This window comes from Mchenga conophoros, linkage group LG18 (genome assembly GCF_057382185.1).
Source record: "Mchenga conophoros isolate Kocher_MC1m ecotype Shallow Benthic linkage group LG18, M_conophoros_male_GT1.1, whole genome shotgun sequence".
Lineage (NCBI taxonomy): Eukaryota > Metazoa > Chordata > Actinopteri > Cichliformes > Cichlidae > Mchenga > Mchenga conophoros.
In genome coordinates, this window is record NC_140543.1 from 32165308 (window position 1) to 32270456 (window position 105149).

A 105149-nucleotide genomic window follows, 5' to 3' on the forward strand; every position below is an offset into this window, starting at 1 on the left:
TCTTCCTTCCTTTATGTTCAGGTTCGTGTTCGGGCTCAGTAGTTTAGTTGTCCCAGTATAGTTTAGTTCTCCGTTTTGCCGTTTGCCTCTCTTTTTGTGTTCAATAAATCACCTTTACACCTTCACGACTGCCTGCGTTTGGATCCTCCTTTTCCTTTTCTACACGGCTCTTTTCACTCGCCGTGACAATAACTATAGGTATGTACAGGCTGTAGTGAGTACAAGCTATGTACAGGATATGAACAGGATATAAATATGAAAAACTATACAGAATATGAAATAAATAACTTTACAGAAATCTGAGATATACAGCTATACAGAAATGGGAACTATGCAAGTTGTAAACAGTTGTGGGGTTAAAAATTATCGTATGTACAGAATGATTATTTACAGAGCTATACAGTAGTGCAGTTAAGATAAGTGAGATATGTGGATAATTTCTACAGAGGCTATATAAAGTGCTAGTGGTTGTGAGTGGTGGTTCAGTCCATGTTATTATTGTGTGTTTGAGGGTACAGTTGTCCATTGTGAGTGTGTGTGTTCAGTCTATGTGTTAACGTGGGTCAGATATCAGGAGGCAGAGTTCAGGAGTCTGACAGCTGTGGGGAAGAAGCTGTTCCGGTACCTGGTGGTCTTAGTCCGGAGGCTCCTGTAGCGCCTCCCAGAGGGCAGGAGGGTGAAGAGTCCATGTGATGGGTGACTGGGGTTTCTGATGATTTTCCCAGCCCTTTTCAGACACCGCTTCCTGTAGATGTCTTTTATGGCAGGAAGTGGTGCTCCGGCGATGCGCTGGGCAGTTTTCACGACCCTCTGCAACGCCTTCCGGTCCGAGGCAGAGCAGTTCATGTACCAGACTGTTATACAGTTGGTCAGGATGCTCTCGATGGTGCAGCGATAGAAGTTCACCAGGATGTCTGAGGACAGGTGGTTCTTCCTCAGAGTCCTCAAGAAGAAGAGGCGCTGGTGAGCCTTCTTGACCAGCTTGGAGCAGTTGGTCGTCCAGGTGAGATCCTCGGAGATGTGGACTCCCAGGAACTTGAAGCTGCTCACACGCTCCACAGCCGTCCCCTTAATGTGGATGGGTGGATGTGGGTCAGCATTCCTCCTGTAGTCCACGATGAGCTCCTTGGTCTTCTCGGTGTTAAGCAGCAGGTTGTTTGTGTCGCACCACTCAGCCAGACGATCCACCTCCTCCCTGTAGGCGGCCTCATCGTTGTCACTGATGAGGCCAATCACCGTGGTGTCATCTGCAAACTTAATGATGGTGTTGGAACCATCAGCAGGTCTGCAGTCGTGGGTGAAGAGGGAGTAGAGGAAAGGGCTCATCACACAGCCTTGTGGTACACTGGTGTTCATCGTGATTGTAGATGAGCAGTGGTTATCCAGCCGGACATGTTGGGGGCGGTTGGTCAGGAAGTCCAGTAACCATTTGCAGATGAGGGAACTGATGCCCAGATCTGTCAGTTTCCTGATGAGCTGTGAGGGGTGGATTGTATTGAATGCTGAACTGAAGTCTATAAACAGCATTCTGGCGTATGTGTTGTTGTTGTCCAGGTGTGAGAGGACAGAGTGCAGTGCGATGGAGACCGCATCCTCTGTGCTCCTGTTCTGGCGGTATGCGAATTGGTGGGGGTCCAGGGTGGGGGGGAGACAGGATTTGAAGTGTACTAGGACCAGCTGCTCTAAGCACTTAGTGATAATGGGGGTGAGTGCTACTGGGCGGTAGTCATTGAGGCAAGATGGGTTGGAGTTTTTGAGTATCGGGACGATGGAGGTGGATTTGAAGCAGGCCGGTACCACAGCGTGGGCCAAGGACAGGTTGAATATGTCTGTCAGCACTCCTGCAAGCTCCCCAGAACACGCTCTGAGAACACGCCCGGGGATGCCATCAGGACCTGCAGCCTTGTGGACATTGATCCTGCTCAGCACCGCTCCTACATCGGTGGGGGAGAGAGTCAGAGGTTGGTGGTCTGGCGTCACGTCTGCTTTGGTTGTGGTTGTGGGGTTCCCTCGCTCAAAACGAGCATAAAAGTTGTTGAGCTCGTTGAGGAAGGAGACATCAGAGGATGCGGGGGAGGGTTTGGTGGTCCTGTAGTCTGTGATGGTCTGGAGTCCTTGCCATCATCATCAGCGGGGTAAAACTAACCTTTCTCACAATGGTTTAAACCCAGGTCACATTCCCTATTTAAGTGCACAGAAGTAGAATGACAAATTAATTGCTTTTAGGACTCTTGTCCTCTATACTAATACATGACAGATTCAGCCAGTGTAGCACAGGCTTAGATCTGGCCCGTTTATTATTGTTTATATTGTTTCATAATCAGTGAAATTGTTTAAGGGGAAGCAAGGTAGTGATTGCATAAATAAAAACAGACATCAATTAAAATATACAAAGTAAAGTCATCTCTCACCTTTCATCTCAAACACCAGTCTGTCATCCATCCTTTACTTCACTGCCATCTAGTGGTTGCAGTTAGCTATTGTCTCTGGAAGCAGAATTAACGCAGCTTGACAGTGGAGCCACTGGATCTGTATGAGCAAGCATTTTCATGGCCGTGTCACTATCCTGTTAACAATGGCTTGTCATGCCCAGAGGGCAGCAGCTGTTGTGGTCCTCACAGGACATCCACTATTCACTCTATGCAAGGCCACCTGGGTTGGCTGGTAGACTGTTTACTTAGCCTGATAGGGCGGAGGACACCGTCTCAGCTGAACTATGGACACGCACACACATACACTTACACTGATAAGCACTCACACATCCCCCCTCCCCTTCCAATGCCTTCGATGCTTGTTGCCTCCTGGGAACACGAGGCGGGTCTCGGCCCGCGCTGGAGAGTCGGCGCAGTGGCAGGATGGCTGCTGTGTTGCCTGGGATTACTCCTCATCCCCTACCCAACCCTGGTCACGTGCTGTATAATGTTGTACTGTGGACATTTATGTGCTTTCTGTGCAGAGGAGTTTTTTTTGTTTCCTGTTCTCATGCTGTCCTCCTATAGCCCAGCATGAGTAGAGGTCTCTTTTTTTCCTCTTGTACTTTCCCATTGTAGTGTACATTTCAGTGTTTTTTCTGTAATGCAACTGTTCTCTGACTTGTATCCCCATGCGATGTCTGTGTTGTGTGTGTATGGGGGGCGGGTTCATTCCACTGCAGGGCAACCTGCCACTGCATGTGGCAAATAAAATTTGAACTTGAACTTGAACTACAAAGATATGATTTTATAGACTATGATAAATCACTGTAAATTACACAAGATATAAAGTGTTTAAAATAAGCTCAACATTATCCATCAATGTTAGTACTACTTTGAACCACATAACACTATTGAGGAATATTTCTCTAAAGAATAAATACTTTATTTTAGAAGTTTAAGCTCGTCTTTTTTGGAGGTTGCTGGGTGGGGGAGCTATAGTCTCAGCTATCCTTTCTGTACAAGTACCTGCATGCCACGCTTTTAATGTATATGGGGAAAACAGGGAAATGAAAGTTCAACTGGAATTGCACATTTGAACTTGAAATTCCAAATGCTTTCATCCAACATTTTATTACTGAAAAAGTTTCATAGGCTACACATTTTGGGTTGCGGGTCTAGGTTATCATTAGCAATGCTACTAGCTGGTGTTTTTTACTTGAACTGTTATCTGAATCAGCCAGCTTACATATAGATACATATATATGTGCAAGAACAAGTTCTTTATAAAAATGGGTATTTGAACAGCATTTTCACTGGTTTCATTTGGCTCTTTCATCATGAGAGCTTTTCAGATCTGCTGCAGTTAGAGGACTGGTTAGGTAAAGGCAACTAATGGTATTATAAGAAGTTGCTAGCACTGAAATTTGGAAAAAGAAAACAAGCACCCATTTATATTTATATGGGTGCTATTTGGTTATTGGGTCTAAATACCATACTCATGAACCCGATGTGTCTTGTCTTGAAGACAGCAGCCTGGGGTATAAATTTAAATGCTGAAGGTAGTTATTCAGAAAGGATTCATTGCTTCGTACGTATTTGACAAATACTATAAAAATAGATTTTTTAAATGATTTAAGCTTTCCTACGTTTATTTTATGTCATTTTCAGGCTTAAGAATATAATGTTTAAAAAATCAACTGTAAATTGCACCCTAGTATGTCTAGCAAAAAGAGTGTGTGTGCGTGTCCATCCATTCCTGCAGTGCAGTGGTGCATCCAGGGAGTTGATAGGAGCTGAACTGTAATTGTGTCAGAGCAAAGACCCAGAAAATGCAGAGAGACAGCCAGATAGATAGAGACAGTAAGAGAAAGACAGAGTCCCCCCATCATCCTAAACTTAGCTAAATGTCATCCATCAAGGCATTTTAGTATTTTGTAGTTCAGTCTGCTGCACATGGAATGCTGCGGAATTTGTTTGATTCACCAGCTTTCCACTTGCTTTACATGTTCTGTTATCAAGGCTCCAGCTGGTGCTGATCACAGTCTAATATCATGTAACCTTGAATATATTATTTTGATTAAATTAGTAATAATAATCTGTGTAGGATACAATGCAGCTCCACTGAACAGGAGGTTTAGAACAAAGCAATCCTGTTTCTATGCCATTAATACCAGGCAAATTAAAATGATGCATTTAAATGGCCTGTATTTGTATAGCACTTTACACTACATTCAGTCATCCACCCATCCACAGACTGGTGATGGCATGCTACATTGCAGCCACAGCTGCACTGACAGAGGCGAGGCTGCCGGACACTGACGCTACCGGGCCCTCTGACCACCACCAGTAGGCAATGGGTGAAGTGTCTTGCCCAAGGACACAACAACCGAGACTGTCGGAGCTGGGGCTCGAACTGGCAACCTTCTAAATACAAGACAAACTGCCAACTCTTGAGCCACGATCGCTTTGTATAGTCAAAACTGCAAAAAAATAAAAATACTGACTGTTTTTTAAACAGAAGTTCATTTTGGTGACATTTGAATATTTTTTTGTTTTAAAATGCACATACTTCATGTTTATAAGGGCAAAGAAATGTGTTGTGGAGAGTATCACGATGCATGCTCTGTCATGGTCCTGACAGACTCAGTTTGTGAGTTTTGTTTTGGACTTGTTATTAACTTCTTAGAAAGTATAAGTTAATTATATTCTAGTTCCTGAGCATGTTACTTTCCACACCCTCTGTGTTTGTAATTATAGTTTTTGGTATGTTCATGCCTGTCCTAGTCTCCTCTCCGTATTTTTTTTCTTCAGTCTCCCTGGTCATGTCTCCATGTCTGTTTATCCCCAGTCCAGGTATCAAGCCCAGGTGTCTTAATCTGAATCTCATTATGTGCATGTTACTTCCTGTTTTATTTTGACAGTCTGATTCTGTTCAGCTGTGTGCCCAGGTATGTCCACTCTGCCCTAATCTCTAATCTCTCTTGTGTGTGTATATATTGTCTGCATCTCCTCTGTTCTCTGTCATGTTGACAATTCAAGCTTTGTGTTTCTGTGTTTCTTGTGAGTTCTGTGTCATCCTTTTTTGTGTGTGTGTGTGTGTGTGTGTGGCTAAACTTAAACCTGATGTTTAGCCGTGTCTGCAAGTCCTGAATTTGTGTCCTTACCTTGCCTGCCATACCAAACCGTGACAGAATGACATGACCAGAAATGGACTGAGCGGACTTTGGAAGACCTCAAAACCCCACTGCGGGTTCTAGGAGGGGGGAATTCTGGCGGGCCCTGGAGCATGGGTTATCTTTCAATTGTCCCTAGGGGTTCCCCAAAGTTGCTTTGCCGCTCACTCTCCAGCCTTACCGCTTACCAGCTCCTGTTCCCTGCTGCTGGACAGCTACAGGTGCCTTGGTGTTCACCTGAACAACAAACTGGACTGGACTCATAACTCAGACGCCCTCTACAGGAAAGGGCAGAGCAGACTGTACCTGCTGCGGAGACTCAGGTCGTTTGGAGTGGAGGGCCCACTCCTGAAGATCTTCTATGACTCTGTGGTGGCCTCAGCCATCTTCTATGGTGTGGTCTGCTGGGGCGGCAGCATCTCTGCTGGGGACAGGGAGAGACTGAACAGGCTGATCCGAAGGGCCAGCTCTGTTCTAGGATGCCGTCTGGACCCAGTGGAGGTGGTGAGTGACAGGAGAACGGCGGCTAAGCTGTCATCCCTGATGGACAACATCTCCCACCCCATGCAGGAGACTCTGACAGCACTGAGCAGCTCCTTCAGTGGGAGACTGCGGCATCAACAGTGTGGGACGGAGAGATTTCGCAGGTCTTTCCTCCCCACTGCTGTCAGACTCCACAACAAAGACTTTTGCAGCTGATCAAACCCTCACACGTGCAATAAGACTGCTATATGTGCAATTCTTGTACAATTCTTCTTCTGACAAAGTTGTACTTTTGTATTTTCTTACTCAGTTGTATATAGCATTTGTATTTCTATTTTATTCTATTGTATATATTATTCTATTGTATTCTATTTTATTCTATTGTATATAGTATTTTATTTTATTTTATTTTATTGCATTCCAGTGTTTTCTAATTTCTGCTACATAACTTTGCACTTTTGCTGTAACAAAACAAATTTCCCACCTGTGGGACTAATAAAGGTCATCTTATCTTATCTTATCTTATCTTATCTTATCTTATCTGCTTCACACTTGGGAAGGCGTGGCTTATGTTGGCGGGGGAGTTTGTTTGGGTGACCTGCAGCCTCACTCCGCTGCAATCCTTCATCCTGTTTATTGGGGCTTCCTCATTCCGAGTTGCACAAGCTCTATGACTCACTGCTGCAGCCGAAGATCAGCACTTTTTCACCACTTACCTATTTGTCTGTCAGCTTTCCATTGCCTCGCCTTCCACCCGACTCCTCTGGACAGCAAGCTCCTCAGAGGAGGAACTGCTGTTTCCAGTGGCAGAATGGGCAGCCCCTGTCTGTTTGGAGGGAAGCGGTGAATGAAGTTGTGTGGAGTTTGTGTGCAAGTTCAGCAGTGCCCTAGCTTCTAACTTTTTCCCTTGCCTGAGTTTTTGAATTTTTGTATTTTGTTGAGTTTTCTGAATATTACATCAATAAAGCTGCCTGTTTCAGTTTACCCATTTGTTACAGAGCCTTACGTCAGCTTACACCTTTTTTAAAAAAATAAATATTAGCTGCTCCTTCTTGTTTAAGTTCCTTGATGTTATTGTTATTTTGAAGTTTTTAGTTTCATTCAGGGTCATAACCATGTGTCCAGTGATGTAGTGTTTAACAGAATACATTGGGAAGTGAAAGGCCACTTTAGCTTTTATTCAGAGCCATGATCAGGATTTATAAATCAGTAAGGTTCCTAAAGGTATTGTATTTAATGTGTAGTAGCTGTGTTTACAGAATACACTTCTGTAGAGACTACGTCTTAGAGTAGCAATACAGGGAGTGCAGAATTATTAGGCAAGTTGTATTTTTGAGGAATAATTTTATTATTGAACAACAACCATGTTCTCAATGAACCCAAAAAACTCATTAATATCAAAGCTGAATGTTTTTGGAAGTAGTTTTTAGTTTGTTTTTAGTTTTAGCTATTTTAGGGGGATATCTGTGTGTGCAGGTGACTATTACTGTGCATAATTATTAGGCAACTTAACAAAAAACAAATATATACCCATTTCAATTATTTATTTTTACCAGTGACACCAATATAACATCTCCACATTCACAAATATACATTTCTGACATTCAAAAACAAAACAAAAACAAATCAGCGACCAATATAGCCACCTTTCTTTGCAAGGACACTCAAAAGCCTGCCATCCATGGATTCTGTCAGTGTTTTGATCTGTTCACCATCAACATTGCGTGCAGCAGCAACCACAGCCTCCCAGACACTGTTCAGAGAGGTGTACTGTTTTCCCTCCTTGTAAATCTCACATTTGATGATGGACCACAGGTTCTCAACGGGGTTCAGATCAGGTGAACAAGGAGGCCATGTCATTAGTTTTTCTTCTTTTATACCCTTTCTTGCCAGCCACGCTGTGGAGTACTTGGACGCGTGTGATGGAGCATTGTCCTGCATGAAAATCATGTTTTTCTTGAAGGATGCAGACTTCTTCCTGTACCACTGCTTGAAGAAGGTGTCTTCCAGAAACTGGCAGTAGGACTGGGAGTTGAGCTTGACTCCATCCTCAACCCGAAAAGGCCCCACAAGCTCATCTTTGATGATACCAGCCCAAACCAGTACTCCACCTCCACCCTGCTGGCGTCTGAGTCGGACTGGAGCTCTCTGCCCTTTACCAATCCAGCCACGGGCCCATCCATCTGGCCACATCAGTGGTGGTCGTCTTTCAGCCTTTCTTACCTTGGCCATGTCTCTGAGTATTGCACACCTTGTGCTTTTGGGCACTCCAGTGATGTTGCAGCTCTGAAATATGGCCAAACTGGTGGCAAGTGGCATCTTGGCAGCTGCACGCTTGACTTTTCTCAGTTCATGGGCAGTTATTTTGCGCCTTGGTTTTTCCACACGCTTCTTGCGACCCTGTTGACTATTTTGAATGAAACGCTTGATTGTTCGATGATCACGCTTCAGAAGCTTTGCAATTTTGAGACTGCTGCATCCCTCTGCAAGATATCTCACTATTTTTGACTTTTCTGAGCCTGTCAAGTCCTTCTTTTGACCCATTTTGCCAAAGGAAAGGAAGTTGCCTAATAATTCTGCACTCCCTGTACAATCAAAATCAGAAAGGACTTTATTTTATACAGCTTACAACTTTAGCAGTCGCAGCTGGGTATTTACAAAAATGGAAGAGTTTTGTGTGCATAAAATAATGCAATAAAAGAAAATAACAATAGAGAACTTGAAATTAAAATAGAGTAAGGGAAAAACAACCTCATGTGTCAACCTAACCTTGTAAACACAACCAAATCACACGCAGGGCAGATTGTAGGGTGGGTTATTTTCAATGTTAAAGCCATCTAGTGCATCACTCATTAACTCATTCCAATTGTTGTTTTGTAAAAAAACAAAACAAAAAACAGCTTAATAGCTGGTTATGCCATGGTTCATGTGTAAATAGGTTGGCACAAAGTAATTTAATATGTTATGGATAGAGAGGGGACAGCAGATCTTACCATGTCCAGTCTAATATAACAGATAAGCTGACCAGGTGTAGGCTCAGCTATAGCACAAATCCATTAATACAGTTTTGCTGTCGTTGTCAACTAATAGTAAATACATTTTGTTAATTTTACCTCCTAGGACCTGGCATCCACATATGTGGACATCACATTTTGGGATGTCTAGACCAAAATACAAAATTTTGCTCTACAAGGAGCTGAATTTCCACTTATGAGGACATTATACTGCCCCTGTTCTATCGAAATGTAAAGCAAATATCCTCATATGTGGATCTCATTTCTCTCAGAAACAAAAATCAGGTAAAAATAATAATTCTGGTAATTCTTTGTTTTTACATTAATCAGTTCCCAAACAGCCCAAATAGCAAAGAGAAATTAAAAATGCATGCCATGAAAGAGTTCGGGTCTTAGGAGGATAATAGATATTTATTTAAGTATCGAGATAAAAATATTTTACAATTCAAAACAATGTTTGCTTGTAATTGGTGGGGGCATCTGCCAAGGGGCAAAAACACAAACTATCAGAGAGTTAAGAAAATCAAATAGACAGTGAATAGATGTCAGTGGCGAAGAAATGCTTAGTGAATTATGTAGCCTGATCCTAGAGCAGCATAACAAAGGGATGTTTGAGGATCAACAGATGCCTATATGCTTTATTAAAAAGGAAATTTGAAGCCTAATCCTGTAAGTTCTTCTCAATATTGTAATATCAGCTTTTTTTAAATGACTCTGGCAGTGTATTTTTGCTGTTTTTAGAGGTTTTGTGTTTTAAGTATAGATGCTTGGCCTTGACAACATTGTATATTCTTTCAGACTTAATACAAATTCCCCAGTTTTATATAACTCTCTCTCTCTCTCTCTCTCTCTCTCTCTCTCTCTCACACACACACACACACACACACACACACACACACACACACACACACACACACACACACACACACACATTCTTTTACACATTGTGCCAATAGAGGGCATTAATTGTGCCTGACTGTACACATTTAACACATAGTTTACAAGCTAAATTTGAGCTGAATTCAGAAGAATTTGAAATGAAGCCAACACAAATAAACAATTAAGTATAAAATTTGCTATTTCATGATTGTGTCTTTTCAGGCTCTAATTAATCTGCGTCTATCATTTTGTATATGAGGAAATCTGCAAAAATTCATTAAAAATGGCTGCAGGTCAATAAAGCAAAGCCAGCAGATTTATTAAGTCGGAGCCCATTTCACAGAGACAGAAAGGGATCTGAGATCAAACCAGTAAGAATTCAGGTAGACGTCTAAACTGCACAAAACTGTCTACCTCTTTATCTGTCTGAAGGAGGGTTGACTGACTCACCCAGCATTGGTGACTCCCCTCACTTCATGAAAAAATACTTGTCTTTAGGTGGAATTCAACAGTTAAAAGAATATTTTCCTGGGAATATCCAGGAGAGGACAGCAGACCCTATCATAACATCTCAGTGCAGTTGGGTCTGCTAACTTGTCAGTCAGTCAAGCCCAAGATAGTTTATTTTTTGCTTCCATCACTTATTACCACCAGTCAATGTCAGTGACTTTGTATTTTGGTCATATTGGGGAGCTTCTCGGATGAGAGGTGAAACCATTTGACCTTAGAACTGAAGAAGCTTCTCGGATGAGAGGTGAAACGTCTTCAAGCAACTTAAAGAAGTCCAGACGCTTTTCTTTGCAAGCTCCTTTGACTACAATGACCTGGATGACTGAGAACCTTCACAGACATTGGGGATATGATATTGATGCTGATCTGTTGATCTTCAACATGAAGCAATCATTTTGAGGAAAATGCAACTGAAATATATAAAATCAAAGGTTTACTTATTCAAATAATTAATCATCAGAGAAAATCTGCTCGTATAAACTGAATGTAGACCAGTCAAGGAAATCCCATTTGAATGTTCCTACTAATGTAGCAAACTAACATAGAAAAATGCCATGTAATGAAATTACTTAAAGTCAGCATTTTGGGAAGATTTTTATTATTATTATTATTATTATTATTATTATTATTATTAATTTATTTTTTTGAATGCAGGACAGCCACTACAAACATATGACTTTATAGAATATGATTAAACTGCCAGTAAGATTAAATTGTCATGCCAAATCTAATAGAACAGGTAAGTGGAACAAGTGCTAGCTCCACCAGAGCTTTCATATTAGCACCTCTGAGAAATCACTTGATTAACCAAAAAACACTGATGGGAAATTTCTCAGCAGAAAAACCCTTTAATTTCATTTTACTTTCATTGCGAGGTTTTCAAAAGCAGTGGTTCTAAAAAATTCCACGACCATTTGGCAGCTACAGTAGATAGTGAGATAACTAAGGTAGTAATAAAATATATACAGGGAGTGCAGAATTATTAGGAAAACGAGTATTTTGTCCACATCATCCTCTTCATGCATGTTGTCTTACTCCAAGCTGTATAGGCTGGAAAGCCTACTACCAATTAAGCATATTAGGTGATGTGCATCTCTGTAATGAGAAGGGGTGTGGTCTAATGACATCAACACCCTATATCAGGTGTGCATGATTATTAGGCAACTTCCTTTCCTTTGGCAAAATGGGTCAAAAGAAGGACTTGACAGGCTCAGAAAAGTCAAAGATAGTGAGATATCTTGCAGAGGGATGCAGCAGTCTCAAAATTGCAAAGCTTCTGAAGCGTGATCATCGAACAATCAAGCGTTTCATTCAAAATAGTCAACAGGGTCGCAAGAAGCGTGTGGAAAAACCAAGGCGCAAAATAACTGCCCATGAACTGAGAAAAGTCAAGCGTGCAGCTCCCAAGATGCCACTTGCCACCAGTTTGGCCATATTTCAGAGCTGCAACATCACTGGAGTGCCCAAAAGCACAAGGTGTGCAATACTCAGAGACATGGCCAAGGTAAGAAAGGCTGAAAGACGACCACCACTGAACAAGACACACAAGCTGAAACGTCAAGACTGGGCCAAGAAATATCTCAAGACTGGTTTTTCTAAGGTTTTATGGACTGATGAAATGAGAGTGAGTCTTGATGGGCCAGATGGATGGGCCCGTGGCTGGATTGGTAAAGGGCAGAGAGCTCCAGTCCGACTCAGACGCCAGCAAGGTGGAGGTGGAGTACTGGTTTGGGCTGGTATCATCAAAGATGAGCTTGTGGGGCCTTTTCGGGTTGCGGATGGAGTCAAGCTCAACTCCCAGTCCTACTGCCAGTTTCTGGAAGACACCTTCTTCAAGCAGTGGTACAGGAAGAAGTCTGCATCCTTCAAGAAAAACATGATTTTCATGCAGGACAATGCTCCATCACACGCGTCCAAGTACTCCACAGTGTGGCTGGCAAGAAAGGGTATAAAAGAAGAAAAACTAATGACATGGCCTCCTTGTTCACCTGATCTGAACCCCGTTGAGAACCTGTGGTCCATCATCAAATGTGAGATTTACAAGGAGGGAAAACAGTACACCTCTCTGAACAGTGTCTGGGAGGCTGTGGTTGCTGCTGCACGCAATGTTGATGTTGAACAGATCAAAACACTGACAGGATCCATGGATGGCAGGCTTTTGAGTGTCCTTGCAAAGAAAGGTGGCTATATTGGTCGCTGATTTGGTTTTGGTTTGTTTTTGAATGTCAGAAACGTATATTTGTGAATGTGGAGATGTTATATTGGTGTCACTGGTAAAAATAAATAATTGAAATGGGTATATATTTGTTTTTTGTTGAGTTGCCTAATAATTATGCACAGTAATAGTCACCTGCACACACAGATATCCCCCTAAAATAGCTAAAACTAAAAACTACTTCCAAAAACATTCAGCTTTGATATTAATGAGTTTTTTGGGTTCATTGAGAACATGGTTGTTGTTCAATAATAAAATTATTCCTCAAAAATACAACTTGCCTAATAATTCTGCACTCCCTGTACAGTTCTACTGCCAGGAAAGCATGCAGAGAGGGGAAGACCTCTGGAAAAAAGGACAGTGTTATTTATTACATTTGTATTCTATTTTATTTTATATCTATTTTATTTATGTATTCTTATGTATTCATGGATTGCACTGCTCGTTACTGTGTGTTTTCATTTAAGTTTGATGTTTCAACAAGTTGTTGTACCTATTTCACATTTTTATAGAAATATAATGACATCTACAGAGATGGGCAGTAACGCATTACAAATAACGTGTTACTGTAATCTGATTACTTTTTTTAGCGTAATGAGTAAAGTAAGAGATTACTGTTGCAAAAAAGTAATTCGATTATTGTTACTTTCCTCTAAGCACACTGCGTTATTGCGTTACTAAAACCGTGATTTTTTTGCGAGAGTGTCTCATGACAATGACGTAAGCGCATGCGACGTCCATGGTAACAGACTTGAGTAGATCAACAATAGATAATATAGAGTTTGTGAAAGTACTGACCTTACTTTGAGTTTGATTCTGTGAAAAGTGACAAAAACATTAGCGTCCGCTGTACACTCTGTGTGGGAAGAAAACATCTATCTAAAGTGAAAAATTAAACCTCAAATCTGAGCAAGCAATAAGCACGTTGCCACGGGAATGTGAAATTCACAGAGAAACACCGGGATCCCCCCACTGACATGACCGCTGCAGCACCGGGCAAATCTCCGACTGCTCCGCTCCTGCTAAACAGGTGACTAGAGTTTTAAAAGCGACAGGACTCAGTACCACTGAGTCTTTGATTTTATTTATTCTTATTCTTTGCTGTGTTTTACTTGCACCTATTTGAAAGAATGAGTGTAAACACAAATTATTTTATTTTATATGCTGGAATATGCAGAAAATATAAATCTTAAACAAATTTCTTCCAGTCAGTGACTGTTGCATATAATTTAATTTTTGCTTGATGCAATGTGCATAAAGTTAAAAGCTAAAAAGCCTGTTGCGGAGGTGTGGTCCCTGGCTCAGCTGCAGGGGAGGAGTGGTGCAGTGAGGTCAAGGGGGCGGTACCGGGAGGCAGGTGAGTAACCGGTGTTGGCGATTGACTGATGATGGTGTTCCTTTCAGTTTCCCTAGTACGGCAGAGTCGAGTGGGGAGAGAGAGAGCTGGACTGGAATGGACTGTTTGCCTTGAGCACAGAGCTGTCAGTAAAATACAAATACTCGTGTCACATACTTTATAAGTGGTGCCGAAACCCAGGAAGTGGGATGTCTGACCCACACAATGCATCACCCCCTCAGCCTGTGCAGTTGTTGGCACAGATGCTGGCAGGGTTGGCAACAGTGTGCCGAGACCAGGCGGTGGCCCAGCAGAAACGCCTGATTAAGCTGCAGGTGGAGGTGAATTGTGTTCATGGTGATGTGCACAAGTATCCCATAGTGCAGGGGTGGGCAACTCCAGGCCTCAAGGGTCGGTGTTCTGCAGGTTTTAGATATCACCCTGGGGCAGCACACCTGAATCACATGATTAGTTCACTACCAGACCTCTGGAGACATGTTGAGGAGGTCATTTAGCCATTTAAATCAGCTGTGTTGGTTCAAGGACACATCTAAAACCTGCTGGACACCAGCCCTCGAGACCTGGAGTTGCCCACCCCTGCGATAGTGCCACAGTTGTTAAAATATAAGGGCAAAACGCATATAGTTAAGGCTGCGGTTAGCCCGCGCCTGTTACATCCCCTTATCTTGGGCATGAATTGGCCGGGGTTTCATCAGCTGTTGGGGCAATACGCGGGGATGCAATCATGACCATTAGTAGCGTGTAGTGTCTGCGTGGCACTCAGCACTGATGCAGGGTCGTCCGACACTGACTCCGGGGAGGGGGAGACAGCGGGCCCTTCAAGGGAGGACCCGCCGGCTCTGGAAATTACCCCCACGGGAGATTTCCCACTGGAGCAGTCTCGTGATGGCACCCTACGCTCAGCCTTTGAACAAGTGATTGAGATTGATGGTCACGTGGTGCGCCCTGAAAGATAGGTTGTATTGACTATGTGCATGTTAGCATATTCTACTTCCGGTGCAGAAACTCCTGTGGGGAGCTTTGTTTCCGGTGTCCTATTCACGCCCTGTTTATGGTCCAAAACATCCATCCATCCATCTTCATCCGCTTTATCCGAGGCTGGGTCGCGGGGGCAGCAGCCTAAGCAAAGAGGCCCAGACCTCCCTCTCCCCAGCCACCTCCTCCAGCTTATCAGGGGGAATACCAAGGCGTTCCCAGGCCAGCCGAGAGATATAATCTCTCCAGCGTGTCCTGGGTCTGCCCCGGGGCCTCCTCCCGGTGGGGCATGCCTGGAACACCTCACCCAGGAGGTGCCCAGGGGGCATCCTTGTCAGATGCCTGAACCACCTCAGCTGGCTCCTTTCGATGTGGAGCAGCAGCTGCTCTACTCTGAGCCCCTCCCGGATGGCCGAACTTCTCACCCTATCTCTAAGGGAGAGGCCAGCCACCCTTCGGAGGAAGCTCATTTCTACCGCTTGTATCCGCGATCTCGTTCTTTTGGTCACTACCCACAGCTCGTGGCCATAGGTGAGGGTAGGGACGTAGATCGACCGGTAAATTGAGAGCTTCGCTTTTACACTCAGCTCCCCCTTCACCACGACGGACCGGTGCAGTGTCTGCATTACTGCAGCTGCAGCCCCAGTCTGTCGATCTCCGGCTACCTTCTCCCATCAGAGGGGCCGATGGCGCGATATGGCAGCCTCGCTTCTGTCAGTCTGCCCTAGGGCAGCTGTGGCTACAACTGTAGCTTGCCTCCACCAGTGTATGAATGTGAGAGTGAATGAATAGTGGCATTGTAAAGCGCTTTGGGTGCCTTGAAAAGCGCTATATAAATCCAATCCATTATTATTATTATTATTATCACTCGCGAACAAGACCCCGAGATACTTGAACTCCTCCACTTGGGGCAGGAACTCATCCCCGACCCGGAGTGGGCACTCCACCCTTTTCCGGCTGAGAACCATGGCCTCAGATTTGGAGGTGCTGATCCTCATTCCCGCTGCTTCACACTCGGCTGCGAACTGTTCCAGTGCGAGCTGGAGGCCCTCATCCGATGAAGCCAACAGAACCACATCATCCGCAAAAATCAGAGATGAGATTTTAAGGCCACCAAAGCGAAAGCCCTCCGCCACTTGGCTGCGCCTAGAAATCCTGTCCATAAAAATTATGAACAGAACCGGAGACAAAGGGCAGCCCTGGCGGAGCCCATCACCCACCGGGAATGAGTCCGACTTATTGCCGGCAATTCGAACCAAACTCTTGCAACGGTTGTATAGGGATCGAATGGCCCGTAGCAATGGGCCAGACACCCCATATTCCCGCAACACCTCCCACAGGACACCCCGAGGGACACGGTCGAATGCCTTCTCCAAGTCCACAAAACACATGTAGACTGGTTGGGCAAACTCCCATGCACCCTCAAGTATCCTCGAGAGGATAAAGAGCTGGTCCAGTGTTCCGCGACCAGGACGAAAACCGCATTGTTCCTCCTGTATCCGAGGTTCGACTAGCGGACGAACTCTCCTTTCCAGCACCCTGGCATAGACTTTCCCAGGGAGGCTGAGGAGTGTGATCCCCCTGTAGTTGGAACACACCCTCCGGTCCCTCTTCTTAAAGATGGGGACCACCACCCCGGTCTGCCAGTCCACAGGTACTGCCCCTGATCTCCACGCAACATTGTAGAGGCGTGTCAACCAGGACAGCCCTACAACGTCCAGAGCCTTCAGGAACTCGGGGCGGACCTCATCAACACCAGGGGCTCTGCCACCAAGGAGTTGTTTAACTGCCTCAGTGACCTCGCCCCCGGAAATTGGCGGGTCATTCCCCTCATCCCCAGACTCTGCTTCCTCCTCGGAAGACGTGTCAGTGGGATTAAGGAGGTCCTCGAAGTATTCCTTCCACCGCCTGACAATTTTCTCAGTCGACGTCAGCAGCGCTCCGCCAGCACTATACACAGTGCAGGTAGAGCACCGCTTTCCCCTCCTGAGACGCCTGACGGTTTGCCAGAATCTCTTTGAGGCAGTCCGAAAGTCTTTTTCCATGGCCTCTCCGAACTCCTCCCACACCCGAGTTTTTGCTTCAGCCACTGCCCGAGCCGCATTCCGCTTGGCCTGTCGATACCTGTCGGCTGCCTCCGGAGTCCCACAGGCTAACCAAGCCCGATAGGACTCCTTCTTCAGCCTGGTGGCTCCCTTCACCTCTGGTGTCCACCATTTGGTTCGGAGATTACCACCACGGCAGGCACCAACCACCTTGCGGCCGCAGCTCAATGCAGCAGCTTCGGCAATGGAGACGCTGAACATGGTCCATTCGGACTCAATGTCCCCAGTCTCCCTCGGAATGCTGTTGAAGCTCTGCCGGAGGTGTGCGTTGAAGATCTCGCGGACTGGGGCCTCTGCTAGACGTTCCCAGCACACCCTCACTACGCGTTTAGGTGCACCAGGTCTGTCCAGCGTCCTCCCCCGCCACCTGATCCAACTCACCACCAGGTGGTGATCAGTTGACAGCTCAGCCCCTCTCTTTACCCGAGTGTCCAGAACATATGGTCGCAGGTCTGGTGATATGATTACAAAATCGATCATCGACCTACGGCCTAGAGCGTCCTGGTGCCACGTGCACTTATGGACACTCTTATGTTCGAACAGGGTGTTCGTTATGGCCAAACTGTGATTAGCACAGAAGTCCAATAACAAAGCACCGCTCGGGTTCAGATCAGGGAGGCCGTTCCTCCCAATCACGCCCCTCCAGGTCTTGCTGTCGTTACCCACGTGAGCATTGAAGTCTCCCAGCAGGACAACAGAGTCTCCAGGTGGAGCACCTTCCAGCACCCCCCCCCCCCCCCCCCCCCCCCCAGGGACTCTAAGAAGGCTGGGTACTACGAAATGCCACTTGGCGCATAAGCGCAGATGACAGTCAGGACCCGTTCCCCGACCCTAAGGCGCGGGGAACAAACCCTCTCGTCCACCGGGAAAAACCCCAACGTACCGGCAGCAAGCCGAGGAGATATTAGAATACCCACCCCAGCCCGCCGCCTCTCACCAGGGGCAACTCCAGACTGAGACAGAGTCCAGCCCCTCTCCAGGAGACTGGTTCCAGAGCCCAAGCCATGCGTAGAGGTGAGCCCGACTATATCTAGCCGGTACCTCCCAACCTCACGCACTAACTCAGGCTCCTTCCCCACCAGAGAGGTGACATTCCATGTCCCTATTGCCAGTCTTGGCAGCCGGGGGTCAGTCCGCCAGGGCCTCCACTCCTGGCCGCCACCCGGCACACAATGCACCCGACCCCTATGGCACCTCCTGCGGGCCTGCGGGAGGATGGGCCCATGTCTCTTCTTCGGGCTGTGCCCGGCCGGGCCCCATGGACTAAGGCCCGGCCACCAGACGCTCGCCCTCGGGCACCCTCCCCGGGCCTGGCTCCAGGGCGGGGCCCCGGTAACCCCATCCCGGGCAGGGTAAACTGTTCCCTCGATATTCTTTTCATAAGGGTCTTCTGAATCGCTCTTTGTCTGGTCCCTCACCCAGGACCAATTTGCCATGGGAGACCCTATCAGGGGGCAAAAGTCCCCAGACAACATAACCCCTGGGATCCCTGGGACACACAAACCCCTCCACCACGATAAGGTAGCGATTCAAGGAGGAGTCCAAAACAAGTTAAGCAAATGAATGAATCAAGCGGCGACTTACATTTCTATAGATGTCTTGGGTATTTACCCAATATATCTGTAAATGATGTTCATCGACAATACGCGATTGTCGATATTTTTTCCCTGCGCCTCAGAGCAAAAGAGAAAAGGGATTCAAATGTTATGTTTCTCAGCTGTCCCTCGTTTATCGAGGGTGTTATGTTCTAAAAATAAGCAGCAATAGGTGAAATCAAGTAGCCAATTTTATTTTTTGACGGTGCAAAACGTTTCGTGGACATTGTGGACATACAGTACTGCACTTCAGAGTCACACTGCTAGCGATCGATCACCTGTAGTTTGAATGCTGAACATTTGCCTGTTTAAATCATAAGACCAGTCACTATACAGAGATGTGCTTCTGAATGTGAACGATGTGTCTTCTGCATGCAGTAATGCAGTTCTGCTTGTGTTGAGTGATGTAAACAACTGATTGATCTAAACTCTTTAAACGTCAAAATTGATCATTAGATTTTTTATGACACAACAGTGGTGAGAGTTCCCACCTTCTGCTCTTTGTAACTTAACGCGATCTTTCCGTTTTCGAGTTTTGGACATGATTTTGGAGTATATCTTCGCAGTAGCGATTGACCGCAAAGTAAAGCTACCGGAAATGTACAACCCCACATCCGGTCTCAAACCAGGAAGTTAGCATTTTCTCGTGCACAGGGTCAATTGAGTGAGTCATGACGCGGCTATCGCTTTGTATTAGTTCTGGTGGATTATGCAATGCGATACCTGGAAGCAGTGCCACTGCGCACCATCTCTGCAAAGAGCGTGGCACAGGGATTGTTTCAGGTCATCTCCCGAGTCGGTATCCACAAGGAGATACTGACTGACCAGGGCACTTCGTTCAGGTCTCGCACACTGCGGGATTAAAAAAAGGCGGGAGGATGGTCCGAGCCCTGCAAAGAATCAAATTCAGTACGTGTTGAACCTGAGAACAAAACTCTACCCTTTATGGAGGTTATCACGGGAGAATTTGCTCCAGGCTCAGCAGTGTCAGCAACACCTGTATAACAGAGGGGCTAAACTCAGGCAGTTTTCACCGGGAGACAAAGTGCTTGTATTACTATTTTCTTCTAGCTCAAAGTTACTAACCAAGTGGCAAGGACCCTTCGTGGTCACACGGCGAGTGTGGGACATTGACTATGAGGTCGCATGGTCAGACAGGGGAGGGGCCACACAGATTTATCACCTCAGACTCCTGAAAATGTGGAGGGAGGCTGAGACCGCTTCTCTGGTGAGCCTGGTTAAGGAGTGAGATGAGTTGGGGCCAGAGGTGCAAAATTCCATCATTCCCACCTCCCTCCTTTGTGATGACCGTCTCACTTTGGCCAAGAGAGCAGATGTTGCCGCGTGTTCTCCCCCCTGCCCAGCCGAATGTCTCTCATTGAGCATCATTTTGAAGCGCAGCCTGGTGTGGCGGTGCATCCACAGCCCTACAGGCTTCCTAAACACAAAAGGCAAATCGTTCAGAGGGAATTTGCCGAAATGCTGAAAATGGGAGTAATAGAAGAGTCACACAGAGCCCCCATTGTTTTCGTGGTGAAGAAGGATGGGTCTATATGGTTCTGTGTCGACTATCGCAAGGTGAATGAAGTGTCACGCTTTGATGCTTATCCCATGCCCCGGGTCGACAAGCTCCTGGACCGGTTAGGTACGGCCCATTTTTTCACGACACCGGATTTAACCAAGGGCTACTGGCAGATTTCCTTGTCTGCGGAGTCCAAGGAAAAAACGGCCTTCTCCACTTTTTTTCCCGTACAGTTTTTACCAGTTCGTTACGCTTCTATTTGGCTTGTTCGTAGCCCCCTTTCAGTGCCTAATGGACCGGGTGCTGTGTCCACACGCTGCACAAGCTGCCGCCTACCTGGATGACGTGATCATCCATAGTGACACCTGGGCGAAGCATTTGCAGCGGTTGGCCGCGGTCCTGGAGTCTCTGAGGCAGGCGGGGCTGTGCGGTTGGATGGAGGGAGCTACAGTATCTGGGGTACCACTTGGGGGGCAGGCAAGTGCATCCAAAGGTGGAGAAGACAGCGGCTATTGCATCCTGCCCATGCCCCAAGACGAAAAAGGAGGCGAAGTGGTTCCTGGGGCTGGTGGGTTACTACCGCTGTTTCGTGCCAGGGTTTGCAGAGCTGACCAGCCCCTTGACCGGGTGCTCCAGATCTGGTCCATTGGACACGGCCGTGCCAGGCAGTGTTTGTGCAGGTAAAGAAAGCTCTCTGTTGGGCCGGATGGCTCCCTGGCCTCAGTCGGGCACTGTGGGTGTGTGGCAGAGGTGTGGTCCCTGGCTCAGCTGCAGGGGAGGAGTGAGGTCAAGGGGGCGATACCGGGAGGCAGGTGAGCCACAGATGTTGGCGAATGACTGATGACGGTGTTTCTTTCCGTTTCCCTATATAGTGATGGCAGAGTCGAGCGGGGAGAGAGAGCTGGACTGGAATGGACTGTTTCCCTTGAGACCTGAGCTGTCAATAAAATACAAATACAAATACAATCACCGTGTGTGACGCATACTTTACAGTAACTAATTACTTTTGAAAATAAGTAATCAGTAAAGTAACGGGATTTCTTTTTTGAGAAGTAAATAATAATCAGTAATTAATTACTTTTTTCAAGTAACTTGACCAACACTACATGTGTTATATATGTTTCAGCACATTTAGCTTTTTATAGACAAAATGAGCTGCCTGTGATGCATCACATACCAGGAAAAAATGTGTTTATACATCTGTGGATGTTTAGACACAGTTAAGTCCAGGTTAGGTTTTTATATTATGTTTATGTTAGATATTTTTTGTGATGTTGCCTTTGTACACCACCACAGATTGAAGTGCAGACTTAATTCAATGAGTGTAATTTAGGCATTAAAAATAAGAAATATTTACATTTTAACCTCATAACTAAATAGTGAAAACCAGCAGGCAGTCGTGAAATTCTGAAAAAAATGATCAACCGATCTCCACACAGCGTCACCACTATCTTATGCTTATGGAAGAGCAGCTCCCTCTTCCTGCAGTTTGTAGTAACCATCCCACCCCCCGCCCCACCCACAGCAGGTTATTTTGTGTGTGTGTGTTGATTAGTGGTGTGGTGGGGGATGGGGAGATAAAAGGTAGATAAAGTCATATCTGCACAATATGGCTGCCAGTAGTGGCTTCCAGCTGTTTATGGTCCTCATGTAAAGCTTTAGGTAAATGAGAAATGTACGGTTCCTTAATTAAACAATATAAAGCGACTTTAAAATGTTGTCCTTTTTGTCATGCTACCTCATTCATGTTCTTCTCTTACTGTCTTGTTTTCTACAGGTACAGCGACATGGCTACACCCGCTGTGGCATTTAAGTGCATTTGAATTGATTTGAGAGCGAAAGAGAAAGAAATAGAGGGAGAGGAGGGAGAGAGGGAAGGGTGTGCGTTGCCATGACAACTGCCATAATAATCTTCCTAATGATTGATGTGCTGCGCTCCATTTCTCCCTGTTTGGACTCTCTCCCTCTCTCTCTGTTTTACTTTTTTTCATTTTGTCTGCCTGTCTGTGTCTGTCTGTGTGTCAAAGACTTTGTGTCTTGTTTTTCTGCATCCATGCATTATAACATGATAAATGCTCATGTGCTAATGAACAAATAAGCAAACACAAACAAACTGATGCTCATTAAAATCTTGGCGGAACAAGGAGAAATTGTCATTTTACAAAATGCACCTTTGTTAAAACACATTTTCTGCTTTTGTACTGCCATGAATAATGTAGAAGAGAAGAGAAGAGAAGAGTATTTAATATGATGTGGCCTGTTTAGGAGCTTGAATCAATCCCTCTGTGTCATTGCATTAGACCATTCAGGCGTTGTGTCTGTCTGTGGGTGGCTGGGTGGGTGTATACAGTGTCATAATAGATAGCCCTGCAATATACTATGCACAAATTGCTCCATAAATGTTGAAATGGATTACTTTACTAGCCTGTCTGTATCCAGCCGTTTGATTTGAACTAAACTGAAAAAAGTGTACGTCTCTTGGTGAATCTGTTACTCTTTTATTTTGGCCTTTTGAATATGAGGTCTTTTATATGTGATGACATCTTTTTATGGCTTGGGGTAGAAGGGGGTAGCACCTCTACCTGCACCCTGGTAGAGGTGCTGGCACGGACTTTCTGTCATAAAAATCTCACTTTACAACATAAATGAGAAATTCAAAAATGTTAAAAGGAATTTGCTTGTGCTTCTTCTTTTCCTGCAGATATGTACACTGGTGGCTACATTAGACAGAGGGAAAGTCAGAGGTTAGTGCACAAGTAATCCCTGTGAGTCACAGCTCAGATTTTAGACTGCTATGAATGCTACATTTCAGATTTTTTTTCCTAATTTTGCCTTTACATGATGTCAGCAAGAAGGGATATACCTAATATGGACATGTGCGGCACACGACTCTGGCTATAAGCAGAAGCAAATCCCACCTACCTCCTGTTCAAACTGTCTGTTAGGTCTTTGCTATTGGCTTTCAAAGGGGAAGCCAATAGGAAAGACAGTTTGAAAATATGAAAATATAATCCAGTAATTAATAATGGAAAAACATGGAGCTGGAAATCTTGTCTAGATGTAAAATATGTACAATTTTACAGATGGCTGACATTTTTTCCAACAGTATTACAACATTGTTTTGGTAAGACACCCTCCATGTCCGCTTCCATCTCATGAGTCAGTGGAGGATTATAATATGGAGATCTTAAACTGTTCTTCTTCACAAAAGCAGCCTGTTGTGTGTTTCACTGCAATGCTGTTTGAACTGTTTGCTATCTCCAGAACATTAACCTGAACATTCAGTTCTTGTGACTTATTCATTTTAGTCCATGATTTTACTGGTGGTTCTCTTCTGTTCACACATCACCCATTCAGCTTTGTCATGACAGGGTACGCCAGTGTGTTTTGTAAACAGACTCAAATGCACACACCGAGAGAAGAACTGTAGTCTTTAAACAAAGGCGAGCCTTTATTAGGGCTGATGACGACAAGTGCAAACAACATGAACAGTAACGAGAACTCAACTAACACCTAAACTGGAAAAAAAACCTAAAACTAACAGCTAACGGTGATAACTATGAATCAACTACGAAGACTATGAAGACTAAGACAAGATGTGGAAGGTAAACAGATGACCTGACAATGAACATAGGAAGACAAAGACACTTAAATACACACAGGAGGTGACAGGGGAAGGGAAACACATGGGGAAACAGCTGACTAGAATCAACATAATGACGCCACAGGGGAAGTGAAACTAAACACTATGACAAAGACACACAAGGCTCTTTCAAAATAAACCAGGAAACACTGAGAAAATAACAATAATCAAAGAATAAACCTAAAACACACAAAATACTGGGACCCAGTACTGTGACAAGCTTCCCATTGAATTTGTTTTTGTTGCTTTTAATAAACCTTGGATATACTTTGGATATGAAATATGAAGTTTAAAAGAAAAGTCTTTTTATTATTTGTTTCACCTTTTCTGTTCCTTTCTGTCTTTTTGATTTGACGTATGCAATTTATTTCTTTGACTGCCAGTTTTGATGGTGTATTTTTTAAAGAAAAGAATCATTAAGCATATTTATGTATTAGCTTATTTTTCAGACTATAAGGCGCACTAAAAATCCTTTAATTTGCTCGAAATGTTTCTCTAATTTTCTCGACAGTGTGCCTTATAATCCGGTGCACCTTTAGTTTCACTTAATACGCATTATGGTCCGAAAAATATGGTAATTGAGTTTTACTTATGTAGTTCAAATTCACAACAATAACTGCCTCAAGGCTCTTTATTTTTTTAACACCTTCAATTCTAGAGAGAAAACTCCACAAATTTGATGATCCCCTCAAGCAGAACCACGCTTGGTGAGGAGTTGGTAGTTCAGGAGAAAGAGAAGACAAAAATCTATCTTGTAGGTCAGAAAATGTGCATAGTTAGATTCAGCAGGTCATTAAAAATGCTATTGAAAAATGCTATTATGCTATAGTGCTAGCAGGGTATAGTGACATAGTGTTGTGCCCAAGCAACCGTTACCAGTATTACCAGTATTACCAGTTAACAACATGATCTTTATCAGTAGAGAGAGATTGACACAGACCAAGTGCTGCCCCACAGGCAACTGCATTTTCCCAGTGGCCACAGTCTTAGCAGGACAACAAAACATTGGAATGGTCTTCCAATTTCCACGATCAAGTTAATTTAATCATCCATGGGAAACACTGGACTGAGTCTGATCTTCATTGTCTTGAAGGAAGACGAGGCTAATGAATGTGGTTTTAATGTTTGGTAAGACAAATAAGGAAGCATAAAAAAACAACTACTTTAGGGTTTCACTTGTTAACATCTACCAGGTTGTTGGTAGGTTGGAGTTGGGTTGTTTTTAGGTATGCTGTATAAGCAATGTTGGGGAGTAAAGGAATACATGTACTGGCGTTACATATTTAAAATACAAAATATGAGTAACTGTACTGGGCAGTGTAGCCCAGTTGTAAGTAAGCTGCTAAGACTCAACTGTACACTGTGTTCGTGTTTTTCTCCAAAACAATAAGTACCGTTGGAGCAGCCTTTCAACGCTTCTCTCTGTCTCTCGCTAGCAAAGTTCACCCAGACAACAAAGTAAAGCTAGTTTTTGCGGCTACGAGCCCGACACGGAACCTGACGTATTGGCCAGAGGTCCCTTTACTACAGTTCGGAGCCGAGGACCTGTTTTATATACGCCCGGAATAGTTTTCTATATGAGATCGCTTCAAAAAGTGAAGCCTTACCTAATGTGCACCTACTGTTACTCATATATTAAAATTTAAAAATCTAGTTTGTATTGGTATGGCGAATAACCTTCAGTAATAGTAATAAATCACACAGCAATAGTACATTCATGTAGTTGTAAAAAGTTTGACAATATATAAAGTAATCCAAAGTATTCAGAATACGTTACTCTCATGGAATATGTTACAAAATACATTTTGGGGCATGAATTCTGTAATCTGTAGTGGAATACATTTTAAAAGTAACCTTCCCAACACTGTGTATAAGTGTAAATTCCATCCCTTTATCCTAGCCCAAATAAAATGTCACCGGTGAAGGGTTTACTGAGTCTAGCATAATATTATGAAATAATAACTGAATGCAAAGTGTATTGAAGGGCATTTAAAATATCTTCTAGGAGCTGTAGCTAAATTCGACAAAAAAATTTAGAAAAAAGTTTGAATTACAGTGAATTACAGAAATGCATTAGATATGAAAGGGAACACACAAAAAAGCCTGAAGTTGTAGGACCCTCTTATATCAGTGTGCATATTCTTGTTCTGATTAGTTTTTTGTTTACTACTAATCAGTTCAGTGCCATAGTATCTATAGTTCTTTGCCTCACCTCTCTGTCACCTTGACAACTAGCAATTACTTTAAAATCATGTGGTCCAATTTATTATTCCCTTTCTGCAACATACACACACTCTTGTTATATCGGCGTGTGTGCAAGTGTGCGCGAATAGGGCAACCTGTCAAAACGGAGTAGACCTCATCGTCACATTGTTGTCAATGCAAACTGACGGGCTGTCACCAACACTATCCCTTCTCCCTCTCTCTTACTTTCTCTCTCCAAGCCCCGTGGTGTGTGGTGATCACATATAGACAGCAGCCAAATAGAAGCTTGAGTCTCTCTGCAAATACATATTAATGCACAGTGAGCTGGTATTGGATTTTTTCAACACTTTTCAAGTCTTATTGACCTCACTTTAAGCAATTTAACATGAAAACCCACACTCATTCATGTATGCATTCATAAAGAACACATGAGGAGTGACTCAGGGTTCAGTGGCTTCAGATTTATCTTGGTTAAAGCTGAAACATTTATTAAACTCCGCCCCCCCCCCCCCATTCTATCCAAACTTTATCAGGTATATGGGCGAAGTCACATACTTGCTCTCCAGTCTGTCTCTTGGAAACAGGTCAAGGCTACTTTTTCTGACAGTTCACATTTTTCAGCATTTTCTGTCATTTTAAGCTTACCATCATCTGCACAGTAGTGAAGATGCTGGGACACACTTTCGACATGTTCACTAGTAATGATCTTATTTCTGCCATGGCAGCGGAACAATTAACATACCTTGGGAAAATCCTGTAGGTTAACTTGTGCTAAGGGAATTTTCAGATAAAACAGAGCAATACAAACTCATAAATTTTAGCCGTGACTTGGCCTGATCACAACCGATCTCAGCTTATGTCTTTTATGATCTGCTTGGGTTCGCTGGAAATTTGGATCCCGAAAAAAATTACAGGAAACAAGAGTGTAAGCAAAATGGAAAAAAAGCCATGAATGATACCTGCTGTCTTGTGTAAATACTAAAAATTAACGAAAATTTGTCAATGGGCCACATAAAGACGAGGTGGGTTGTTGATACTTGAGAATCATGCCATCATGTCATTTGAAAGAAAGTTTTTAGCTCCTTATGATCAATGTTGAAGAACTTATCTGAAGAGATGGATGAAGACAGTGAGCTATTTGTTAAAAAAAGGGTAAATATTCATTTATTCATTTGTTGTGCTTCTTGCTGCTTTCCCCCACGAAACACAAATGAATGAAACAGAGTAGTCCTATAGTTTTAAGTCTATTAGAGCAGCAGTCCCCAACCCCCAGGCCACAGACTGGTACCAGTCGTTTGGTACCGGGCTGCGAGAGTTGATACTCGGATATTAAATCTATGGTTTTCATGGTTTTTATCATTAACTCGGTTTCCCTGGGTCTTTTCCCGTGTTGTAGTTGTGTGTCTTATTTTGAAAGAAATATTTGTTTGTTACCACAGCGACCAGAGAGCATTAAGGGGCAGAGAGGAGGATGTTACTCTCAATGTTGTTGGTGCATTTCAGGAGGACGCTGCTAATAAAGTTACACAATTACAAAGTGAATTTTGCATTTACTATTATATATATATATTCACAAAATACCACAGTTTTTGTCTTGGTCGTATCATTTTATTTTGTTGTATTTATCCGCGACACCTTAAAGGCCGGTCCATGAAAATATTGTCTGACACTAAACCGGTCCGTGGCCCAAAAAAGGTTGGAGACCGCTGTATTAGAGGGTCAATTATTGTACTGCAATTAATGTAATATTTATACTAAACTAAACAAGTTCATGATTTTCTTCAGGACTGCCAGTGACAGTGATCTGATAGACCTTACCTCCACTAATTCAAATCTCACAACTGGACCTCAGCACTGTGTTTGTGCTGTTGCCCCCTTTTGGAGCATTTTAATGGACTTATCTGATAACAGTGTCACTTTCTCTGTAGCACAGTCCAGCATGTTCTTGCTTCCATTTTTGTGAGTAAAATTTGAGCGTTTCATTGGTATATTAGCACAAATTAGGCATAACAAATGCTAACTAAGTTTGCTAGCGTTAGCTGATAACTAGCACTTGTTAGCCGATAACTAGGCCTGCTGACTTCTGGCAAAAAAAAATTTAATCAAATTAAATTAAAATTTTTTTTAAAATAAATAAAAGACTGGCCAACTTGTCACTGTGGTGACCTCTTTTATTTACAGTTTTTGGAGTACATAAAATTTTTGTGTTAGCGCTAACAGATTCTGATGAACAGAGACCACAGAGATGCACAATAAATGTTGAGTTATCCTGGAATTACTTAAGTAGATGCAAACCTCAGTTTGATATTTGAAATCAGTGAATAAATAAAATGAATACATCAAATTGTATCTATTTGGCCGCCCCTCCCTGAGCCTGGTTTTCCTGTTAAAATTGAGTTTTTTCTTCCCACTGTTGTCAAAGTGCTTGCTCTAGGGGGTCATATGATTGTTGGGTTTTTCTCTGTATGTATTATTGTAGGATCTACCTTACAAAATATAGTGCCTTGACTGTTGTTGTGATTTGGTGCTGAATAAATAAAATTGAATTGAATTGAATTTGCTGCACTGTGCTTTGCTATGCTGAGTAAGATGAACACATGGAAATGCTACCAGTCGCTATCTCTACATACATTTTAAAATAGAAGCGTCAGTGCCGCCCTGTCATACTGACTGAGTTTTACCTTCAAAGAAGCACAGGTCAGAGCTGGAGTCGGGTCATTTTCCATTCAGATTATCTCAAAATGCTTCACTGCAAACCTCAACTAATTTCCTGTCACACATATTCCCTGTCAGCTATCTGAGTGAAGATGGAAATGGCGAATGACAGTCTGGGCATGATATGATGTACAGCAAAAACTGAGGGGAGTGTTTCTGCAAACCGAAACAATAATAGTTTGAGAAGGAAGTGTAAGTGCACATTTTATCTTAATGTAATGAAGTCAGAGATAAATTCTTACTGAAATGATCAGAAATGCTCTCACTGACAGACCATTGTTTTCTCCCACAGCATCCCATCTCACAGTACAATTTTCACTTATAGTAAATGCATACTTGTGAGTTGAGCCACTCCTCCTGCTCCTACCTGCGTATGCAAATGTTAAAATAGTTTTTCCCCAAAACAGGATTGTTTGTTCACAGTGTCCAATGTTGCTTCAGCCAGACACCTTTTCTTATCTCTAAGACACCAATAAATAGCTTTGACAAAACTACTTGCTTGACTCTCTGCAGATGAAATTACCCCAAACAATCTCCTGCCGAGTGGACTTAAGTGATATAAATGTGGTGTTGCACCAGTAATAATTGGGAAGATAATCCAGTCTTACAGAAATATCATTTCAAGGAAGACCTAGCTTTGTGATTCAAGGAAGGAAGGTTCAAGGAAGCTTCATGATTAAAACTGGAGAGAATTTGATAAGTAAAGTTTTATACAGTACAGTAAAAAGGTATTTGTCGCCATTCTTTCTTGTTTTTTATTTTTTGCATTTTTGCCACACTGAAATGTTTCAGATCATCAAATAAATTTTAACCTTTTAACGCCGAGTGTATCATATTTGATACGTGGGTTTTTGTGAGTTTTTAGAACTTCTACATCAGTGGGATTTTTCTTTCTCCTCTGAAAAACTGAAATAAGTTGAAGAATAAATATTTAATGAATACATTGCAAAAATCAATCAATAAAAAAACCAATCAATCCCTGATGCAGCAAATATGGTACAAATTAAAAGTTGTAAATGCAAATTAATATTTCATTTATTTTCTAATGTCATCACTAAATGTTCACTAAACTCCATTTTCAAAAAATTTGAATTTTTTGGCAATTATTTAATGGTTCAGGTTTAAATAGTTTAAGATTAGGGTAAGATAATTTGAGTAAAAGCAAAATGCAGTGTTTAAACGGTGATTTTAATTATTACAGGGAAAAAAACTATCCAAAAGTAACCGTCTGTGTCCAGTCCCCCTAAAGACTGGATCTATGGGGTAAACACCTTTGTACTGGTTTTTTTTTGCACCCTTGCCAGCAAGAACAGTGTTCAAGAATTAGCATCTACTTCTTGCTCAAGGATACTTTGCTCGCAGCCTGGAGCAAACTGGGATTGAACCACCAACCTTCAGGTTAGCAGGTGACCTGCTCTACCAGCTGAGTTACAGCCGCCCCGCTAAATTGAGTCATACGGAGGTGGGTGTGCTGGTGTGTTTCAGATCATTGTCCTGTTACATATACTAAGCAAGCTTGAGATTCAGGGCATAAATTGATGGCTAAATATTCAGGCTACCACGGTGTTTGCTGGTAAAATGTTCCTTTTATGAAATTCAGTCCTGTGACACCTGACTTTCACCCAAACCTTCAAAAAAAGTTCCACTTTTGTCTTGTCATCTTTTTTAAAATCTCTATGAATAAATCATGAACTGAGGCTGCAGTTATTTTATTTGCATTCTTTAGCAGATGAGCTGTTGGTGAGTTGTGGATTCAAATTTGATGCTAACTCTGGACTCAGGAGAAAATGCGTCCTAATGTAGCAAAGGACTTGTATGTAGATTTGCTAGATTTTAAAGAAAATCTAAATGATAGACACAGAGTATAAATGACGAATAAGCTAATCACTTAAATGCTAAGATAACAAAAGTGAATTTGAAGACAACCTGCTGCAGTATTTTCACCATACAAAAATTAACCTGAAATTGATCAGGGGGAACAGTTAGAAGTGACTGATAACAATCAGTCATTATATTATATAATAAAAATCATATGACAGCTACAAAAGTCTTCAGACAAAATGGCTTGTTTAGTAATGATGTAATTTCCCATTTAACATCAGTAAGTCTGTTATATACTATAAAAGAAATAATACCACCACCATCACAATTTTAAAACCTCAACAAACTAAAAAATTAACTACTTCTTTTATACCACTGCTTAGTAGAGTCAGCAGCCATCAGTTATGTAACCAAACAGGCCCAAACAGCGTGAGGCAGAAAGAGGAAGTTACCCCATAACACTGAAATGTATACCCTGGAAGACGTGTGATTGGTTGAATTATTAAGAGATCTTAATCTGAGTTACATTTATTTTGCCTGCACTCACAGCTGTTAAGTACAGTACAAACACAGGGCTTTTTCTCTGTACACATCGACACACTGAAGCTGACACAGCTAAAACATAGTCCAGTATTAGAGACACACACATACACATACACCCCCCCCCCCCCCCCCCCCGCCCCTTTGTGTTAGCTTTAATTTTATATGTGTGTGTGTGTGTGTGTGTGTGTTCCCTTACTTGGAAGTATTGTCACTGTGAGGTAGGGTCAATATATAAAGCTACATCATTTCTCTGGAAATCTATTTAGGTTTTCCCAAATACAAACCTCACGTCACGTCATGTGAAATCTACCAGCAGTTAAAGTAGTATATAAAACTGTATAAGCTTAAGAGCAACTGATTGATTTGCCTTTGATTTCAGTTCCAAACAGGCTGCTTCTGTATTTATGCACATCTAATCTGTATTCATGCGGTGTATATGAAGCCATACAGAGGGTTTATTCTAGTGTGTGTGCGTGTGTGTGTGTGTGTGTGTGTGTGTGTGTGTGTGTATGTGCTATACAGTAGCATAATAAATAGCCTTGTATGAAATAATGATGAGATGGGGTGTAAAACAGTGACTGCGGGGAAAAATAGGTCTGAATGATGCATCAACCTTCAGCTAAAAATGTGCAAATGAATTCAGTGGGCATTCATCGAATATGAGACTGTCAGATCAGAGGAGACTGCCTGTGTGTGTGTGTGTGTGTCCAGGTATTTCTCACATTATGGCAACAAAGCAAGTACCTAAATATTAAGATGAAGACATATTTGAGTGGTGCTGGATTTGGACTGCATAATGTCAGAACAAGTATGGTCTAATCCTGACATCAAAAGGCCTCGTTGAAGATGAGAATGAGAATAGGTGTCATGTATGATTTTGTCTTCTGTCATACTAGACAAAAAGTGGGAACGCATCTGGCAAACTTCACAAAGTTTAGGCAGAAGAACAAGTGAGATGTTTTTGGTCTTGCACAAAGGTTCTGTCACTTTTGTGAGACCACAGAGCTGTTGCAGGTGTTCCAAAGGTTAACTGTGAAACACAGGGCGTCACACAAGAAAGAAAACTATAATACAGTGCTGTGTGTTTATTTTCCCATCCTGCAAGTGGCTAGCTAGCACCTCCTTCCCTGACTGTCCAGCAATGGGTAGTCTATCATTTTGAGAAAAAAAATAACAGCTCTACATTTGACAGGAAAAAAAAAAGAAAAGAAAAAAAGACAGCAGCATAAATTAAAGTAAACTTAAGAAAGCGTGTATATACATAATACAGGGGAAAGACAATATCTGGTCTGATTGTGCTCCATTATAACACAACTAGCTTTCTTTTGTAGTCGGTTAGTGTGAATATGACTGAGAAAGGCTAGAGTTGCACCAATGACACGCTGTGCTGTCCTCACCACCTGTTGCAAGTCTGTTTCTGTTCTCTCCAGAAGGTCAGAAGGCTCTCTACTCTTGACCAACAGAGCTGATCAGCAGAGGGAAAACCTAGTAAACTACACAAAAGCGCTTGTGTGAATGGGTGAACGAGACAAGTTGTATAAAGTACTTTGAGTGCTCAGAGTACAAAAGTGCTATTTAAGAACCAATACATTCAATAAACTATTTATACAGTGTATCCTTTTGTATTTTTTTTGTGTGTAGGAAAATTGCACATTTAGTATATTTTCTGTCATGTCTAGCTGAGGAACTTGGATCTATATCTGTTTCTACAGTGGGGCAAAAAAGTATTTAGTCAGCCACCGATTGTGCAAGTTCCCCCACTTAAAATGATGACAGAGGTCAGTAATTTGCACCAGAGGTACACTTCAACTGTGAGAGACAGAATGTGAAAAAAAAATCCATGAATTCACATGGTAGGATTTGTAAAGAATTTATTCGTAAATCAGGGTGGAAAATAAGTATTTGGTCACCTCAAACAAGGAAAATCTCTGGCTCCCACAGACCTGTAACGTCTTCTGTAAGACGCTTTTCTGTCCCCCACTCGTTACCTGTATGCATGGCACCTGTTTGAACTCATCATCTGTATAAAAGACACCTGTCCACAGCCTCAAACAGTCAGACTCCAAACTCCGCCATGGCCAAGACCAAAGAGCTTTCGAAGGACACCAGGAAAAGTATTGTAGACCTGCACCAGACTGGGAAGAGTGAATCTACAATAGGCAAGCAGCTTGGTGTGAAAAAATCAACTGTGGGAGCAATCATCAGAAAATGGAAGACATACAAGACCACTGATAATCTCCCTCGATCTGGGGCTCCACGCAAGATCTCATCCCGTGGGGTCAAAATGATCATGAGAACGGTGAGCAAAGATCCCAGAACCACACGGGGGGACCTGGTGAATGACCTGCAGAGAGCTGGGACCAAAGTAACAAAGGTCACCATCAGTAACACACTACAACGGCAGGGAATCAAATCCCGCAGTGCCAGACGTGTTCCGCTGCTGAAGCCAGTGCATGTCCAGGCCCGTCTGAAGTTTGCCAGAGAGCACATGGATGATACAGCAGAGGATTGGGAGAATGTCATGTGGTCAGATGAAACCAAAGTAGAACTTTGTGGTATAAACTCAACTCGTCGTGTTTGGAGGACGAAGAATACTGAGTTGCATCCCAAGAACACCATACCTACTGTGAAGCATGGGGGTGGAAACATCATGCTATGGGGCTGTTTTTCTGCCAAGGGGACAGGACGACTGACCCGTGTTAAGGACAGAATGAATGGGGCCATGTATCGTGAGATTTTGAGCCAAAACCTCCTTCCATCAGTGAGAACTTTGAAGATGAAACGAGGCTGGGTCTTCCAACATGACAATGATCCAAAACACACCGCCCGGGCAACAAAGGAGTGGCTCCGTAAGAAGCATTTGAAAGTCCTGGAGTGGCCTAGCCAGTCTCCAGACCTCAACCCCATAGAAAATCTGTGGCGGGAGTTGAAAGTCCGTGTTGCTCGGCGACAGCCCCAAAACATCACTGCTCTCGAGAAGATCTGCATGGAGGAATGGGCCAAAATACCAGCTACTGTGTGTGCAAACCTGGTAAAGACCTATAGTAAACGTTTGACCTCTGTTATTGCCAACAAAGGTTATGTTACAAAGTATTGAGTTGTATTTTTGTTATTGACCAAATACTTATTTTCCACCCTGATTTACCAATAAATTCTTTACAAATCCTACCATGTGGATTCATGGATTTTTTTTTCACATTCTGTCTCTCACAGTTGAAGTGTACCTCTGGTGCAAATTACTGACCTCTGTCATCATTTTAAGTGGGGGAACTTGCACAATCGGTGGCTGACTAAATACTTTTTTGCCCCACTGTACCCTTCTTGTTACTCTACTAAATAAAATATAATTGGAGTGTTTCCTGGTTGAGTATAGTTATTTCTCTGAGTCTCTACTGGGTCTTTGCCAACCCCACAGTAACAACAGAGCAGGAAGTTGGTGTTACTGGCCAAGAAACAGTCAGGCATGAAAAAAACCCCAAGTTTTTTAATCATGAAAAAAATTAAGGAGACAGAATATAGAACTTTACCTTCAAGAATCTATTTTGTCCAAATCTATTTTGACCAAAGACAGATATAAAAAGACCTTTGTTCTTTTTATATCTGTCTTTTTATATCTATCAAAATAGATTCGATTGCAATTGTATTTCATAATAACAGCTGTAATCGGTTAATTGTTGAAATGTTGCAGACCAAAGCAGTGCCAAGTAATCATTTTGCAAAATTCTAGGTTAGCCGACTCTTTTTGAAAGGGAAATTAGTTATACTCAACCTTTCTTCATATTTATTTATTGGTTTTTAAGGAAAAACTAACCTCAGGCTGTCTTGCTAATAAGAATGAATTCAAGCCAAACTTACAATTTGCCATTACAATCAGTTTTGAGTACCACTAGTTATTCCTTTTCATTTCTTCTCAGTTTATTTGGACAAGATAATTGCTTACTTTTTCTTGTCTACTGTAATGGAATTATAGTGATACACCAATTTTGTGGAATATAAAAAGAAACAAACACAAATTGAGTTTAACTAAATAATGGTTAAGTTCTCAATAAGTTCTCAAATCATTTATTTGACTTGCATTAACAACCATTACATTTTCATTTCATTTTCTGTGATCAGAGGCTGTGTGTACCTCATTCAAAGATTCAAACATCTGACTCTGATGGGTTTACAGTACACAAATATGAATCATGCTTACTGCCGTAGTTGGTCATTCTGAAAAGTCTGCTATACATATTTTATTATTCATTGGTATTTCTGGTGATTAATGAAATGCTTTATTTAAACACATGTACAGTTCTGCATATGCTGCACTGCCTCTGTTTGTTGTGCCACAGCATTACGACTCACCCCATACAGTATGCTGATAATAATATTTTAAAGTTTTTTTGTTTTTTTTCAACATTGACTACACAGTCTAACACATATTTTACATATGAATCTAAAATTGCTCTATGTATGTGGATATGGTTCAACTATTTACGTCCATTATCCAATCAAACACCACCTGAGATTGGTCTCGCAATCTGGAATCAATACTGTCGGTCCAATCCGAAGTAAAGTCTGGGTTCAGGCTGAGGCCAATGTCTATCAGTTTCTGCAGGAAGTGATTAGTGCGTTGCAGAAAGATGCAACGAAAAGACATAAAAAACACAAAAACAGAAACAAGTGCCCAGTAGATGGGAGCACTGTGCAAACATCTGACTAATGCCATAAGCTCATCTGGAAGTTCCGAATCAAAGTATTTTCCAATAGATGTTACAGCTGGAAGTGTTTTTCCAACAGCAGGAGTTCCCTAGCTGCCATTAGAAAGAATGCATAGCAGTATCTGAATGTACTTACTCCAATAGAAAAAGTGAACCATAGCTCAGGTTATGACCAATTATTCAGACTTTCAAGTTCTGTTTATTATTAAATTTTTATTTATTTTAACTCTTAGTTTCCTTAATGTTTATCTTTTCATCTTTGTATATTTCCTGGGTCTTTTTAGTCCTAAGTTCCTAAATTCAGCTTTTAGAATTTAGAATTTCTTTCCTTCAGTGTTTCTTGGGCCAGCCTTTTGTGTCAGCTCCCTCATGTTAAATTCATTCATGTGATTGCTTTTGCCCTTTATTGCCCTTATTTTTGTAGTTACTTGTATTTAGGTCTTCTTCTTACCAAGTCAAGTCAAGTCAAGTTGGCTTTATTGTCACTTCAACCATATACAGTTAGTACACAGTGAAGCGAAACAACGTTCCTCCAGGACCAAGGTGCTACATAAATTTACAACATAAATTAACAGAAAACACTAAACTAGCTAACTAAGAGGCCTAGTTAGCTGGCTAGCAGAGACAAGACAGACTGACCTAACATAAATTACAACATAAATTAACAAAAACTAACTATCTAACTATCTAAGGAAGACTGTTTTTTTTTTGTTAACAGACAGCAGACAACAAAGTGTACATGCAAATGTGCAAACAAGAGCAACATAGTGACAATGTGACAAAAAAAACACAACGTAACATAATAATAAGGTTTTGCGATGATGAGTTGAAGTAGTGGAGGAACAGTAAACATTCCTTAGTGTAGCAGCAAAAATTAGGAAGTAAAGAAGTTAGTGCAAAAAGACCAGTAATAATATTGTGCATTTACAGGTTGGTGTGTGCGATAGTTTGGTGGTGTAGGTCAGTGTGTTTGCGCTTGTGTTGATTAGACAGTCCAGTCTCAATGTTTTGAGGTAGTTGAGTTAAGCTGAGTGATAATGTTTGTGTGTGTGTGTGTTTATCAGTCCAGTTCCTTTTTGCTGAGGAGACGGGTGGCTTGTGGAAAAAAGCTGGATGTGTGTGCCCGAATGCTTCGGTACCTTTTTCCAGATGGCAGGAGTGTGAAGAGTGTGTGAGAGGGGTGTGTCCGATCAGCCACAATACATAAAAAAACAACACATTAGCAATATCGCACTGTGTTCTTTTCTATGCAACAGTTGCCTTAATAAACTCTTTTTTTTTCTGATTTCCTTCCTCTTTTGCATTGTCTCTTTCCCACTAGAAAGCTGTAACACATATAGCACTGGCTGTTTTCATTCAGGAGTGCATGGCTGTGCCATGAATCTATAATGTAATCCCCCAACATGAAGGGACACACATCATTCATATGCTATAGTACACTGCAATTTTAACCCAAAATATGTTGGAAAGTTCATGCATGGCAATCTTAACACTGTATGAGGCAGAGTGAGTCATGGAGAGAGAGAGAGTGCGGTCTTTTGTTTGTGCACATATTTGTGTGTGTCTTGACATGCATTAGCATGTGTGTTGCAGCACAGGCATGTGTGTATGTTTGCAGTTCTGTCCTTGCATCTACTCTTATAGGTGTGTGAGTGTGTATGTATGTGTGTGTGTGTTGACTGGCTCAGTTCATGTGCACATCGTGTGTGTATACAGTCTATGTATGTGTGGAGTTTTATAGAGAGGAACTGTGTGTGGGGGAGGAGAATGTGGAAGTGAATTATGCCTTTTTCAGAGGGGAGGGGTGCATATATGTATGTGTGTATTTGGGGGGATGGGCAACTCAAACACTGTATGTTCGCTAAGTATGTGTGGGCTGGTCTGTGCTGTGTGTGTTTGTGTGATGTGAGAGTATCAGGGATGTATAAAAATAAGAAAATGTATTTTATGATACCTGCTTGTGTGTGCAGTATGTTCGTGAGTGTTCTGGTATGAGCATAGACATGTTTCCTAAGAGTGTGTGTATTTGGACTGCACACAAATGCTTATATGTGGCTGTGGCATAATTATTCCATATAGGGTATAATTATGTGGGGTTCTGCACATACTTTTTGTGTGAGCAGTTTTTTTTATATTTGATGTGCATGTGTGACCATCTGTTTAAGTTCACTGTGTGTGAATCTGCAAGATGAATATATTGTGTGTGTGTATTTTAGCGTAGGGGGAGAGCTTTTCTTTGTTTATGTGCAACTGTGTACACATGTGTAATTGCAGATACTGGCTATATGTTTTGTCATTAAATATCATGAAAACATGAAAGGAATCATTCCTCTTTCGTTTATATTGAATGGTCTCTTTCTTTCACTCTAAAACACACAGCCTGCTTCCTTGTTTCTTTTACAATATCCCTACCCTATGATTATCTTGTTTCATCTCCATGATTTACATGACTTTTGAATTTGACACTATTTATACTTTGCCCAAACCTAAATTAAGGGCTACACTATCAATTATCTGATTTAAAATGAGCACAGGAGACTATAAAAATAAGTCTTGTTTATATCCATACACAAACAAATTTAAATGCATTACTTTTCTACCACCACATCTGAAATTAGAGACAACATTGCAGTTTTTCCATTTGCTGTTTTTAAATGAAAGTAAATGATTTTCACAGAGAGACAGACCATCACACTTTCTCACATCAACATCTATAATATGGTAAATTTAGAATAACCACATAATAAACTTGCCCTTTGATGGACTGGAGACCTTTCTGGGAGGAGGGGGACCCCAACCCCAATGCAACCCCTGATGCCCCCCCCCCCCCCCCCTCCCTGCCTACCAAAGTTCACACTCATTTATTTGTTTTCCCGTCTACAACTAAACCTAACTCTGTCCCAGAGTATACCTCCCAGACTGAAAATTAGTGTCATTATTTCTGCTTTTGAAGTCCTCCCCACCCCATTATTTTCTCTGTGGCAGCGTTTTGGGACTTCAATCCACCTTTTAGGAATGCTGTTTGGGACATCTGTAGACAAAACAGCAAACAAAAACTGTCACACCATACTGACCTGATAACAGACTGAAAAATGACGGCTGGGCTGAACTGTATTCTGATCTGTAATAAAGTAGATGCTGCATCAACAAAAAGAGTTTTAACCCAGTATCTGAACCTTTCCATCGATTTTCTGACAGTTTCATAGAATGTGCTATGATGCTGATCAAAAACAAAAAAATGAGCTAAAGGACAAACAGACTCTGGCTCAGCTTCTCCAGACAGGTCCACCCACTGCTTTCCTTTCTTGTTTCTTTACATTCTTGTTTCTACAAGTGCATATTCTGGTGCATATTCATCGTGTGTAGTCAAAATTTGACATTGCACAGCTTGTACTTTTGAAGAGAAAACCTTTGTCTGTTGAAGTGACATCAGTTTCCATTTACGTAAAGGCATTCTGACAGAGGAATAAAGAGAGATGGTGTACTCTGCCAACACCAGTTAGACTGCATTGCTCAAACTGAAAAATTAAAAATTAAGTGCAGTTATCACAGGCCCTTTAAACTCTGGTGGAAACATTACTTGAATGTCAGGAGAATGTATTTTAAAGGTTCCACATACTACCTTAGTTCGATAGATTGATCTGCTGCCAGTTCAGGCTTTATTTCTGAACTAGCTCTCAGAAACTCTTTGGAGATCCAAGGAGAAATATGGACCACCAGATTGATGATCATGGCTCCACTGCTACCAGAGCCAGCTCAGACAAGAGAAATGAAAGTAAAATTTAGCTTACTTGTGTAGCATCAAAAGAAATGTGAAAGACGGTATCAGGCCTGGCTGGCCTAACCTGTTTTTTTGTACAGTGAACCTGTAGCCTGAAAATTTGCATTAGGCTACATTCTGCTATAGGTTCACTGTAGCTACCACCAGTGTAACCACCGAATTCAGAAGAGAATGCAGAAGTGTAATTAAATTTACCAGTCAGTCACTGATAGGGTGACCAGGTGTCCTACTTTATGAAACATTGCACAGCATTTCCATCTTTTCTGCCCCTGTCAGACATCTCTAAAGACTGCCTTTTATCCAGTGGCTGTGAAGAGAGCAGGAAGGGCTGCCATTATGGGCCAAGTCACACTATGCATATTTCAGCAGACACGATGGAAACTACCACAAAGAAAGGGAACTGCAGCTACAACAAAGACTGGAAATATTCTTATCACATGGGTGAAGCTGGTAGAAGGCAATTCTCAGTTTTTGCTTAGCTTTCAGGTGTATTGTATTTACTCAGAAAAGGAGTGTGGAAAGTTGAATAAAAATATTAGTATTATTAATTATAATAATATTAATATTAATAAATAAAAGTCCTGTACATGCTAAACATTGGTAACCTGTGTAGTTTTGTGTACTTGTTTTTCATACATAACAACATTTCAGTATACCTCAGCAGACTGAGTCATTAAGCATGTACAATTCTGGAGTGTTCTGGAACAGGTTCATTTCATAGAAAGTGGGAAACAACAATATTCCTGCCTTGTCTCTGGCAAACCTATGTCCTGGTAAGACTAAACTATAATGATTAGCCAAAGTTTAACAGATAAGCCAACAAGCTGTTCAAGGTGATGACAGTCAAAATTAATACATAGACAACAGCTAACTGTACAGCACTGGCTGGACCTTATAACACTCTCCCCCCCCTCTAGATGGAGCACGTGCTGCCATAAGCTCCATCTTTTTTTGCTAAGGTAGCTGCAAACGCCTCATACAGTCAGTTACCACCAAAATAAAGTCACTCTCTGGGGAATAGTATATTCTTTTAAATCATTCATCATTATTTTAGTCAGCGTGTTAATTCTACGAAAAGCCTGAAAAAGGTAATATTTGTATTGTCATCGCTAAGCTCTTATTTTTTTCTCCTGACAGAACCCGGGCTTTGTGAGGTGAAACGTACTTCCGGCTTCGTTGTGGCTAACTCTCGCTAACTTGACAGAAAAGCTCTTTGTATGACTGGTCCGCGAGGCACCGCAGCACTGAGCACACGCGCAGCGGCGGCATCAGCAGCAGCAGCAGCATCAGCAGTGGAGGAAAATTCAAACAGAGTCCCAAGCAGGGACAGACAGGGTCCACGACGTCCCCTGTCCGAACCATACACAGGGCTAACGGACGCACTAGAGGAAACGGTGCTTTTTAAAAGCACTACTTCATTTTAACGTTTGTTTTTAACGTGAGAAGTACGTGAACAGGGAACTTTGCTCCCCAGAGCAGCAGTTTCTTGGGCAGGAAAGCCGGTGTGTGGAGAACAGCGTCAGCCTAAAACTTCGCTGCCTCTCACAGCTTGGTTTAAGAATTATTTCACCAGTTAGTTTTGTCTTTGAAAAAGTTGTTTTTTTAGAGTAAGCTCAGGTTTTTGTTAAATCTCTTTAATTTTGAAATTACAAAAGCAAGGAAAGAAACTCGGAAGAGAAGTGGATGTATTTCCAGCCATGGATGTAACAGTTTACCCGCCTCCTCCTCAGTCTCTAGCCGCGCCAGACCACAATAGATTGGGACAGATTTCCTACCCTGACCCGGCCTTTGGGACCAACAAGGTAAGTGGGGGAAAGAAAGCAAACTACCGCACATAGGCTTCTTCTGTTAGCAGATAAAATACACTTTTGTGTTGTCTTATTCTGACTTATTAGTCCCACTCAGCTGTCTCCCCTCTCCGTGTTCATGTTCCGCGCCCTGCCAATTAAGGGGTAATTAATTGGCTTGTTAGGCTCCAGTTAATTATCGTAGTTACTGAAGGTAACTACATTTGAGTGCTTCTTTTTATATTTTTCACTCACTAGAGGGTGCAGAGCCTGTAATTTTATTCCGGCTTTGTCGTCTGTGATGTGATGACACCTATAATTAAAAAGACGCCCACTGGTAATAGAAAGGCCATCGGGTTTAAATATGCTGCATATTTGAAGTCCAAACAGAAGATGTTTGGAATGAAAGAGATGGCAAGCATGAGGGAGGAAAACAGGAAACCAGGATCTCTTTTTGTAGTATGCTTACAGAGGTGATCTTGTGTAGAATTTGCAGTACTCGTTTCTGATTCTATCTTGGTCAAGGTGAATGGAGTTTGGGAAGCAAAGGTCAGGGTTAGATTTACAGTAGAAACTTGGACCTGATAGGGATCCAGGATGGGTGGATGTGGATGCTTAGCTTATAGGTAGATTGCAGTTAAGGACAATCCATCCCCATCCAGTGTATGGGGATGTTTGTCAGAGTAAATTGTCTTGGTTCAATCAAATCATGCCCATTTGACAGTGAAAAATTGCCTAATTATTTAATTAGGTTTAGCTAATGACTGCATCCAGGTGAATTGACTGCTACTATTAACCTCGATTATCCTCTGTCTCAAATAGACTGGTTCATTTTGTAGTTTGGTACTTTTAAATAGAAGTAAAAAAAATAGTAATAATGAGTTCATTACAAGAAAATACTGACTTTAATGAACTATTAATCAATAAATCATTCTAAGTCAATTGTGCACCTGTAGTTAAGGTGTGTTGAACCCTTTCTCTCTATTTTCTTTTATACTTCAATTTGTTTTATTGACATACCATGCAAACAACAGCAACTGGAAGTTCAAATTAAATACTCATGTCATATGAAATTCTCCTAACAAACCCGTGCAGTAGTTTTCATGATCGGATGAAGGCCTTTTAACATCAAAATATCCATCAGGTCACTGACAAAGCATGTAGGATTAGTGTAAGGGTTGGATTTCATTCTAGCCACAAGCTAAACATGCAAATGTTCAGAAACTAGAAGAACTAAGTTTCCAAAGCAGGTTATATACATTCAAGTTTGCATTTCATTTTTTTTCCTGTAGAAACTTTTCAGCTAGTGCTGGAAAAAAGGTTGGAGGTTAACCTAACCCAGACTCTACTCGTAATCCTAGATTGGTCGCTAGTAACCTACTTCAGAGGGTAAAATGTAATGCGCACCGGGGGAACCAACAAAGGCAGGCCTGTAGCCTGATGTCATAACTTTTGACTCCACCTTTTCTTTGTTTCCACTGATGAGTTTAACTGAACTCTTTCTCATACGGTTGGGTCTGTCCCATTGCGTCTTTGCCCGACAGTTCAGACCTGATTATTTCCGAAGCTCTGGAACCCCAAAAATGCCACCGTCAGGATAGTTCCTTCATTGTTGGCCACATGAACAACTGGAGACCATCTAATGAAACAGTCACACCAGCTACGGTGCTGTTGAGCTCGCTGACAAGACAGATGTTAGAAAATATTATATATCAGAGAATGACACTTCAAATGGAGAGAACTTACTTACAAATCACAAATTATGGGATGGGGCTGTAAAGTGGAAGTTGATTAAAATCAGTGAGAACCCATATTTCCTTTGGTGAAGCCCATTTTGAGTTCAAGACTTCTTGAGTTGCTTGAAGTGGTTAACCAATGATAGACATATTTAAATTAGTATGCTCATTGTTAAGTTCTTGTTCAATAATAAAATATGCTGATATACGTGTATATGTGCTGGAATAAGAAATATGCTCGGCTGATGGAGTCTGTGTATGCCACCGCTCTGTTTGGATTATGAAGCAGTTTGGTAAAAGTGGGGAGACTATTTCTTGACTCTGACATGACTGTGCTGTGTGATCTCTGATGGTGCATAAATGTAATTTTTCTTTGAATAAAGTACAAAAATAGCAGATTTGGAGAACTTCTAAACTATATGCAGTTTGTAGGTCATGGAGCAGAAGTGATGACAAAGCTGTTGTGACCTCTGACCTTAATCTGTGGTTATTGGGCGTAAGCAGCACATATGTTAGTTATTCCCCCATTTTTTTTTTTTTTTGATTTATTTATTTGTTACCGTAATGACCAAACTCACTGTGGTGTATACTGGGCTGTGTTTTTAAGCTCATAATCACATCAAGTGTGGAAAGGCCCCATATAGCACTGCGCCATGTTGTTGCTAGTGTGTATTTGTTTCAGAAAGAGGGAAGGAGAGATAGAAGATAAGAGCTCGGAGGATGTGGAGAGAGAGCAAGCCTGTGTGGTTGGGGGTAGGGATTGGAAAGAGAAAGAGAGAGAGAGTTGTTGGGGGTAGGGATGTTGTTGATGAGAGAGAGAGAGAGAATGCGAGTGAGGGAGACGCGCGCACACACACACACACACACACACACACACACACACACACACACACACAGAGGAGGTAGAGTGTGTGTAGTGGGGGTGGGGCCACCAAGGTTTGTACTATATTTTTTTTTTCCTCTGTGTCTTGATTCACGGCCCTGTCGGCCTGATAGAAGAGATCATATTACTGCATAGAGAGGCAGAGAAAAACTGAAGAAAAGGGAGAGAGGCCAAAAGTAGGAGAGTTGATTAAACATTAATTCAGTTCTTTTAAAGACGTACTTGAGCTTCTTGGTTGGCTCTGAATCTGAAATGAGTGACTGTTTTCAGGAATTCAACCTCAAATACAGAGCAGTTTTACTTTTCTAAAGTGGCAAAATAAGTCTGATTGCACCCTTTGCTCTTACACCAAAGGGTGTAATGCAGGCCATTTACCATTTACACCCTTAAAATACACTGCATTGAATAGCTTCACGGTGAGGCCCATGCTACTTTTAGCTTGTGAGTCTCTCTGTGTTACTGTCTGTGTCTGTTTGTATATCTTTGGCAGAATGTGGTCTTAGAATCCTCACTTCATCAACAAATGGATTAAACAAGCTAAATTATCCATCAATCCAAAATAATCCATTCTGATTAGAGCTCTGCATTAAGGCTGCTTTATAGCCAATTCATAACAACCTATTTCTCAAGGTTGAGTATGACAGCTACTGATAATGTAGGGTGTTTAATAAAAAGAAAAATGTTGGTGCAAAAATAATGAGTAGCTTGGTTGTGTGGAGAAATGTAATAAAAAAACAAAAATAAATATAAAGAGATAGTTTACAGCCGAGCCTTCTGGCATGCAATTGGCTGCAAATAAAAACCTTGAAGAATTGCAAGTAAACTGTGCAGCATGTCTGAATACAGTCAGAATTTTACAGATGTGTTAATAATAATAATAATGGATTGGATTTATATAGCGCTTTTCAAGGCACCCAAAGCGCTTTACAATACCACTATTCATTCACTCTCACATTCACACACTGGTGGAGGCAGCTACAGTTGTAGCCACAGCTGCCCTGGGGCAGACTGACAGAAGCGAGGCTGCCATATCGCGCCATCGGCCCCTCTGGCCAACACCAGTAGGTAAGTAGGGTAAAGTGTCTTGCCCAAGGACACTTGCTACATGTTAATGGGTGTAAAGTTCAATAAGAGGTTGTTGTCACATAGGGTTGGGTGATTGGACGAATATATCGATAGTTTTTACAAGGGCGATTTATTTCTTTATTTACCAGTGAGTAAGTTTGCTAATAATGATGGAGCTAATAGATGCAGTCGAACAGAAAAAAATAGCACTGTTTTAACAGCACCCTCTTTCATCTGCGAGCAAATGCACCCTCCTCAGAGTGCGCCCAAATGCTTGTTGTTGGAGCTGCAGAAGCTGGTGATAGCCTAGCATACTCAGGTGGATGGTGGACACGTACATGCTCATGCAAGTTAGTCGTGTTTGAGTATTTTGCTGGCAAAGTACTCAAACAATTTGTACATCTGCACAAGTGGCATGCCGCTTTGGTCACATCCTTAGGTATACCTCTTTCATCTGGTTTAAAGCCAAAGAAATCCCAAATTGGTGACTATATATATATATATATATATATATATATGATAACATTGCCCTGCCCATCAAAAAGTCTGCGCATGCGCAAATGCCCATCGGTGATTGTTGGACTGACGATTGCCGGTTGGAAAATTTTTATACATCGCCCAACTCTGTTGTCACATGATTCTTCCACCTCTGTCCAACATTGCTTGTGCTTTTAATATAGAGCTGGGCGATATAAGATTTTTTCATATCACGGTATGTTTTTTCATTTCAGGCGATAACGATATATATCACGATATAAGCCAAATAACTATATTTGTAAGATTTAAATGTGCCTTTGCTCACAAGTAAAATGTGAAATAATCAGCAGCTTGTTTTTATTTAAATATTTATTTCCCATAATAAGTTCAACAGGGTAGATGTACTTAAGGAACATGAGACTTTTTCAGATAAATAAAGGCAAATATTGCAAACTACATAAAAGGCAGCCGCTAAAGTGTTTAAGTTTCAAAATAGAACAAACAAAACAGACTAAATTGTCAATTCCACTTAGAAACAAAATATTAATTCTAAAAATAAATCTTAGTTTGTTTTACAGAAGAACAGACAAAATTGACTAACTTTTGTCAATATCAAATAAACTGAGAACTAAAAGGAAATTCTCAATCTCTCCTTGTTGTATAGCTTAGCTTTTCAAACAGTTTTAACAGTTACTTTAGTCTGCCAAAACCCGAATGACGAATTAGCGTTTTCAGTCATTGAGCATGCACCGGTTTATTGTATTTTCAGACTTGCTTTCAGCACAATTTACAGTGCGCGCTACTCTGTTTTTTTGTCAGACTTGAAATAGCCGAAATACCTTCACACTACGGAACTTCTGTGGCTCTTCTGTTCGACAATCTCTCCGGCATTGGAACCATCATCTGTTTTCTCTTCGGTAACCTTCGGTCACACTCTCGTTTGATTTTTCTCTAGTCAGCACACTCATTTCCTCCATTACCCGGGCGGCACGGCGGCTGGCTGCTTCCCAAACAAATACACATGTGCGGCTTGGCACTTGTGCTGTACGTAACAAGTCACGTGACGCTGTGGCTGTGATTGGTTCGGCTCTGCGCTAGTTAATTTGGATTGGTTGTAGGGGTGGGCGACATAAACGATATACGATAGAAACGATATAAATTTAGCCAACGACAGAGATTTTGACTCTATCGTGATAGCGCATGTTGATGATGTCATCAAGCTGTGCCTGTTTTGGTCGAAAGCATCGCAGCGGCTAAAACCATTCTCATCTGCAAATTATGGCGGGCGACAGTCATAGCAAAGAGATCTCGTCTCTCACTCTTGAAATATGGGGAAAGCCAAAAACTGCGCTTCCTCCACTTCCGTAACATTGATTCATTAATGTTGAATTCTCTCGCAGCTGCTCTATTCCCATGTTGTTGCAGTATATTAATAACTAACCTCGTATTGTGGATGAATAATCTCAGTTGTTCTCCTAGCTGAAGTTTGGCCCGTGTATAGCATCCTGCTATACGATTGCATTTGTCCCTGACCACCAGAATCCCACACATTAACTTTTATCGAGTGGAAAAAAAGTTGGCGTTTATCCTCCAGCTTCACTGTGCTAATGTTATGCTAACATAGCTGTATTGCTAGCAATCACGTAGCACAACATTATATACCAGGTAGTCCAACTTCAGTAACCCTGCAAACGTCACTGCTGTTTAGTTTTCTGTCTTCATTTATGTTGGAAGTGGTAGCAGAGCTGTACGTTTTAATTAGTTTCAAAAATCTCTCAGTCAGAACATGGTATGAAATGTTTAGGTGTAAACTAGCGAGCTAACTTCCTGTTAACTTCTAACTCCGTTAAATTTAATAAATTCTGTTTTCATGGATGCATGGATATTAAACTTCATTGTTACACCCGATAAAGCAGCAACGCTGATGATTTTATTAAAGATGAAATAATTTAGACCGTTTTTAACGCTTAGTGTTCGTTTGACTTTGGGACCTGACAATCCATCAAGCAGTGCGGCTTACCAAAGTTGTACTAAAACATTTTTTAACAGATTTCTGCAGCCAAAATCAGTTCGAGGTCAGTAAGCACAACCAGAATTCATACATAAGGCACACTCTCAATTTTTGAGAAAATTAAAGGATTTTAAGTGTGCCTTACAGTGTGGAAAATGCGTTATACAGAAGAAAAGAATATATCGTGATATATATTGTTACTGCACATGCTTTAAATTATATCGCGATATGAATTTTAGTCCATATTGCCCAGCCCTAATTGGCTGTTCTTCTTCTTTTTTTTTTTTAAGAGGACAGGAGAGATGAGGCCTAGAGCAGGGCGATATGGCCAAAAATATTTATCACGATATATATTTGAAAATTTGCGATAACGATATAACTGACGATATATTTGATGCGAGACAAAATACAACTCCACAACATTAATAGCGCAAAAAGACAACCTTCCATTTATTTTCACTTAAACAAGAAGCTGGTTTTTATGTACATTAAAGCTTTATAAAAATGTAACAGTGCAAATGTAAATTCCTTGCTGAAAGTTTAACCAAAAGGCATTTCCAGTAGAAATGGGCTGACATATCCTGAGCATAACCATGTATAATATCCACTGAAGTTAAAAAGAGGTGCTTTGCAACATTAAACTGCAGTGTGCAGTACGTATTTTTTGGACCATAAGGTGCACGGGATTATAAGGCACATTAAGCGAAACAAAGCAGTCAGATAAATCAAACTTTATTAAACTCATTCTTCTTGCTTCCTCCACTTCTGTACCATTGATTCATTAATGTTGAATTCTCTGGCAGCTGCTCTATTCCCATGTTGTTGCAGTATACTAATGACTAACCTCGTATTGTGGATGGATTATCTCAGTTGTTCTCCTGACTGAAGTTTGGTCCGTTTACAGCATCCTGCCATGCGATTGCGTTTGTCTCTAACTATCAGGAACTTTAACGTTAACTTTTATAAGTGGAAAAGTGTTAGTGTTCGTCCTCCAGCTTCACTGTTTATGTTATGCTAACATAGCTGTGTCGCTAGCGATCACGTAGCACATCATTATATACCAGCTAGCCCAACTTCAGTAACCCTACAAACATCACTGCTGTTTAGTTTCCTGTCTTCATTCATGTTGGAAGTGATAGCAGAGCTGTACGTTTGAATTTTTTCAGAAATCTCTCAGTCAGAACATGCAATATCATGCTTAGGTAACTAGCGAAACTAGCGAGCTAACTTCCGCTAGCTTCCTGCTAACTTCTAACTCCGTTAAATGTAATACATTTTGTTTTCATGGATGCCTGGAAGTTAAACTTTATAGTTACACCTGGTAAAGCAGCAATGCTGATCGTTTTATTAAAGATGAAAGAATTTAGACAGTTTTGAACTCTCAGTGATGCTGCAGTGTTGTTTGACCTGAAGAATACGGAGTTTAGGACCCAGATTACTCCCAGATTTAAGAGCATCTTAGTCCGACAAATACGACAATAACAACGGCCGCTTGCATGTTCTGCAAAAAAATGTGCTTTGTCGTGTATCTGACGGACAAACACCAAACCAGTTCCACATCACTGAAGTTGCACCATTTTTACAAACCAATTCTGGTTCATCTGTTTCACTCAACAAGCGGCCATGTGCATATGAAAACAAAGGCACTGCGCATGCGCGTTTTACTCCCATTCTATCGCGATGTTTCATTTCCCTATCGTTGCCTAACATTATACCGGTATTACCGTGAACGGTATAATATGGCCCAGCCCTAATGAGGCCTATCGCAATAGTTTAACTTTTCTATTGAGAAAAAGTTATTTCGCAATACATATCGTTATCATTCTATCGCCCAGCTCTATTTTAATATACAACTTTCTATTTCATCTGCATATACACTGTTCTCCACTTTACTTGGGCATTTGTCCATTGGTAAATTGATTGCCATTTGCAATTAATTTAGTAATAAACAATTCCCCTCTGTCTCATTTTAAAAGTTCAGTTGCTGTTGTCGTTGTGTTCCTGAATGTTTCATCTGCCTCTCGGAGGGCTTTCAGCTAGCAGTTCTTGTTCTACTCAGAGATCCTCTCAGTGAACAGGAGGGCAAATTTAAAGTGTTCATGTCCACAGGTCGCCAGTATCCTGTTTAGAGTTTGTTTTACAACTAGCTCTTCTCACAGAAATTCTCCCTGTATGCTAATGGAAGTGTTATCACAGAAGGCCAGATGCCTGAAGACTTGATATGTAAGGTAACATCTTCTAGCTTCTGAAACTGTGCTTGTTTATGGCTAAAAGCAGGGCTCGCAAAATGTCAAAATCCCTGTTAGCCCTTCGGGCAGGCACTATTCAGTTTTTGGTAGCCCAAAATAAATTTAAGTAGCCCGAATAAAAAAAAAAAAAAGAAAAAAAAAAAAAGGACAATTTTTTCATTAATGTTTTGTTTCCTTGTTATACTTTAATGTATAATATTGTAAAGGAAACAAAACATCAATCTAAAAAATTTTCAAACACAAATTACAACAAATTACAATCATCAACTCAAATATTTGGTTCTAATTGAACAGAAATTTCTATGAACTTGCAAGAACTGTGTAGAACATGAATCAGTGTTCAGTAAGAGGCAAGTGGAACCAAGATCTAGGACATTTGCTTTTTGAAGTTTGCAAAGACTGCTAAATCTTGCCAGTGGTAGTTCACTCTACAACATAGTACGCTGTTCTAAACAGCTTTTTCAGGACTTCTTGTTGTACTTGGTTTATTTTTAGTATGTTTTTTGCAATTGGTGTTTGTTCTGGGAAAGATACTGCAGACTGAGCAATAATGCATTTCTTGCATTTCTCATGGGTTCTGATGGGGTCTTTCTTAAAATGACTGGTCCCAGTAACAAAGGCGCTTGTCGACTCAGAAATCGAGGGAAACTCACAACACACCCGGCAGAACATTATGTTATTTAGCTCGTCATATTCCAGCCACATAAATTCTTTTGTCCATGAAACCAAAAAAGCTGCGCTTTCCTTTTGCCTCATAGTCTGATTTGTCATGACTTTTCCGTTTTGTGGTAGGCTTTTCTTTGGCTGCCCCTTCTTCACCCTGACCTGTCTTGTTTGGCTCTGCAGAACTAAAATACCTGCGTAAATCCATCTGCTTTTACACACATACTTACATAACGATCAGCAATTCTCTGCGCAATCAACCTCTCTCACATGTTCAAGCTTGCTGCAGGAGATTTCACTTGTCATGTTTGATAGTTGATAAGACGATGCCAGAGGAATTGTTGCGCAATTAATCTGTGACTTACCAATCAGTGCTGCCGCTCTCTATACACAGTTCGCGCGATCGCAAAGTCAAAGCAAAAAACAAGTGCAAATTCAAACGCGATTTCAATAGTTCAATAGTTTCAACGAATCAACACCCCCGAGTCATTCTAACTACCAGAAATCTCGAAGCACAGGCTGAGGGGGCGGTGTGGCAGCAATTTTTCACACCAGCCTATTAATTAACAAAAGACCAAGACAGACTTTTAATTCATTTGAAAGCCTGATGCTTAGCCTCGTCCACCCCAGCTGTGAAACTCAGAAACCAGTCTTACTTGTTACCATCTATCGTCCACCTGGGCCTTACACAGAGTTTCTGTCTGATTTCTCAGACTTTTTATCTTATTTAGTGCTCAGCTCAGATAAAATAATTATTGTGGGTGATTTTAACATCCATGTAGATGCTAAAAATGACAGCCTCAACATGGCATTTAATCTGTTATTAGACTCAATTGGTTTCTCTCAAAATGTAAAAGAACCCACCCACCACTTTAATCACACTCTAGATCTTGTTTTAACATATGGCATAGAAACTGAACATTTAACAGTGTTTCCTGAAAACCCTCTCCTGTCTGATCATTTCCTGATAGCATTTACATTTACAATAATTGATTACACAGCGGTGGAGAGTAGACTTTATCAAAGTAGATGTCTTTCTGAAAGCGCTGTAACTAAGTTTAAGAATATAATCCACCTACTGTTATCATCTTCAATGCCCTGTACCAACACAGAGCAGAGCAGCTATCTGAACGCTACCCCAACAGAGGTCGATTATCTTGTTAATAATTTTACCTCCTCACTACGTACGACTCTGGATACTGTAGCTCCTGTGAAAACTAAGGTCTCAAATCAGAAGTACCTGACTCCGTGGTATAATTCTCAAACACGTACCCTAAAGCAGATGACTCGTAAGCTGGAGAGGAAATGGAATGTCACAAATTTAGAGGATCATCATTTAGCCTGGAGAAATAGTTTGCTGCCCTCCGCAAAGCCAGAACATCTTACTATTCATCACTGATTGAAGAAAATAAGAACAACCCCAGGTTTCTCTTCAGCACTGTAGCCAGGCTGACAAAAAGTCAGAGCTCTTTTGAGCCAACCATCCCTTTAACGTTAACTAGTAATGACTTCATGAACTTCTTCACAAATAAAATTTTTATCATTAGAGAAAAAATTACCAATAATCATCCCACAGATGTAATATTATCTACAGCTACTCTTAGTACCATTGATGTTAAGTTAGACTCTTTTTCTCCAATTGATCTTTCTGAGTTAACTTCAATAATTACTTCCTCCAAACCATCAACGTGTCTTTTAGACCCCATTCGTACAAAACTGCTCAAAGAAGTCCTGCCATTAATTAATTCTTCGATCTTAAATATGATCAACCTATCTCTAATGATCGGCTATGTACCACAGGCCTTCAAGCTGGCTGTAGTTAAACCTTTACTCAAAAAGCCATCTCTAGACCCAGCAGTCTTAGCTAATTATAGGCCAATCTCCAACCTTCCTTTCATATCAAAAATCCTTGAAAGAGTAGTTGTCAAACAGCTAACAGATCATCTGCAGAGGAATGGTTTATTTGAAGAGTTTCAGTCAGGTTTCAGAGCTCATCACAGCACAGAAACAGCTTTAGTGAAGGTTACAAATGATCTTCTTATGGCCTCTGACAGTGGACTCATCTCTGTGCTTGTCCTGCTAGACCTTAGTGCAGCGTTCGATACTGTTGACCATAATATCCTATTAGAGCGATTAGAGCACGCTGTAGGTATTACAGGTACTGCACTGCAGTGGTTTGTATCATATCTATCTAATAGACTCCAATTTGTACATATAAATGGAGAGTCCTCTTCACACACTGAGGTTAATTATGGAGTTCCACAGGGTTCAGTGCTAGGACCAATTCTGTTTACACTATACATGCTTCCCTTAGGCAGTATCATTTTAAGACATAGCATAAATTTTCACTGCTATGCAGATGACACCCAGCTCTATCTGTCCATGAAGCCAGATAACACACACCAATTAGTTAAACTGCAGGAATGTCTTAAAGACGTAAAGACCTGGATGGCCGCTAACTTTCTGCTTCTTAATTCAGATAAAACTGAGGTTATTGTACTTGGCCCTGAAAATCTTAGAAATATGGTATCTAACCAGATTCATATCACCCTATTAGAGCACTTCGCTCTCGCACTGCAGGCCTACTTGTTGTTCCTAGAGTATTTAAAAGTAGAATGGGAGGCAGAGCCTTCAGTTTTCAGGCCCCTCTTCTGTGGAACCAGCTTCCAGTTTGGATTCAGGAGACAGACACTATCTCTACTTTCAAGATCAGGCTTAAAACTTTCCTTTTTGCTAAAGTTAGGGCTGGACCAGGTGACCCTGAATCCTCCCTTAGTTATGCTGCAATAGACGTAGGCTGCCGGAGATTCCCATGATGCATTGAGTTTTTCCTTTCCAGTCACCTTTCTCACTCACTATGTGTTAATAGTCTCTGCATTGAATCATATCTGTTATTATTAATCTCTGTCTCGCATCCACAGCATGTCTTTTATCCTGTCTTCCTTCTCTCACCCCAACCGGTCGCAGCAGATGAGCCTGGTTCTGCCGGAGGTTTCTTCCTGTTAAAAGGGAGTTTTTCCTTCCCGCTGTCGCCAAACTGCTTGCTCATAGGGGGTCATATGATTGTTGGGTTTTTCCTCTGTATCTATGAAGTGCCTTGAGGCAACTTTTGTTGTGATTTGGCGCTATATAAATAAAATTGAATTGAATTGAATGTAGATGTTCAGATGTAGTTTGTTTTGATTTATTTTCCCCCAAAAAGTACCTAACAAAAAAATCTGTGGGCAGATCTGCTTTTTAGATTTTGGTCTCCCTCTCCTCCCTGTACCTCTGTGCCGCTAGTGAGGCACTTCTTCTTTCTCACCCTCTGTTGGAGAGTTAGTAGGCACCCAAAGTTTATGCGTTGTGGTAGAAAAACAACAGACATGTTCTGGCACGCTCTGTGATTGATCATTAAACTTGTAAGTTTAACCAACATTGCATCAGGGCCAATGACTTATGTGCAGTTGCAGGTTATTTAGTTACACAATGTAGTGCTCATCCCCACATCCAGCTGTGAAAATATAGAAGTTATTGTCAATGTGTTATTTTTGTAAATCTTAGAATTCACTAAATGTTTCACACCCCCTGTCTTATTTGTAGGGCGTCATTTGTGTTGCACGTAACATTGATTGACATCAGCTGGACTGTGCTCTCGCTGCCAGATGGCATGGTGTATTTTTAATTGGAGCAACAATGTGTGCTTCATTCTTCTAGTTCATTTCTGGGTTTTGTACTTTTTGTTAACAAAGAAACAGAAGGTAAAGAGCATCAGGCTCGTCATCCCTGTGGCCAGCTGCTAGTTTTAATGAAAGTATATACAGAAGTGAGTTGTGCTGAACTGTGATTGGCTGACAGCGCTCATAGTGACTCTGAACAGATGTGAAAAGGAGAAGGTAATTTGATCCAAAAGTGAATTCACTGTAAATCTGAAGTACCGTGAAGTAACATAAGTGCATATATGTCAACACAAGTATTTGTGGTGAAACTGTATGCAAGTGAGAAAGGAATGAATAAAGACTCACTGAGAGAAAGAGAGAGAGCCTAATGTAAACATGATGATTGGGTAAGCTGGGTGAGGTATTTCTAAAGCAAATACTGAGGAAAAAGTGAACATGGCGGAAAAAGCAGGGCATGAGACAAGAACAGAAAAACATGGGGGATAGACAGTAAGCTGTAGCTATCGAGTAATCTAGTTATTTCAGTATTCTATGGATTATTTTGTGTTGTTAATGAGCAGCAATAAATATTCTAAAGAAAAAATACAGGTTGTTCAAATCAAACTGTTCATGTGTTTAAAAATTGCAGTGTTTTAATAGTTTAACTGCATACAACATCTGTGAAAAACCTAAACCCTCGCATTGTGTTTACATGCAATATCATAATCTTAAAGAAAACATGTTCTTAAATGTAAAATAATCACAAGTACAGTCATGTCAAGGTGTACATGCAACCTAAAGTAAGGCGTAAAATCAAACTGCCTTTACTGTGGAAGGCTTTCTTACATTAATATGTAGCAAAGGAGTTCTGACAGTTTTGTGTCTCCTGGATATGAGGGAGATTTGGTGTGTGTTCCTGTGAGTGTGTTTACATGTTTAAGTGTGCAAGTGAAGGGGTGAGTGTGTGTGCCTTTAAGCCTGTAAAAAGAATACGTGGTGCCTGCAATGAAGAATGGCGAGCAGTCTTCTTTGCCCTGTATTTTGATGCAATGTTTCCTGGTCCAGAAAAAAAAGGACTTGATGATGGTGTAGATGTTAATATTTAATGTTAATAATCATTCAGTGTCCAACCTAACAGCGTTTTACCGGTCGAGGTATATTTTTACTGTCCTGTAGAAGAAGGGGGTGAAAAAAGCTCTTGTTTTCATATTTTTAATTAATCTTAACTCATTCACTGCCATTGACGTCTATAGCCGTCAATGGCAGTGAATGAGTCAATGGGTTTAACTCATTCACTGCCAATGGCTGGCAGTGAATGAGTTAATACTTATATTTTATATTAATCTACATAAATATGGCCTCATACACCCTGCTGTGTAAAACAAACAGCCATGGATGGGCGCAGCTACAAAGTTTGCTTTTCTTCACTTGGATCTTATTGAACAGGGGGTTTGATTTCTGCCAGCTGTTGTCAGTAAAGGTTTTAATGGCAGTTACAGTAACAAACACTGCTCTTTTTGCCGTCTCTTCATTCGCCTCTTTGCTCTTAACGCGTGTGTGTGTGTGTGTGTGTGTGTGTGTGTGTGTGTGTGTGTGAACGCGTGTGTGTATAGACCGACTCTGGCTTCATGTTAAACTCCTTCCATAGTGACAACTGAAGCATTGGAGCAAAAAAATTTGCGTTGAGGACTTTTTCTAATTGAGTTATTCAAGTTACTCGATGAATTGTTGCAGTCCTAGTAGACAGCAAGGGGAAAGACGAGGATTTGTGAAACACAGAGATTTTTTATTTTATTTTTTTAAAGAAAGAAAAAGATGGAATAAGCGAAAATAGAGAACTGAACTTGTCACATCTTGCACATATTTTAGTTTAGTGCATATAATGTACTGTATCATGATTATTTTCTCTTACTGAACATGGTAACTGAACTATAGGTTTGGCTCTCTTTACTTTCTGTAGGTTGTTAGTAAGTATTGTGTTATGGCAGGTGATGCTGGATTGTTTGGTGACAAAGAAACCACATAGCAATAATCAGCTGCCTCTCCATATCACTTTATCTGACACTTTGACATCAATGTCCATCAATGGTCTTACTGCCTCTGGTTCAGATCCCGGCTATTTTAAAGTAGAATAAGTTTAATTTGCTTCTTTACCTTCATATGCACCATTTTGGCATTAACCATCTTCATCCAACAGATGTCTTAAGAGTGCTTACTTAAAGGCTGCTGGCATCCCAGATCAGTAGCTTTTGAGATGGTTTATGTGCAGGTGGTTATGTGGACTCCCCATTTCACCACAAGTATGAGTTTTTCAAGAACTGGGTCACAGCCTCTGCTATTGCTTCCTAAAACTGGCTTTCAGCTTCCTTCTGAGGAAGTATCCGACCAATCTAGGGGTCCAGGACATACCATGAAAACAGTGAATTGACAAACTTGGGAGCGTCAAATCCTTGGGGTGAGCCAAGGCTTAATAATACAACATCACCAGTTAACAGACTCTTAGATGTCGACTGCAGGTTTTCATACAACCCCAAATTAACCCAACAAACATGCCGGCTTTTACCAAAGCCGACAGGTTATTTGTTAAAGCATTCTAAGTCACCTTGGGGGACTTTACATTATCATCATCATCACACCCTGTTCTCCTCAGGCTCAGGGTACGCCTGCAGGGAACATGCTCTGTGTTCATGTAATAATAAATCTGCTCCACATGAGCTGGCTGACTTAGCTTACTGTATATTGTAATTGCTGGCTCACAGCCATGTCATAAACAGACGATCCTCTCCACTGTGAAAAAGAATGCACTCCTCACCAAACCCTGATGGAAGTATTAGCATTTTTAAAGAACAATCGCTGTCACTCAGGATTACAAAAAATGAATTAATAGGGATTTGGCAGTGACTTTAAAATGACATATCAGCAGTATGAAAATGTGCTTCTGTGCACAGTGAGTGAGAACAGTGAGTGAGAACTAACCTGCTCTTTGAGTAACAAAGTGCTATGCTGGACTGCTAGAATGCTCTTGTCATATATCAGCAGTGCTGGGTATTTAAAAAGTTGTACAGTACCTCTACAATAGTCTTACTCCTATAGCACTCTCCAAAGTGTCGGCATTTCATCTAATTATCTATCAGAACACAACCAATCAATCTGTCCGTCCGTCTGTCCAAGTTGGCTGTCATACACGCTACTGAACATCATGCCAACCGTGCGGGGGGGGGGGCCCCGCACGATTGGGTGAGTTTCAGCACTGTTGCTTGTGTGCCGGTGTGTCTGAAAGTGTTTCAGTTGGTGGAATCATGGGGACAGGGTGGCGAGGGACTCCTGGTTGGTGGAGGGATGCCAAACGGAACAGACGGGCAGAGACAGTGCGCTGCCAGAAGGGACTAATTATCAGGATTTCATTTCCAAAACAAACATATTGCAATCAAATCACATACTGCATTCGTTGCTGCATTGTTCTGTGTGTGTGTGTACTGTATTAGTGACAATGACTTGGATCAATTGTCGTAGAAGAGATTGGATCAGTTCCCGAGGCATTATTCAAGAGCTGTTGCGGCCCGTATTTATTTTTTTTATTTTTTTTAGCACTCAGCTTTTGTTCCTGATCATACAATCATAACTGTTGCAGTGAACTGCTAATTACCATGGATAGATTGAAATAACTTTGTCACATTAGAAATGTGTAAACTTGTATCTGCTTTGACCCTGTTTCCTCTTCTCTTATAAACTATCTGAGACTTCAAACAAACTTTTCTGTGATTCTGCTGCTCGTCTCAGTGCATGGAGTGTGACGTGTCAGTGTCAATTTAATTCTCTCAGGAAAGGTCAGACTTTTTTCACAAAGGTGCTTGTTTATGATGGATTTTCATAAATGTTACTATCACAATGTAAACCTCAAGTCCTGCTGCAAGACAGTAAACGAAAACATAGCAAAAGTGAATGCACGCTCTGAAGTTCTTTCAGGTATTAAAATTTCTTGCAGTTATATAGGAAATGCTGGTCATGCCATGAGGAAATTGTGCATAACATCATTGTATAATTAGTTGTGTAACAAGTTAAAGCTGTGTAACTGTGGAAGCTTTCTGGTGATAAAACTGCAGACATTTAGGTGTGATCTGATTTACAGCCCCCCACAGCTCTAGAGTGACTTTCACTTCATAGTTTAGCAGTTTACTGTTTACTGCTGCCCAACACAATTACTGACATCTGTTACATTGACACACTTGGAGCAGGCCCTTAGTCCGACGGCATTTGTTGTTACTTCTGCCTCTTACAGTTATACCTGTGTCCCTGAGATGAACAGCTTAGAAACATCCACTTTCTATAACATCATACAAAACCAGTAGGGTAAAAAAGAAAACCTGTCTGGAATATCAGTGGGTCTGCTATTCGTGCTGTGGTTGTCCCGCGTCCTGCCTCCTGCATGTTCTATCATGGCATCTCCTTCACCTAAACCACAGTATTTCCAGCAGCGAGGACATCATCTAATGCTCCATCTTACAAAAGGCAAAACTTCACACGGTTTATTCTCCCAGCATTTGATGCATTAAAAAAAAGTTGTTTTTATGCATCACTGTTGGACATTAGTTTAACTCACTGGTTGAGCAGGTGGATGGCTTAAATACAGTGGCCAGAGTTCGAGTCCAACTTACAGCCTTTTGCTCTTGCTCTGTAAAAACAGCAGACTACTAAAGGCCACTATGCATTCTCTGCTCAGCACCAAACAGCAGTGTTTTTTTGTTTTTTTTTAACAGTGAATAAAAAAACATTTCTCAATATCTTCTTCTCTTTTGGTCATTAGTAATGACACATAGCTATTAGACACAATAGACCTCTGTAAGTGCGTTTTTTGATCACAGGGTCTGCTGAGCTGAACGTTTGTTATCAAACAGGTCCGCCAGATCTTCTAGGATAATAACACATACCATTATCACTAGGGCTGCCACAAACGATTATTTTGATAGTCGACTAGTCACCGATTATTTTTGCGATTAGTCGACTAATCAGATCATCATCCATTGGACGTACAGCTTATTGCACCAGCAGCATCTGGTCTTATATAACTATCATTAGCTTACAGCTTGAAGTGTTTGTGCTAACTAAAAATAAAGACAAGATGGTAGTTTATTAATTTTTAATGAAATTTGCAGATTGTTTCGGTGAAGTTTAATAAACTCCTTGCTTTCTAAAATATAACAGGACACCGGAGTATATTCTCCAGCGTCTCACACTTCTGATAATCAGCTGTCTGCTTGACAGTTTTAGCTGTGCAAAAACTATAACTTTAATCTCAGCCAAACCGATTTACTCAGGAACAAATAAAATACTAAAGAAAGCCAAACAATAACATTTTTAAGTTATCTAAGTGACTTATATATATGTTTAACCTGACTAGCGAAAGACGGCGGTGGGTTTGAAAACGATTTGCCGGGAGTCCGGTGTTCTCACGGCTCTAGTTAGCCTTGCCCCCGCCTAGCTAACGAGCTAGTGGGTAACAGACGTCTCCGAAAACGTCGGAGCGCTTTTGAAAATATGTGGTGTCTTGATAAACTGAGCAGATATTTGAGGTTTACACAGCTACATTCTCGCCTGAAAATATGTTAAACGTTTATTTTGTGACCAAGAAAGAATAATAAGAGTAAAGTTAAAACTAACTAGCTGCCGCCATTGTTGACAACTGCGCTGGGCTGCGCTATGAATTCTGGGACACAGCTTCTTCTTCTTCGGGGTTTAACGGCAGCTGGCATCCTTGTACATGCAGTGCTGGCATCTTCTGTTTCAGTCCGTTATTACACTCTTAAATCCTACTACTCATTCCTGCGTCCTTTGTGATCTTACAAAGCTTCAAACGATGCGTCGACTATTAAATTAGTCGTCGACGATTTTAATAGTCGACGTAATCGTGACTAGTCGACTAATCGTGGCAGCCCTAATTATCACTACAGTAGCGGATTAACATTAAGGAGGTAAAGAGTCAGAGGCCTTCTGGAGTTACGGTGGACCAGAAACAGAACAAAAAGAGAGTGCATATTGGGCTGACAAATTAACAGGTAACCACCAGCACACTTGCAGTTGAAAGTTTGTGTTGCTGGCTAACTGCTGGATGTGTACACAAGCACATTAATCTCATTATGTCAAAGTGATAGCCAGTTGTGTTGGTGTATTGAGTAATTTTGGCAAAGGCTTGAACTACACTTTAACGCTAAACTAACTTTTTTATGATCGTGCTAGATGGTGTAAAATCATAGACTGTATTTAAAGGATGGTTTTCAGATCTGAAATATGAAACTGATGCAGAAGTTTTGTTAAACAAGCATCCTTTGTAATTGCCAGTGGTGGGCAAATGTCCTGGTCTGATGTTATAGAAGTCTAAATAAGAGTGACTCTTTAGCTCACTTGATCTGTGGGCTCAGCAAATATTTTCCTAAAGACTGGATAGTCTGTTTTGAAGTCTTGTTGAACACAACATGGAGCAGATTTAAATGAAATGTGTATAACAGAATGCGTGACTTGTAAATCTTTTAAACTCATATATTGTATTCACAAAAATAAAGAAAACATTAATGAAAAATCCGACAAAGAAGACCTGGGACTGTTGAGGAGCTAGAATCCTGCATCAGACAAGAATAGGACAATACTCCTCTCAACTAGTCTCTTCTGTTCTGGAAGTTCAGACTGTTATTAGATGAAGAGGAAATGCTACAGTGGTAAACATGGCCCTCTCCCAACTTTTTTTGCTATCCAAGTGAAAATAACCTTGTTTTTTCTTTAAAAAGTACATTTTCTCACTTTAAACAGTTTGTTTTCTATGTTCATAAAATATGGGATTATGAGATTGGAAAATCATTGCATTTTGTCTGTATTTACATTTTAGACAGCACCCCAACATTTTGGGGATTTGGGGTTATATATAAAGTGTATAGCAAAAGATTTGTCCCCTTGTTTAACACCAAATTTGCCAAATGTGTTAATAGCCTTTTATTTGACTGCGTTGCCTTCGTAGACCTACTTGCCTGTGTTTTGCTAGTCGAAACAAGTAATTCTTGAATAAGAACCTGTGTTCAGGCTTTTGTTTGCTGGTGGTAAGACGCTGTAATTTACAGAAAATATATTAGAAACTCAAAAGACAGTTTGTCTCATGAGATTTATTCAGATTTTATACTTGGATTACTCTTAGCTCCAAATTTAAAAAAAGATTGCTGCTATTTACTGGCAGCATAATGGGGAAATGGCCACCATAGAGCCAGCATAAACACACAGAAGAATATGATTAAACAGCTGTTTCAAGAATGTAAAATTTCTCTTCACACTCAGGCACGCATATTTGAACGATATTTACATAAAAGTGCACACACACAGTCTAAATTTACAGTCAGGGTGAATACATTTAGCCAATAAAATTTGGTTTATATTGTTGTCGGGGTGACAAAGAAAAGACAGATAAACAATTGCAGAGCTGAACTATCATAGCTCCCCACACAAGCACGTACACACACACACACAAAATAAGTCTTCCTGTCCTTCTCCATCTATCTCTCTGTACACACTTGTATTTTGATTTATGTCTCCTGATGCAGTTCAGAGTGAGCTTAAATCTATTCACTCTGGTCCAGCCAAGTAGTTTCAACCTCCACCCAAAACCATGAGTGATAAATATGGTTACTTTGTCTTTGTGACACATTTAGTCAAAGATCTTCACAAGAAGAGGACATGTCATGTTTCCCACTCCAGCTTGAGCTCTGTGCAAAGAGTAAGTCGAATCCAACGCTGCAAACACGCTGAGCACAGATCGTTTGTTGTACACGCATCTGCAGTTTTTATTGCTGTTCTAACACCTAAAGCTATGCCGTGATCTCTTTAAGCTAAAATTTTACTTTATCCTAAAAATTAAGCTTTTTTTGGTTTTATGATTGGGGATTGATGATTCCTCACACTTAAGATGTTTTTCATTTGATTTTCAGACTCAAGTAGATTACAATATTGAGTGCGAATTAATGTAAAAAACCCCTGAATGAATTTCTGTAACCCTCACAAATGACTTCTTTTGATCTCGTTTACTACACATTTTATTTCTAACCTCTCCCCCTTTCTCTTCCACATTCTGCTACCCTTTTTCTTGATGCACTGTATTCCACTGTATTCTTTTCCTTTGTCCTTGTCTGTCATCCTAATAGTCTCTCTCTCCCATTTCTCCCCCTTCCTCCGACCCTGACCCACTTAGCTGGCTGCTTGTTATTCAAACCTTTGCTTTACCCACACAAATACAGACTCACATACACAGAAATGAAGAAAGGGAGCAGCAGAGATGAGAGAGTGTGTGAGAGAGAGAGAGAGAGAGAGGCATGAGAGGGGAGAGAGTAAGAGATAGGAATTTGGTTCGACTACAAACCTTGCCATCCTTTTTTGTTCTCTCAGTGGTAGGTTTGAGATGCACACTGATAACTTTTACAATCATTCCTGTTTTGTGGTACGACTACTGATAAGCCTATAAGTGTAAGAATGTCTGATTTTTAACAGCAGAGTGAAATCGAAGACAAAACACCCCAAACAACACATTTCCACATAAAAGCCACACCGTGCTAATGAGGGTGCTTCCCAATCAGACTGACGCAGAGCTGCTGCCTCAGCCGTGAACTACTAAACCCCAAATTAGTTTTAAATACTAAATTAAACCTAGCTAGCTAGTCTTAATCAGGTACTTACGGTCGACAGGGTTTATAAAACTGATGATTTTATATCTACAGGGTATAATACATTACACTAGGTTGGTTGGTTACAGAAATGCCGCCCAGAGAAGGTCACAGGACATATAGACCATTCATTGTACAGCACATTAGGTCTGCGCCAGCAGAACACCATCTCCAGAATTGCCAGTATCTTGCTAGTTGGGACTATTTTTGCTCTTTTTTTCACCCCTTTTCTTTCTTTTCTCGCAATATATTGAAATGAATGTGTGTGTGAGGATCACAAAAAGCGATCCTTTAGAAAGTAGCAGAAAACAGAGAAACAGAGCTTGCTGTGATTAAGTGGTTAGCACAGCAAGATGGTTCCTGATCTGAATCCACTGGCCTCTCTGTGCCTGCATGGGTTCTCTGTTGGTACACTAGCTTTCTTCTAAAGTTCATAGAAATGCATGTTAGGTTAATTGGCTGTAGATGTGGTTGTGAGTGTGACTGGTTGTCTATCTCTCTAGCATCCGTCTCAAAATGTACCCTGCCTCTTGCCCTGGGCTGTAGCCCCACCGTGACCTTGGATTGGGGAAGTAGTAAGTTTTCTTTAAACAAAAACACTATTGCAATGCTAATAATAAGAAACACAGACTTTTGTCTCAAGCTTGTCTCAAACTTATGACTTAAACTTTGCCAACCTGACACCTAATTTGCTACAAATTAGCTGCTATAATACCCGTACCCCCCACCCTAAACTGGCTAAGTAGTTAAGAAAATTGATGGATGGATTTTTAATATAGAGCTTAAAGTAATTTTGTTTGCAGAGACACTAGTTTCTCCCCTCTGCTCCATGTTTCACCCTGTGTGTATGTGGTGCATAAACACAGACTGTATATGGATGGAGAGAGGAACAGAGCGATCGTATCTCACATCATCAACTGAAAAGGATGATATAAGGTCGGTTGGTTTATAGAGAATATAACCCAACTGACTGTATGTTAATTTTGTTGGAGAAAATCCAGTAACCAGCTTGTTGCCCAAAAAAGTAATGGTTTCAAGTTGTGACTTTTTTCTTTTAATTTATATGAATGTTTACAATGGTCATACAACAGTACTGTAAACTGTAGCCATCTGCAGTGGGGATGATGTCAACTCTCTGACATAATGTCTTTAGGAAATTAACCATAAATGGCAGCCCAGCTATCAACCAGCTCATTAGTAACCTAAACAGATGAGCTGTGTTTTTGCTGAGATTGAGTATGTTGCACTGCTAATCAGCATTTGTGACTTTTTGCCCTCAAACATAATTGTGGTTTAGGGTTGTAACAATTCATCAAGTAATTTGAATAATTTGATTGTAAAAAATTCTCGACACACATTCTTTGCCTCAATGTTTCTTTTAAGGCACGATTCTGCAGCAGATGTTTTAAATGATGTAAACAAAGAGCGTTTCACCCTCATTTGACGACTAAGAGGCGGAGCCATTATTGAATGAAAGAAAATATGTTTCTAGCTTCCAAAACAGCAGCGCTGTTCCTGTGATCAGCATTAAAACCTTTACTGGGAAAAAGCTGGTGGGAGTCCTTCATCAAAGCACCTGATCAACAAACTCAGGCGTGAATAAAAGCAAACTTTGTAGCTGCTCCATCCACCACCGTTTGTTTTACACAGAAAAAATTGGCAGTAAGCCTCCAGAAGTTGTAATAAAATATGCAGATGAACTGTTATCTTAGTCTGATACATGTTTAAATTATACAGCCTAATGACGGCCGGCAGCAGCCGTCCTATCTTACATGGAAGCCGTACCTGCAGCAAACGGGTGCGTCTAAAGGGGGGGATGGGGTGTACTAGACCTTATTAATTTCAAGGCTTTCGTAACTTTTTTAGATTGAAAGTGAAATCATATAAAATACTGTAATAATTCAACTGCATTAATATTTAAAAATATAAAAAAATCACAAGCCAATAAAAATGAGCCAACAACCTGAAGGTTGTTAAGTAGGCCACTGAATGATTATTAATATTAAATATTGCCTACACCATCATACGATCTGTTTTCAGCAGCACAAAAACATGCCACCTATTAATTTCAGAAAGCCTTCCAAGAAGACAGAGTAAGGGTAACATTTTTATGTCTTGCTTTAGATGATTATCTTTTTTTAAATTTGACTTTGATCTTTTAATGTACTTGAAATTATTTATATATTTTTGCATGTAAGAAAATGTTTTCTTTAAAAATTTAATTTCAACATATAATCAAAAGGTTGGATTTTTTTTTTTGACAGATGTTATATGCAGTTAAACTTGTAAACATTGGTTTTCATTTTAGAAATTGCAATGAGCAGTTCATTCTGAAAAAACAGTGTTTTTTTCTCTTTTGAATATTTATTATTGCTCATTAATAAGACAAAAGTATTTTTTACACAATTACTCGATTAATCAATGGAATAATCAGTAGATTACTCAATTACTTAAATAGTCCACAGCCGCAGCCTTATTGTGGTTAATGAATTGAAATGTGCAATCAGTAATAGTCTCTACAAACGTAATGATACTAGTGAAATCAAGAAATATTTGTCCTTGGTAATGTCGACGGCAAACCACCACCTAATGGTACCTTGGTCAAATAAATGTTAGTGTTTAGGTTGAGGCTGCATCTTTTCAACACGGTTGCTGAGCGAATAAGCACAAATTCAAGTCATTGAAAGCAACTGAGATCTCTGTCGGTCCTTCTGACTTAATGAAAAGCCTAATAGATTCCACTCTGCCTCCCAGACTGAGCGCCCGTTGAAAAGAAATCATCACCATTTCGCTTTTTTTCACCTCTCTGCCCTCATTCTTTCTCATCTCCTCTCTTCTCATGGTACTTACTGTAGGTTGAGAGCTGTATTTGTCCTTTAGATAGCAAGAACACATTAGCCACTTGGCTTAGCATGTATAAATGAGTATTTGTACCCTGGTTTGTAAATGTGGGTCTTGAAATTTTTCATGTTTTTTATGTAAAGTTCAGGAATTGATGAATTGTTATTTATGATTTGCAGAGGGTAAGTGTGCATGGCATTAACACCACAATTTACAGTCTTAAGGCACCAGCATCAGGCTGAGGTTAGATCATACGTCAAAGCAGGTGGTTAAGATAAGAGCTGAGGCAGGTGCTCACATTGGTTGTGCTCGTGTGAGGGATATTACGCTGCCGCAAGACTAGAGGAACCTTCTTAAATGAATGCAAGCGGCACCTGAAGTGGAAATTATAAACGTGGATGAATTTGTCAGCTGATCAGTGGAAAGTAGCGCAGACTGTATTGTCAAGCTGTTGCTATACATCCTCCCAATAATAAATTATACTGATGCGAAAAAGTATTTTTGTTTTTTAAGTATTTGTATCCTTACACACTTGGCAACATACATCAGTTATGGTTAACTAACAATTGTTTTTGTTATCAGAGCAAATATATTTACTAATACTTGGCTAATAATAGCGGTTTGAAATAGCAGCCATACTCCTCCTTAAACTATTTTGTATGCAGATATATTTTAACCTATATTAGTTTGTTTTCCACTGTGTTTAATGAGATAAAGAAAGAATCAAATGTAGTAACAAATGGTAAACTTGTCAGTCATCAGTCTTGATCCATGATGGTTTTTTGCATGTTGCTATTTGTGTATATTTCTGAAGGGCTTCCCTGTAGTTTTTGTGTGTGTGCCTGTGAGATGTCATATATTCAGGTCAAAGGTAAATGGAAGAAGCTAGGTTAGCAGTGAAGTCAGCAGGTCTGCTTGTTTCTTTTTGTCCTCTGATTTTTCTGGGAAACCCACACAGAGAGAGAATGGCGAGGAGAGAGATGCAAATCTCACCTTTCCTGTAATTGTTATGTTTTTTTGAGGATGTGTTCCTTGTAAGGCATTAAAAATTAACTGTTAATTCTACCAGGCAACAAGCAACACTGTTCTTTGACTTTCTGTTGACTCTGTAAACCTACACCTCATTTGCATAATACCCAGCAGCTGGCAAATGGATAGAGCAGCTACACCTGTCTGTCCACCTGTCACCTGTGTGTGTATGTGTGTGCGTGTGTGTTAGTCTACAAGAAACAGTGCTTTGCTTTTACCCACCTGTTCAAATGTTGTTCTTCTGTTTGTGTTTGTCAACCAAGACAATGATTATCTACCAAGGATACCATGATTGATTTGAATATGGTTTCTGGATTCAAATACTGTTTTGTTTAGTCCCATGAGTTGTGTAGGCTTTTATTAGTAATAGTCACTGCTGTTTTACACTAAAGCAGTAGCAGTCAGTACCTTTATACCATAATAAAAGTACAGCACACCTAGCCTAGTCTGGCTTTACAAAAATGTGTGAACAAATGTGTTGTTCTAAAGAGCTCAAAGAATTGAAGTGTAGTATTTTAAATAGGAGGCCACTGTTGTCAGTTTGTGAAATTTCTTCCCTCTTAGTAGGGCTGGGCCATATCATACCGTCCACGGTAATACCAGTATAATGTTGGGCAACAATAAAAAAAATGAAATATCGTGATAGAATATGGGTAAAACGCACATGCGCAGTGCCTTTGTTTTCATAAAGTTGTGGAGTTGTAAAGTATTTTGTCTAGTGTCAACTAAATAATGTAGCTTCATGGGCAGTGTAGTCTGTGCTGCGGGGAGAATGGACTGCCATACCCGTTATGTGTCTGTGAGCGCGAGGTGGGAGAAAAAGGAGAGTGGAAAAGTACGAATTGTCACCGACCAGAAACGGGAAGTGGAAGCATGTAAATATAACAATAACCACTGCAGCCAAAAAGAGTGCCTGACGAGCCCAGTTGTAAGTCAGCTATTAAGACTCGACTGTTCGTGTTTTCCTCCGAAACAATAAGCTCCGTTGCAGCAGCCTTTCAACGCCTCTCTCTGTCTCGTGCTAGCAAAGTTGACCCAGACAACAAAGTAAAGCTAGTTTTCGGCTACGAGCCCGACACAGAACCCAACGTATTAGCCAGAGGTCCCTTTACTACAGTTTGGAGCCGCGGACCTGTTTTATATATGCCTGGAATAGTTTTCAGGGATTGCTGCAAAAAGTGCAGCCTTACCTAATGTCCACCCTACTGTTACTCATTTTATATTAAAATTAAAAAATCTAGTTTGTATTGGTATCGCAAGTAGCCTTCAGTAATAGTAATAAATCACACAGCAATAGTACATTCATGTAGTTGTAAAAAGCTTGACAATATATTAAGTAGAGCTGGGCGATATGAGATTTTTTCAAATCACGATATGTTTTTTTCATTTCAGGCGATAATGATATCTATCACGATATAAGCCAAATAACTATATTTGTAAGATTTAAATGTGCTGTTGCTCACAAGTAAAATGTGAAATAATCAGCAGCTTGTTTTTATTTAAATATTTATTTCCCATAATAAGTTCAACAGGGTAGATGTACTTAAGGAACATGAGACTTTTTCAGATAAATAAAGGCAAATATTGCAAACTACACAAAAGGCAGCCGCTAAAGCGTTTAAGTTTCAAAATAGAACAAACGAAACAGACTAAATTGTCAATTCCACTTAGAAACAAAATATTAATTCTAAAAATAAATCTTAGTTTGTTTTACAGAAGAACAGACAAAACTGACTAACTTTTGTCAATATCAAATAAACTGAGAACTAAAAGGAAATTCTCAATCTCTCCTTGTTGTATAGCTGAGCTTTTCAAACAGTTTTAACAGTTACTTTAGTCTGACAAAAGCCGAATGACGAATTAGCGCTTCCAGTCAGAGACTGAGGCTACGTCCACACGTACACGGGTATTTTTGAAAACGGAGATTTTCCGTTTTCGTTTTAAAAAATAATCCCGTCCACACATAAAGGGAGAAATGAAGGAAAACGCTGCTATGAACATGCCAAAGCAGCAGGTGGCGCTAGATTCCTAACCGTGCAGAAATGTTGGCCAATCAGAAGTCTAGAAGCCTCGGTGGGAAAAAGTAAACAAAGCTGGGGCATAGAAGCAGAACCGAGTCGTATGTGTGGACGGACAGTAACTGTGTGTATATGTAAGCATTTAAACACTGCAGAGAGTACAATTAACAGAAACAGTATTGTAGAAATTCATTTCACCGAAACAATAACGTGGCGCACAGTGTGACGCATGCACCAGTTTATTGTATTTCCAGACTTGCTTTCGGCACAATTTACAGTGCACGCTACTCTATTTTTTATCAGACTTGAAATAGCCGAAATACCTTCACACTACGGAACTTCTATGGCTCTTCCGTTCGACAATCTCTCCGGCGTTGGAACCATCATCTGTTTTCTCTTCGGTCACGCTCGGTTGATTTTTCTAGTCGGCACACTCATTTCCTCCATTACGCGCTGGCTCCATTACCCGCTGGCTGCTTCCCAAACAAACCCACGTGCGGCTTGGCACTTGTGCTGTATGTAACAAGTCACGCGACGTGACGCTGCAGCTGTGATTGGTTCGGCTCTGCGCTACTTAATTTAGAGGACAAGAGCGGCGAGGTCTATCGCGATAGCTTAATTTCTCTATCGAGTAAAAGTTATATCGCGATACATATCGTTATCGTTCTATCGCCCAGCTCTAATATTAAGTAATCTAAAGTATTCAGAATACGTTACTCTCATTGAGTAACGTATTCTGAATACGTTACAAAATACATTTTGGGGCACAATTAATGTAGCACCATCCACGTGCTATATTGCTAGTTGTTAAGTGTAGTTGCACGTTTAGAGCAGCTGAGCTATTTGTATGTAGCTCTGCACACAGGAAGAGAGAGGCACCATGGAGTTTATTACCCGCTTCCAACATGAAGACAAACTAATCTGTATATATAGCAGCAGGAGAACAGAAATCATATTTAACCTTATTTACATGGAACAGTGAATGACTGTTAACTTGCCGACTTAAGTGTTTAGATATCAAATGAACAGATGAAGCAGATAAACAAAATACAAGAGAAAATTTCATATAAATCATTATTTTGCATGTTGATAAAAAAAAGGTTAACTGGAACAGTAGGCTAATAGAGACCATAGCAGTTAATGAATTTAGTTTTTTATCACATGAATAGACCTGCTGGGGGAGTCAACCTAGTCTATAAATACACTGCCAGAAACATGTATTTAATGAGCAATTATAATTATCTTCTTCACTATGAATGTCTTTGAACATTAAATGCAGTTAAAATGAAAAACAAATAGAATACTGAAATGTAAAAACCATCTTGTAGACTGTTTTTCTTCTAGTGGCTTGCCTGTGACATGCAGTGATATTAAAACCCTTTGTTCTTTACTGCTGTCTGTGATGTAGGACAAATAAAAGCTATTGTGAAAGAAAGGGCTTCACAGGAGGAAGTGTTGTGCAGATAAGAGAGAGAAATAAGGAAGTAAAAGGCCCTGCATACAAATAGGATGCTCTGTGTAAATATAATGTTTTATTCTCATAGTATATGAGTTGCCCTGATATAAAGTATAGAGTAATATTTCCTGTTGTGAAAGTTATGTAACGTGCTTTAACAAATGTCAGTCACACAGTGACTTAAAATGGCAGGATCAAAATTCTAGATTCAGCATATCAAATTTGCAAACAACAAATACTAATATCTGTCATTCTGAAAATGTCAAATTCTGAAATAATAGGGTTGTTTTATGGTGACTGGCAAAGACAGTCACTGTTAAATCACCTCATCTCTGCTTGTGTATGATGGACATGGACAGTAATAAAACAGAAGTGTGTTTACGGCCCTCTTACTCAGGGAGGTTGCAGGATTTTCAATGTCTGAAGAAGATGGCAAACAGATAGTTGACTGGCAGCCAGCTAGCAATCTGCTACCTCCATCTTTACTTATTGTGTCCTTGCCGGCTTTCCGTTATGTGTTTGCTGTGTTTGATTATGGTTTGTTGACATTGTTGCTCTTGCTTTTTGTTCTCTCCAGCTGGATGGGGACACCATGTTCCTGGGTATGCCAGAACCAGGCCTTGACTTCGCCTCAACCAATCAGGTGTGTGTTTATGAGACTGTGTGTGTGCGTTCATTTGTGTGTAGAGACAGAGTGTGCCCTGTGAAGTTGTTTGTTTGACTTTCTGCTTTCAAATCACACTGAGCTGTTCTCTAAATTCCTTTTAAAAGTATGTCAGCAGTAATGTTGGATGTTCCATATTTTATTGAATATGGTTACTAATGAGAAACCGTAATCAGAACGCATAGAGTGCATTTTGAGAAAGTTGCAGCTTCTCTGACGTGCAGCCAAATTATCTTGGGGATATCTTGCACCATGGATCAGTGTAACATGGTGACTTCATGGGATGAGTGTTCCCTTTTTTCTAAAATCATGCAGTGTGGTTGTCATTTATCCGGAGTAAACAAAGGCAGCAGGTGTGTGTGTACCGGTTTAGACATCGTTGTGGGGATCAAAAATTGGAAGTTTACTATACTTGTGGGGACCAACAGCCTTTATGGAGACCAAAATCCCGGTACACACAAGTTGGAAGGCATTTTTGAGACTCCAAATATGGTTTTAGTGTCAGGGTTACCATAAGGTTAGGGATAAGTTTAGGGTAGGGGTTAGGGTTAGGCATTCATTTTTGATGGTTAGGGTAAGGGGCTAGGAAAAGCATTATGTCAATGAGATGTCCCCACAAGGATACGACTACACACACACGTGTGTGTGTGTGTGTGTGTGTGTGTGTGTGTGTGTGTGTATTGGGGGAGTTCGATACAGCATAGTATTACAATGTATGTAGCAATGCAGGGATATCAAATATTGATATTTTATTAAATAAATAAAAATGATCTGGGAATATAACAAATGCGCTAATCTTACATACTAAAATCCTGAGATAACGTTAGACAAGCAAACTTACATTAATTTGACTCCACTGAAAACTCAAATTCATATATGTGATTTTAGACAGTTTATCACAGTTAATTGCTGTATTATCAGAAATGGACTGCATGTACTTGCCAACTTGACCCCATTCAGTTTCTCACTGACATCAAACTAACTGTCTTATGACGACATTTATGGCAGATTTTATTGACGGTGTCTGAGAATACTATTTTGGAGTTTAAAAAAAATGAAGTGAGATAACTTTATGTTGTTATGTAAGTCAGATTTGTCTAAGTTTAACTTTCAGGACATAATTTGCAGTTGAAAAATGGTGATAGATTGCAATACATGTTATTGCAATACTTACCATATCACAAATTTTAAAAATCCCAATAATACTGCATTGTGAGTCAGGGTTGCAGCTATCGATTATTTAAGTAATCGAGTAATCTATCAATTGTCTTATTAATGAGCAATAATAAATATTCAAAAGAGAAGAAACACTGGTGTTTCAGAATGAACTGCTCATTGGTTTCCATTTTAGAGATTACAGTGTTTTATAATTGTATACAACGTGTAAAAACAAACAAACAAACAAAAACAACACTTTCATTGTATTTATCATTTTACATTTATTAATGTATCAAAATAATTTTTTTACTTCAAAAATATGTAAATAATCTCAAGTACATTAAAAGATCAGATTTAAATAAAATAAGATAAATGCAATCTAAACTGCAGCATGCAGAAATGTAGCTTTACTATGTGATCTTGGAAGGTTTTCTGACATTAATAGGAGGAGTGCGTGCATGTGTGCTCGTGTGTGTGTGTCACTGTTTGAATATACATAAGTTGGGTAGATTAGTTTACTAAGAGGGGGAAGTAGAGATTTAGGGATTAGTTTGAAAAACCAATGAGACAAAGCAAGTCGTATCACCTGTATTCAAAGTTGTTATAAGGGAACTCGTGATGCAGACTACTTTGTAAACAGCTGCACTTTACACAGCAGGGCATCACGGGAGAAGAGAAAAAGGCCTCATATATATATATATATATATATATATATATATATATATATATACATACAGTGGGGCAAAGAAGTATTTAGTCAGCCACCGATTGTGCAAGTTCCCCCACTTAAAATGATGACAGAGGTCAGTAATTTGCACCAGAGGTACACTTCAACTGTGAGAGACAGAATGTGAAAAAAAAATCCATGAATTCACATGGTAGGATTTGTAAAGAATTTATTCGTAAATCAGGGTGGAAAATAAGTATTTGGTCACCTCAAACAAGGAAAATCTCTGGCTCCCACAGACCTGTAACGTCTTCTGTAAGACGCTTTTCTGTCCCCCACTCGTTACCTGTATGAATGGCACCTGTTTGAACTCATCATCTGTATAAAAGACACCTGTCCACAGCCTCAAACAGTCAGACTCCAAACTCCGCCATGGCCAAGACCAAAGAGCTTTCGAAGGACACCAGGAAAAGTATTGTAGACCTGCACCAGACTGGGAAGAGTGAATCTACAATAGGCAAGCAGCTTGGTGTGAAAAAATCAACTGTGGGAGCAATCATCAGAAAATGGAAGACATACAAGACCACTGATAATCTCCCTCGATCTGGGGCTCCACGCAAGATCTCATCCCGTGGGGTCAAAATGATCATGAGAACGGTGAGCAAAGATCCCAGAACCACACGGGGGGACCTGGTGAATGACCTGCAGAGAGCTGGGACCAAAGTAACAAAGGTCACCATCAGTAACACACTACAACGGCAGGGAATCAAATCCCGCAGTGCCAGACGTGTTCCGCTGCTGAAGCCAGTGCATGTCCAGGCCCGTCTGAAGTTTGCCAGAGAGCACATGGATGATACAGCAGAGGATTGGGAGAATGTCATGTGGTCAGATGAAACCAAAGTAGAACTTTGTGGTATAAACTCAACTCGTCGTGTTTGGAGGAAGAAGAATACTGAGTTGCATCCCAAGAACACCATACCTACTGTGAAGCATGGGGTGGAAACATCATGCTATGGGACTGTTTTTCTGCCAGGGGGACAGGACGACTGACCCGTGTTAAGGACAGAATGAATGGGGCCATGTATCGTGAGATTTTGAGCCAAAACCTCCTTCCATCAGTGAGAACTTTGAAGATGAAACGAGGCTGGGTCTTCCAACATGACAATGATCCAAAACACACCGCCCGGGCAACAAAGGAGTGGCTCCGTAAGAAGCATTTGAAAGTCCTGGAGTGGCCTAGCCAGTCTCCAGACCTCAACCCCATAGAAAATCTGTGGCGGGAGTTGAAAGTCCGTGTTGCTCGGCGACAGCCCCAAAACATCACTGCTCTCGAGAAGATCTGCATGGAGGAATGGGCCAAAATACCAGCTACTGTGTGTGCAAACCTGGTAAGGACCTATAGTAAACGTTTGACCTCTGTTATTGCCAACAAAGGTTATGTTACAAAGTATTGAGTTGTATTTTTGTTATTGACCAAATACTTATTTTCCACCCTGATTTACCAATAAATTCTTTACAAATCCTACCATGTGGAGTCATGGATTTTTTTTTCACATTCTGTCTCTCACAGTTGAAGTGTACCTCTGGTGCAAATTACTGACCTCTGTCATCATTTTAGGTGGGGGAACTTGCACAATCGGTGGCTGACTAAATACTTTTTTGCCCCACTGTATATATATACATATGCAGTTTTCTCACTACGCTCTCTTTGTAAATACCAACGGTATGTTTCTTTACGCCAAAACCCAAATTGCACTGGCACAGCACCCCTATAGAAAAATTATTTTAATCAACTAATTGTCACTGTCAATCAGAAGTATTTGCTGGTAATCTTAAATGTGGGAATAATTGTTTTTCTTTGTCTTCTGTGATACAAACTTCAAATCCTTGAGTTTTAGATTTGTGGGGGGAAAAAGCGCTATGAAGGGTCTGCTTTCATTTAAATTTCAACTTACCTGAAAATATGGTCATGAAAAATGGGAAAATTTCCACTAGAGAACAATTGTTCATTATATAAAGTGAGATCAACATAGTAAACATCAGCTGTTACAAGATAACTTAGCAACAGCCCTAGAACAGTACACTGCACAGACTACACAGCAAGTGGGTGTTGCTGCTTTTGAAAGTACACTTCAAGCTCCTAAGGGAAGCCTAGGATGTGTGTTTGTTAGTGCAGAATTACCTCACCACCAAGCAAAGCCTATATTAATAAGATGCACTACTATAGATACATTATTCATAGAGTACAATATAGAGAATATTGTGCAGTAAAGAAATACATGATTTGATGTTTTATTCATAGTGTTTTGCCATAAGAAGATGGGGAGTTGTGTGTGTGGAATAAGAATTTATGGCTTTATTATTGAATCACCACTGCCTTTATAAAGGCAGGTTGTTGTGATGAATGGAACCAATTTCAGTCAAGTCTGACCCTCATCCTTGTCATTTTTGGAAATGTTAATGGAGTGGCAGTAATGTTAGTGTATTAATGCAGAAACAGGGAGAAAGACAGGTGAATCAGTGCTTTGGAAGGCATAAAAATAATACGTGTAGGTTTGCAGTCTAAAGGTATTGTGATTTTTTTTTTTCTACAGAAAATTCTACATGAAAGAATTGGTAATGTAAAGAATTGGTAACTGTAAAAAAAAGTAAAGGTGACTAATTGTTGAATTCATTTCACTGATTAGCCTATGAAATAAATTCATAGACTAATCAACTAGTATGGGTAAGACAAGACATCGATGCAGAAATATAATGCGTTGGCTTCCTGTTCCGCTTTACAAAATCACTGTAATGTGATGCCATCTAATTATGGACACTGCAGTGATGAGGAAAGCGAGGATGGTGTTTACCATCACATGCTTATATTTATTGTAGAAAACTTTAAATAATGTGAAAATTGACACTCTTCAAACATTAATTGGTCTGGAATCTCATGCCCATGGGAATTTTTTTTTGTACATCATTCATGCGTATACAAAACGTTTTTGTGTAAGAGAGTAGCTGTATAATGATTAGTAACTGCAACTTGATTTCTGAATTTAGAAATCTTCACATTACTGCTTTACAGACAAATGCACCCAGCACTGATTTAAGAGTTACATTCTGATTCCTACAGTAGTTAGTCTAACAGGAACAAAACACTCAGAAAACACGCACTGGTCAAACATTATCTGTTCTATCTTAATGTAGCTGCGAGCCATTTGAAGCTGTCTCAGTAACCAAATGGTATTTTAAATGCCTCTGACATGTGTGGAACTTTGTGCTCTCTATGACCTTTCACATGTACATTGTCTTCTTTTGATGCAGGTTAAAGTTCACATACATGCTGTTAATACTTCCACGCAGTGCAGCAGAATTTTATGAGAAGTCATCTGACCCTCTTTTCCATGTTGCTGGTTTACAACATCATGGAACAGATGATTATATATATATCATCTGATAATGGTGCTAGGTGTTAAAACCCCCCCCAAAACAAAACAAAAGAAAACTCACTTTAAACCTCATGGTAGTGCTAGAGGAAAAGTCAGGGCATCAGCAAAGTCATGAAGATTCGTGGGCTGATACAGAATATCAAGCATAACAGCACAGAGGCAAATAAAAGGGTGGGAAAAACTAAACTGCTGAGTGAAGTAAATGTACCAGTATGATACAAGAAGTACAATTTATAGAAAAACTGACCTGCAAATCCAAGAGTATGGAGGATGTATTCGAGAAAAGATGGATTTATATCATGAAAATAACTTTCTTTACAGTATGTGATAATGTGAACATGTTTTTATCCAATAACAAATTAGTTTTTGGTCGGTGGTTGTTGTGTTAGCAGGAGAGTTTGAAATGTGAGTGCATAGAAATGAATCACAGCAGCACAGTGGTGTTAAAAAGAACGTGGTGATCGCCACATTTACTCAAAGTGACTAGCCTGTTTGTAGCACTGTGTCACAATGATGTCTTTATGTGTTTGTCTCGGTCTCATTGCAGCTGTGCAGCACCGGGTAACCTTTTCTTATCGGGGATTAGCTGTGGAGGAAACAAACAAGCAATTTATTTACAGCTTCTCTTTCTCTCTTTCTGCTCCTTCTATCACCTCGGTATCATTGCAGCCCAACTTTCACATAAAGCAAAGCAATATTAGCCATTTATAAAGACAGAACTTTACTTGTGTTTTCCTCTGTATGAGTGAAAACTTGATCTCTCTCTCTCTCTCTCTCTCTGTCTCTGTGTGTGTCTCTTGCTTTCTCCTTGCTGCTTTTCATGACCTTTTGATTTGACCTCTGACCTCCCTCTGACCTCTGGGCCCATTTGAATTTGTATTTGTCTTTGTGATTCTTCCCACAGTTTCGTGTGCCACATCCCCCTCACCCTCTCAGCAAGGTGACACCACCCTCACAGCACTGGAGGAGAGACGCACACATGGCCGAAACACATCGCCTGCCCTGGGTGAATGTTCATACAGACACACACCTCTACATGCACAAAACCAAACACTTCCAGGTGTCCACAGAAAACTGTACCAAGTAAAAGCATTGACTGCAGATTATTTGGAATTTAGCATTTCACATCTGTAACGCTTGCGCAAAATCAGATGAGAATTTATGCAGCTGAAGTGTTGGTATCATTGCAGCACTATCTCTTTGTCAAAGCCTGCAATACCCAGAATTCAACTGGAGTTGCACATTATGCTTACAGCAACTAAGTTAGGTGGAAGGCATTTGCCCCAATTTCTAGTAAACTCACGCCCAGATTGAAGTCAGTTTGAATTTTTAGACTTCACTTGTACATGATATTTATTTTATTAAACGAACAGACTGACCAGAAATTGGTGAGTTCCCAAACTGTGACGCTTTGGCTTACACTAGCCAACCTTGTGGGAAAAGTCATTCTAATCATTTAAACCTTAATGCACACCTGATCTCTGGGATCAATATGTTTGCACCTACAGTTGTACATTGATGCTGCTTATTTTTATTTTCCATGTCTGATGGTGGTGCAGTTAAGTATGACTTAACAGCCTCTAATCATAGTATTAGTCAAAGGTCATTAATTGTGGTTAAACCATGCACTTTGTACGTTGTATTGTGCGTATTTTGACCTGGTCTAAGGAAAAATCAGCTTTTATTCATCATATGAGGTATATAGTCATAATATATATTTACTGATGCAGCAAGATATGGTTTAGTGAGTGCATCTGAGACAAAAACAACAAAAACAGTCTCTGTACATCTCGTATAATTTAGCTTTCACGTGCTTTCATGAAAATCTGAGCTGTGTATCATACAAAAGAGGTTTGATGTTTATTATTAGATAGCTTTAACCTTGACCTTTAGGTTTTGTCTGTTCAGTTTACACAACAAACACTATAATCAAAGAGTCTGACAGATTTGTTTTCTTGTCTTTTTTACCTTTGTTAGTTCATGGTTTTATTCATTTATTTATTTATTTATTACATTTTATTTTAAGATATCAGTTTGTTTCCAGTAAAACTCGTCAACATATCTTCATGCAACATTTCTCTTCAGTCTGTGTTTTGCAGTGTGGAAAATCATGATGTATCAGTGAATTACAAATTTAATATGTCAGTGGAAGATATGTCGGGGCACCAAGTCTTCCAAAATCTAAAAAACACTTTTGTTTCGATGTTCTTTGCTTTGTCTGTTTCTCTTTCTCTTAAACAAGCTCCCACGTTTTATCAGGAAGACAACTGACTGAGAAATTCAGCATTCATAAAACCATACTGTAGCTTCTGTGTGAGTGTGTTTACATCCAGCTCTCAGAGGATACAGTCAGTGTATGTGTATCTCTTCAGTTTACTCTGCACAATCAATTTAAACATCATCTTTCTACAAGCACTATTTTTTTTTATGAAGACACAGGAAAGAATCACAGCACAGTGGAATCATTTTCTGTAAATCCCCACCCACGTACACCAGGGCTTTATGCATCGCACACTGCTGTATAGCTGCTGTAACAGCTGGCCACTAGTGGACATTAAAAAACTCTAATTACCACCCCACCATGTGTCAGTAGAATTTTAATTCTATGATTTTTGGCCTTCAGTGATAATGAATAAGGGATAAAATTAGATTTTCATTTTAAACCTGGTGCACTTTCACCTCTATCTAAAAGCCCAAATTCACTCACTGTTTGTCTCCGGATCATCAAGGGTCTTGTCTGGTCCAGTTTTGGCTGTATGTGTTTGAGGTGTTGGTTGGCTGTTGACCGACTATCTGTGTGACTACTGTGCATGTATGCAAGGGCAACAGGTAATCCACCATGGCCCTAATCACCCCACTCTAGAGACTGTAGGCCACCAAAGACTTGCAGGAAGCAACTGCTCCAGCTGCATAATTGGCTTTACAGTGAAACAGCCATTAATCGGAGTCTGATTTCTTATGAGACCTTGATATATGACCTTGTGTCCCCCACCACCTTCACCTTCTATTTCTACCATTTATTTGTTTTTCATGTTAATTAGGCTACATTTAAAGTTCAAGGCAATCAACTGTTAAAAGGCACATTTTGTAAAGTTCATTAACGACATGATTGTTAAGTAAATGAATAACTGTAGTAAAATAATCATGATTATATTTTTATTTTGCTATAATCCATCAGTCCTAGAACAGGTCTTATGAAGGATAAATCCCGTTTTTAAAACTTTTGGTTCAAACTATCATCAAAGGACAGAGACAACACTGAGTGTCTACAGTCGTCTGTAAAACATAGTTGTGGTTTGGGGCTTCATTCCAGCGAGTGCTTTTGCAGATCTTGTCAATATTGATGAAATAATGATTGCATGTACCATCAGATTTGGATGCACCATGGAATACAATCTGGAAAGTGTCTGATTGACAACAACTTCATTTTTCAGCAGGACAATGATCTGAAAAAACACACAGCCAATGGAATAAAAGCGTACCTGGATAGATTACCATCAGTTAAGAACTGACATCCCCTGGAACCAGACCTTAACATTATTGATATAACATGTATAACATTATCTTGACGGAGAACAGAACAGCCAAAGAAGAACTTTTGGAAAGAAAGCTTGCCTAAGATCAGAATCTGTGCTGAAGAATAAAAGTGGTCATACTGAATATTGACTTTTAAGCAACTCACAGTATTGTAAATTTAAGAAATTTCTAACTGAATGCCCATTGGATACTTCACAAATCAGCAACCTGTCTGCAGCAGATGTATTTGATAACCTCCTTCTGTAAATGCTGGCAACATATTACTCACAATCATATGTGCTTTTTTTTAATTTTATGAAATCGACATGGAGTTGTGAGACATGCATTTGTAACACGAACACTACATGTGGGAAAGGACTTAATCCTGACTACATTAGTCTTTCTAGGAGCTCCCATTGCACAAGGAACAGTCTATTGTACTACCAACATGAATGGAAGAGAGAAGGAGAAGAATAATTTATGCAGAAGTTGAAGGAATGACAGAGTTGGAGAGGGAGGGAGAGAGGCAGACAGACAAGCAGTATAATTTATGCACAGCTCAGAGCTCAACAGTGTAACAGTGATCCAAGAAAACGGACCATTCGGCTTGATGGTTGCCCGATAAACCCAATACGCTTGTAGGGCTATGTAGTTGGTCACACAGGTTTTAGTAAAATTACTGCACTAGATCAAGTTTTACTTAATGGTTTGGTATGTAAAGTTTTGTTTTATTTTAATGTAGAAGTGTCACGTACTCTCGCAACTTTAACAACATTCTTGCAAGATTTAGCTATTTTTCCCTTGTGGGTTATTTTTAAAAAGAAATCACCTCACAAAAGTCCACAGACAGCATAGGCAAGAACTGCTTTCAGAAATCGAGACACACCTTAGTCAGGTGAGACTGATGATAAAATGATAACATAATGCCTCCCGAAACTGTTATAGTTGTGCCATTTATAATTAAGCTATAGTTGAACTGCACTTGACCACACATGCACTGTAAACAATAAAATGGGTGTGGGGCTGATCACAGACAAGATGTGGGAAATGTACTATTTGTGAAATGTTGTTAAAACATAGAATATAATGATATTCATCGTAAGCAGAGTGTAAGCTGTGGAGAACCATGAATAGTTTGAAAAGTTGCAGAGAAACAGATGGATGAGTACAACAGTGAAAATGAGTGGTACATTTCTTTAATTAGATGCTAAAGTTACATGTTGGTTGTTGATCCTCTTTAACAATAATTAAAGGCTAACATTTCAGATTAAATTACTAAGTCACAGAACATTAACAGTGCAGTTGATTTGCATTATGTGAGGTTCTGTATCCTGTTATATGTCATTACTGATCTTTCATTTATTCAGTTATTTATCATTTATTTTCATTTTCACATTTCCCTAAATTATCTTCCAATTGTCTCTCGTCTATAGAGCCCGATTATTTTCATTTTGGCTTCACAGATTTACTGTTTCTGACCAGATTTTGGTCAATTAAAACATTGTTGTCCATAATTTTATTTAATGAAATAGCTTGGTAACATTTCAGTATGGCTAGCGACTGTGTTTGTTGTTTTAGTACAGTTTACTGAAAACTGAATTGCATTTATTTTGGGACTATTCAGAGTTGTGCTCTAGATTGTATTTACAGCAACAGGACAGAGCCAAAATAAGTATCAGAGAATAAATGGCGTCTCTATTCAATCATGCAAATCTTCAATCCATATTCAACATTTTGATGCTCCTTTAAAGTGCAATTCCCCTTTGGGATTAATAAAACACTCTTTCTATATGCAGCATTTATCTATTTCGCTTCCACCGTATGACACATTGCTTGACTTAATTGCTTTTGCACTGTTTAGAATGTGCAAAAGCATCTTAAAATATGCCCCTGGCACCTCAAACTTTGCTACTCGTGTAAGAAGTTGATAAGTACTCAGGCTGTGAAGTTATGAAAAGACACAGTCAAGACAGCGTTGGTAATGCCAGTGCTGGTGCTACCTCGTAGCCCTTCTAAGCTGATACTGGGATTACATGACACACCCATAAAGACTTATTTAACAAACCTGTTTTGTAGATTGACTGTTGAATTGCAGCCAAATCAAAGTAGTTTTAAATTTGCCTAAAACTGAAAGATGTGAGAGGGAGCGATGCATATCTGCTGTGTTCTGTGACCCAGTGCAGCAGTTTGACTCACTGATGTGAGTTAGCTTTTGTTAGTCTGCACAACAAGCTTCATGGCATATAATATCAGTTGTTGGTTATTAATAAAATATAGAGAACATGAGCACAAAATGAAGGGAAATGAAAGTATTTTTTTCAATTTGTTGATCATTTTGTTTTATTTTTATATCTTGTTTCCTAAATATTAAATTGAAGCGGAAACTTATAAGTGGAACCGTGTTTTAGCACGGTGGCAGTGAGTTCCACAGTGAACCTATACTGTATAACTCATCGTTTAGTTCACAAGTCATGCAACTTGTAACTCAACACTGCATGGGGTTTGAGATAGAGCAGAAAAGAGTGAGAGATGAAATGGAAATTGAGGATGAGATTAGGAGAGAGAGCAAAAGAGGGGTGGAAGGAGAGGGATGGTGAGAGATGAAGAGCAAAAAAGTAAGAGATGGAGAGACTGGTGTGGCTAGCCAAGCAGAAAAGACTGTCAGTCTCTATAAAAGATCTCCTCTGTCAGATTAGTATGAGAGGGCTTCTCTAACACTGCCTCTCTCCCTCTCTTTATCTCTCACTCCTCTTGCATGATTCTCTCACTCATTTCCCTCTTCATGTCTCCCTCTCATGTGTCTTTGCTCTCAGCATAATTTGTTATGATATGGGGACTGCTCCTGTTTTTGTTTTGTTTTTTGGTATGTCAGATTAGCACCTTTGTATTTTTTACACACAAAAACCTGCCTGTGTCTATTCTCTCAGGCAAAATGGGCTTGTACATATAAATTACTGTATTGTTGTGTCACTGAATGAGCAAGTATTTGTTCACGAGGCTTTTCTTTCAAGACGGGGAATATCATTAGCGATAATTAGTCTATGATACAAGCTGTGGCTGACGAAGACAGACTGCATGACACAATACGGAGCTGTAGACTGGAGTCTGAGGAAACAATGGTGTGTAGTTTTTCCACTCGCAGTCATTTAATAACTCTGACAGTAATGTTTTATGACTCTTGTACTCCTATAGACCTCTATGCAATTATTATTGATTTTCTTTAAGTTGTGCACTCTGCTAAAAGCAACATAGCCCAGTCACTTCAAGTTTTAAGTGTTGCCCATCATGTTATGTCAGCTACTCCACACCTGACTTTAACATCCATAACATTTCAGAAAGCTCATAGCAATGTTTGTTTGTTTAATAAGATAATATTAAGAAGCACTAAAACCATGAATTTCAGCATTTCTGGTAAATCAGCTGATCTCAGCGCCAGCCCACAATAGCTGATGGTTTAGTTTATACCCTCCAGCGATCATATCCCGTATTTGCAAGCCACATGGATGCCCACATCTGTTCAAAGTACAGTGTAGATTCAACACTCTAAGGAAACAACGATGGATGGTTGGACTTTTTCCAACACCAATGAAGTGCCCATGAGGCAACAGCAATGTACATTGGCTTAATAAAATTAGAAGTCTAGTTGGCATTAAATAAATGCCTACTTCCCATCACCCCAGCCTCTGAGCCTGGTTCTGTCAGAGGCTGATTCCTATTAAAAGTAATAATAATAATAATAATGGGTTGCATTTATACAGCGCTTTTCGAGACCCCCAAAGCGCTTTACAATTCCACTATTCATTCACACACTGGTGAAGGCAAGCTACAGTTGTAGCCACAGCTGCCCTGGGGCAGACTGACAGAAGCGAGGCTGCCATATCGCGCCATCGGCCCCTCTGGCCAACATCAGTAGGCGGCAGGTGAAGTGTCTTGCCCATGGACACAACGACTGAGACTGTCCGAGCCGGGGGTTTGAACCAGCAACCTTCCGATTACAAGACGAACTACCAACTCTTGAGCCGCGATCGGAAAAAGTGAGGTTTTCCTTCCTGCTGATGCCAATAGCTTTTTCGTAGGGGGGCTTCTTGCCCCCTACGAGCAAAGGGGCAGGACGCTTGTTAGTTCAGGTCAGCCATGAAGTCAAAATCTGATATCATACCAGCAGTCATGAGCTGATGGTGATTTAGCTTTTACACATGTAAGGTGTGCTGTTTAAGCTACTTTACCCTGCCCAATGTTACTGCATACATGCAAGCTTCTTTGCAACCCACCTCCACTGCAGCTTCTATTTTGATGCAATCTTTGTCATGTCTGTTGTCACGGATACCTGCTCTGTTCTGTGCTGGGATCTTGCAGCTGCTCTTTCCGTCTCGTACTTTCCATGTGTGACAGAACAAGGAATCCCTGAGCAGAACCATGTTGCTAATGATGACTCAATATTTTATTGAATACAGTGACCCTGACTAAACTGTATTTGTTTATTTTCATTGTCCTGTCTGTCTTTAGTCATACCCAGTCAGTGGTTTGGGCGATGATGATTTCAACATTCCACCCATCACTCCTCCTACCCTGCCAGATCACATGGTACCCCCTCACCTCCCCCACAACTCCCCGTCTGGACCGTATCACTCTCTGGACCCTCCCTCCAATTCAGCTCCACACCACCCCTACCAGTTGCAGGGCATGGATTTGCCCAGCATGCCTGGTAACCAGGATGGGGCCACTATGTTGAGCCAAGATGGAAGCACATTCAGCCGGGATGGTGGCCCAATGACTAGCACTCTGTCTGTGGTAAGTGGTTCCAAATAAGTCACTGTGTATACACCTGGCATTTATGCTTTACTAGTAGGGAAATACAATTTCAAAGATGGATTTACGAATATAAATACCAGAGTAGCTTTACATGATTCATTTCAAAATCGCCCCTTTACATTTGATGCGAGACCTTGGTGCAGGCACTTTAAGCCAGTTTTGTTCTAATTGGTGTCTACTCACAAACACAAGGTTTGTATGGCTCTTCTTGTGGTTTGTACACACAAGTTCAGATGGAATCAAAAAATGCAGACCTACGCAAAATGAGTCTGAGTAGACTTTTTTTTTCTTTTTCTTTTTTTGGCTGAAGTCTGAGTTCTGTGACTTTACACTGAGGGTTCTGCACACACAAAGCAGGGAGTCAATGTTAAAGGAAAGTCACAATTTGCTGTAACATTGGCCTTAGTACGATGATAGGAACCTATTTGAATTAAAGAATTTAGTGTTTGTTTTTTACTCTTTCCAATTTTATGTCCTTGTGTAGTGTATTTAAGTTATTTTTCAATTCAATTACATTTTTGTAGATTTTTATTTTTTTCTCTCTGATACAAAATCTTTTTTTTCTTTTGACATGTTAGATGGTATTTTACTGTAAAACATATAATCCTCAGCATGGATACAACAGTTCCCTTGTTAGTTGTTATGTATTTACCTTGGAAAAACTGACTGAACTTTTGTTCCAACAACATCTCACATTAAAAGTGAGGTACACACTACATTTGCCCTAGATTTACCATTTACCACTTACCATCAAATCATGCTTGATTAAAAGCATAAACATAATTCACATGATTAAAATCAATTAAATGATAAGAAAATGGATTTTGGATATTTAAATTTTATGTTACTATATATGTGTGTGTGTGTGTGTGTAATGTGCTGAAAATGTTTAAAAAGCACACTATGAGGTCACATTACCATGTTTGATGTTGAAAAGTATATGCACACACTCAGATGTAGATTCTCTTTTCATTCACGTATAGTTCGATACCGGGTTTGACAGCACTTAATGAACAAAATATGTTGAGTGGGTGACTAAATTCGGTAATGTGCGGTTGATTGAGTTGGGTGATCAGAGTTTACAGGAACACGACGCATACGGCAGCCACAATCTGAACTGCTGTTTGTGTGACAATGTGAAACTTGAAATCCACTGCCAAGCTTTTCTTTATTTATTGTGTTAGTCAAGATAAACTTGTTGTGACAAATGTGTTTCCATGGATGATCTCAGAGACATTTGTTGATATTTTTAAGTCTTTAAATCAGTTTTGGTTTTTGTATTTAGCCATATTTTGGTCATTCACATGTACATTTAGATGGAGGAGATTTGACCATCGCAATAAAGGGTTTTGCATTTATTTCCCTCTAAAAACCTCTTTAATAATCTAACTACATACCCTTCATACACGGAGTTGTTGCCAAGTCCTAAATATCAGCATCTGTGGATGTTCTTTTCTGGGCTAAATATGTCTGGTCTTCAATGGCTTATAATTAGCCTAAAAAATAATCATCGTAAACTCAGCTGCGTTAGGCCTAAATGTAGCCCAAGATCAGTGTGTGTATTTTTATAGCCCTATTACAACGATGAAATCATATCCCACTCAAGAAAAACAATGACATACTGGAAAGAAAATTTACTCTTTAGGTTTTGAAAAGACTTGCACACAGAGACACGTATGACTACAAACTCAAAAAGCAATTTTCCATTTACTAGAAGTCAAAATGTGTAAATAGTTTAGTTAACTGGACTAAAATTGGATTAACAACAAGTTTAGTAAAGCATTAAGTATAGACATTTCAGTATAATATTAATGATTCCTTAAACAGATGCCACAGTGGTGCGGTGGTTTGCACTGTTGTCTTATACCAAAAGGGTCCAAGGGTTCAAATCCACTGGCAAGATGGGGCCTTTCTGTGTGGAATCTATGCGTGTGTGTGGGTTCTCTCTGGGTCCTGTATGTTAGGTTAACTGGTAGACTGGCTGTAGGGGCGAATAGCTCTCTCTCTTTTTGTGTTAGCACTGCCACAGACTGGTGCCCTGACTCTCAACCTGTAACAGTTGGGATTGGCTCCAGCCCCAACACAACCCTAAATCGGATAAGTGGAAGAAGATGGATGGAAATCTATAAACAAAAACACATGATTGCAAAATTATCTTTTCAATTAGGTACAAAAAGTACAAATGTACTTATTTCAAGGAAATGGAGACTCCAAGAGAGTGAAACTGACAGCTTTATATGTTTTTAACTGTACTCTTTAATGGTTTATTCAGCTTAACTGTGTGAAAGAGGATATTGCCCAGGGCAGTGTTATTTGAAGGCCAATCATGGCAGCTGGTTGATCTGACATTTTCTTCTTATGTTCAATCTTCGTTTCACAGTAAAGTGAAACTCTTGCTTTTAGCGGTGACATTCACATGTGGCTCACTGTGATACAGTAAAGAAATGAAAGCCAGACTCGAGACTCATAGTTATTTGAACTGTCAAAAAAAAAAGGTTGTTCAGAGGAAACAGTATCAGTACTTGTCAGTCTCAGTAATAAAGATTGCTCCAGTGTTTGTTAAGAATGAAACTTTCTCATCTCCCACTCTTGATCTTTCAGCCTTTTTGTCTCTTGTCTCCATATGAAGTGTACCTGCTGTAATATTAAGTATCATTTTGAAAAAACACAGAAAGCTGTCAGCTTTGACTTTAGGTGAATAGACTGTTGTAAATAACTTTTAAATATATTCAGTTTTTTTTTCAGATTCAGACTCTTTGATTGTGATTAACCTGCTTGTTAAATGCGGAACAATACAGATAATTATTTTAATGGGCTGAAGGGAATAAAGGTAAGCTCTTATTTCTCAGTCGCTGTCTGTCTCAGTTTCTCTCTTCTCTGTACCTCAGTTTTATATTTTCATGCTAACATACATTTATTGCCAGTCCATGAATTATGGTTGCCTAGCAACCGTGCCTGGCTCAGCCTAATGTTGGGAGGGTGGTAGCAAGAAGGTGTGTGCGTGTGTGAGTGTGTGTGCGTGTGTGTGTGTGTGTGTGTGTGTGTGTGTGTGTGTGTGTGTGTGCGTGCGTGTGAGTGTGTGTGTGTGTGTGTGAGAGATTCCTAGGACGGGCAGGACTACTCAGATGCAGTTAACATTCAGATGTGGATGGCTCTGTTTTTATGTTTGGCTGTAGTCTGATTGGAAGTTGTTGCTCTGAATGGTGATTTTGGTGGAACTTGGTTCCAACTCATTCTGTGATATTTACCTTTACGAAACAGCATTTTTCCTTTTGTCTATTGTATAGTGAAGGAACAAGCTGTGAACTCAAATGTATGAACGCAGGAATGAGCACCACTCTGCATAAATGTGTCGCCCCAAAATTGGGCATTATGAATAAATACAAACAAATCATAAATGATAATACAGATTGCATGATGACATTTACAAGTTTACAAACCCTCTAGTATTTCGAGTTCATTGTGGAGCGCTTCGTACATCTGCTTTATGCGGTGTTGGGAAGTACTATGATATATTTTCCTGAACACCTGTCGCCTGAACAGATATTTCCATCTCAGCTTTTTAATTGGAAATCCAGAAGATGTGCTGCCATCCATATTATTATACACATTTCATATAATGTGGTGCAATGTAATTATTGCTTATCCTAATATTTCAGTTGCAGACACGCAGCAAGATTTCTAAATTTAAAATCTGTTAGACACAACTTACAACTGCTCAGTTGTAAGTCACTGTTCTAATTGAAGCTGCAGCAATTAGTTGATTAATCGATTATAGCTGATGGATGTGTGAAAATTGTTTGTGCAAAAAGGAAAAATATTTGATGACTTAAGTCTTAAAGATGAGAGTTAGTTGTTCTTCTTCTGGTCTTTCATTTTGGTAACAAGTGAGCTCTAGGATATTATCTGGGGATTTTGCGGTTACTTATTAAAAACATGAATAACAATGAAGGCAACGTTTAGGTGAAGCCTTAATGAAAGCAGTTGTGGGTTGAATTCCAAGCCCCCCCCCCCAAAAAAAAAAATATCAGTAGTAAAAATATCAAGTTTTTTTATTGATAAAACATTTAAAATCTGAAAACTTTCCACATTAAATGTGAATGTTTCGCGCATCTACTTGTCCTTGAGTCCCAGTGTCAGTAACCACAAGCAATGGTGCTGGCTTCAACAGGGTTTTACTTCCATATAAAAACAGTCTTGATGCCAAACAAAGGGAATATCACTTGTGCCATTTTAAAAATATTTCTTAACTGGGGTTTAATTAACCAGAGTAAAAAATGACAAGAAAATGCATATTAAATTGGGTAACACAGACTCTTTGCTTTAATTAAATATGTCAGTCATTGTCACTATGCATTCACTCCCATTTAAGCCCATTTAGCTAGGAAACCCCTTAGATATAGATGTATAGTGATAAACAACACAATCAAAGATCAAATTGATCTTTGGAAAATAACTTTTTAAATACAATCAAGGTTAAAAGAAAGTACACCTTCTATCATTTCTATGATTTTACATTTCAGGACGAAATAAAAAATTATCTTGTCCATAGCAGGTCTTACACTTGGGTAAATACAACATCAGACCAATGACTCATGGTGTATTGCACCACATCATTATTTAGTCAAACAAAGCCAAAATGCAGATTGTGAAAAACTAAGTACAAGTATTCGTCGCTCGCATTTTTTTGGAAGAATTTTGGTCCATTCATCTTTACATTGATGCTTCACTTTGTTTATACGCAGCTTTCTTAACCAGCGGCATTCCAATCACGTTGAGATCTTTCTTCCTTGGCATTGCGTTAACACTCACCTGAATGCTCCAAACCTGTAAAATGCCAAAACATTAAGGTGCTCACACTTCCTGATGTTTGCTGCTTAGTGTCTTAACCTCTATGGAAGCAAAGGGTATGGTTAGTTTTTCACATGGTGCTTCTGCATTTTGACTAAATCGTTAAATAAATAATGGCAGGCTGTAATATATAATATGCTTTCTAGCTCATCTGAAGTTGTATTTAAATCATTTTAGGACCAAACCAAGGACCAGTTTATTTGTTATAGTATCCTGAATGTTATATGCAGTCTTGTTTACACATTAAACATATTGTATGTTCATCTATGTTTACTAAGCTGACATTTTGTTGTTTAATTGACCAGGAAAAAACAACTTTATAAATCCTTTATTTGGCATGCTTGTTGTAAAATGTCATGTAGGTAAATGGCTTTTCTGTTTGTTCAGGCATGATGGCAGCTCTTGCTGGCAGTTTTGAGATTGCATGCAAAGGAGTGATACAGATTGTATTTGACTAAAAACAGGAACATATTTAGAATTTTTCACCTCTACTTTTCATAATGAAATCCAGTAATAACCACACCTGTGTGAAGGTGTGAAAATACCGCATACAGCACTTGTTTCATGGCATGAGTCAGTCATTACTCAGCCTTCGGGGGTTTCCCCTCTGTGGCTGTCTTAGGCCATCATCAGAAATGACCCCCGCAAAGGAAAATCAGATTTTTTTTTTTCTCCATCGATAATGTTTTTATCTGCGAAACAGTTTTGTTATTTTGTGCCTACAGCCTCTGGTATAACCTTGCGACCTTTATTTCCAGTTAACTGTTGCTACTCGTGATGTTACGGGCATTTGTTACATATCTTGCTCTGAATTTTCCATTGGTACCTTTGCTCCTTTTCTTTGTTATTCAGAACCAGGCAGTTTAAAATTTGTAATAGAGTTGAGCATAGTAAGATTGTAATCAAATAAAATAACTAAATATTGATTTGTAATTTTATTTCAGTAGGTATAGTAAGAAAATATTAGATTTTTAATGAAGCTCTAATATCATTTCCTCTTTTTATAGTTTTGCTGTCAAATAAATCTGGCAAAGAGCAAAAGCATTTGTGGAAAGTTATGGCGATAGGGTGTTTTGACAGTTTATTACTATGACATTTATTAAAGTCCCAACCCAGGCAATGTCAAACCACAGCTCGTATTTTCAGCATTTCCATCAGCACATACACATCGTTCTGAAACCTGTTCCCATGTAAGAGAAATGTCACTCACAGTTCTATCGAAACGCCAAAGCAGAGACCGCTGCCGAGACACAGAAGCCGAGTTGAGGTAACATGTTCCCAACAGGGACACATCACACTAGACCACATCCGTTATTATTCACATGCTTACTAAGAGGAAACTCTAAATACAAGCCATCATCGGAGTCCCGTCTTCATATTTGTGATCATAGGTGTCAAAGTCCCCACATCTGTGGTGTTAGCAGTGATAACTTTTGTTTTCCTGAGAAGTGGACTGAATATCGCTGATGACTGGCTCACTGCAAGAAGAGCTCAACCTTAGGAATGGCAGTAAAAACTCAACTATTACAAGTGTTCACACAAAAACGGGACACAAGGAGATATCTTTGTATCAAGTCATTCATTTCTTTAAGTAAATGATTTTCTATATTTAATAAATATGTTTTGACATCTACTTAATAACATTAACAAAAAAGATGAAATATTATGTTTTGAGTTTTTTGTGGGATTTGTTCAGCATTGTTCAACCCTTCATTGTGTTCATACAGTTAATCAATTGACTTTTATTTATATAAACTCACAACAACAAATGGCTCACATCAGTTTATTTTGTAAGGTAAAGAAAGTTTTCAAGTTTAAAGTTTGCTCTTTTTTTTAGTTATATTAAATAATTCTTTGTTTGTAAGGGGGAATAAATAAGAGAAAACTCAGTGGAAAGTGTTGGTATCTGCCATACCATTGTTATAAACGTAAGCCCGGGATTTGACAGACATTGCAGTCTAATAATTAAGGCACTCACGCAGTAAGGTAGTACGTTATTATTTACTTTGCACTCATCCTCTCCCACATGTGAAGTTTTGCACTAGCTTCTCATGGGAGTAGCAGTGGAGTTTAAGATCTGTAGAGAATACTTTTGGGCTTCTGATACCATCTTTCCTCAGACCTGTCAGTTGTTACCACCATTACTGTGAGATTTCATTATCAGTTAATCCCGGACTGCTACATAGCAGAGACAAAACCTGATCAAATGAGGGGTAGAATGTCCACACACAGAGGCCCAGATCAAGGATGCTTCATTTTTTTTAATTTTTATTCTTATCCAAATCAACTAATACTGATTGGATTTTGCATCCCAGGCTGTAGTGCATTACATAATGTGTTTTGCCTTTTTGTAACAAAGATTCTACAATAATGTACAATAATGAAAAGCTAAGAGAGCTAACAGCAGATTGGAATATTTTAAACATAAATGCAATAAAGGGAAGTCATCCACTTTTTTCACTGCCATAATCACTTGTTTTGTTTACACAGATGCAGCAGATGGTGAATTCAGATTCTCGGTTTACCAGCAGCCAACAGCCAATCGAAGCAGCGCTTGGGCCCAAGAGCCAATCAGGCATGAGCCAGCAAAACCAGTTGTCCACCATCAACCAATCCCAGCTGGGACTGAGTGGGAACTCTGCTACCCATAATTCCCCTTCACCTCCTGGAAGTAAATCTGCCACACCATCTCCCTCCAGTTCAGCACACGAGGACGACAATGATGATGGACTCAGGGTAACAACACACAGACACATGGACGCAGCATCTTCTGTTCAAATGACTCACATCTTGTTGGGCTGTAACACCCAGTTGTGTTTTCTTTTGTGAGAGAGCTATTTTAATAATGTTATGTGTCATCATGGAGGCATTCTCCATGCATATCAACTAGACAGAAATCAGCTCTCTCGTCGTTGGCTGTCTCACACCGCTCCAAACTAACTGCTCGTTTTCTGGGGAAATGAAACTATTACTGTGTTGCTGAATAATATTTACCAACTTGGTCACACACTATAGATAGGAAACGGTATAAGCCACTGTGCAGGTAATTTTTTCTTCAGGAAGGGAAGGGCGGAAAATAAAAGAGCAAAAATGAGTCTGATACTCATACACATCATAACAGGGGCACCCCTTTATTGAGCCGTATGCAAGCTCAGGAAAACCCAGCGTGCTTATTAGACAATGCAGATTAATTTATCTGGCGGCTTTTACTCACAGATGGTTTAGAGTGCTTTAAGGAAGAAAAATTATTCATAAGAGCAATATTAAAGGCATTAATTTACCATGATAAAGAAAGTGCAGTTGTGGTGCAGCATTACAGGCTAAATATGACCTTCTTCATAATCCAAGTGAAGGATCCAAAGATTTTGGTTATGCCATTGGCCAGATGGTGATGTTACGTGAATCAGATAACAGCAGGAGGATTTTTTTTCCTATGATGTAAGGCTGCAGACAGATGAATTTGATTCAAGCACATACTGTGCTGATGAAGCAGCTTAGATGAGTTTGTTTTGGTTAAGTGAAAATGTATTTCTCTACAGAAAATCACTGCAACAGCTAGCAGCCATCAAATCATAGAGAAAGCAGCACAACTGATACCACTTTAATATAATTTGTAGACACAATAATGTTGCTCAAGGGTCATTATTGCAGCTTGACCAATCGTGACATTATGATGTCATAACTTTGCACCCTGGGTCCAGTACTTTCCTTCACTTTCCAGTTTGTGTGTAGTATTATTTTCAGACTTGCTGTTTTCAGTCAAACATTAATTACTTAATTATGTTTTAACGCCCTTTCTCAATATTTCTTTATATCATTTCTTGTCATTTTTAAAGTGTTATTGAGCACTAGTTTTCCAGCTTTCTGAATGTCTTTCAAAGTTATGGTTTGGACATTGGCTGCTTTTTCACTCATTTTCAGAGAATTGTTCACTAAGCCACTTAATAACACTGACCTCAAGTGATAAACCAGTGTTGTGTTTAAACATATTAGATAACATAGCAATGACACAACTCTATATTGTACCTCTAGGCACATCGTTACTAGCAGCCTGTTGCAAAAACATATGACTACATACTACTTCTTTAGGTAAATCCATGAAAATTGTCAAAGATGACACAATTTGACAGGCATTTTTGCACTAACAAGGTGGTTTCCAAAAAGCTATTAGCCAATAACTTGACGCATCTCAGCATGGTATGCAGTGTGCCCTTTAAACATGTGAGCAAACTGCACATCAGCCCCCGACGTCATGTGCACCTCAAGCACACATTTATACAAGGATTTCTTTAACAGTATAGAAAATTCTTCTTCCTCAGCTGGGCTTATGTTGTTATGACATAAAGTATATGATCTGAACACTGTTAAATGATAATCAGTAATTAGTGAAAGTTTCTCAGAAGAATAACTTAGAACCATATAGACAATAACGTTTGAGCAGATGTGCTGCTTTTGCTGAGGTATTATGGCGACTTCACCCGTTTAGCGCAGCAATGACTGTAACCACTCTACCGAGAGGCTCTTCTGCTGGTGGGGACTTTCCCTAAGACCATCTCTGCGGTTTACTTATTGCTTAACATCAAAGATTAGCTGAGGACATGTTTTAAAAACAGTTTTGGTGTGAATTGTTCAAATGCAAACTTGCTGACAACAGAAAGAAAATCACTCACTCTACAGTTTTTAAGGATATATTTAATTTACATTCTAACATTTTATGCTTTACGTGTTATATACAAATTTCTCTTTGTCAGTCTATATCGGGGGTATCCAAGTAAAATTTAAGGAGGTCCAGTTAGAGAAAATTTCCTCAAACATTGGTCCAGAAAATCATAAAGTTCCACATAATTATATATATGTAAAATATGTTTTCAAGTAGACTGACAGTTGTAAAAGAAAGTACAATTTAACAGTATTTTAACGTTTGCAATTAACTTTTACAATGGACTGGCAGGTACTCTAACAATAAAATAATAATAAAATGTTCTTTTCTCATTTCAAGTAAAACAGGATTTGGAGTTTTTTGTTTTTTTTTTTTAAAAAAAAGGTATCTTCAAATAAAATGTTTAATTTTGAGAAATGAAAAGGTTTCATTTAAGTTTCCTTTTTTCTTCTTTTTCCTTAACTACACTTCACATGCAAACAATCTCGGTGTTAACACTCCTTTTCCCTCTGTCTGTTTCTCTGAATTACTGTTTTCACATGCGCTTTTTTGATTGGCTGAGATTGTTCTATGTTTTTCCTTAATAATTAATTACACTGACAACTGTAAAGGCAAAGGAGGTTAAAATAACCTTACCGTAAACAAGAGAAAAGCTGAAAAATAAAAACAGTCTGTCAAAATCTAGTAATAGTCGCAGTCCACCTATTGGTGACCTAGGATCTATATATTCATCCATTCACATTTTCTCTATATACAGTGTTAACCTTTATTCTGTTTCGGCAGGGAGAGAAGAGGCCAGCAGCAGCGGACATCTCCAAGAAACCGAAAACGCCAAAGAAAAAGAAACGAAAGGACCCCAATGAACCAGTGAAGCCAGTGTCTGCCTACGCGTTGTTCTTCAGGGACACCCAGGCTAATATCAAGGCACAGAACCCCAATGCCACCTTTGGGGAGGTGTCAAAAATTGTGGCCTCCATGTGGGATGGTCTGGCAGAAGAAGAGAAACAGGTAAGGGGAGGGAAGGCTGTACTAAAGTAGGAATAAGGGATAATAAATAGGAAAAGACAAATTTCACTGTATCTCAGTAGTTCAGTTTTTTGTGACATCTCCCTTCATATGTGAAACATTTCCAAAAATGTCATTAGCACCACCCCACCCCCATGACTCATATTGATTCCGATGAGTGTCACTGCTTATATTTGGTGGTTTGCTGCACAAAATTGCAACCAAACTGATAGTAATTCTGCAAAGTTCTAGTTAAAACTGATACTGTGAAGGCAGGCTCTTCACTTTTATAGAGCTCATTTTGAAACAAAATGATTAACACGGCCCAAAGCAAGAACATCAGAAAATCAAATACTGCTAAGAACATGAGCATAACACACACTAAAAATGATTAAGCAGAGAGAGAAAACATATTAAAACAGATCAAAATCAAATCAGAAAAGGCTTACCGATAAGTTAGTCTTCATTGGTCTGTGAGTGACCGACTTAACCTGAATACTCAGGCAGTTCATCCCACAGCTTAGGGCTCTGACAGCAAATGTCTGCCAGCTGCAGTTTTAACAGATGTCCTCTGTTCAAAGATCTCAGGCTCTGTCGAAGCTCATGTCTGACTAGCAGGTCATATAGAGGACGGATGCCACGAAGATCCTTAAAAATCAGCAGTAGCATTTTAAAAGCTGAGTACCAACAGTGAAATGAAGCTAAAACAGGTGTCCTCAAATTTAACAGTAAGTCGTTTTTTCTGGTACTTGCATAATATACAGAACTGATTCTCATTCCTCTCATCTGTGTTTTGTATTTGGTATCAGTTTACAGTAAAATCCAAAATTAGGATGCAAAATTGAGGTTGGGATGATGGCAAACACTATTTTTATATTTGTGAGAGAATGTTGACATTAGTGATTTGTTTATATCACCACTGTCTAAATAAATCAAATCAAATCACTTTTATTGTCACATCACGTGTGCAGGTACACTGGTACAGTATATGCGAGTGAAATTCTTGCGTGCGAGCTTCACAAGCAACAGAGGTGTGCAAAAAAAAAAATACAATAACACAAAACAAGCAAAATATAAGAAAGGCTAAATCTGAGAGTAATAAATATATGTACAATATAAGAGTGTGTGCATTACTGGATGTGTATACTAAATATGTTTTTCTACGTGTGTGTGTGTGTATATACATATTTTACAAATTAAATAGAGTAAACAATAAAATAAAATATATAAAATATACAGAGGTTGGTAGTTGAACATGTGCAAAACAAGTGGCATTTATATACAGTGTGGAGTGCAGATATAGCTTCAGAGAAGCACTAGCATTACTGCACTCTTGGCCTTGAGGCATAACATGCTCATTTTATTCTGTGACATCATGAAGGAAGCAAATGCAGAGTGCGTGAAAAAGGCGATAAGTGTCAGCATCATGTTTGTGACAGGAATCAACCGTTTATTAGGGGAATGTGAGCTCTAACAATACCAATGAGATTCACAGTCATTAATGTGAACCTAACAGTTATACAAGTGGCATGTCAGCTGGACTGATCGCTGCTGGGCTTCAGAGAGTATTGGCACATGCTTTGGGAATTGATAAATTTGTGTTATTAGAAAAAGGCATTAGCTCAGCACTAGAGTGATATTATTATTATTCTGATTAAATCCAACCTAATTTTTGTAGTTGTGCCTTTTGTTTATCAAATGCTGTGATGAAGGTTCACACTTTCAGAGTTAAATGTTTGCGTTTCAGGTGTACAAGAAAAAGACTGAGACAGCTAAGAAGGAGTATCTCAAACAGCTGGCTGCCTACAGAGCCAGTCTGGTTTCACAGGTGCGCTACACACACTGATACACGCCAAGTTAAGTTACGGATTATAAGAGTGAAGGGTCAGAAAATTCCTGATTTTCAGTTTTCCTTTTTCTTCTTCTACAGAGTTACAATGACCCATCTGAAATGAAGCAAACCCACTCTTCCTCCTCATCTTCCCCCTCTTCTACCTCCATGATTACACCCAAACATTCAGTGTACCCTGGTCACCCAGGGCAGCACTCTTCCTCCAGCCCACTCAGCCACCCTCTCCCTCCTCATCACCATCAAGGCATGTACATGCCCTACCCTCACCCCTCACACCCTTCCCACACTTCGAGCCCTGGCCTCAGCCCCCATCTTCCCCCTCCCCACCCTCAGATACATCCCCAGCTCCAGGCTTTGTCCTCCAGAGGGACGGTGCCACGAGCCAGCGTCCCCCATCAGGGAGCCATGTCTCTTGGCACTGTAGCGGCCGCATCCACCCCTCCTCTCCAGATCAGCCCTCCGCTCCACAGCCAGGCACACCTGGGAGGGCTGCACAATCCACACCATCAGCACCAGCAGCTCAGTGGCCACTCAATGGGAATGGCACACTCCCCTGCTATGACACAGGTCAGTTGCACTTGATAAATCTTACTATGATGATAATGACACATGCGTGTGTATGTATGTGTGTTTCCTAATTTCTCCTACAATCAATCTGCAGGGACAAATCGCTGCCCTGTTTCCATCAGATGTGGGTCATAAGGTCATTTATGTGTGTGTTGGACCGTAATGGTGACGCAGCATTTGATTCAGTTTACTACAAGATTTTGTTCACTTAGAATGATTCCATGTCTTAATTATATGTATCTGTTTTAGCATAAATCTTAAATAAGTGTGGACAACTCCAAGAACCCGCTGAGCAACCGTTGTGTTTGTGCGTTTGATATCGGTTTGATGTGGAAGTAGGAAAAAAGTGCAATGCACCAACCACATTTGCTGCATAATTGGCAAAAGTCATTTTTGCTAGTAATACTTTGAGATGGTGTGAGGGGTGAGGACAGCTACAACACACAGATACTGCTGTTTAACTACATGTAAGAACATGTGGTTACCCATCACTAATGGTGTTGCTGGCAGGTGTTTGAAGTCTTTTGGCACAGGTACCATGGCTTTCTCCATCACTGATGTGGATTTGCCTGAATGTTAGTGATTAAATGTCTAAATGGCAGAATGTTGTCACTTTAAGATTAGTTAAACCGACAATGTTACACAGCTGAAAAAGGACTTACCTCGACTGTAACAGAGTCAATCAGTCTGTCAGTCAGCCTCTCTGCCTTTACTGTCAGTGTTAGCTGCTCATTTAGTATTTCTGCGAACAGAGGGGAAAAAGAAAAGATGAACAGCTATGATATGAATTCATGGAAGACGGTTTCCTCCAGAATAGTTAAAATCCAAAGATTACCACTGAGCCTCACTTCCCATTTGATCCCCCTTCCTTTTTATGGTACACTTTTTAATCCCCAACTCCCATAATCCCTTTCTCTCCTCCATTTTGCATATTTTTAGAAAAAGAGAGACCCGAAAACACAGAAAAGTAAAAGAGAAGGCAAAAATGAGAGGACACAGCTACAGAGCGCTAAAAGTTTTATTTTTTTTTACTGAGTCAAGAGTGAGAACTGATGGGGGAAGGGAGAGAGGAGAGAGAGAGAGACAAAAGAGGCAGATGGGGTCTTTGTGAAGGAGTGAAGGAGAAGAATTTGCTCAACAATAGATGAATAGGTGAGGTAGAGGAGGAGGGGGAGAGGAGAGCAGGGGGAACCAAACCACCTGCTGTCCTCCTCTTTCTCCTCTTTCATTCACAACACTCAGATTAACTTCCCTTTCAGTCCCCCCTCCCCCACATACACACTTTTGTCATTTTACACACTCATTTTTCCATCTCTCTCCTCCCTCGAGTATCCTATGGTTAGAGACATGCTTGCTGATGTTTTTTTTCCTCTTCCTCCTAACTTTACATTTTCACTTTTTTCCCTCCCTCCTCCTGGGAGATAGAATCAGAAAAGCTCTCAAAATTCTGTAATTACTGCTCATGAACCTGCGACCCATCCCTCTCCTTTTCATGCGAGTTTCATTCAGAACTTCATTCCTATCTCTGTTCATCTGAAACCATTCTGCCAAAGATGTGCTAATAGATGGCTTTCAGAACCCATCAGCTGTCCATGGACTAATTCAAGTTGAAGGGGGAAATAAACAGTATATCATTAAAACTTTCCTTAATGACACTTTAATGCAAGAAAAAAAGATTTTACTTTTTACCTGCTTTTTTCAAGTACTGTGACTAAATTTTCACTAAAGTTATGTTTGGCACAGTGAACCCTCTCAGACTATTCAGGACAACTTCTCCTTTAAACCTTTCATTTTTTTCTTGTTAAACACTTTTATTGCTATTGTCTGAATGCATCTAGTGTAACAAAAGAGAGACCCCAGTATTTTTCTTCAATGCTACTTTTCCTGTCTCACCATCAACAATGAGCAGCTGTGACATAGACTCGTTCTATGACACAAACTCCACATAAGGACAAAAACACTTCATTATTATTTTACTAGCAGCAATATTAGCAGGCAAGCAAGTCACAGTGCATTTGTGACCTAAGTGGGGAAATAGGTGAAATAAGTTAATCTTTTTCCACCTTTAGCAGGAACTGTTTTGTGTTACAGGTTGTTAAAATAATATTTATTTATTTAATTGTCATCGGATTGTTGTTGCTGTGCATGCTAGGAATCATAAATGCATGGCATCGCTACATAAGTGTAAAAATGTACTGTATGGTTGTCGCACTGGGTCTCAAGCGGTTTGTTAGCACTAGCAGGTAAGCTAACTTTTTGCCAGATAAAAACTAATTTTATCTATGAAATCAAACCATCTCATCAACCAGTATAGATAGCACCAGTATTGTATTTAACTATCGGTCATCAGCAGGGAATTTGAAACGTGGGGCTTGGGTTTAAGAAGTTTAAGTTTGGGTTTAACATAAACTTTTGGCTTGTGTTAACGCTACCATGTTTGCTAACATGCTAACGGCGGTCTGGCGAGGAAGGTCCAGCGGGCATGTGGTGTGGAGGTTAGCCGGACAACTCGGAGGCGAGTCACTTAAATAGAACAAAAGACCTTTAGTTGGTTATATTAGCAGAACAAGACCATACAAGCTAGGTGTCCACGGCTCTACTCTATTCGTACATGCATGTGCCGGGGGTAGGTAGTCGCCGGCGCCAGCCCATTACAGTGGTACGGTCTCTCTAAACAGATGCTTGGCTGTAATGACGGCCTCTGCACTCACACTAGGAGACTCTCAAACTACTACAATAATAGGACGACACTCCCTAGCGGTGCTATGTCATAATAAGGGTTGTTACAATGGACAAACTACAAACTATCTCTTAAAATAAAATTTCATTTAACATTGCACACTTACGGAGCCCCTCTGATGACATGGTCCAAAAAATAAATAACGTGCCCACGAAATACTTATTTGTGGCCACAAAATGTTATTTTGTGGGCACGAAATATGTATAACATGCACACGAAATGCTAATTTGTAGCCACGAAACACTTGACCGATAACTGTGATCTTTCCCAGCCCCTTGCAGTTGGTTGACAATAAAATCGATCCCGGCGTCCAGGTCGTACTTACGTCTGTATAGCAACTGGGCTCTCAATATCCTGTTTAAATGTCTCTCCGTAATAATGGTTCCTTGCATTGCCAGGCTTTTCAAAATGCATTTGTAGCTCATTCCCAGCCTAAAATAAAAATCAATCATACCGTCTCTGTCCATGGTTTATAGGTTTAGCCTACTCTCATGCTTATGTCTCTACGCAGCTGTCCAGGAATTGTATCAATATGATGTGCACACATCTATTTCGTGGCCACAAATGCGTAATTCGTTGCCACGTTATACCCAATTCGTGCCCACAAATTAGCATTTCGTGCGCACGTTATACCTATTTCATGCCCTTGAAATAGTATTTCGTGGCCACAAATAAGTATTTTGTGGGCACGTTATACTATTTCGTGCCCACGAAGTAGTATTTTGTGGCCACAATTTATTTATTTTTTGGACCATGTCATCAGAGGGGCTCCGTACATACTAACCTTCTTGCTAACATTATTGCTTTCATCTAAGTGGAAATACTAGTTGGCTAGCTTGCTAAATTATTTCACCAGCTAATGTGATCTGACACATACATTTATATCTGGGGCCACAATATGTTACTGTTTTAGAACTCTCCACTGCGGCGCTCACAAATCCTGTCCTGTTGCAAGCTTTGAAAGTGGCCACTCAGAACAAAGTGGGCTTGTAATTGTGATTTAGTTAAAGAATGAATATTTTCAAGGTCTCCTTTTTTGTCAAATGCATATTTGAAATCACTAACTTATTGTTAATGGTGCTCCCTCTTGAATTTATTTATTTATTTTAAATAAGTTATAATCGTTTTGTTTGTTTACACCTTGAGGCAGTTGTTGTTGTTGTGATTTGGCACATTATAAATAGAATTTGAATTTAATTGTTTGGGGTTGTTTGTTTGTTTGTTTGTTTGTTTAGGGCTACCTTCCCTCCCTCCAATCTGACTACCAGCCAATAGGTGGAGGTATCATGAACAGTGGAGCAGTGATGTCATCATCGGTGGATTACCACCAGATGGGTCGGCATACACCGAATCATCACCCCTCTCTGGACTGGAGCACTGATTACCATGGCAACGGGTGTGTACTAACACTGCACTGGATTGCAGGTGTTTAAAAAGAAACCCAATACTCGACAGACGTGTTGTTGTCTGCAGTGATGTTAGATGATGTGTGGTTACAGATGGCAGTGGCCACATCCGATCAAGAAAACATGGTTCATGGAGGGGGAAAAAAGTAACATCAAAGATACATTTCAAGAGCAGCAACAACCCCTTTCTGACTACACCTTTCCTGTGTGGAAGTCTGTGACATGTTATTATAATCCTGGATAACAAAACTTTTAAAAGTAACTTGTAACATAGCAGTATTAGTACCATTTAAAAAGTTGGCATGTAACATTATATTCCATACTGTAAGAAGAGAGATTGTTAGTCAAAGTTTGCGTTTAACTTTCACTTTTGCATTTAGCATCTCTACCACCACATAACCAGCAAAAAGCTTGGTAATTTCTATTGAATTAACAGCTTTAGCCAAAGTAAAAGTTAGCTAACTGTGATTTCAGGGCTGTCCTGCCCAGTGAGCCTAACCACTAGTGTTGTGGAGCTGTAGTTAGCATTAAGGTAACTCTTCCAAATGCAAAGCAGAGCTCCTTAGCAGCTGATAGACACTTATCATTGGCTGACACAAGATAATGCAAATACTTCCACCATGGAACAACCAGCCTGTCTGTCATTGCTCACTGATTCAACTGCACTATTATTAGATGGGTTTCTAGGTGCAGCATATATTTAAACAAAATAACAGAAAGAAAATGTTACCTGTCCAGATGGTGCTGCTAAACTGTTAAAGGATAAGAGAATACAGTGAGACGATGTCAATGAAAGACAAAGGAAAGTTGGTGTTGAAAACATGATGGGAATGTGGTGTTTCTATTAGTCTTTCATATATAATAATGTGAGGAACATTTACCCACTGCTCTTGATAGCCATCCAGTGAAGCAGAAGCTTTTCTATCTTAGCTAAATATAAAAACCTTTTAGCAGTAGTTCTCAGTTTCCATATGAATGTAGAAAAATGCCTAAAAGCAGATGCGTGGGATTACACCTATTAAAATGAAATACAACTGTATTACCTGTAATATTAACCAATGTGTACTCTGCAGTCTACATTAATCACTTTAAATGCATATCACCTCGGCATACAAAAGATTTGGATTAACGTAAATTAATCTAGAGTAGAAATGACCAAAACCAGTTCATATAATCTTATAACAGACTTGATTTTTCTTGAGGCTCGTTAGGAAACAAAAGGGGAAAAACTCGTGGTCATCATTGAAACAATGAAGCGTGTCAAACATGTCCTTATTGATTCTCCTCTCTGCTTCCAGGGCTCTCCAGAGAGACAAACCTCTGTATCTGAGCTAATCTCAGGACCAAATGGCATCAACCTTCTGCCAAGCCCTTCTACTGCCACACCACAGAACCTCCAGCTTGTTCTCTCCATCCTTAAACACAGCGAGAGCCAAAAATCAGACTCACAGTGGATCGTCTAAATCCGTAATAAATTAGTTTATCTCTTAAAATAATAGTTCCAGCAACAGAAGAATGGAACATTTCTCGAGAATGCTGACAAAACATCTGCATTTGGCGCTTTCTACTGTCTGTTTACTGCATTGTACCACCATTGAACTGAAAATGTGTACACCAGCATGGAGAGGTATATTGGTGTATATACTCCAACCTTTGTCTGATTTCCCATCTGCCCCAGTTCCTCTTTTGCAAGGATGGTGTTTACAATTAGTTGCTGTAAATTGCTGTAACATAATCTTTTCAGTTGTCCATATAAGGACAATTACTCGTTTCTTTTTTCTTTAACTCATACTTGCGGTCTCCTTCTATAGCCAAAGTCAGAGGAACGGCAAAAAAAACAAAATGTTATTAACCAAATACGACACAAATTGTGTTTGATAACTGGTTCTTTAATCACATGAACGTTAGCCCTCAGTTTGATGCCGTCTGGTCTGAAGTCCCACTCGGTGTCTGCAGAGACAGAGAACATATGGTTACTGTGAGTGTGGAACACTGCGATAATGACTGAAATCCCACCGCTTCGTTCGGCTCAAGACAAATTGGAAAAAGATCTGGAAGAGCACCTGAAGCTGTTTGTTTAACCAGGCACCGACTGTGAATAATTGTGTACGATTAAAGAACGTTTGTTGTTCTCCTGATGAAATCCACTGTATTTTAGTCCATGAAATAATAAAATGTCAAACAATTGTCTGCTGAAAAAAAACATCCCTTTGTATGATGACAGCTCCTCCTCCTGGCATATGTCTGTTGATAATATTGATTTGGATCCAAACTGTGTGAGTGTGTGAAGTGTTAATGAGAACGCACAAGTGGGTTGCATGGTCTCCTTTGTCATCTCTATCTCTCTGTTCACAGAGGCTATTTAAGAAACTTTAACTGTTGCTGGGTTGGCTGTGTTTAAATTTGTTTTTGTTTTGTTTTTTTTAAATCAGCTTTTGTTCTAGTGTTAATGATAACGAGACATATCGCTCTCGTTCTGTATCTCTTTGTATTAATGTGTTTTTTGTTTGGTTTTTTTGGCAGATGAAAGCACGCTGGGCAACAGCACCCATTTCCTTATTTTTAGATTCTAATAATGTGTTTGAGAATAAAGTCAACGCTGCATTGACATGCAGTCATTACTCCAAACCTGCCTCTTTCATGTTATTTCTGAGTGCTTTGTGACAGCTGTTTTAATTAACTGCACATAATAGCACAGCCCTTTACAACTCCTTTGACACAATACACCTTTGTCTGTATCCTGCCCCTTCATTTATTTAAAGTAGTTTGCAAGTGCAAAACAAATACCTTTGAAGTCTCGCAAAATAAGTATTTTTAACCTTTGTTAGGTCAAACAGAAAATCCTACTTTAGTGTTTCTTTTCTTTTGTAGCCACACAGCTTTAGTTTCTTAGATGGAGACGTCAGTGAAAATGTTAATATTTTTTAAATGGTCTAATGTATTGGCTTGTCACATTGTGTTTAGTATTGAATTTCAGATTTTTGGATGCCATTAATATTATAGGGTTAAAAATAAAACCAGCACTGATTAGCCAAAAACTAATGGACTCTTGAGGCTGATTCCAAAAGCCACCCCATACAGAGTCTATATGTGAAAGATATCCACTATGATGTCACCAATTAGTTTTCAAGTCCAGCATGTTGTTGGTGGTGTTTGGAGCCAAGAATTGTTCACAGTGGTGCAACAGAATGAAGGGCTAAGTGCAAGCGTGTTTAGCAAACTGTATGAGAGCAAATTCATAATTAGCATAAACATGGATAAGTGCAATTAGTGCTCATCAAAAGTGAAGTATAAAAGCTTATTTTGTTTTTAAATGTTCTGTAGGAATCCAGTTATTTGGCTTTAATTGAGGTGTGGGCTTTAACATTAAGCCACAAGAAAATCTACATTTAAACACTAAAGCACATTTTGTACCAGGTTGTAAACGGGCTTTTTAATGCTATAAAGTTATGGGAGTATGACTCACACATGGTGCCAGCCTCATGTGGCCAGATGAGGAACTGCAGTTTTTGGCACTTCATGATGTCCTGGTTTCTACATCCATTTTTTTTCTATCTACTCTTTAATGATAACAAGCTAAAATAGATGTAGAGGAAAGATTTAAACCATGCAAAGTGG

General features: G+C 40.1%; 1 protein-coding gene across 1 annotated transcript; it reads left to right on the plus strand.

Moving 5' to 3' along the window:
- The first annotated feature begins 40824 nt into the window (after positions 1–40824).
- Positions 40825–104159, plus strand: tox (thymocyte selection-associated high mobility group box). The gene is made up of 10 exons (XM_085255010.1): positions 40825–41455; positions 70777–70842; positions 77027–77128; positions 84145–84429; positions 91792–92037; positions 94745–94969; positions 96714–96794; positions 96897–97385; positions 101361–101521; positions 102830–104159. The coding sequence occupies exons 1-10, from the start codon at positions 41351–41353 to the stop codon at positions 102864–102866; spliced, it is 1797 nt and encodes a 598-aa protein (XP_085111136.1). The 5' UTR covers positions 40825–41350; the 3' UTR covers positions 102867–104159.
- The last annotated feature ends 990 nt before the right edge of the window (positions 104160–105149 follow it).

What these genes read in the sequence shown, in the direction of transcription:
- tox (XM_085255010.1), top strand. Translation starts at nt 41,351, where the DNA reads ATGGATGTAACAGTTTACCCGCCTCCTCCTCAGTCTCTAGCCGCGCCA. An exon ending in GAGCCAGTCTGGTTTCACAG is followed by an intron (nt 96,795 to 96,896) that starts GTGCGCTACACA and finishes CTTCTTCTACAG; the next exon opens with AGTTACAATGACCCATCTGA. An exon ending in ACTCCCCTGCTATGACACAG is followed by an intron (nt 97,386 to 101,360) that starts GTCAGTTGCACT and finishes TTGTTTGTTTAG; the next exon opens with GGCTACCTTCCCTCCCTCCA.